The sequence below is a fragment of the Mustela putorius genome, unplaced genomic scaffold (genome assembly GCF_011764305.1).
Source record: "Mustela putorius furo isolate JIRA1106 unplaced genomic scaffold, ASM1176430v1.1 tig00000224_pilon_pilon_pilon, whole genome shotgun sequence".
NCBI classification, from domain to species: Eukaryota; Metazoa; Chordata; class Mammalia; order Carnivora; family Mustelidae; genus Mustela; species Mustela putorius.
The window spans coordinates 22402760-22546938 of NW_025421321.1; the positions used below are offsets into that span (position 1 = coordinate 22402760).

General features: G+C 36.3%; 1 long non-coding RNA gene across 1 annotated transcript; it reads right to left on the reverse strand.

The window, feature by feature from the left end:
- Positions 1-94818: 94818 nt before the first annotated feature.
- Positions 94819-98118, reverse strand: LOC123391389. The gene is made up of 2 exons (XR_006606084.1): positions 98027-98118; positions 94819-96388 (listed from the first exon to the last, which is right to left on the reverse strand). It is a non-coding gene; the product is annotated as an uncharacterized LOC123391389 (long non-coding RNA).
- Between the last annotated feature and the right edge of the window lie 46061 nt (positions 98119-144179).

Genomic DNA, 144179 nt, shown 5'->3' on the forward strand with positions numbered 1-144179 from the left:
CTGCTTTACAAGGATGGTTTAATTTTGCCTTGTGTTTGACTAAAGCTGACATTGTGGAAAGACACAACTTGTGTGTGCCTTCATAGCATTCTCATGACACAAACAAAAGGACGAATAGACATGTTTCTATATTTCATTAAGCGTATATTTTAAAGACTTAATTTAAGAGAGAGCAGGGAGAGCGGCAGCGGGAGAGGGAGATGAGGAAACTGTCTGCTGAGTGAGGAGCCTGTCACAGGCCGCCATCCCATGACCCTGCGATCATAACCTAAGCTGAAATCAAGACTTGTGACATGGGGCGCCTGGGTGCCTCAGTGGGTTAAGTCTCTGCCTTTAGCTCAGGTCATGATCTCAGGGTCCTGGGATTGAGCCCCGCATCGGGCTCTCTGCTCATCAGGGAGCCTGCTTCCTCCTCTCTCTCTGCCTGCCTCTCTGCCTACTTGTGATTTCTCTCTGTGTCAAATAAATAAATAAAATATTAAAAAAAAAAAAAAAGAAAAGAAAAAAGAGTTGTGATGCTTAACTGACTGAGCCACCCAAGTGCCCCTCATTAACATTAAGTATTAAAAGATGTCAGTTGTATGCAAAGTAGCTTATTAAAAAAATAAATATTTTTATTTATTTATTTGTCAGAGAGAGATCACAAGTAGGCAGAGAGGCAGGTGAGGGGCGGGGTGGGGGGGGAGCAAGCTCCCTGCTGGGGCTTGATCCCAGGACCCTGGGATCATGACCTGAGCTGAAGGCAGAGGCTTTAACCCACTGAGCCACCCAGGTGCCCCCAAAGTAACTCATTTTTAATGAATTTCAATAAATAAATAAATAAATAAATAGGGGTTTTTATTATGTGAATTTTTAAAAAGTATTATTTTTAAAGGAGGTTTTTTAGAAAGTTCAGTTACAAAATGATGGGAAAATCACATTACTCTCTATTGGTAAAGATGCAGAAAATATGAAAATCTCTTATCCAAATGTTCCTCATTTTTTGGAACTCAATTATCCATAGGTTCAAAAATCATGCCCGTCCTTTCTTCCAGGCATTATACTACTAAAAGTTTATTCTAAGAAAAATAATCACAGTTGTTCATAAAGATTAAATACAAGATTTATCTTCATAGCAATAATGATAAAAAAAAATAATTGGAAACAAAGTTCCTATGGGAGACTGAACAATCTAAAATTCATCCATATAATGGAACACTAGGCATTGTTGAGTTGTATATTAGAATCTAGAGGAATATGAGGAAAATATCAAATAAAAGGTAAATAAAATTTGCAAGACAATATTTATGGTGTGATTTATCAGTGTGATTTCTGTGTGTGTGTGCATATATCGACAGAAGATAAAGGGGGAAAAAGTTCAGGAGAGAAAGACCAAATGGCAATAATATTATCAGTGCCAATTACAGGTTGCAAAAAGCCCTCCATTGTAGAAAATGACATGTATCACCTACAGATGCTTTCCACTGCAGGTAACAGTTGTTTAAACAGAATAAATGTGACTTAAAGAAATGTTTGTTCTAAGAAAAAAATCTGAATGTTGGCAGTTGTTTCTGGCATTGATTTAGCTACTGGGCATTGCTGTGAGGGCCACTGATTCTTTCCATGTTTCTCCTGCGCAATGTTTGGATTGTTACTTTTTATCCTTGTGCTTATCTCATCACAGTAACAAGATGGCTACAATAGAGTCAACTGTTAATCTGAATTTAAGGCCAGAGAGAAAGATCGAAGAACAATAGCCAGTCATGTTTGGTATCCCGAAAGAGCAGGGCAAAAGCTTTCCCAGACGTGTTCTCTTAGAAGCATTGACTTTATGTCTCATTGACCAGAAATGGATCATGTGGTCACTTCTACATTCAAAGCAATGTGATAAAGGGGGAAACTTGAGTACCACAAATGATTTAGTTCAGTTGTTCTTCAATGAGGCTGCACACTTCTATCAATGGTTGTCAACTAACATTTTAAAGTGTGAAAGGTATGTGTTGGTCTTGTGGCTAGGTAAGAAATGGTAAACAGTCATTGATAAAATAGAAAATTCTTTTAGTGATTGCAGATGGAAAAAAAAAGTATTCCTTTCTCATGTTATCCTATCCTTTTCCTATTAGCTGCTAGCAAGACATTTAATTGCATAATCAAACTACTTTCTTCATAAAAAATAATGAAGGGCAACACTCATTTTAATTATCATCATGCTGATTTAGAAAAATGAAATAAGATTTTTTTATAGGAGAAAACTGTGAAAAAATTTGAAATGAATTAAAATGATTATTATTTTTCTTCTAAGGAAAATTCAGTGCTGTCTAGGAATATTTTCCCAAGTTATCTGATTCTACAGACCTCTATGCCTTTCATTATATTTTCTTATTTAAATTCAAGTTAGTAAACATACAGTGTAGTGTTGGTTTCAGGAGTAAAATTTTTTTTTTAAGATTTTATTTATTTATTTGACAGAGAAAGAGATCACAAGTAGGCAGAGAGGCAGGCAGAGAGAGGAGGAAGCAGGCTCCCCGCTGAGCAGAGAGCCCGATGTGGGGCTCAATTCCAGGACCCTGGGATCATGACCTGAGCCAGAGGCAGAGGCTTTGACCCACTGAGCCACCCAGGAGCCCCTCAGGAGTAAAATTTAATGATTCATCACTTACATGTAATACCTAGTGCTCATCCCAACAAGTGTCCTCCTTAATACTATCACCCATTCAGTGTATCCTCCCTCCCATCTCCCCTCCAGCAACCCTCAGTTTGTTATCTGTAGTTAAGAGTATTTTTATGGTTTTCCCCCCTCTCTATTTTTATCTTATTTTATTTTTCCTTCCCTTCCCATTTGTTCATCTATTGTGTTTCTTAAATTCCACATATGAGTGAAATTATATGATATTTCTCTTTCTCTGACTGACTTATTTTGCTTAGCATAATATACTCTAGTTCCATCCACATTGTTGCAAATGGCAAGACTTTATTCTTTTTGAAGTCTGAAAAATATTACTATAAATATATATATATATATATATATATGACATCTTTAGTCATTTATCTGTCAATGGACATTTGGGCTCTTTTGGCTGTTGTTGATAGTGCTGCTATAAACATTGGGGTGTGCAATTGCTCGGTCATAATGTAGTTCTAGTTTTATCTTTTTGAGGAACCTCCATAGTGTTTTCCACAGTGGCTGGACCAGCTTACCTTCCCACCAACAGTGAAAAAGTGTTCCCTGTTCTCCACATCCTCACCAATATCTGCTGTTTCCTGTGTTGTAAATTTAAGCCATTATGACAAGTGAGAGGTAGTGTTACATTGAGGTTTTTTGTTTGTTTGTTTTTTAGAGAGGAAGAAAGAGAGAGAGGTGGGGAGGGACAGAGGAGAGGGAGAGAGAGAATCTTAACCATATTCCACACTGAGCACCAAGACCAAAGACTGATGCGGGGCCTGATCTCATGACCCTGAGATCATGACCTGAGCTGAAATAAAGAGTCAGATGTTTAGCCAACTCAGCCACTCAAATGCCTCTCATTGTGATTTTGATTTGTATTTCCCTGATGATGAGGGATGTTGAGCATTTTTTTCATGTGTCTGCGAGCCATTTGGATGTCCTCTTTGGGAAATGTCTGGTCATGTCTTCTGCCCCTTTCTTAACTGGATTATTTATTTTTGGGGTGTTGATTTTGATGAGTTCTTTATAGATTCTGGATACTAGCTCTTTATCTGAAGTGTAATTTGCAAATATATATCCCATTCTATAGCTTGCCTTTTACTTTTGTTGATTGTTTCCTTTGCTATGCAATAGTTTTTTTTTTTTAACTTTTGTTATATTTTATTTTATTATTTTTTATGTTGAGTTAGAAACTTTTTATCTCGATGAGGTCCTGATAATTTATTTTTGCTTTTGTTTCCCTTGCCTCTGGAGATGTGTCTAGTTAGAAGTTGCTACGGTGAAGGTCAAAGAGGTTGCTGCCTGTATTCTCCTCCAGAATATTGATGGTTTCCTATCTCACATTTAGATCTTTCATCCATTTTGAATTTATTTTTGTGCATGGTATAAGAAAGTGGTCCAGTTTTCATTCTTCTGCATGTGGCTGTCCAGTTTTCCTAAAACCATTTGTTGAAGATACTATTTTTTCCATTGCATATTCGTTCTGCTTTGTCAAAGATTAGTTGATTATATAGTTGTGGGTCCATTTCTGGGTTCTCTATTCTGTTCTATTAATTTGTGTGTCTGTTTTTGTGCCAGTACCATGTTGTCTTGAAGATTGTAGCTTTGTAAAGCAGCCTGAAGTCTGGGATTGTGATGTCTCCCACTTTGCTTTTCTTTGGCTATTTGGGTGGGATCTTTTCTGATTCCATACACATCTTAGAATTGTTTGTTCTAGTTCTGTGAAAAATGCTGATATTATTTTGATAGGGTAATATCAAATATTAATATCTGATAGGGTAATATTTTGATAGGGTAATTGCTTTGGGTAATACAGACATTTTAACAAGATTTCTTCTTCCAGTCCACGAAAATGGAATGTTTTCCCATTTGGGGGGTCTTTAATTTCTTTCATGAGTGTTCTATAGTTTTGGTTTTGTTTTTTTTTTTTTTAGGATTTTATTTATTTATTTGACAGAGAAAGATCACAAGTACACAGAGAGAGAGAGAAGGAAGCAGGCTCCCCGCTGAGTGGAGAGCCCGATGCAGGACTCAATCCCAGGACCCTGAGATCATGACCTGAGCCGAAGGCAGCAGCTTAACCCACTGAGCCACCCAGGTGCCCGAGTGTTCTATAGTTTTTTACCTCCTTGGTTAGGTTTATTCCTAGGTATCTTATGGTTTTTGGTGCAATTTTGAATGGAATCAATTCCTTGATTTCTCTTTCTGCTGCTTTATTATTGGTGTATAGAAATGTAAGAGATTTCTGTACATTGATTTTATATCCGGTGACTTTGCTGAATTCATACATCCGTTCTAGAAAATTTTAGTGTGGTTTGTCAGGTGTTCTACATGGAATATCATGTCATCTACAAAGAATGAAATTTTGACTTCTTCCTTGCTTGCTTGGCTGCCTTTTGTTTCTTTTTGTTGTCTGATTGTTCAGGCTAGGACTTTTAGTACTATATTGAACAACAGTGGTGAGAGTGGTCATCCATATTATGTTCCTGACCTTAGAGGAAAAGCTCCCAGTTTTTTCCCTTTGAGAATGAAATTAGCTGTAGGTCTTTGATCTACGGCCTTTAAGATGTTGAGGTGTGTTCCTTCTATCCCTACTTTCTTAAGGGTTTTTATCAAGAAAGGATTCTGTATTTTGTCAAATGCTTTTTCTGCATCTATTGAGAGTATCCTATGGTTATTGTCCTTTTATTAATGTGGTATTTCACGTTGATTAATTGGGGATATTGATCCACCCCTGCAACCCAGGAATAAATCCCACTTGATGGTGAATAATCCTTTTAATGTACTGTTGGATTCAATTAAATAGGATCTTGTTGAGAATTTATGTATCCATTTTCATCAAGAATATTTGTCTATAATTTTCCTTTTTAATTAAAGGGGTATGTGTCTGGTTTTAAAATCAAGATAATGCTGGCCTCATAGACTGAATTCAAAAGTCTTTCTTCCATTTCCAATTTTTGAAACAGCTGCAGAAAAATAGATATTAATTCTTTAAGTGTTTGGTAGAATTCCCTTGGGAAACCATTTGGCCTTGGACTCTTATTTGTTGGAAGATTTTTGACTACTGATTGGATTTCTTTGCTGATTATCAATCTGTTCAAATTTTCTACTTCTTCCTGTTTCCGTTTTGGTGGTTTATATGTTTCCAGGAGCTTATCCATTTCTTCCAGCTTGCCCAATTTTTTGGCATATAATTGCTCATAATATTCTTCTATAATTGTTTGTATTTCTGCACTGTTGGTTGTGATCTCTCCTCTTTCATTCATGATTTTATTTATTTGGGTCCTTTCTCTGTTTGATAAGTTTGGCCAGGGGTTTATTAATCTAATTAATTCTTTCAAAGGACCAGCTCCTGCTTTCATCGATCTGTTCTGTTTTTTTTTTTTTCCACATTATTACTTTCTACTCTGATCTTTATTATTTCTCTTCTCTAAGCTTTATTTGCTTTTTCTTTTCTATTTCTATTTTATTTGTTCTTTTTCTAGCTCCTTTAGGTGTAAAGTTATATTGTGTATTTGAGACTTTTCTTGATACTTGAGGAAGGCCTATATTGCTATATACTTCAGTCTTATGACCACTTTTCCTGTGTCTCAAAGGTTTTGGAATGTTGTGTTTTCATCTATTTTTTTAATTTATTTTTGAATATCCTGGTTAACCCATACATTCTTTAGTAGGATGTTCTTTAACCTCCATGTATTTGTGACCTCTCCAAATTTTTTCATGTGGTTGACTTCAAGTTTCATAGTATTGTGATCTGAAAATATGCATTCTATGATTTCAGTCTTTTTGTACCAGTTGAGGCCTGATTTGTGACCCAGTATGTGATCTGCTCTGGAGAATGTTCCATGTACAGTTGAAAGAATGTGTATTCTGCTGTTTTTGGATGAAATGTTCTGAATAAATCTGTTGAGTCCTCTAGTCCGGTGTGTCATTCAAAGCCCTTGTTTCCTTGCTGTTCTTCTGCTTAGATGATCTGTCCATTGCTGTAAGCAGGGTGTTAAAGTCCCTTACCATTTTTGTCTTATTATCCATGAGTTTCTTTCTATTTGTCATTAATTGATTTATATATCTAAGTGCTCCCAAGTTGGGGGCATTGATATTTATAATTTGTAGATCTTGTTGGATAAACTCCTTTATTATGATATAGTGCCCCTCTTCTTCTCTTTTTACCATCTTTGGTTTAAAATCTAGTTTGTCGGGATGCCTGGGTGGCTCAGTTGGTTAAGCAGCTGCCTTCGGCTCAGGTCATGATCCCAACGTCCTGGGATCGAGTCCCGTATCGGGCTCCTTGCTCCGCGGGGAGCCTGCTTCTCCCTCTGACTCTGCCTTCCACTCTGTACGCCTGTGCTCACTCTCGCTCGCTCTCTCTCTGACAAATAAAAAAAAAAATTTAAAAAAATAAAATCTAGTTTGTCTAATATAAGTATGGCCATTCCAGTTTTCTTTTGATGTCTATTAATATGATAGATGGTTCTCCACCTCCTCATTTTCAGTCTGGAGGTGTCTGTGGGTCTAAAATGAGTCTTTTGTAAGCAGCATATCAATAGGTCTTGGTTTTTAAAATCCATTCTGCTGCCTTACATCTTTTGATTGGAGCACTGAGTTCATTTACATTCAGAGTAATTACTGATAGATATGAATTTAGTGCCATTTTATTACCTATAATGTCACTGGTCCTGTAGATTGTCTCTGTTCCTTTCTAGTCTTTGTTTCTTCTAGTCTCTCTTTCCCATTCAAAGGGTCCCCTTTAATATTTTAATATCCCCTTTAAATATTTTAATATTTGTATAGCTGGTTTAGTGTTCATGACCTCCTTTAATTTTTGCTTGTCTTGGAAACTCATTATCTCTCCTTCTAGTCTGGATAAAGTATTCTTGGCTACATATTTTCCCCATTAAGCACACTGAATATATCATGCCACTCTTTTCTGGAATGTCAAGTTTCTGGGGACCCATCTGCTATTAACCTTATGTGTCCGCCCTTGTATGTTAAGGACATTTTGTACTGAAGTACTCTAAGAATTCTCTTTTTATCTTTGTATTTTGCAAGTTTCCCTATGACATGTCTTGGTGTTGACCTATTTTTAGAGATCTTGAGAGGAGTTCTCTGTGCTTCTTGAACTTGAATGCATCTTTCCTTCCCCAGATTAGGGAAGTTCTCAGCTATAATTTGTTCAAATAAACATTTGGCCCCATTTTCCACTCTTCTTCTGAGACCCCTATAATATGGATATTATTGCACTTTGTGGAATAACGGAGTTTCCTAAATCTATATTCATGAACTAATAAATTTCTTTCCCTCTTCAGCTTCATTATCTTTCATAATTTTATCTTTTCTATACACATATTTGATCCTCTGCTCTTTCCATCCTCATTGTAATTATATCCAGTTAGTTTTGCATATCAGTTATAGCATTTTTTATTTTGACTTGACAAGTATTTAGGTCTTTAATCTTTGCAGAAAGGGTTTCTCTGGTGTCTTCTATGCCTTTTTCAAGCCCAGCTAATATTCTTATGATTGTTCTAAAATTTTGATCAGATATATTGCTTATGTCTAATTTGAGCAAATCCCTGGCTGTGAATTCTTCTTGATCTTTCTTTTTGGGAGAATTCCTCCATCTTATCATCATGTCTAGGTTTCTGTCTTTTTAATATTATGAAAATTTGTTATGTTTCCTGCCCTTGAGACTAATACTGTATTAAGAAGGAGTCATACACAGTCCAGGGACTGACACTTCAGAAAGTGCTTCTGGTGTATGCTGTATATACTCTGCTATAGTGTTTTGGCTGCTCTTTTCCAGAAGATAGTCCTACAGAATTCCTCTTGCTTGTAGTGAGGAGTGTTTGGACTTCTAACTAGGTGTGCTTTGATTTGTTTGTTAAGATAAGCCTGAGTAAAAGGAAGGAAAGAAGGAAGGAAGGAGTGAGCCTGATCCAAGAAAAGAGAAAAGGAAAAGGAACAAAAAAGCAAACAGAAAAAAACTATAAGCCTGATTCCAAAGGAAAAGAAAGAAAGAAGAAAAAAAGAAACCTGATCCAAAAACAACAACAACATCAAAAAACAAGAAGAGGAAACAAACAAACCAACAAATCAACAAAAAACTATAAGCCTGATTACAAAGGGAAAAAGAAAAAGAAAAAGAAAAGAAGGAAAGCCTGGCCCTATTTCCAGCAAAACTGAAGCTGACATTTTGGAGCAGTCTATGATCAGTAGACCTGGTACATGCAGGGGCCTGTGTTGGTCTTGTGAGGGAGAGGACCTCTGTGCTGGCTCATAGTCATACCTGCTGTTGTAAAGATGCCTCTCTTGGGCATAGAGGGGCAGGGTGTGGTGTGACTCCAGCCTGCCCTGAAGGTACTGTGTTTCTCTCTGAAGTTCAACCATGCTAGTGTGTGGGCAGTGGAGGGGAGGGGGGATGTCATCACCCTGCCCTCTAATTCCCAAGGAGGGGAACTTGAGGCCCTCACAGAAAAGTGAACAGTCTGCCCTCCTATGTCCCAGACTTTTATCAGATCCCTACCCTTAGCCTGTCCATGCCCAGGCTGTAGGCATGCCTTGTGCCACAGTTCTGTATTTTATCTCTGGCTGGTAGCTCAAGTTCAAAATTCAAAATCTTAAAGGACCAGGCAAGGTGCAAACCCATTCCCCTTCCCCAGAGGAGGGCCTCACAGTGCTGTGCCTGACACTGCCTCGCCCCAGAAAAGCAACTGCATGCCTTTGTAGGTGCCTGGAGTCTATAATGAAGGACAGTGAAAAGCTGCAACCAGGTCATCTGTCCTCTGCACCCTCCTCTGTGTTCTTCTATTGAACTACTGCTCCATTGTGCCTGGTGAGCCTTTTGTCCTTGGAGAGTCAAAATGCCCTTTTCCAACTGTACTCTTGGAAGGGGAATGTTCTCTCCCTGTGTAATCCAGGAAATCCCCTGTTCCTGTGTGAACCCTATGCTCTGCTCTCTTTCCCATTCTCTCCCTCTGTCCCTCTCTCCTTGACTTCTCTATGAGAAAAGGGCCCCTTCTTCTTCACAACAATGAGATTTTTCTCTCCCACAGTTCATCTCTCTGAATGTCATATCTGCCATGTTCTCTCCTCCAATTGTGCAGATTATTTTCTTAATATTCAGGTCAGTTTCCTAGTTGTTCAAAATGATTTGATCTTGATCTAGCTGTGTTTGAGGAATGAAGGAAGCTCAGGGCCCCCCTACTACTCTACCATTTAACTCCTTTGCCTTTCATTACTTTTGAGCTATTTCAAAAATTTTTAAGTTGTAAATAACTGATACGAATGCAAATAATTCTTATCTATAAACACAGAAATAAATCACATTTGGTGGAATTACAAATAACACCTCTCCTTTTCTGCTATGTAATCTATCAGATTCCCATGTATTTTTAAGTTCTTTTAACCTTACTTATCTGCCAGTATATGTATGGTATTTTGAACTCTTCTTTGAACCAATCATAAAACTTTATTGGTTCATTCCTTTGTTAATGAGTTAAACCATCTTTGATGTGTTGATTGGGGTTATATGAGAACTGTGATGAACTTTAAACTATTGTTTACCAGTTAAAAGATGCTGAGGTTAATAGGTAAAATAAAATTTTGACTTGGCCTTGTGTCTGATTTGGTCTCACCCAGAATCTGCTCTACTAGTATAAATAAAATCAGTAGTTAGGGTAGGAGATGTTTCACTGAAGCATCTGAGATTTAAATCAACAAACTTGCAGAGAAAAATAGCTGCAGAAAAAATATTATCAAATTTATCAAAAGTTAATTTATGTACTGTGTTTTAGAGTCCTGAATTCAGAAGAACATCATTCTCTTTCTTTCACTGTTTTTCCCCCCCACTCTGTCTGTCTTGTCTAGGTTAACAACAGCAACATGATAATAATGTAATACTTAAGAATTCTCAAGTGACTCAAATTTTGGCATTTATGTTTTAAGAATTGGCTTTAGTTATTGATTTTTTAAACATTTTTTAATTTAAACCAATTAATTAACATATAATGTGTTATTGTTTTCAGAGGTACAGACCATTGATTATCTATAATATGTAATATGTAATAGCCAGTGCTGGCATTAGTTTTTTTTTTTTTTTAACAAAAAAAAAGATGGGAACAAAAGGTAAAAGTCTTTAAATTTTGATGAATTTAGAAAAGAATTTTCTAGAATTTTAAATTTTATCTCAAACAAATGTTTAGGACTCTTGTAATATCTTAGTAAATGTGACTTTATGACAAAATAAACAACCTCTTTTTTAAACTTTTTTCCATTTTATTAAGTAATCAACAAAAAAAAAACAAATCCTTAATGTGTTTATTCACTCTGAATTGTTAATGACTAAAGGTATTGTCCTTTCCATGAAAGGAGATTTTAATGATTAATGGTGAGGTTTCAAGTGGCAGTTCAGTGTCTCCTGTTTTGGGGGTCAATGTAAACATTTCATTAACCCCCAAAATTACATCTTCTAGACTTATTTTATTCTGTGTGGTACACAATCTCTGTTCTGTGTAACTCACAATACTTATTCTGTGGTCTGTATGTAGTTTGAAATACTTTACAAGGTAAATTTACATAATTTCTATTTTTACAATAGAGACATTCAAGATGAGTTTAGTAATGTATATAAGCTTTGAACAAAATTAGCTAAATACCAAATATTATTGACCCCGCTGGCTTTAGCCAACTAGCATGAAATTTAATTTATACCAATATGCCTGAAGATTTGGTGAAGTGTAAAACATCTTCTCCATAGAAACCAACCTACACTATGAATTTCTCCTACTTGTTAAACTGAGAGTGATGGGGTATTTCACTTGTCACGAAACAAATGGCTTTTATAGAACAATAACCACAAAGTAAAGGTAGGTTTGCAACTAGAATGCTTATAACCTGCAGACTAAGTTTGGGACCAGCTGAGTCAAGGATTTGTCTTATTCCTAATGAAATCTGAGCCAGGTCCATTGCATGCTGGGAGCATCACTGTTGGCAATATCTCTGTGGCAAGTGAGTTGCTCCATTCACCCAAGTGGATCTAACAGCCATTTTCCTGAACAGTAGGAGTCATTTTCCTGGCCAGAATGAGGTTTTAAAAACAAACACAATACAATAGCTCTGCTTGTCTACCTTGCCAAAAGTATAACTGGCAAATCTATGTTTAATGAGATGAAAGGTAGATAGAATGTATTAGAAAACCATGTTTGGCAACGTCTCAAGACAATGATGTAAGTTCTATTTGAGCAGCCATTTCTACATTGTCACATTGAAATCTTAGGACTGATACAAGTATCTCCGGAGTCTGGTCAGGAGGGAGGGGAGGATAAAATGAAGTGGGTACACTTCTATCACCTGGGGAACCTCCCTCATTTTTATCCAATTTTTAAAAATCAGTGTTCTATAAAAATTTTCTTTATTCAGTGAGTTCCACTCCCAAAAATACTATACAAGAAAATTCCTCTAAACCAGTGATTCTTAACAAGGGCTCTTTTTTCCCCACAGGGATATTTGATTATTTGATTATATATATATATATATATATATATATATATGTATATATATATACATATATATATATATATATATATATTTTTTTTTTTTTTTGGTTGTCACAACTTGGTACTGCTATAGGCATCTCATTGGTGGAGGCCAGAAATCCTGGTAAACATACTAAGGTACACAGGACAGAATAGTTTCCTACAACAAATATGATATGAACCAAAATGTCAATAGTGCTGTGGTTGAAAAACCCAGCTCTAAAACAGAGCTATGATTTCCATAACAGCTCTAAATTCTTTCCTGAAGTGCTGGAAAAAATATTGATTTTATAATGTTGTGGGTATTATTTTTTTGTTGTTTGTTTCTAAAAGGGCACATTTTTTTTTTTTCTTTGAGAAATGTCCTGGTACAGAAAGAAGACATGGAATTAGATCTGAGTTAAAATTTTGTTTCTTCCAGTTATTATCTCTTTAGCATTGGGTTGTTCCTTTATCTTTCTCAGTTTCTTCCTTTGGAAAATGGAGATGGTAATACCAACTTTTGGATTATTTTTAGAGATATATACAAAATATATTTGTTCATTTATACAAATAAGAAACAAACATAAAATCTCACCCATCGGTAGATTAATATGTAGTAAAACTCAATAATCCTCCCTTCCCTGCAAGGTAGTAGAAATTTAAATATACAGGCAGTATTGATCAGCTTAGGCCATGAAAGAATTAACATTCCCTTTAACCTAACTAAACTTTAAATAGGCATCTTCCTAACTCTAGGCCCTTAAGTCCATTTTCTTAGAACTTTTACTTTAAAAAACTTGTATGTGAAAATTCTTTCCTACCCCTTAAAATATGTGTAATCTCCCAGCCTCTTGCCTCTTGCCAGTTTTGCAACCCAGAAATGTCTTTCTCTTAGAGCTGACAGCCTTCCCTTTGAAGTGTAATCATGAAAAGAGAGGGAGCCCCTATTTCCAAGTTTCTGTTGGGAGGGTAGGAGGCTAATGGGATCATTCAGCAAGCACACATGGCCTAATCATAGGGAAAACCATGTGCAAAGTTTGGAATAACTCAATGTGTTCAACCCATCACATTGATCAAGCTCCCTACGGATGTCCTCTCTTTCTTTGATAGTCCCAGCTTCTGCTCAGCTTCTGCTTTAAATCATAGAGAACTAAAGGTATATTCTATAGGGGTCAAAAAGGGACTTAGAGTCGAAGTGTTCTCTGGGCAAGAAAAAGCAGACAGCCTTACCTATGGAAGCAGAGAAGTGGAGGGTTGACTCATTCTATCAACATTATCAGATCCAATCTTCTTAGATTAGGTGCCAGCTGAGAGAGATTCCTGAAATTATCATAACCCTGTCCTAGAAATGCCAGTCATCTTAAGACCCAATATTGCCCAATATAGGTTGAGCAGACAACAAACTACTTGGGTTTGGATCGCTCAGCTAGATCCAGAATTATTTATAGGAGAACTTTGCGCTCATAACCAAGTTGTAAAATTTCTCTTGCAGAGACAGCACCCTACATGTTACACAGTATAATTTCTTAGACCTTATATAGCTACTTCAATAAAAATAATATAACAAAAAAAGGAAAACTAAAAATTCAGGGATAGAGTAGCAGTTTTATTTAGGACTGTGAATTTGGCCATGGGCCAACTCTCTAAGCCACATATTTCTGTTTTGTTGGAACAAAGCCACATCCATTTGTTTAAGTATTGTCTGTGACTGTTTTCTCACCAAACAGACAAAAGTGAGTAGTTGTGACAAAGACCCTATAGCCCCCAAAGCCTAAAATGTACTGAAGTGTTCTCTTTGGCTCTTTGTGGGAAAAGTTTGTTAATTCCTGTATGAAAAGTAGAAGTCTGTACAGGTTCTATGATTTAAGTAGGATTACTGAGTGGGGCTAATTATAAAACCCTAGCCTGTAATGACCAGCTTATATGTTTTTATGTTACTTATAAACTTGTTCCTACTGTTATAAAAAATAGCTGAGAGTACAGATCTCTTAGAAGGCCAAGTAAACGGCACCTCTGTAGTCTTTCTGGTCTCTGAACAAGTTGAGAAACAAAATTAGGAAAAATAGGTGGAAGCTTTTCCAGTGTTGGTAATGATTCAGTTGGAAGGTGTGGCTCAGTGTCAGCCTTCAGAACTGCTGACCAACCTTGTGATTAAGCAGATCTGGCTGCTGCCTCGCAGCAATAACTGGAGGTGGAAGTATTCTGAGCCAAACATGCCAGCATATTCTTCCCATATGTACCAATCATTCTGTCCAGCAATTGAATAGAGAAAGGTCTAGAAAGAAGTCAGAAGTATGTGCTGGGTAAATCACTCCTCTAGGGAAGGAGGAGAGGGGAACAGGGTTTCCTTCTAATGCACAGCTCAAGCATTAGTCTTAATAATCAAAGTGGATGATGGGATTTGAGATGCTGTACAGTTAATATATTGCTTATTTTTGTTTCTCATGTTTTTCTTAAAAAATGAACAAGATTTACGTCAGTTAAAAATATGTAAATTAATGGCATATACCAATGTTTTTCTAGAAGCTCTGTAAAGTTGAGACATTAAGTATGGAAATGCTTAGTCATATGTGGACATATTTACATTTGCAAAATCTTAAGTGAGGACAGAATTTAGGCACTTCTGAAGTTCGTTTTTGTTCTTGTTGCTATGCTGTTGCCTACACATTCTTCTTCCTCCCCACTTTTTTAGTCCCCACAGCTCACTCACCCTGACTGCTTTAACATTATCAAGCGACAGGTAAGGAGGAGATATACAACCAAGGATACTATTAATACAAATAGAATTGTATAGCCTTATAAATTGTCAAATCATCTCTTAACTTTTTTTGGCTTTAGAAAAGCTTGATTTTCTTTTTCTTACTTTGTTTAGTAACACTGCTAAAAAGTTTAAAAATATACAATTACATTTTGAATATTACTTCTTCCATTGGCTAACAAGTTTGTATTACAGCATATTGACATATATGGATAAATTTCTCCAGAGTGAAATGTAGTCTTCCTTATATATAATCTCTAATGAGCTATGCCTAAGATCGAGGTCTAGCTTTTTGCTCACATCTTCACTTAATCTAGTGAATTGATACGTTCTCAGTACCCACTGGATCCAAAATGTTAGTACAAATGGTTTTGCTTCATAGTATTACTTAGGGAAATCTAATATGATGGGTGATTTTTTTTATTTTTTTATTTTTTTCTTTATTTGAAAGAGAGTGATATTTGCTCTTCCATAAGAGAAACATCTCATCCAATATTATGAAAAACAAAGCAAACAAAACCCAAAACTGAATAGTAATGCCAGTTCAAGTTCTTATTGGATATATACTTCTCCATGGCAAATTAACTAAGAATCTACAAAGCATCGTAATATAATACGTTTGTACCACTGTCCTAGGAAATACATTAATGTAAATTGGTTTCTTCCTAACTGAATTCTTAAATCACAATGTAATTTGGATGCAAATGGTTTCCAGAAGAGTTTTATTTTATCTTTAAAATTTCTATTTTATTTTACTCACTGGCATGTTGAACAAAAAAACAAGCCATTTGGGTATTGACACACAAAATCATGTGTCAAAATCAATGATATTGACACACAATATCATTGCTTTATTGGAAAGTTGAACCTGCAAAAACTAAAGAATAATCATAAGGGGAAAACTGTCCTGTGGATATGAATAATGTAAAGAACCATTTGAGTCATCCATCTTCATGTCAGTAACAATAAATCCCCAAACATTGAAATTATTATTATTATTATTATTATTTATTTATTTACTATTATATTAGACAAAAAGAGATCCTTGGCTGAAGGTAGAAAACAATTCACATCTATAAACCTTTAGGAAATTAGTTACAGCTCAATTTCTGGCTCACTATCTCTAAGTGATAAAATAAAAAATTGTTCCAAGGGCAACAAAAGCTAAAATAAATGAGATTACATCAAATTAAAAAGCTTTTACACAGCAAAAGAAACCATCAACAAAAAGAAAAGGCAACCTACCGAATGGGAGAAAACATTTGCAAATCATGCATTTAATGGGGTTAAATATCCAAAAATACAAAGACCTTACGTAATTTAATATTAAAAAAACTAATTAAAAAATAAACAGAGGATTAAAGAGACATTTTTTTTTCAAAGACAGCATACAGGTGGCCAGTAGGTACATGACAAGATCCTCAACATCACTAATCATCAGGATGAAAAAAAGTAAGTGTTGGTGACATTGTTTAGGAAAAGGGATCCTCATATCCTTGCTGGGAATATAAACTGGTGCACAAAAATTTGATCTGCAATTCCAATTCTTGATATTTCCTCAAAGAAACAAAAACACCATTTCAAAGAGATATATGCACTTCCACATTCATTGCATCCTTATTTGCAATAGTCAAGATATGGAAACAGCCTACTATCCATCAATAGATAAATGGATAGATCTCTCTCTTTCTCTCTCTCTCTCTCTCTCACACACACACACACACACACACACACACACACTGAAATATTACTTGGCCACAAAATCTGGCCATTTGCAACAACATGGATTGACCTAGGGGTATTATGCTAAGTGAAATAATTCAGACAGAGAAAGACAAATACCATATGATTTCACTTATATGTGGAATCCCAAAAACAAAACAGATGAACAAATGAACAAAACAGAAACAGACCCAAGGGTATAGGAAACAAATTGTTGGTTACCAGAATAGGGAGTGTTGGGGGACAGGCAAAAATAGGCAAAGGGGTTGAAGAGGTACAAACTTCCAATTATAGAATAAGTAGGTAAAGAGGGGTGTAATTCATAATATGAGGAGCATACTCAGTAATACTGTAATAACTTTGTATAGTGACAGATGGTAACTAGACATCCTGGGGATTATTTCCTTATGTATAAAAATATCAAATCAGTATGATGTACACCTGAAACTAATAGGATATTGTATGCCAATTATGCTTCAATTAAAAAAAAAAGCAAATTGCTGTTAGAGAAATCACTAATTCTACTCAGGATAATATCTTGTCACTAATGACCCTCTTGACACTGTGTGCTTCTTTAGAACTTGGAATTTTAAAAGTTTCCTATACATATATTGAGAAACTTCCCATATCATTTGTATCAGTGGCACTTATTCCTATTGTCCTGCCCTTGGATAGTATGGCTGAGAGAATGTTTCCTTTTGGCAAATTGTCACCTCAGTTAGTCTGAAGAGGGGCCTTGACTGGTAGCATATCTGACATTCTGATGTGATCCCAGCAGGCAAAGACAGACAAGCTGTCATCCTCCCTGTAAAACGGCTGCTATGCAGAGCAATTCTGTCTGGTGGGAAAATGCTAGATTTCCCTGGAGATAGACTACTGCATGTGGGTTTATATTTATTGCAGATTCACTTGATTTGGTAGATGGATTTGGATGGAAATTCTTATTATTAGTCAGCCTGATGTTTCTTTAATGTTCCTCGGTGGTATTCCCCCATAGCTATGTCTTGGCGCTGGAAACACAAAATCTCAGTTTAATGATTGGCCTCCTCCCTGGAGATTTTCATTCTCCTTTCTACCCTGCTCATGGAATTCTCCATAACCTTGTGGAGCAAATCGAGTCTGCATTTAGGGTGTGCATACTCTCAAGAGTCTCAGATAGTTTATAGTAACCGTATTAACTAGAGGCAAGAGAATGTTTGAATATTCAAAAGAACGTGTGTATCTTGGTTGTTTGACTTCATAAGTGAATTCACGTTGCTAGAAGCACCAAAGTATGTATCACTTTGAATAGCCAGTTATGTTTTTTTTGTGTTCTGCTGGTAGTCCAATTACCCTATCAGATTTTTGGCCTACAGTTGATGCTTTCTGATTAGAAAGGATGCCTACTAAAAGGTGCTCTAATGAAGAAACTTCAATAGTTCTAAGAAAAATAAATGAATAAGTTAATTTCCCTCTCGCACAATGGTCCAGTATGCTTCAGTGTGGGTGTTATAGTCAGCTCTATACAGCCATTTAGACACATAGGTCGATGTGCCATCAATATATGACTAAAGGTTCATGTGTTTGTGGTCACTGCTCTCTTGCCAAATCAAGGACTAGTCTGAGAAATTTTCTATAAAGGAAGGACAAGTACATATCACTTTGGCTTGCATTCTATCAACAATACCTTAGTTATCTGACTACTTACAAAGGGAGTTAAGAAACTGAGTCCTTGTCTATGGCTCTATCCTGGCCTCAACTCCATGCTGGGGACTAAAAGGAGGCTTATATTGCTGGACATCTGAAAGTGTCTTCCATATAGTTTTCATCTCCCCAAACTCTGTGCTCCTCTCCTTTACGTGGAACTGTGGGGACCACTAAGGTCCTTTTCTTTCTTTCTTTTTTTTTTTTTTAAAAAAAGATTTTATTTATTTATTTGACAGAGAGAGAGATCACAAGTAGGTAGTAGGCAGAGAGGCAGAGAGAGAGAGGAGGAAGCAGGCTTCCCACCGAGCAGAGAGCCCGATGCGGGGCTCAATCCCAGGACCCTGGGATCATGATCTGAGCCAAAGGCAGAGGCTTAACCCACTGAGCCACCCACGCGCCCCCTAAGGTCCTTTTCTGTTCCTTCTAGAAACATGGAGAACTCTTCCCTGGCCCACCATACTATAGTCCCTTCATTTTTAGCCCACAGCAGGGGTCTATACCCTCAAGCCTCCCATCTTTAGAAATGCTCAGCTAAGTAATAGGTTATACACTCTATCTTCATATGTGGCCCTAAATTTCTGAAAGCAACTGTCAACTTCTTCTGATAACACTATCACTGTCTCCTGTTCTGCTGTCATGACTCCATCAAGAGCAACTCCATGATGAGTGGGCTGTAAATCAGTAATCTGCCTAGCAGGTGTGGACAGTCTGTCTTCTCATTTTGTAGGCACCTCTAATCTTTACAAATTAGCCTCTCAGGGATTACTCTCACCTGACCTGGTGTCGGTGGTGGAGGTAGCAGGGATTCTCTTAAGAAGCCTGTATTCCCTATTCCCTATAATTCCCATCATTTTCCTTTATTTCTGGTTTCCATTATTCTAGGAGAAACTGGACAAGGGTTGGTCTGATGTTTGGGAATAAAGAATAAATGATATATTGGTTAACTTATTAATATTATTATTATTAACTTATTAATATTCATCTGAGGGGAAGATCAGGATCCAATAAGAGGTTGTGGAGCATTTATCTCCACTTGTTTCTCAGCTTTGGGCACTAATTGCCCAGTCAGTGGTAAGGACAGTAATACTCAAAATACTGTTTTCTCCATTTTGTCTATACCCACGCAGTATTTTATAGAGTTGTCATCATAGCACAGATAGCACAGATCCAGTAGCACAGACCCAGTATTGGCAGTTTTAGTCAATAATTGGCAATCAATTAATAACTGAACAATATTCTGTGTTCTTATTAGTTTTTACAAATATTATTATCAATGTCATAGGAAATTTAAAAGTTTGAAAATTACAAAGAAAGAAGGTATATTTTATAATTACGGTTCATAAAAACTGGTCTTCTGGAGATTTTTCAAAACAGTTTAAACAATGAAAAGTTAAAAAATTAAATAACAAAACTCAGGAGCAATGGTCACACCAAAGAATCATTCTGTTTTGACTCAGACTCTTTTGGTGATGCATTAAAAATTTTAATTTAATAGGAAACATTGTTAAGTATAGAACAGACATTATTATGAGGAAACTGAAGGTCAGGATAGAAGAAAAGCAAATAAGACAGCTTAACTGAATTCAACTCTACACCAGACAAATTATATCTCGAAATACTGGACCCCTTAAAACAATGGCAAATATAATAAAGCATAGAGGAAACAAATAGTATAACTGTTGTGATAAGAAAAATGTGGGGACAAGTTATGTTTCTAAAATACTTGAAAAATAAACCCTATATTGAATTCCTGTCAAAACTTCCAAAATATATTCTTCATTTTATTGAGTATTTAAATTATATATAATTCTTATATTTTGTATGTTTAAGATTCTTTAAAAATAATACCAAAAGTCACATTAGATGTGTACATCTTAATGAATTCATATAAGGAAAACACCAAGTAGCTACTACCATGTCAGTAGATAGAACATCATCCATAATCTTGGAAACCCTCAGTGGGCCTCTCTTACTCACAACCTCCTCTCTCCTGCTAAGGATAACCAGCATTCTGACTTTTGTAGAAACCACCTTAATTTTTTTAACTCTATCACCCAGTAGTCTAATCCCTATAGTTTTTTTTTTTTTTAAATTTTGGGGGATATAGTTTATATGCAATAAACGAAAGTATGCAAAGTGTAAAGTTGAATGAGTTTCCATGTGCAATCACACCCATGAAAGCATCACCACAATCAATACAGTGAACATATTCATCAGGACCAGCACTTATCTTGTGCGCTTTGTGATATACACCCTTCCATGACTTTTCCTGCCACCCCATTTCCTGGAATATAACCCGTTTTACATATTGGTCTCATATTCCCAGATCTGATTTAATGTCTTTTCATAGTAAACACATAAATAAATCCTGTGTCTGTAGTCCCATATAGTTTAAGCTTCCTGAAGTACTAGTTAAATAGAGTGAATTGGTTTGTAAGATTTCATACCCAAGACCAGGTCTTCCAACTTGTTCTAAGGCTAAGAAAGGACTACTTTCCCCTGGAATACTGAATTCCATTAAGTAGTTATAGTCCAGATATTATTGAAAAGTGTTTCAAAGAATAAGCCCCAGATATCTGTTTTTTTAAAAAAAATATGTACTTGTGATGATATTTTATTTTATTATTTATATCTAACAAATTTTATTTATATTTATTAACATTTGATAATTTACTATTTTAAATGTTAATATTTGGTTAAATATATATTTGTTTAATTACATTAAATATATAATTAAATACTTTATAAATATATGTTAAATAAATAGATTTTATGTACATATATGTGTCATCAATTCTAGAATATATTCAAAGCCTGTGAAATGTGTCACTGATAGAGTGGCATTAACCTTAGTTCATCTTGACCCCTATAGGAAGATAATCACATAGTACCTAGTTCTTATTAGTTTCTATAATCTCTGAAATTCAAATTGATTATTTTTACATGTATCTCACTGCTCTTTATGGACATATTGCATAAATGTGATTTACATTTGGGTATAAAATCACTGCTTCAATGAGTTTTATTTGTTTTACAGACACCCTGTGTTCACTTGCATTATTTTGTACTGCTTCACTTATCATGTATCACATTAGGTTTTATACTATGGAGTCTATAACTTTCCATTGTGATTTCTTCTTCAGTCCACACCATCTATAAAATTTTTGTTTTGTAATAGATTTTAATATCCTTGATATTTTTAAGTTTTATACTATTGCAATAAATGAGAAACAGGGATTTTTAAGAGATGAATGTCATGATGCTCCTCTGTACTCATCAATATTTTTTTACTGTGCATTTATTTCACTTTATAAATATGATTACAAATTTTACATTTTGAGTTAAAAAAGCAAAGTAAGTCCCTTACTCTACATTTTATGATTCTTTCCAATCTATTTTCCCATGGATTTGTTTTTTATTTCCATAATCAATTAATAAATAATTTTACATTTTTTTAAATTTACCAAAATATCATGTCTATTTTTCATGGAGCCTCATAGGTTTAAAGATGTCATTCACAATGATTTCCTATAATACTTTTGAATGGGGGCGCCTGGGTGGCTTGATGGGTTAAAGCCTCTGCCTTCAGCTCAGGTCATGATCTCAGGGTCCTCGGATCCAGCCCCGTATCGGGCTCTCTGCTCGGCGGGGAGCCTGCTTCCCTTCCTCTCTCTCTCTCTGCCTGCCTTTCTGCCTACTTGTGATCTCTGTCTGTCAAATAAAAAAAAAAAAATACTTTTGAATGGATGTATGTTAATTTATATTTGGGTTATTCCTAATAGATGACTCTTAAAATAGCATTTGGTTTTGTATGTTTTTTATTGAAGTGTTCTCATTACCACAATTACCCTTATGAAATTCTCTTCAGTCTTCAAGACCCAATTTATTTTATTTATTTATTTTTAAAGATTTTATTTATTTATTTATTTGACAGACAGAGATCACAAGTAAGAGGAGAGGCAGGCAGAGATAGAGGAGGAAACAGGTTCCCCACTGAGCAGAGAGCCCGATGCGGGGCTCGATCCCAGGACCCTAAAATCATGACCTGAGCCAAAGGCAGAGGATTTAGCCCACTGAGCCACCCAGGCACCCCAAGACTCGATTTAAACATAATTTCTTCCATACAAAATATTTCTAAACTCAAATCCCCAGTGTACCTCCAGTTATGAAACAAATGCATTCCTCAAAATTCATAGGCTGAAGTTCCGCCCTTCAGTGTCAACGGGATTTGGATGTGGGGGCCTTTGGGAAGTGACTAGGTTTAGATGAAGTCATAGGCACAGGACACTTATGACGAGATTAGTTCTTATAAGAAGAGAAAGAGAGAGGCGACGACAGCCTGCCTTCTGTGCATGTACTGAGGACGGCCTTGTCAGGACACAGCCAGAAGGCAGCAGTTCTGCAAGTCTCATGCTTCCTGACTTGGAACCACATCTGCTGACCCCTTGTTTCTTGGACTCACAGGCTCTAGAACTGTGAGAAAGAAACTCCAGTTGCTTAAGCCATCCAGCCTATGGTATTTTGTTATAGCAGCTTGTGTTGACTAAGACACCTACCTCTATTTCCTCAAGCAACATGCTGATTCTGAAATCAGCTTCATATGTGTATAAACTCCTTGGGAGTAGAAAATGTGTTTAATCATTCTTTTGTATTACTAATAATGGCAAAGTTTACCAGTTCAGAAATTTCCTTCAGTAAAAGTGGTTATAGTTATAAATCCTGTAGCTATAGTATCCATCTTGAAATCCTGGCCTTGCCACTTTTTACTTGTGTGAACTTGGACAAATTACTTCCCCATGCCTCAGTCATCTCATTGATAAAAGAGGACAATAATAGTGATGACCTAGTAGTAGCAATAACAGTAATAATAATGAATATCTTATAGCTTGTATTGAAGATTAAATGTATTAATTAGAGCAAAGTGCAAGAAACAGTGTCTGGACCATAGTATGATTTCATTTCATATCAGCTATTATTACTACTGTTATTATCATTTTACAATTATTGAAATTACATTTATTGAAAGAATGCTACACTGTACCCAAACCTTAAGAAGAATACATAAGATTGACTTGAGATTAAGATAAATATCTGATTATATTACTATAGTCTAACAGAACCATATAATTATAGATTTAGAAGAAATATTTCAAAGTGCCTCATGCAGTCAGTATCCTTGAACTTTTTAAAAAAAAACAAGTAAAGGATAATTTATATATTTTTAATATATTTATTTTTTTAAGATTTTATTTATTCATCTGAGAGAGCACAAGCAGGGGGAGTGGCAGAGGGAGAGAAAGAAGCAAGCTTCCCGCTGAGCAGGGAGCCCAACATGGGGCTCAATCCCAAGACCCTGAGCCGAAGGCAGACACTTAAGTGACTGAGCCACCAAGGCACCCCAACAAGTAAAGCATAATTTAAATAAAGTGTTGGAAGTCTCAACTGCCAGTACCTCAGAACGTGACCTTATGTGGGAATAAGGTTGTTGTACATGTCATTAGTTAAGATGAAGTCGCAGTGGAGTAGACTGGGTCAGCCCTTAATCCAATATAACTGGTATGTCTTCAGAAGAGAAGGGGCACACAAAGAGAAGACAGCCATGTGATGAGGGAGGTAGAGATTGAAGTGAAGCATCCCCAAGGCAAAGAACACCCAAGATTTCTGGCAAACTCCCAAAGCTAGAAGAGGCAACAGAGGACACTCCTCTACTAGTTTCAGAGGGAGCCACGGCCCTGCCAATACCTCGACTTCTTGCTTCTAGTCTCCTGAATTACCATGAAGCAATACATTTCTCTTGTTTTAAGTGACCCAGTCTGTGGCACTTTTTGTGGAAGTCTTAGGAAACGAACACAAGATGCGTGTATTTTTGCCCTTAATAAGGTTGTAAATAACTTGTGTCTAGAGGGAAACACTATGGTAGATAAGAAATGGCTATACATTTTTTGGATACCCTGCAATAAGAGGTGGAGTTTATTCCATTTCCTCTTCACTCTGGCTGAACTTATGACTTAATTTGACCAACAGAATGAGAGGAAAATGGTTTTGTGTAACATCAAAGACCTGGCCTTGAAAAGATAGATTCTGCTTTTGTATGATGTGAATATTTTCTCTTTCAGCATGTTGACAGAAGCCCAAATTGCTTAGAGAGACCTCATGGAAGACTGTGGAAGTCATCTGGTTGACAGCCTCGGATGAGATCCAAGCTACCAAACCAGCATTAATTAACGGCCAGCCATGTGAACAAGTGAACTTGGACATTCCAGCCAGCCAAAGTAAGGAGGAATGCAGCAGAAGCAACCAGGTGAGCACAGTCAACTTACAGTCTGTTGAGGGATAATATGCAATTTTTGTTGTAAGCTGCTGAGTTTCTGGTAGTTCCTTAGGCAGTAATAAGAAACCCAAATATCTTCATTTAATGAGTGCTGGACACTGTGCTGGAAACTTTGTGGTGGACACTGTGCTGGAAACTTTGCATTCATTATCTCATTAAATCTTCACCCAAATTTGTACATCAGATATTCCCACTTTAAGGTTAAGGTCTTATCCAATTTCTTGGCTAAAAGGGGACTGAGAAAGAGTCCTATGGAGATATGTTAAAATCCACAGTCTGCACTATCTATTTTAATATAATTTTGTTAAATGACCATATAACCTTGATGAGTCATTAACTCTCTGTGTAAATGTTTTTCTCATTCAGAAAACAAACTGATGATCCATAGATTTATTATGATGATCTTAGGCATACATAAAGTACCCTGTGTAGCCTAAAATCAGATATACATATGATGTGAACATTTATTAAAAAATCATACCATAACTATAAGTGCGAAGCATAAAACTTTTGTTTTGAATTGGAAATGAAATGTGTCTTGCTTTAATATTTTCGTCAGTGCACTGACTGTCCCTTTAATTTTTGCATTCATTTTGCCATCAGTACTAGTGAGAGGTGCTACATATAAGAACACAATAATCTTCCTCCAGTTTGAATGCACAGACAAACTCAGAGGCCCTGGAGATGCTGGAGTGATTGTCATTGCCTGTTTATTTATTCACAATATCCATTAACTTTCAGTTGTGTTTTCAACCACTCTTAAGTGTTGGCTTGATTCTTACTATATTCATTCATTTGGGCCACCTTCCTGTCTATCCTAGAGCCAAACCACGTGAGCTGAAGGCATTCTTGTGGTATTAAAACCCACACAAACACACCTGCATGGTTGCATTAGTTTTGGGAAGATGGTGAGATGTATTAATTCAGAGGAGTGTGTCAGGTAGCCAACTGAAACCTAGTACTAAGGATATGGTTTTTCTGCTTGTTCCCAGGAGACTGGTGTTCACTGAAATGTATTCACTGGAGGAGTATTTGTTTTTTTTCACTAGAGTAGTCAGCCTCAGAAGGCATTGTTTCTACAGTTTCCAACTGCAGCAGTATTAGACAATATTCAAACACATTGAATACCTATGTTTTTTCTTAGTACCTTATTGTTGCTATGGTTCAGCTTCGTAAAAATAAAAGAGCAACCTTTGGACCAAATGTTAGTATTTAATGGGGGAAAAAGGTAAAATTATACACATGTGTGTATGTTTACAGGTACAGATGTAGACATAGATATAAAAATAGAGATAGTGAGATGGATAATGGCACAATCAGAGCCACATCATTATAATAATACCCTCTCACTACTGCATTCCACTAGTTTTCTTCCTGAACTGACCCTTCCCACTGACATCCTCTTAATCCAAACTTACTCCTGTTGTCTAAGCTTAAGGATCAACCTAATCACCTTGATGTAGAAAATCGTGTGCAGTCAAGCTTCAAGTTGTCCTCCCTTTATTGTCTAACATATTACCTGTGCTAGTCAAAATAGATTCCTCATTGCCCCTCAGAAAAATCATATATGATTTTATCTATGTGACTTTACTTCTTCCGTAACTGTATCCTCCTCATTTGGGATGACCTATTTGCTTCTCTGTACCTAGGCAAGGCAAACTGAATTCAAGCTCCATAAAGCCTGCAATAAATGTTCTCTCTTACAGTGATTCTTTTCATTCTCTGAAATTCTGCAGCACTCATTGCCTCAAACACTCTCTTGGCACTTTGCCTTGCATTTTTACTTATCATTTTATGTATGGATCCTGTCACCCAGAAGAGCTTGTCAGGCCTTTAAGAGTAGAAACCATGTCTCATAAGTATTTATCTTCATTGCCTAATATAGAAAGCCCTGTGGGTAGCGTGCTCATGATTAATATTTGATGCTGATGATTTTAATAAATTTTAGTTATGCACAGATCATATGTTACACTTAAGTTCCTGGTCTGTCACATTCTTGGCATTAGGGAGAATTTTTGTCCTGACTATATGTTAAGATAGAAACATAGAAACTATATGTTAAGATAGAAACCATAGATGTTTTGGTCTAAAATAATTTTTCTAATAATTAGCTATTAAATAAAAGCCAACAGGAAGTAAGTATTCTTGATGAAACAAGGAAATACTTACAGAAACAGCAGAGCTTGATTTAGTCCAAATTACATGGCAGTTGTTTAAAAGAGATGGAAATGCTCTGGAAACAAACCTCTGATTGGTGGACTCCAGGTTTTTTTGTTCTCACCTCACGTGGCCTTTCTTAGGAAAGCCTAGACACTAGAAGGTTTGTGATATTCTTTGAATAGATTGATCTAGAATCAATGGGAAACTGCCTCCTTCTCTCCTTGGAACAGATTATTTCCCTGTGTGAATATATCAAACCTACATCAACTATTCTCTTCCTCTAAGCACCTAAACCTTAGCTATAATATCACTCCCACATTAAAACCTACACTGTTATCCATGATTATTTACCTATGAATTTCTTAATAAACCATCTTAGGGTGGTATGATAGGCAGAAAAATGGTTCCCCAAAGACTTCTACATCCTAATCCCTTGCATGTAATATTAGATTACATGCAAGAATATTAGATTACATGCAAGACGGAAATAGTATTGGAGCTAGACTTAAGGTTGCTTGTCAGTTGATCTTGAGATGGAAAGTTGATCCTAGAATATCTGAGTGGCCCCAGGGTAATCAAAAAAGTACTTAAATGTGGAAGGAGTGGGGAAGGAGAAAGTCAGAGAGATGGCAGCATGTGAAAGACTCAGCACAAAGTTGCTGGCTTTTGGAGTAACAGTTCCATGAATCAAGGAATGCAGGTGACCTCAAGAAGCTGGAAAAGGCTGGGAAATACACTCTCCATCATAGCCTACAGAAGAAGCCTTTTAGTTCAGTGAGATCTATTTCTGACTTCTAACCTCCAGAATGGTTAGAAAATAAATTTGTGTTGTATTTAAGCCACTAAATTTGTGGTTATCTGCTATTGCAGCTATCGGAAAGTAATACAGACGGGTGATTTCATTGATAGTTTGAACCATCTCCTACCAATGGAGAGGGAAAAGAACTCTCGTTCCTCTTTCACAGACCTTTTATAGGTTAGCATTTTCCACTAAAGTCCAGTTCCTTACTCTAGGCTTTGTGCTTCCAGTTCTTCAAGATTCTTTCACATCCGTTATCTCACTAAAATCTCACATCATAGCCTCCCAGTTGCTATTACCTTCTTTGAACTGCTGAGAAAATTGAGGGTATAGAGGTCCAGTGACTCACGTTCATGATACAGTAGAGGACACATAGTGCAGTCTAAAACTGAGAGCAGAGAAAAATGAAATAGACATCTGAAGTCTCCAGTATTAGTTGCTCTTTATTTCTAAGTCACCTTAGAATGAATGTAACCCTTTGTCATTTTTTTTGTACCTTTGTATAATTATTGCCAGAATTAGTATTATGAGTTACATTTAGAAAGTGTGAGAGAGATCATTTTTGTAAAGAATCTTAAAAGCTGGCAAGGGAAATTAGCAAAATGTCATGATCTGTGGCAATTTTAGAATCATAGAGGACCACCCTTGTCTACCTCTTAAACCGTATTTCCTTCAGTTCTTTCTTGTCCATTATGTTTTAGTCTTACCCTCTTTCTGTGTCTTGACACACTGAGCTCTTTCCTACCTCAGTACTTAATGTGTTTAACATTCCTTTTGTCCAGAATGCTGTCACCCAGATTTTTCCATGCCTATTTTTTTCTTATAATTTAGCTTATGTTTCACTACTCAGGCCTTTAATGATCTCCTAATCTAGAGAGGTCAGTAACTTTCTGATATAAGCTTAATTTTCTTCTTAGCATTTATGATGCATTGCCATTTATTCTTTTGTTTATTTTCTATCTTCCCCTTGTCACTAGAATAGCAACTCTATGGAAGCAAGAGTCTTGTCTATGCTGTTCACTAGTATACCCTCAATACCTAGAATATTCCCAAGAATATATGAACTCTTTGTTGAAGGAATAAATGGTTGCCACCCATTCCTGATACCTCTAATACCGTTAGATCTAAAAGACTGAGCTGATGAGCGCCTAAGGCATGAGATATAAAGTCAGACATTAGTAAATGAGCATGGTGATTTTCCCTCCTGAAAGTCCATTTGGCTTAGGTATCTATAAAATCAGGTGAACGTATTGAAAAGTATGCAGTGAAGCTGAGTTTGGACATTAGAGACAGATACTCATTTTCCTTCATTCTGTTTTTGTGATATGCTGGACATTTGATTTACTATGAAAACGGTTGTGTGATATCCAGCACTGACATGACGAATGCTACTCCGGATGACATTGAACTTGGGACTGAAGAGACTATGCATTGTGCATGACAGTTTGCCAATCTGTACCATAGGAACTGCTGTCATAGGTGAGTAATGTTAAAATTCATAGGTTATACTGTTTTCATTTTGAAATGATTTTAAAATAAAATAAAACCATTAAAAATAATAACTTGCTTCAAGTTGTAAAATTTAGACATCGTTTTGAGGACAATTCATAAAATACAATTACTTAGAGAAGAAAATAAGCCACATGTGATGTTCATAGTACTTAGCGATAACTGCTGTTGCAATTTTTATGTACATTTTGGCAATTTTTTTCTCTATATGTATGCACATACTCGCACAGATGCATCTATTTATACCTAATATGTAATAAGTACTAGATTGTTCCTGAATATGTACATGAAGGAAAGAAAAAGTAACTATTGGTGACTCCAATCTGAAATTGAGAATATGTTTTGTTTCAAAGATTAGTCATTTGTTCCATTTAAACTGTTGTTAAAATTTCCCTATTTTGTTCTCATCATTCTAATTTTCTTTGGCTACTCCACCAAATCTTAAGCTTTTAATTTATCAGTCCAAATCCATATAAATGCAAGAGATTCAAAACTCAACTTACAAAAAATAAAACCTACTGAAATACCACAGACAAAGAGGAAAGCCATCTCTCTCTCTCCTCACATCTATTCTAAGGGAAGTATTTATTTAACATTAAAAAGACAAGTTATCTCAATAGATACAAAATAAACATTTGGAAAAAAATCTACATTAATGATACATACTCTGAACTAACTAGGAATAGAAATGAATTTCCACAAACATGAAAAACTTAGTGGTAACATCAAAATTAAATACTCAAAGTTTTTTCTCTAAAGTTGAAAAATTTGGAAACAAGTATGATTAGCCACTCGTCACTTTCATTCATCCTTGTACTGATGGTACAATGAAAGTGAAATAAATAGGAAGCATTGAGATTAGAAAGGAAGAAGTAAAACCAAATCTATATGCAGACATGACTGTGTGTGTGTAGAAAATCTTAAAATTTTGTACCAAAACAAAAAGAATAAGTAATAAATAAATTTAACAAATCTATGGGATAAGTGTTAATATACAAAAAGCAATTGGATGAGCAGTTAAAATGAAATCAATATAATGTATAGTTGTATGGGAAATCATAAAATGTGCAAGGATAAACTTAATGTAAGTTGTGCAAACTTCTACACTGAAAACCACAAAACATGGTTTCTAAGATATATTAAACAAAACCTAAATAAATGGAGAGTTATACCATATTTATGGCTTGCAAAACAAAATTATTAAAAAGTCAATTTTCTATATACTGATTTACAGATATTATTCAATTCCCATAAGAAACACAGAACACTTTTTTTTTTTTTTTGTAGACATTGACAAGCTTATTCTCAACTTTATATAGAAATGCAAAGGGCTTGGATAGCCAAAAAGAGAAAAAAAATCTTGAAAATAAAGATCACCCGATTTTAAGATTTAAGATTTATTACTAAACCACACTAATTAAGACAACATGTCATTTATGTAAAAGTGGACAAGCAGATAAATACAAGAGAGTAGAGGTCATAAGTGAACTCATATCTAATCACTCAATTTCTGACATAGGTATGAGGATGATTTAACAGAAGAAAGGAAGGAAAGTCTCTTCAACAAATGATATTGGAACCACTATGTATCTATATGTTTTCTACATTGCACCATACAAAAAATTAATTTGGGATGAATCGGTGGCCCAAGTGAATAAAAGTATTAATCTTCTGGAAGGAAACATTAGAGAATAAATTCATGATAGGTGGTTAAGAAAAGTATTTTATACAAGAAGTGTTAACTGGGAGAAGAAAAAAATGATGAAATGATAACTTGTTCAAAATTTAAATCTTCTGCTCATCAAAACAAGTATCATTAAGAAAAGAACAGAGTGGGGTGCCTGGGTGGCTGAGTCGGTTAAGCGTCTGCCTTCGGCTCGGGTCATGATCCCAGGGTCCTGGGATCGAGCCCCACATGTGGCTCTCTGCTCGGCAGGGAGTCTGCTTCTCCCTCTCCCTCTGCTCTTCTACCTGCTTGTGCTCGCTCTCATTCTCTCTCTCTCTTTCAAATAAATAAATAATATATATAAAAAAAAAAAAGAAAAGAAAAGAACAGAGCAGTCACAGACTAGGAGAAAAAACTCACAATACATATAGTTGATAAAGAACTCATTTGCAAAAGTATATAAATAACTGTTACAAATTGGCAATAAAAAGTCAAATAATCCAATTATAATAAGCAAAGGATTTGAATAGACCCTTCATAACAGATTTATAAGTGGCCAGTAAGCATATGAAAAATGCACAACATGTTTTGTCATCTGAGGAATACATATTAAATAACAAGGAAATGTCACTGCACACCCTCCAGAATGAATAATATTTAAATGACCGATGACACGAAATATCAGAAGATACTCTCATACAGTGCTGAAACGAGTAGAATAATACAATCATGTTGGAAAGCATCTTGACATTTTCTTATAAAGTTAAACATTCACAAATGCTATGAGTAGCATTCTACTCTTAGCTACTTACCCAAGAGAAATGTAAACATATGTCCACAAAAACACTGTTTCACATTTGCTAGTAGCAGTTTTAGTTATGACAGCAAAGGAAAAAAAGAAAGAAAAGAAAAAAAAAACAAGTGTTCATCAACAGGTAAATGTATAAACAAGTAAATTGTAGTATATTTGTACAATGGAATACTTTTCACAAATATAGATAAGTACAAAATCGATGGATCTCAAAAATATTATGCCACTTGTGGGGATCGAGACACAAAAGAGTACATAATGAATGATTTATTTTCTATGAAATTTTAAAATAGGCAAATGAATCTATTACTAGAAATAAGAACAGCAGTTTCTTCTGGTTGCAGGGCCAAGATTGAACAGAAGCGTAAATGATGGGTATTCCTAGGGGTCATGACAAAATTCTTTATTTGGGTAGGGATAAAGGTACATGGGTTTACTCATCTATAAAAATTCATCAAACTGTACATTTAGCATTAGTACAAATCACTATATTTAAATTATGCCCCAATTTGTAAGAAATTTAAAATGGGGTTTCAGTATTTCAAATAAAGAGGCTCAAACTCTCTAATTCATGTTTCAAGACATAATTTGTTTATGGACTTTTCAGTCAAGACTAGAGATAGTAAACTGAACAACAATTGGGTCTAAGTAGTTGAAGATATTCTTTTCATTTGTATCAGGAATGCTTCAGGCAGAAGTGACAGAAGACTCACTATGGAGTTTGGTAATAATAAGTCAATCAATAGTATTAATCATTTCAGGTTAATTCAGCTTAAAATCTCAGACTTTGTCCTGATTTTCAAGATATAATTGGTGCCTTCCAAGCAGCCACATCAAGAAAGAAGGACTGGGAACAAAACCTTCCTATTAATATTTTAATTGTTATCAGGGAAGAAAGTCCTCAAGGGGTAAAAATATTATCTTACTTTTCATTGCCTAGAAGGTCTTTGCCCACCCCTAGACCAATTTCAATTCAAGTGGAATAGGAATGTTGTGACTGATTTGAACCATTGTTTTGGCCAGCATAGGAGTTTCCCTTTCTAAGATCAAAACACCTCATCATCCTACACGTAAAATCAGGGTTCATTTCACAGGGAAAATTTGGAAGTTATGTTTGACAATTACACTGATGGTTGACAATGAGCAGTGTCTCATATACATATTCCTTGCCTAACTAACTTCTGTTAAGATGAGATATTTACTGCTCATTACTGATCACTCCCCCTCCCCCGCCACGGGGAAGGAGTTCAACGGACTTAACTCCTTCTATTCTTTATCCTTTTACTCATTCTGCTACAGATGGCATGAAGTGACTTAGTTGTTGGGTAAATTTGGGAAGAAAAGGGCTATCTTAGCTCAGGAATGAGCGACCTTCTTTTGGAGGAGTGGACTAGAGGGAGCCTGTGCCTCTTGCTCCACCAGGGGGAGGCTCCATCTCGGTGGGCAAAGGGTGTAAGCATAGGAAGGTCTTCCCCAGTCTTCAGGTATCAAGACTTTGTCTAACTCTACCCAGTTCTGGGGATCATTGTTAGAAAGCCCACTGGACTCTGACACCCAAGCTAATTTCTCTGACCCTGCATTTATGAGCAATAAGGTGGATAGTTACTCTCTACATTAATTTTCCATGTGTTTAGAACTTGAGTAGGGAGGATGGAAGCTATTTATTAAGTCTCCTAAGAGGCTTCAACATTTGGTGCATTAGCTAGGGACATTAAGAATAAGGACTAGAATTCTGAAGGAAAAGTATATTAGAGAAGATTTTGGTGCAATCATGACGGTATCTTTGGACCCTGGGCTAGCATATGTCAAAATAATGTTCTGACCTTAGGGGCTTTTAGAGGCTTATTATCAATTTTTAGCTGTTACCACTTGCCCTCACATTGCATGCTAGACTAAGGTTTGTTTAATTGCATAAGAGTGTGTAAGGCCTTAGCCAAGGACACAAAACGGTCTAGCAAAAGCAAGAGAGTCCCAGCAAAAGCACATGGCTCATATGCATGTTCTCAGCAAAAATAAATGGGAATCACCAGAGTTGCCTGAGCAAAGATTTTTAGCTCTGCCATAGGTGGCCTAGATAGGCCTCTAATAGGTTATGTGTGACCACAGTTTAATTCATAGGCTGGACTCTTCCTAACAGACATAAATCTGTGGCAAAGATTATATTAAAGAAAAGAGAGAATCTTCATTTGTGTCCTTGGTATTAGTGGGTATAAAATATTTTTACATTTAAGCATTAAGAAAGCCAAGTTCTTATAATTATATGATTTACAGTTCACAAAATCTAGTTTAAAGTCAATGCCAGAGGACTGTTCCAAATCCTGTCATATATTCAGAGCCAAGGAAAAACTGTTGGGCATAATTAATCTTATCTCTTTAACTCAGCTATATATGTATATGTGTATATATATGTGTGTGTGTGTGTGTGTGTGTGTGTGTGTGTGGTGTGTGTGTGTGTAGATATATATATGCATGTATATATACATATGAATGAATGAATAATTATAAAAAATCAGTGGATATATTTCAAGATGATTGAATTATTCTGGGTGGTATTATGCCCAAAAAAGAACAGGTTTCACAGCTAGATGGAATTGAAGAATGGAAGGAACATAGTTTCTTGAGGGATACAAGGCCATATTGTTCTATTTCAATCCCCTAGGGCAGGAGTCATCAAACTACAGCCACAGGTCAAACAAGCTATTCTTGTAAACAAAATTTCAACTGGAACACAGCCACACTCATTAGGTGACTTTCCACAGTGACAGAGTTGAGTAGTTATGACAGAGAAGGTATATAGTCTATTGGGTTTTTTACGGAAAAAGTCTGTCAGCCTCTTCCAGAAGAGGGCAATGGTTTTCAAACTTGAACATGGATCGGAATTACCTGGAGGACTTGCTAACTTACAGATTGTTAGGCCTCATCTCTAAAGTTTCTGATTCAGATTCTTCCATTAGGCCCATAATTTGTATTTCTAGCAAATTTCCAATGATGCTGATAATGCTGGTCTGGAGACCACACTTTAAGCTTATACTTCCATAAGTATAAGCTTCAGAAGCAACAATAGAAATTTCTGGAATCTGCTAAAGATGATTTGCAGTTAATCCAAATGCAGAGAAGTGGTGAAAACCTTAGGTCTAGGTATCTATCTCAAGAAGTAGTGGCAAAAACAGAAAAGGGAAGAAAAGAAGATAAAAGAAAATAATAGATAAAATAATAAAGAATTAAAAACCAGCATGTCATTAGATGGAGTTCACACTTGCTCAAGTACCAGGATTGAAAAATCATGCATGTCCAGGAGGAAATGGCATTAACAAATTTAAGAAATATGTGCTGCATGGGAAACACAATGTCCCCCATTCATTACCTTCTTCCAAATATGGTATATGCATTGAGACAAAATGAATCAGGTTCTGGGTGTTTTGTTTTGTTTTGTTTTGTTTTGTTTTGGAGGGGAGTGGAGGGGAGAGGAGGGGAGGGGTGGGGTACCAAACTATTTCATGTGAAGAAATGGTACAAACGATAAAGCGTAAGTAAATGTTCTGGTACAACTTACTGAAAGAGCAAATATAAGCTCGATATGCACCCACTGCATTGGTGACCACAGTCACCCCACAGCTGTGGGGAAGCCAGCCTAGACTTAGTTCCCAGGGTGCACTTGTCACAGCGTGGGGGTTGGAGCTTGGACAGGGCAGGCGGGGACACGACGGGGACAGAGAGGGGGCACATCCCTCTGGTGCAACTTGGTCACAAGGCCACCCAATTCGTGGGTGGCTCTCACCTGCCTGTTTCTTCAGCCATGAGCCTCAAAGAAGCCACACTTGTGAGCATTGTTTTCGTCGGTGGCCAGTTTGCGCAGTTCCAGTAGTGACTGATTCACACTGGTTTCCGAGTGTGACGCAGAAAGCATTGCCTTCTGCCACCCTCGCAGTCCTCGCAGCCCTTGAGGGGCTCTGGTACCTCCATATCCTGAAGGAAGATGCGGCACCGCCTTGACCTGTGGCTTCTCGGGTTTCTCAGCGTGTGCCCTGTCCTCTTGAGACTGGAAAACAAAATCCTGGGCCAAGTTCTGGAAAGCTACAGCTTCGCAGTCAAAGTAGTGGGATGCGGACAGGCAGGCAAGGTCTCGCTGCGACGGTTGGCGGCGGCCGCAGAGCCAGTGGGTTTGCCGCGTCCGGTCTGCAGGTGGGCTCACTGCGGGCGGAGACCAGTCGGCCCCACAGATCAGGGCACTGTGCAGCTGTCTGCAGGGGACCTCGGGCCTCTCCCGTCAAGCCTCTGTGTGGGACCACAGACCTCTTGGCATCAACCAGTAACTGGTAACTCGGCAAGGCTGAGAGCGTGAAGACCTCCAACTCCTTTTGCTGTGACCTCTGCAACATTAAGTATGTGTGGCTGGGAGCGTGGTTTTGGGGGTATGATGACTCTTGGGACTCGGTGTGGCTGGCCACCACGACTTGGTGATAGCGCGGGCAGTGCTTCATCGTCACGCATGCCCATTCACGCCTTGAAGTGTTTAACACTGAACTATATCCAAGAACTGGCATTGCAGTTTGGATCCCAAAGGAACTTCATCTCTCTTCTGAGAATGCTTAAAGAACCTCAATTTCACACCACCAACGTTTTGCTGAAAATGATGGGGCTTGGTCTTAACTTAAAAATTTAGATGTTTTTGGACTACACGCCAAAGGGCAAAATGATTTGAATCTAAATAGTAAGGTGTTGAAACTTGAATATTTGGGGATTTTAACTTGCAAGGGGATTTAGCCATTCTCCCTTGGAATCTAATAATGGGAGAGTGTTTTTTATTCACAGTGGAATGTCCTTATTTGTGCGTATTTTTATTATTTGAATGCGTTCAGCGTCTCTGCAGAATTTGGATAATGTGGATGGCGTGCTTGGGATGGCAAACTGAATAGGAAATGAATTTTTACTCTTGGGTACAGAGTGGCCTTGGAGCTGATTTAGATGATACTTTGTACTTCTCAATTTTAGTAAAATCTAAAGTGAGTGTCAGGGTCCCAGGATGATTCCTAAAGAGCAGTGGTTGGTAATGGAGAGGCAGTCTAATGTATTTCTCTGACAGACTATTGGTCCCCTCTCCCAAAGAGGGCAGCTACACTCCTGCTTGACTATAGGCTCTATGAAAAGTTTAATGGGGTTTGAAGAAAAAAATAGGGGAATTTTATGGGGAACACTAACTCCTCATTCTTCACGTTTCCTGCATATAAAAGAAACTCAGAATCTGTCTGTCCCTTTACTCCAACTCAGGAGCAGTGGAATAAACTATCTGATTAGTAAAATTGGGAAGAAAAAATAGGCATACCTGTTAGTTATCTGCTCAGCTCAGAGCAAACACTTCTTCCTTTTAGAATTAAAGTAAAGCTGCCCACTAGCAGGACAAGTTGTTTGGTTTTTCCACAGGTAGTTTCTGCTTCTTCTGACTATGAGAGACACTGGGTGGGTAAGTGTGCCTAATTTGGGGATCCAGTGTTAGGAGTGCATTTAGTTCTCACAACAAAGCTGTGAACTTTAACTTAGCATTAAATTAAAAGAAGTAGTGCTTTGGCCTCCATATGGCACTGTTTTACTTCTCAATATGTTTTGAAACTAAATAATAACAGAAGATGCTAATTTGGAGGGGAGGAGAGATACTTCCTCAGAAACAGATTTTACCCCTTATTCTTGTACATTTTTTTTTAAACAGGAAAGAAACAATTTTCTATAGTAAGCTAGTAGATGAAGGGATTTTGTCAATTAAAACAACAATAAAAAAAATCTGTGGACCACAGATACCTGTGGAGATTTGTTTTATAAATCTTTCCTCCTCCAACAATAAGTAAAAGTGTCAGCATCACTCTGAGAACAGGTGTGTACATTTACATTAAATAAATTATTCATTTGCTAATATTGTGGGATTGTTCTGTGGTGCATAAGAAAAAAAGAAAGCTGAAATAATCTCTATCCCTTGCATTATGCATTATAACATTAGAAAATAAGTTTTTTTTCTGAAGATAGTCAACAAACAGGTTCTCTTCTCAGTCCCTGAGGTACTATACCAAATAACAGAATAAAATCCAATAAAAAACTTGGAATTTATTTTTGTTCTTTGTCATCACCTTTTGTTAATGGTATGTAGGTTGCAATTTCAAAGCATATGCAATATGGTTTGGCTGGATTAAATGTTATTATTTTGATTCCCTTTGCTAAGCTCACAGTATTCTACCTTCCCTTTTCCTTCATTCTGGGAAATTTTGCACACTCACTCATAGTCACAGTTTTTCCCAGAGCTGGAAAACACCCCTATGTAGTCTTTGTCCCTTTTCCCATGTACACATACCACCATGGAGCCTCTCCTCCTCTAAACTCACTAATTCTTCCTTTCTAAACAACACCATTGTATGCTTCCTTCCTGTACCACTCAGTTGATTTATTATTTAATATTTTGCTATTTGTATGCCCAGTGCACATACACACATATCTAAGGTTAATTACAGGATTCTTAAGGGAAGGACCAGTTATAATACTTTGCACATGACTCAAAGCACTGTATTTTGCACCCCGTAGGCACTTTTGACTTTATCTACCTTTCCTGAGTGGAAGAAACCCTATTCAAGGAAGATAAAGAACACTTTGGGAGCTTTACTGAGGATGCAAATTTTTATGTGCTTTTTCCCTAAAATTTTAACATACAGATGGCTGAAATTATGCCTAAAATTGGAACAACTAATAGTTCACAAGTGAGAATAATTGTAGATGTTATTTTTCATGTATCTGAAATTAATAAGCCCTACTTAGAGATGAAACTATCTTTTTTTTAAAGATAGTTACTCTTTTGCTTTCATTTGTAAAATCAACATTATTGAGGTATAATTAGCATATCATAAAATCCATTCATTTGAGAGTACGGTTCAATGAGTTTTGAATTATAACCTAGATGATCATCACTACATTCAGGATACAGAACTTTTTCTCAACCTACAAGTCTCTCGGAAAACAAAAGATTTGTGTATGTGTGTGCATGCGTGCATTTATTTACTTTTAAATTACAGTAATGTGCCATAAAAGAAACATTTTTGGCGTGCAGTTTATTTATCAGGACGTTTAAACATTATCTACATAATTTGGGGGGGTGGTAAAAACTGAAGCTTAGAGTGTCTTTTCTAAAGGGCACCGATATAGCAAGTATAATAAGAAATAGCTCGGCCTTAATAAAATGTTGTTTTTAAAGGGTGAATGTCATCATGTTCTAAGCGGATACAGGAGAAGCTCATCAGGCCACATGGCAAGGAAGCCTTAAGCTGCCTGCTTGACTTGATTCATCTGCTTGCTTTCTGAAGACAAGGGTACGGGAAAGAGAAATCAGAGCTATACTGAACACAACTGCAAGCCAAATGATCAGGTAATTCTCCTTAATCCTTATCTAGTACCCTGCTGAGGACTTCTCACAAGCAGTGAATTATTTTAGTGGTAGTAAGAAGCAGCCCCCACATATAATAAATGCTCACTTTTCATCTGTGTGTGCCATGTCGTTCATGGACCCATTTGCTTACCTTCATGACCTATCTTTGATGCACTTCATACACTGATCCTGGAGCAGAGGCCTTCGTGGATATCTTCTGGTCATTGAGCTGAGACAAAATGTTCATTTTCTCATCCTGTGATGTGCACACAGAAATGAATGGCCTGTGGGCAGATCTGGCGTGCATTGCTGCCGCTCTGTGTTATTGAACGTGCACCTGGCCTCTTCGCTTTCTTGGGTGTTCATTTACAGAGACAGGGCCCTATTTTACTTTTACTTTCTGCTGTTAATCAGTAAACTGCAAATAAAACTGCTGAGACTTGATTTCTCCCTCAGACCTCTTCTTTCTTTGGATGCTTCAGATGCAGAGACAAGAGAGTCTTCAATGAGTCCTGTTTTGACTTTTACAAAAGAACTGTAGTTCCGCTCCTGAAAATAAAGTAAGTTAACATTTCAGAGAAGGTCTATGAACAAAGTAGGTCTGTGATGCAAAATCACATGCTTCCGTGTGATTGCTTTTTAAAGACTGCATCTCGAGGGCCAGGACTGGGGAAGATAAAGCTGAGGCTATTGGGGGATAGAATTGGGCCTGCCTCTTTTCAAATGACTGACTGTAAGAAGACAGTGTGCACCTCCTCAGCCTTTTCTTATTTTATATCTTTAAATCTCATTAGCCAGGTGCCTACAAATAATCCTACTCCCCTTAAAACTGTAGGAGAGGATCTAAGAAACTGTCTCACATTAAGGTTTAAAGAACTAACTCAACTTTCAGCGATACCCCTAAATGGTGTATATGAATTGAGTAGATAGATAAAACTTCATGCTAAATGAATGATGCCTCAGTGGTATATTCAGAGCTATCTTTTTAATCTTCGTTTGACAGAATTAAAAGGTTCCCCAAGAGCATATATGTCTGACTTTGTGTAAAACAGGACTAGATTTGGATCATTGCTTTCCCTGATAGATCCTTCTAGGAAAATCTGCCTCACTCAGTGAAGAGGCCCTTGCATGATCCCACTCTGCTCCCTGTAATCATAGACAGTTGGACCCTGAGAATTAAGTCCAAGAACTTATTTGTTCGCTTAGCAAGAACAGACGAATTGTGTAGCTTGGCATACGAGAGAAAATTGGGCCGAGCAGATCCCTCTCTGGGGAGGAGCCTTCATGTCTTCTCTCACTTTCCCCAGCAATACTGAGTTACATTCTGGAGAGGTCGGACACTGGGGCAAATTGAGTTGGTTATCATCGTTCTCACTCTTATTTTTAACTCATTGATTTCTTTTGCTGAGGTTTGTTCCCATGGCAACAACACAGGCCACTTGGGTTAAGAAGCTCAGAAAGAGCAATGGAACTTGAAGGAATTCATTTTGTTTTTGTCTTCACTTGCCATCATCTCCAAATGCTACCAACTGCCTCATAGGTCACATCATCTTTGAGTTCCCAGGACATCGCTGATGAATTTTAAGACTGTTTTTATTTTCTTCCACATTTAAAAAGGGCAATTCATTTTTCCTGACACAGACAATACTTTTACAAAAGCTTTTATTTGATATACTTCAATACATGAAACTGAGTGACAAAATCCATGAGGAAAAGGAAGCCTCGTATGTGGGGCCTTTTCATGGCCCATTTCCCCAGCTTAGCCAGCTCTCCCTCTAGCCAGTCCTGCCCTAGCTTTCTCCTTTTCTTTAGTCATATCAACTAATGCTGATTTTTTAATTTTCCCTCTTTCACCTCAAATATTACTTCCTCAGAGGAGCCTGCTCTGGCCACTCACACTGAATTAGGCCCCACAGGTCCTTTTAGTTCTTCTTTAAAGCTTTTTGTCATAGTTGGTAATTACATTTTTTTTTTTATTATTTAAATACTATCTTTTCTTGTCCTAACTAGACTCTGAACTCCCAAAGATAAGGTACTTGGCTCTTTGGTTTATCACTGAAATTCTAGCACCTCACACAATGATTGTGAATAGGCTTGATAAATATTCATTTATGGAAAGGGTGGAAAATATCTAATTTTTTCCTTCTTAAGGATAGAATCAAGTTGACCGTTCACTTGGATGTATTGGTCAGCTCGGGCTGCCACACCAAAGTGTCGTGGACTGAGTGGGTTAAACAACAGAAAGTTCTCATAGTTCTGGAGACTCAGATGTCCACAACCAGGGTGCCAAGCTTTCTTCCCGGCTTGCAGATGGCCACCTTCCCCTTTGTGTCCTCACATAGCTGATGCAGGGGTGAGGGAAGAGAGAGAAAGAGATCTTCCTCTTCTTAGGAAGGCACCAAGTGGGATTAGGACCCCACTTTTAAGACCTTACTTAACTTTTCTCACAGACCCTGCCTTCGACTACAGACAGTCACATTGGGAGTTAGTGCTTCAAATAGGAATTTGTGGGGGTGGGGACACAATTTTGTTCATCTACCTGGGATTAAGTTTACTTGACCTAAAGTTTTCCCTGTCCTTCCAGCAGATATTAATTTATTACTTTGCAACTTTTTATGTTTTTCTTTTTTGCAAGCAAACCATTATGCTTTTGCAAGAGAACATTTTGTTTCCTGCTAGACTCTGAAGTTTCTGTCTCACTCTGTCTCTGTCTCTCTCTCTCCTCCTCTCTCTGTTGCTCTTTGGCTTTCAGGAAAATAAACTTCTCAAAGTTTATTATTTTCTCTGAATTGAAAGTTCTGGTGCAGGATGCCAAAAGTGCATTAATATGAGCAAGACTCAGAAATCATTATTGATGCATTAATACAGTAAGCATATTTCTAGTTAAACCTTCAGTGTTTGCTACTGAATATCACTGGGCTTTGATGTTCTTTTTTCCTATATGGCTTTTATTTTCCTCTAGTTCATATCCTTGACTGAAGGTGAGCCCCAGTTCTTGATTGTCTGCCTTCACAAAAAGTCTTATATTTGTCTGCAAGGACTCTATTTAATTTTTAAAATCATTTTTATTACTCTGTTCAAGGGAGTCATCTGGAAATGACATTCTGTAATAAACTGCCCTTGACAAATATTATTTTTTTTTCTTGTGAAAAGCTCCGTTTCCTGTTTTTCTTTTTCAAATAGCCATTGGCAGTTTTGATTGAGAATGCAGGGCTACCAGAGGAATAGCTTTTGCCAAGTGAAGCTTTTGTTTATTTATTTTTTAATTCCTCCTACTTTTATGTTACAGTTGATCAAAAGTGCACCATTTTATATTCTTTTTTCTCCCAATTTTATTTTAAATTTCATTTCTGTAATTGATTTTTCAGTTTTCACTGAACTTGCAAATGAATGCAAAGACCTGTTAAAAGAAACATTTCATTTATTAATTTACTGTTGCATTGGTCAGTTGTTTCTGAGGGATTAAGAAAGTTACCTAAGGTGTGAACCAGGTGTGTGAACAGCCTACTTGAGTAGTGACTTTGAAGGTCCGCACTGAATAACATTCCACTTGAAAAAGCAGCTTCAGGCTAACTTCATGTGTTAATGAGGCAGTCATTTTTTTTTATTGATTTATTCTAATTTCTTTTTTAATTTTTTAATTATTTATTCATTTTTTCCCAGTGTTCCAAGATTAATTGTTTATGCACCAAATCCAGTGCTCCATGCAATGTGTGGCCTCCATAATACCCACCACCAGGTTCACCCATCCCCCCACCCTTCTCCAAAACCCTCCGTTTGTTTCTCAGAGTCCACAGTTTCTCATGGTTCATCTCCCTTCCGATTTCCCCCAACTCACTTCTCCTCTCCATCTCTCCATGCCCTCCGTGTTATTCCTTCTGCTCCACAAATAAGTGAAACCATATGATACTTGACTCTCTCTGCTTGACTTACTTCACTCAGCATAATCTCCTCCAGTCCTATCCAAGCTGATACAAAAGTTGGATATTCATCCTTTCTGATGGAGGCATAATACTCCATTGTATATATGGACCATATCTTCTTTATCCATTCATCTGTTGAAGGTGGTCATATTGACCAGACTTGTGAAAGAAGAAATAGGCCTCCTTACTTGCCGCCTTACCCTATTTGAATTTCATGCCTGTCTGGACCTTAAGTGTCCATTTTCAGTGGAGGGGTTTAAATCTTTCTGATCCATTTAGAGTAGAGCCAGGGGCATTTATGACAAAGGTGACCAGGTAAATGACAATAATGTAAAACAGCAAAATCCCATCACTTGGCTGTGCTGATTTATTCCATGCCCATGTGGAACCATTTATTACTTAGACAGCATCAAGGACCAATTTATCTATTAAAGTGTTAGCACTAAAATGTTAACGTATTTTTTTTAACCTAAATGTTTTAAATATCTTTTTATGTTCCAGAAAATGATGGAAAAATTAAGTTGCATTGATCATTGTTTCTACCCTCAAGGATGTTATAGTCTACTAGAAAAAATATAGATTATAGATGAATAACGAGAGGGGGCATGATTATGAACATCAGAATTCAGAGGAGGGAGTGATGGTTGTCATTACATTTGTGGAAAGAGTAGAAGGATTTCCAGCATAGAGGCATTTGCACTGCTGCCTGAGGAATGAATTGAGTTGAGCAAACAGAAAACATAAAGGTCGGTATTCAGGGCAGAAGAGCCAAGGCCCCAGCAAAAGAAAATAACATAGTCATTTGCTCCCTAAATAGGTTGGAAAGGCAGGACTGGAGAAGAGCATAGAAAATACTGGATGTCACTTAGATTTTAGACATTCTGAAGATCTTAGGGGATCTGAAATAGGGGAGGAGAAATAGGAGGAGACAGCAGGAAGTTATGTTGGGTAATAAAATTGTAGACTTTACAATGTCTTAGGAGGCAAGGAACTAGCAATCACATTTGAGTCTGTAGTTTTGTTTTTTTTTTTTAAGATTTTATTCATTTATTTGACAGAGATCACAAGTAGACAGAGAGGCAGGCAAAGAGAGAGAGGAGGAAGCAGGCTCCCTGCTGAGCAGAGAGCCCGATGTGGGTCTCAATCCCAGGACCCTGAGATCGTGACCTGAGCCAAAGGCCGAGGTTTTAACCCACTGAGCCACCTGGGTACGCTGAGTCTGTAGTTTTTATCCTGGGTGAGTGAGAGAATGATGTTCTTAGAAAGAAGAACTTTGAAGTTTGGAGCAAGTTGTTCTATTGTTTTGTTATCTCAAAACTTTGTTTATTTATCAGAGAGAGAGAGCGCACAAGCAGGGGGCAGAGGGAGAAGCAGGCTCCCCACTGAGCAGGGAGCCCTACATGGGGCTCAATCCTAGGACCTTGGGATCATGACCTGAGCCGAAGGCAGACACTTAACTGACTGAACCTCCCAGAGATCTCTGGAGCAAAGTGTTTTGAAGAAGGAAATATTTTATTTCAGAAATAAAAATATGTTTCTGTAAAATCTCCCCAAGCCTTAGTTGTTGAAAGGAATATATAACTTTCAGGGTATAGACTCAGTACTGGATTTTAATCCAGATATGATTTCCAGAACTTCATATCTGAGAGAAATTTATAAGATCTCCTCTTGGCCAGCTGATATCCTTCATTGCCTACTACTCTTTTGTTGAAGAAGTTACATGATAACTTACTATCTGCATTTCTTTTGTTTTCACGTAATGTGCAGTCAAGAAAGAAGAGAGCTATGTAAAGAAAACGCCCAAATAGACCATATACAAGGAGACAGAAGCCTAATAAAAAACAACAACAAAAAGACGTGGTTGAGGAGCCAGTTGGAATCTGGGTGAGATAGCAGGTGATGGTGATTGAAAACATTGATCTTCAAACTGGATTCATCTGATGGTGTGGGCTCTGGGATTTAAGATTCAGATGCCATTTCTAACTGCCAGTAGAGCTCTCCTTTTTCTAAAGATTCTGACCTCAGTCTGCAATGGGAGAAGAGCTCTGCTGGATGTGGAAATTATACTGGAAAAGGCTGGACCTCGAGTGTGTGTGTTTCATAGAAGAGCGGCCACATGGAAGAGTCTCTAGGTTTGTCTTGACGTGGGAGAAAAGGAGTGTTTGTGCATCTGGGTGTCTGTCTGTTTAACAATTATTTTGCTTAAGAGAGAAGAGAAAATACTTTGTTCTAATTTCTCCTCAAGTGTTCTTTAGCCTTTTGACCTAAACTCAAGTGAGATTTTCTTTCTTTTTAAGCACAAAGACTTTAAAGAGTACTTGAGGTTTTTTTAGCAAGATTTTTTTTATATATAATTCTCAAAGTCAATTGCCTTTGAAGGAGTGATAACAATAGAATCAAGTAACATTTTCTTATTTGCTCATATAATCCAATTGTTGGACTAGATGTTTATGTGTATTATAAAGGCATAAATGCTATAGGCTGTCTTAAGAATTTGTTGATCCTTTATTGGTATTCTGAGGTTCAGATGAAATGTATCACCAGTATCTAAGCCCATGTTCTCCCACCAGTCTATTTAAAATTTCCATGTTCTTTTGCGTTCTATAGCAAGTGTCTGGATACCTAATGGAAATAAATAATGGGAGAGTGCTGTTTGATAAGCCATCTTTTTTTCTTTCTTATATCTACTAAGTAGACTAAACCTTGAAATAGAAGCAAAGCTATGTAGACTAGATTGAAAAATTCAGACAGTTATGAGAGAGCCTAGATATATAGGGATTTAAATCACAGGCAAGTGATTAGGAGTATGGGTTAGAAATATGGGCCAGAAGACTGGTTAATGGTAGATGATGAGAAAGGCAGGTAAGGCCTGTGTGCAATAAAGGAGTTTGATATTACAGTGGTAGCTGCCTAAACTAAGATTTTCTTACATATTTTATGTCAGAGGAACTATACATTGTTCAGAATGTGGGACTGTGATTTGAGGCAGTGAAATGGAGAAGAGAAACAGAAACAAAGTGATGGCTACTAGTGAAATATAGCCATTTTAAAATGTTTTAAATAAAACTATATATTTAAGATGTATAACATGATAATTTGTTATACATATACATAGTGAATGGATTAGTACAGTCAAGCTAATTATCATCTTTTTAAACTAGAAAATATACTTAATTTTTAATTAAATTTAATTTAATTCTCATTTAAATAAAAAAATTTTAATTCCAGCATAGTTAACCTGCAGTGTTATATTAGTTTCAGGTGTACAATACAGTGATTCAACAATTCTATACATGACTCAGTGCTCATCGTGATGTGTAGTCTTAATATCCTTCGCCTATTTTACCCATTCTACACCCCCACACTCACCCCTCCGGTAACTATCACTTTATAGTTAAGAGTCTATTTCTTGGTTTGTTTCTTTTTTCCCCTGTGCTTTTTTTGTATCTTAAATCCCACACATGAGTGAAATCATATGGTATTTGTCTTTCTCTGACTGACTTAATTCATTTAGCTTTGTATTTTCTGGATCCATCCATGTTGTTGCAAATGTCAGGATTTCATTCTTTTTAATAGCTAAATAATATTTGTGTGTGTGTGGGTGTATACCACACATTCTTGAGCCATTTATCTATTCATGGACACTTGGGCTAAACATATCTTCTTACATAGTTACCATTCTGTGTGTGTTCGTGTGCACACAAATTTGTGTCTGAGAGAGACCAGGGAGAGACATGAGAGTGCCTGAAATAAACTCTCTTAGAATCCAGTATTCAATACGGTATTATTAACTATAGTCCTCATGTTGTACATTAGATATGTATACTTATTCATCCTACATAACTACATCTTTGCACCCTCTGACTCCCATCTCTCCATTTCCCCTCTCCCTTCCACCTGCTTTCTACTTTCTGCTTCTATGTGTATTTAATTTTTTTAGATTTTACATGTAAATTAGATCATGGATATTTTTCTTCTGTTTCTGGCTTGTTTCACTTAGCATAATGTCTTCCATGTTCATCTGCACTATTGCAAATGATGGGATTTCCTTTCTTCCATCTGTCTGTCTGTCTATATCTATCTATCATCTATCTATAGCAGTTTCTGTATCCATTAATCTGTTGATGAATCCTTAGGTCATTTTCCTATCTTGTCTATTATGACTGTTGCTTCCATGAACATAGAAGCATAGCTATCTCTTCAAGGTACTTATTTCATTTCCTTTGAGTATATACCCAAAAGAGAAATCGTTGGGGTAATTGTATTTTCAATTTTTTAAGACAACTCCGTACCATTTCATGATAGTTGTACCAGTTTACATTCTAACCATCAGTACACAAGTGTTCTCTTTTTTCCACATCCTTGGCAACACTTCCTTTTATTTATTCTTGTGATAATCATCATCCAAACAGATATGAAGTGATATATCATTGTGGTTTTGATTTGTATTTCCATGATGATTAATGATGTTGAACACCTTCTCATTTCCCTGTTGGCCATTTGTTTGTCTTCTTTGGAAAAATGGTTACTCGGGTCCTTTGCCCTTTATTTAATTGCATTGTTTGATATAAAACTTTCTGTGCATTGTTATTTTTACTGACGATAAAATTACTGAAGGGTCATAGCATGTAAAACATTCTCATTCATACTATAGTTAATTGACCAACTTGAAATTCAATAATTATTCAACCGTGGCAACACTACTTTAGCATGATCACTTTCAAACAAGTAGCTTATCCATAAAACCATAGAAACAGAGTTCTTCATTTGTTCATTCTAAGCAGCTAAGGAGACATATCCACCAGAAGATAAGTGGTTCTGGTTCTTGGTGTGAATGTTGCAGCAAAAGCGATTTTTTTTTTCTCATGTAAACTACTCTATTTTTGGTTATTCTAACTGGTCCCTGAAATCAGCCGATGTTGCAAATGGTCACAACAGCTGATACAAACTTTCTCTCCTGCCTGTAATCCAACAAATAGCTGACCTCACAATTCCATTACTTGGTGGCAGTGGGCAAAACAGTAATCATGTGGAGTGAACAGTAAACATTTGACCCAAGGAGTTGAAGGTAGGAGAATACTTCCATCTGTGTCTTAGCTCATGAAAGCAACACTTTTCCTTAAGTCTACCTCAAAGTTCAGAAGCCAGGTGTCTGACTACAGCCTGGAATGGTAGATAGGGAGAATATAAGAGGAAGGGCCAGCAATTTCATGATAGAACTATAAACCAGTACTTATCTTTGTTATTTAATAGATTATGTCCTCTGTACCTTTTTGATTGAAACTAATGACGTTCTTATTGCAGTAGAGGGTGTTTGAAGTAATTGCTTTGGATTTTGGGAGCTCAAAAGAGCTAGTATTTTGAGGAGGGGGATTGGTTAATCACTAATACTGGAATTAAATTTCTCAGCAGTGGCCTACGATTTTTAGCCTCTTATTCTATCATAGGAAAGGCTGCTACTTTGTGGTGTGCTACAAAGCCTGTCTGTCTAGATAGAGCATTTAGAGTTCTGGCCATGAACTAAACCTCTGTTCATGGACAAGGGAGAAAATCTCTTAGAACATTGTCCTCAGGGTAAAGAGAAAGATAAATCCTTTCCTCAAATTGTATGCTAGAACTCCGAAGAACAAGAATAAGCCACAAAACCCCAAGAGATTGGGAATATAAACAATTTTTTAAATTTTGTTCACAGAACTTTAGGAAATAAAGATTGTTTTTTTCTATTGTCCAATGAAGTGAGAGGTCTTTTCCATTTAACAGAAGGGAGTTTTGGCTTTTAAGATTGTATTTTTACCTTCTGCTTCTTTTTGGGGCTATTCCCATCAACTCAGTGGAGTAAAAATCCTTCACTCCACCCTTGAACTCTGCCTTCCTTAAGACTGATCCTTTCCTATTCCTTCCTCCTATGGAAACTGCCAACCTTCACCCACCCAACTGATTCTGCCTGCAGAGTTAACAGCTTCTTAAGGTGACTACATCCTTCAACCTATTTCCTTGTCCTCCTCCCTGTCTGTAGTAATTAGATAGGGAAACATTATTAGAAGTGGGAACCGTTTTAGAAATGGAGTTAAGGGGTACCTGGGTGGCTCAGTTGGTTAAGCATCTGCCTTCAGCTCAGGTAGTGATCCCAGGTTCCTGGGATCGAGCCCCACATTGGACTTCCTGCTCCCCGGGGAGTCTGCTTCTCCCTATCCCTCTGCTCACATGCACTCTCTCTTGCTCATTCTCTCTTTCTCTCAAATAAATAAAGAAGTGGAGTTAATTCCCCTAAACCTAACCTGAATGCCTAATAGTTTAGGCATTGTCAATAATCCTAATGATCTCGAGTTAAAGAAGTTAAGGCTGAATATTTCTAAATTAGGGGTAACTTAATTATGAGGAATATTTCATATTAATTTATATTAATTTTCACATTATTGGGAACATTTAATAGTAGAAAAATTTCTGAATATATTGTGGCTTTGTTTTTTATAACTTTTCTATATCTAAACTTCCTCATTTTTCTCTGCAATATTAAAAATCACTGGAACTGTCCCTGAATCATTAAATTTACAATGTGCTTCAAAATTCTTCTGCAAAACTTGTGAAGAGGTTTTAATATAGAAGTCAAATTTATAAAATAAAAATTTATTGTTTAGCCACTATCCGTTTAATCAAAGATGTTAACTACATGGTAGTCTCCTGCATATTGATTTTTTTGGGGGGGGGGTGCATAAAAGAATGAGTACTTCCATCTTAACAGTCTTAAAATACTATAGCTGTTTTTCATACCTAGGAATTACTCAGAATGCATTTTTCACACAACTGGCAATCGTATCTAGCTATATGAGCAAATCCAAATGCCAAAATGTCAGGTGTGCAGGTGAGATCACCTATAATAACACAGACTAGACATTTTTATGTTCAAGGAACTGCATTTCTTTCTCTCTTAAGAACAATTATCAAAACTAGGAACACAATCCACAAAGGAGTCTGGCTAATTCCCATAATGCCACTGCTGCTCACTTAGTCATCCATCTCTTCTATTCAAGCTATAGAGACAGTCCCCGTTAGTGCCTTTTTGTCCTATGAACTGGTCCCATTGTGGTTCAGAATGAGAAAGTAGAAGGGTGAAAACAATTTTTTGGACTAGCTGAGCAATTGATTCCTTGGGGATTCACCCCTGGCCTTTTCAAGGGCAATATTTCCATAAATAAATTGGGCTTTGTTTTCTTCCGTGAAGATAGCTAATACAAACTTAAAAGACATTTGAACGCCAGAATCACTTTATTGTTCTTTTGCTGTAATGATTTAGATTGAATGTCATTGTGCACTCAAGCTTACCAGGTAATTGAGCAACTATGGTTTTTATTTGATGATATATTCATGGTTCTTTAAATATCAATGACCATGGTTTTGGAGTATGAAATAATAGTTGGCAAATATGCAGTAATTATGAATAAGAGACACACCACTATAAAAAATTTGTTATTTTTAAATTAATGGGTTTCAACATTATTAACTTAGAATAAATTGTCTTTTTAAAAATTATAATTATGTAATTATGAATCAGATTTCCCTTGGAGAGCAAAGTACTTTGTTGAAAGTATAAGCTTTTTTTTTTTTTTCTTTGTTGGTGAGAAGAGTAGCTATTTTAAAAATAACCCCTTTATCAGTGAGATTTCTTTTTCTTTTTTTAAATTATTTTTAATACATACTGCATTATGCGACCGAGGGGTACAGGTCTGTGAATCATCAGGCTTACACATTTCACAGCACTCACCATAGCACATATCGTCCCCAGTGTTCATAACCCAAACACCCTATCCCTATTGCCGGCCCCCCAGCAAATGTCTGTTTGTTTCCATGAGATTAAGAGGCTCTTATGGTTTGTCTCTGTCCTGATCCCATCTTGTTTCAATTTTTCCTTCTTACCCCCTAAAACCCCCACTCTGCCTTTCAAATTCCTCATATCAGAGAGATCATATGATAATTGTCTTTCTCTGGTTGACTTATTTTGCTCAGCATAATGCCTTCTGGTTCCATCCACATCATCGCAAATAGCAAGATTTCATTTCTTTTGATGGCTGCATAGTATTCCATTGTATATATATACCACATCTTCTTTATCCATTCATCTGCTGATGGACATCTAGGTTCCTTCCATAGTTTGGCTGTTGTTATATATATTGCTGATATAAACATTTGCGTACATGTGCCCTTTCAGATCACTACATTTGTATCTTTAGAGTAAATACCTAGTAGTGTGATTGCTGTGTTGTACGGTAGTTCTATTTTCAACTTTTTTTTTTTTTTTTTCCACACTACCTGGAAAACTTTTAATTAAAGAGCAGGACAGACAGCTCAGGGCCCCACCACTCCGTGCTCCTGCACGTGCTGCCCCAAGGGCCGCGGCCACAGGGCCTGGAAGGACCATCAGAAGGTGTTCCTGATGTGGGCCGCCACCAGCACGAGGATCTCCCCGATCTTCCTCTGCCAGGTGGCGATGTCCTTGGACACAGTGCACCACAGCAGCCCGTGCCGGGGCTCGGCGTTCTCACAGCGCCTCCTCACCTCCTCTCGCTGCTCCTCTGTACTGTGCTGCAGCTCAAACTGTTTTCCAGACTGTCTGCAACAGCTTGCATTCCCACCAACATTGTAGAAGGGTTCCCCTTTCTCTGCATCCTTGCCAGCATCTGTCATTTCCTGACTTGTTAATTTTAGCCATTCTGACTGGTGTGAGGTGGTATCTCATTATAGTTTTGATTTGTATTTCCATGATGCTGAGTGATGTGGAGCACTTTTTCATGTGTCTCTTGGCCATCTGAATGTCTTCTTTGCATAAATGTCTGTTCATGTCCTCTGCCCATTTCTTGATTGGATTATTTGTTCTTTGGGTATTGAGTTTGATAATTTCTTTATAGATTTTGGATACTAGTCCTTTATCTGATATGTCGTTTGCAAATATCTTCTCCCATTCTGTCAGGAATGGTTTTGTTGACTGTTTCCTTTGCAGTGCAAAAGCTTTTAATCTTGATGAAGTCTCAATAGTTCATTTTTGCCCTTGCTTCCCTAGCTTTTGGCGATGTTCCTAGGAAGAAATTACTGTGGCTGAGGTCGAAGAGGTTGCTGCCTGTGTTCTCCTCAAGGATTTTGATGGATTCCTTTCTCACACTGAGGTCCTTCATCCATTTTGAGTCTATTTTCATGTGTGGTGTAAGGAAATGGTCCAGTTTCATTTTTCTGCATGTGACTGTCCATTTTTCCCAGCACAATTTGTTGAAGAGACTGTCTTTATTCCATTGGACATTCTTTCCTGCTTTGTTGAAGATTAGTTGACCATAGAGTTGAGGGTCTATTTCTGGGCTCTCTATTCTGTTCCACTGATCTATGTGTCTGTTTTTGTGCCAGTACCAACTCTTTTGATGATGACAGCTTTGTAATAGAGCTTGAAGTTTGGAATTGTAATGCCACCAACTTTGGCTTTCTTTTTCAACATTCCTCTGGTTATTTGAGGTCTTTTCTGGTTCCATTTCTTTGAAAAAAAATGGATGGGATTTTGATAGGGATAGATTGCTTTAGGTAGCATAGACCTTTTCACAATATTTGTTCTTCCAATCCATGAGCATGGAACATTTTCCATTTTTTAGTGTCTTCCTCAATTTCTTTCATGAGTACTTGATAGTTTTCTGAGTACAATTCTTTGTCTCTTTGGTTAGGTTTATTCCTAGGTAACTTATGGTTTTGGGTGCAATTGTAAATTGGATAGACTGTTTGATTTCTCTTTCTTCTGTCTTGTTGTTGGTGTAAAGAAATGCAACTGATTTGTGTGCGGTGATTTTTTTTTATCCTGACACTTTACTGAATTTCTGTACAGTTCTAGCATATTTGAAGTGGAATCTTTTGGGTTTTCCACATATAATATCACATCATCTGCAAAGGGTGATAGTTTGACTTCTTCTTTGCTGATTTGGATGCCTTTAATTTCTTTTTGTGTCTGATTGCTGAGGCTAGGACTTCTAGTACTATGTTGAATAGGAGTGGTGATAGTGGACATCCCATAAGTGTTCCTGACCTTAGTGGAAAAGCTCTCAAGTTTTTCTCCATTGAGAATGATATTCACAGTGGGCCTTTCATAGATGGCTTTGATGATATTGAGGTATGTGCCCTCTATCCTTACACTTTGAAGAGTTGTTTTTGTTTTGTTTTCTTTTTAAGATTTTATTTATTTATTTGAAATAGAGAGAGATCACAAGTAGGCAGAGAGGCAGGCAGAGAGAGGGAGAAGCGGACTCGCTGCTGAGCAGAGAGCCCGATGCGGGCCTCGATCCCAGGACCCTGAGATCATGACCTGAGCCGAAGGCAGAGGCTTAACCCACTGAGCCACCCAGGCGCCCTGAAGAGTTTTGATCGGGAAAGGATGCTGTACTTTGTCAAATGCTTTTTCAGCATCTATTGAGGGTGTCATATGGTTCTTGTTCTTTCTTTTATTAATGTATTGTATCACATTGATGTGCAGATGTTGAACCAACCTTGCAGCCCTGGAATAAATCCCACTTGGCCGAGGTGAATAATCCTTCAATGTATTGTTGGATCCTATTGGCTGGTGTTTTGGTGAGAATTTTCACATTCTGTTCATCAAGGATATTGGTCTGTAATTCTCTTTTTTGATGGGATCCTTGTCTGGTTTTGGGATCAAGGTAATGCTAGCCTCTTAAAATGAGTTTGGAAGTTTTCCATCCATTTGTATTTTTTGGAACAGTTTCAGGAGAATAGGAATTAGTTCTTTAAATGTTTGGTAGAATTCCCCCGGGAAGCCGTCTGGCCCTGGGCTTTTGTTTGTTTGGAGATTTTTAATGACTGTTTCAATCTCCTTACTGGTTATGGGTCTGTTCAGGCTTTCTATTTCTTCCTGGTTCAGTTTTGGTAGTTTATATGTCTCTAGGAATTAATCCATTTCCTCCAGAGTGTTAAATTTGCTGGTGTATAGTTGCTCATAATATGTTCTTATAATTGTTTGTATTTCTTTGGTGTAATTTGTGATCACTCCTCTTCCATTCATGATTTTATTTATCTGGTTCCTTTCTCTTTTCTTTTTGATAAGTCTGGCCAGTGGCTAATCAATCATATTAATTCTGTCCAAGAAACAGCTCCTGGTTTTGTTGATTTGTTCTATTGTTTTTTTGATTTCTATTTCATTGATTTCTGCTCTTATCTTTATGATTTCTCTTCTCCTGCTGGGTTTAGGCTTTCTTTCTTGTTCTTTCGAGAGCTCCTTTAGGTGTAGGGTTAGGTTGTATACTTGAGACTTTTCTTGTTTCTTGAGAAAGGCTTATACCACTATATATTTTTCTCTCAGGACTGCCTTTGTTGTGTCCCACAGATTTTGAATCATTGTGTTTTCATTATCATTTGTTTCCATGAATTTGTTCAATTCTTCTTTAATTTCCTGGTTGACCCATTCATTCTTTAAAAGGATGCTGTTTAGTCTCCATGTGTTTGGGTTCTTTCCAAAATTTCCTGTTGTGATTGAGTTCTAGCTTCAGAGCACTGTGGTCTGAAAATATGCAGGGAATGATCCCAATCTTTTGATACCGGTTGAGACCTGAATTATGTCCCAGCATGTGATCTGTTCAGGAGAATGTTCCATGTGCGTTAGAGAAGAATGTGTATTCTCTTGCTTTGGGATGGAATGTTCTAAATATATCTGTGATGTCCATCTGGTCCAGTGTGTTATTTAAGGTCTTTATTTCCTGTTGATCTTTTGCTTGGATGATCTGTCCATTTCAGTGAGGGGGATGTTAAATTTCACTACTATTATTGTATTATTGTTGATGTATTTCTTTGATTTTGTTATTAATTGGTTTATATAGTTGGCTGATCCCATGATATAGGCATAGATATTTAAAATTGTTAGATCTTCTTGTTGGGCAGACCCTTTGAGTATGATATAGTGTCCTTCCTCATCTCTTATTATAGACTTTGGCTTAAAATCTAATTGATCTGATATAAGGATTGCCACCCCAGCTTTCTTTTGATGTCCATTCGCATGGTAAATTGTTTTCCACCCCCTCACTTTAAATCTGGAGGTGTCTTTGGGTCTAAAATGAGTCTTGTAGATAGCATATAGATGGTTTTTTTTTTTTTTTCTTATCCATTCTGATTCCCTTTGTCTTTTGATTGGGGCATTTAGCCCATTAACATTCAGGGTAACTATTGAGAGATATGAATTTAGTGCCATTGTATTGCCTGTAAGGTGACTGTTACTGTATATTGTCTCTGTTCCTTTCTGATCTACCACTTGTAGGCTCTCTCTTTGCTTAGAGGACCCCTTTCAATATTTCCTGTAGAGCTGGTTTGGTGTTTGCAAATTCTTTCAGTTTTTGTTTGTCCTGGGAGCTTTTTATCTCTCCTTCTATTTTCAATGATAGCCTAGCTGGATATAGTATTCTTGGCTGCATGTTTTTCTCATTTAGTGCTCTGAAAATATCATGCCAGCTCTTTCTGGCCTGCCAGGTCTCTGTGGATAAGTCAGCTGCCAATCTAATATTCTTACCATTGTATGTCACAGACTTCTTCTCCTGGGCTGCTTTCAGGATTTTCTCTTTGTCACTAAGACTTATAAGTTTTACTATTAGATAATGGGGTGTGGACCTATTCTTATTGATTTTGAGGGAGGTTCTCTGTGCCTCCCGGATTTTGATGCTTGTTCCCTTTGCCATATTAGGGAAATTCTCTGTAATAATTTGGTCCAATATACCAATATTTTATGGCTGGGAGGTATAAGGTGGCTGATCAGAAGAGCTTTGCAAGCATAAATAATAGATTTTGGTCTGTATCCTAAAAGTAAAAATTATTGAAACCATTTGTGCAGGTCAAGAACAGAACCCTGTTTGCATCTTAGATCACTCTGGTTGTATAAGTTTGGGTTTGGAGGTGTTTGTCATTATTGTAGGTAAGTCACTTAGGAGAAAGAGATGGTGGTAGCTTAGACTAAGTTGGAGGTAGCAGAAAGAAAAAGAAACACACGTATCTGAGAGACATTTCTGAGGTCACCAACTGGACATGCGGTAGATATTGGTAACAGATTTCAAGGACAATTTAGCATCTTGGTTTATACAGTGGGAGAATTTCAGTGGCTCAGACCGAGATAGAAAATACAAGAAGCAGAACCCATTTGAAGTGGAGCATACACTGTGTTCTCGACAGATTAACTTTACATGTATTTAAAACATCCCAGTAAAGATATTGCTCAGACAGTTAGATACTGGCTTAGAGAAAAGATCTTGGCTAAAAGTTAATTTGTGAGTGGTTGTTATATAGATTGTCATATACTCTGTAACTATGATTTTTATTAAGAAGAGAGAAAATAACAAGAAGTAAAGAGAATCTATAATGAAACTTTGAGAAACTTAATAAAGGAGACAGAAGAAGAGACAGTAGGGATTTGTAGGTGTTTGGAATGGTTTGATAAGCTATGGTTTGATCTAGCTGATCTACTACTACCTGATGTCTCAGCCTGCTACTTCTCTGCCATCCTGACTCCTCCCCATTCGTGCTTTTTTAAAAGATTTTATTTATTGGTTGGCTGGGTGATGGACTTTGGGGACGGTATGTGCTGTGGTGAATGCTGTGAATTGTGTAAGACTGATGAATTACAGGCCTGTACCCCTAAAACAAATAATATATTGTATGTTAATAACAAAAGATTTTAATTAATTAATTAATTAATTAATTATTTGAAAGAATGAGCAAGTAAGAGAGAAAGAGAGACCATGACCGGGGGAGAGGCTGAGGAAGAGGGAAAAGCAGACTCCCTGCTGAATAGGGACCTGACACAGGCTTGATCCCAGAACCCTGGGATCATGAGCTGAGCTGAGGGCAGCTGGTTAACAACTGAGCCACCCAGGTGCCCCTTTTCACGCTTTTTTGTACAATATTTTTCAATAAGAATATACAGATCTCCATTCCCTTTCTCAAAGCCAGTGTGGCCAAATATGATTTGGAATTGAGAAGTGTTTGTTTTTGAGGATGTTTATGTGGTATATATACTTTATATTAACCTAACCTTCTGTGGGATCTGAGACAGCTTCTTGTAATCAAGCACATTCATTATTCCCAGTATGGATATGCTCAATAAGTGGCATTCATACGGCTTTAGGTCATATCAGATCACCTTTTACCAAAAAGTGAGTTATAAAATCTTCTGGTTTTCAAAGCTTTATTTATTTATTATTTTTTAGAATTTCAGGTAAGGAATTGTATGACTATACTAATTTTATAATCAGAGAAGAATACACTACAAATATATTTAGAAAAAGAAGTGGAACCTCTGATCCAAAGTCAGAACCATTGAAGTGCCTCTCGAGTTATTGTTGACGTGGCAGTTGAAAGGCAGGTGGGTACGTGAAAATGAATTCCTCTTTGGGTTTTGTTTTGTTTTCTTTTTACTGTATCTGCAGGATGCAAAAGTGATAGAAAAGCTTTTAATATCTAATGAAATATTACTTAGGACGAGTTAAATCAGCTTTTGACAGCTGTCTTACACAGGTTTAAAATGGAGGGAGAAACAGTGTTAATTAAGTATGAGCTATTCAAAAGAGAAAGATATGAGTGATTTTGGAAAACTGTCTCCTGCAGCTGACATATCAACAAATTGTCTCCTGGGAAGGAACTAGTTTTTCAAGCTCTTCCCCAGTCTAAGTGTGTGCCTTGCTAGGTGGGGGGTTAATAAGCAACATCTGACAGCGGCAAGAGTCCTCTGTCACACTTCCTGCCTTAACATTTCAAGATTGCTAAGCATCTGGGTTTTTACTGGGATCATTTTGGTAATCTCCTTTTCAAAACAGGCCTTGGTCTATAAACAGAAATCACTTTTTCACATCTAGGGATGTAAGTTAGATAGTTTTGGAATGATTGTTACGGTGCCGCCTTTATGTTCTAGGATAAACCTGAATTGGTTACTTGGGCTCAAATTGCCCCTCAATCTGATGGAAACAAAGATTAAACAAAATGATTGTTTGTTTTATTGCTTTACTCCTGTCTTTAAGACCTTTCTTTCCTCCAACTTTAACCTTTTGGGGTTTCTTATGAAATAGATGGAAAATACAGAGAAAAAAATGTTTTTTAAAAAATTGCAATCATCCACAACCTTTCTGCTGGGAATTTTTGTGTGCATCCATTTGTTCTTTGGTACTGTGTGTGTGTGTGTGTGTGTGTGTGTGCGTGTGTGTGTGTCTATGTGTGGCTAACAGGTAAGTGTGTATGCATACTGCTTTAAACGCATTGAATATACTAGCACATTTAACCTTCCCAATATCCCCATGAAGGTGATATTATGATATATAGTTTACAAATGATAAACATATGAAATAGTGGAATCTGCTATATGTAACTACACATAGTATTTTTTATAATTTTTCTTTATATTTAAGACTATGGTCTCCTCAGTTTTTTATATCCTCATTTTTTGAAAACTCCATTTTTATGGCTGTAAAATATTCTATAACATTGATGTGCCATAATTTAACACATCCACAATTACTATATGGTACAGTTATATTCAAATTTTCACTTCTATAAATGATATAATAAAATAACTATTGTATATTCATATTTCTGTAAGCAGTTGATTGTTGACTGCTGAAAAATTCCTGGAAGTGAATCTGTTAGTCCATCTGTGATAAATATGTTTAAGATGGTAGAGCATTGATTTAAAGAGTGCAGGTTCTACGGAAGACCATATGCATTTAAATCCCAGCAGCTCCACTTAGTAATTTAGTATGATATACAAAGTTACTTCAATTTTCCAAAGATCAAAATGGATAAAAGTCTTAGGATTTTGTATAGAATTGAGGGAGAAAATACATCAGAATGATTTAGCAACAGATGAATGTATAAACAAAATACAGTATATTTATACAATGGCATGCTATTCAGATATACAAAGGAAAAAATACTGATACATGTTACAAGATGAACTTTGAAAACATCATGCTAAATAAAAGAAGCCAATCACAGAAGAAGAAAGATTACATGATTCCTATGATACGAAAGTCCAGAATAGAGCAATCTATAGAGACACCAAGATTAGTGGTTGTTTAAGTATGGGGAATGGGAACAAGGGATGGGAGAGTGTCACTAAAGGGTACTGGATTTCTTTAAAGGTTATGAAATGTTCTAAAAGTGATTGTAGTGATGTTTACACATGCCTCTAAATATGCTAAAAAACTAATTTTATGCTTTAAGTGGGTGAATTGTATAAAAGTGAATTACCTCTCCACAAATCTCCTTTTATAATCCAGCTGCATTCAAAGTGGTACCCAAAAGATTAAGTAGGGTTTAAATCTCCTGAAAATGGAAAGAAATTCTTGGACATGCCATCTTTTTTAGCCTCTGGGTGATTGACAAAATTATTTTGATTATTAAGCCCAAGTGTTTTGGTCTTAACTAACCAAAGAGAATGTGAAGAAAACATAATGCGGTTAATTTAAAGAGTCCCTGATTTCAAGGATGTAGTGAATCACTTCTGAGTTTGTCGTTCTCCTGATAAGATAAAAGGTGGAAAAAATGGGCATTTGTGATGATAACATCATTTACTTTTTTAAAACAGTGTTATTAAGATAATTTATAGACCATACAATTCCAACATTTATAATGTGAAATTCAATGTTTTTTGTTTTTTGTGGTATTTTTTCTTTAAACATATACACAGTCGTGTGATCATCACTATAATCATCTCTAGGACATTTTTATCACCCTCAAAAGAAACCCCATGTTCATTAGCTGGCAGTCTCTGTTTACCCTTAAGCCTTTCAGGCTTAGGCAACCACTGATCTACTATCTGTCTCTAGAGAATTGTCTTTTCTGGACTTTTCATATGAATGGAATTATATCATATATGATTCCTTGTGATGGGTTTCTTAAGCATAGTGTTTCCAAAAGTTTATTCATGTTGTAGCATGTATCAATACTATACCCCTTTCTATGGCTGAATAATAGTCCCTTTTATGGATCTACCACATTAGTTGATGGATCATTGGACTGTTTTCACTTATTTGGTTGTTATGAATAATGTTTGAACTTTTATGTGTAAGATTTTATATAGATAAATGTTTTTATTTCTTTTGTGTATCTATCTAGGAATTAAATTGTTGAGCTCTCTGTTTTACATTTAGAGGAACTATCAAACTGTTTTCCAAAGCAGCTATACCAGTGGTGCATGAGGGTTCAAATTTTTCCATATCCTTGCTAACACTTGTTATCTGTTTTTGATCATAGTCATTTTATCGGGCATGAGTACCAGTATCTTGTTTTTTACAATTTATAATTTTTGAATTTTTAGAAAATAATAATTTTTAACATAAAAGGAATGTTCCTGGAGAAACAGTTTTTCATTGATGTTTTGAACCAACTGGTTTTTCATAGAGTATTTTCTTTAGATTCAAAACATTTAGATGATTTTGGTAGTGTGAAGAAATATGGCTAATCAACTGGGATTCATAATCTACAGTTTACATTTTAGAGACTTTGCAGAGACTAGTTTCTTGATCTTAGAGCAATCTTTTCTCTCTGGTCTGGTGGTAAGTTTGAGATAAAGTTAGCAAAATGTTTACTCTCCCAAGAGAAAAATCACACTGTTTATAAGATGAGTCAGCTAGGGGAACCTTTACAAAACACATTTTTTCCTTATTTGTGAATCTAAATTCTAGATAAAAATGTACGCCTTGATCCCTAGACATGACTACTCTTTGAATTAATCTGATTGGGTTTTTTATTATATATGTCTGTTTAGGTATTTCTCTTTTTTTTTATTCTCAAAATTATAGAATATATATTACTAATAGAGCTGTAAATTGATTTTCATATTATATTATCAATATCGTTAGTTTCATGAATTAGTTTAAATTTGATGAATGCTCACAGACATGTAGGAATTTGGTGATCTACACCGTGATATTGCCCTTTTAATTCCATGTGGATCTGGCTATAGTTTTCAGATATTGGTAGTCCAGGGGACAGGTGTTAAAGTAAGACATAGGAGCAAGAAAGCAAGTTTTAATTATTATTTAAAATAGCTGTTTATTAGCTTCACAAACTTTCTAAATAGTCCTAATGAAGGCATATTCCCCCCATTAAAAACAGTTGGAATAAAATATAATGAAATGACTGTATAATTTTAAAATTCATCACGTGATCTGTTTTGGGACTGTATCTTTTCAAGGTCAGACAGAAGTGACTATGAGATGTTTCATTTTGTTTCATAGTCTTACTGGAATGTCATGGTAATATATTTCAGATAAAATTACAGAGTTTGTGAGCTTTGATTTAATAAGGGCTTGCTTCTCCAGAATCTACTTTTTTTTCTGTCCTATAACTGCCACACAACCTGCAGGACAAACTTCCTCAGTGTCCCTGGCAACAGAAAGCTGTCTGGGGCTACAGGCCAAGCTGGGTTTTAGCATCGCCTTTCCTTGCAAAGTGAAGATAGAGCAACAGTGGGACTTTAATAAAAAGGGTCAGAAAAGGGGCTGAAATCATCATCAACATGAGTCAGCTAGAAATTTCCTGTGGTAATGGCTTTTAAGCCAAGTTCCCATAGTCCTTTACCACTCTCAGATGTTTGGGAAGCCCAGTGTGAGAAGGGACAATGGGTGAAGTTCAAGCCTTCCCCTTCTTGACCAGGTAAGTGTAGTTCTTGAATCTGTGGAATATTTTGGAATATTTCTGTATAGGAAAAGTTATATGCCTTAATATTATTTCAATATTCTTATTTAACATATCTGTAAAAAATAACTTTAGGCCCACTGAAATAAGACAGAATCTCCCTCTTAAATTCAATTTTGCCATAATTAAGATAGTCAACACCATGCAATAAAGAAGAAAGACATCAATTTGACAAAATACTATACATTTATATTTATGTAAGGAAAATACTGAAGATATATATATGTGTATATATATGTATATATATGTGTGTGTATATATATATATATGTATGTATGTATCTGAAAGATGTGATTATAACCAATGTAGGTTTTATTTTATTTTTAATATTTTTGAATCTCTAAATTTGAAGAACATGATAACCTTTATAGTATACGAGGAATAGTATTAGAATAAGACACAATTCCATACTAGCCACAGAGATTAAGAAGATCAGGGTACTAATTCTGGATCTTTGATTAATGGTCCACAATCTTGATCAAGTACAAAATATCTGTGACTTTGAAACTCTTCACATTAAGAAAGGACAAGATGGAGTTAACAAGTCTAATTAATTTATAAGTTGTCTTCTAGATCTAAAATTCTGAAAACTGTCAATAGGAAAATTATCTGGATATGTTTAGATTCAATTGTTTGGAATATTTGGTTCTTCACACCAGCAGCACTTAGAGTGAATTTTCAACCTCTGTAAAGCAGACTAAGAGTGATCCTCTAGTTCTAGATTGTTGAACACATATCACATAATCAATGTACACTTTTAATGTATACTTTTTATATACAGCCTGCCTCAAGTATTTGGTGATACAAAAGAAATATGAATAGATTGTCCCACAGTGAATTAATTATAAATTTGGATAGACGTTATATTGTCATGTCAATGAGGAACCATTCAGGAAATAATAGAGTTTAAAACTTCAGTCTCTATTATGATGCAGGTGAGAGACTAGGATAATATATGAGGCTATTACAATCAGTAGGTGGTGAAGGGAGATGGAAACCTACATTGGTATGCCCAAGGGCAAGTGCCCACTTAGGAGTAAATCATGAAGAAAGTAAGTGGCTACTGTTTATGTTTGTTACACCTATTATAAATCTTGGACAGCTGAAGGTGATAGAACCAGAGCTTGCAGGGCGCCTGGGTGGCTCAGTCAGTTAAGTATCTGCCCTGGACTCAGGTCATGATGCCCACCTCCTGGGATCAAGCCAGTGTCTGCCTCCCTTTCCTTTGCCCCTCTCCCTGGCTCCTTCTCTCACTCACTCACTTTCCCTCTCAAATAAATAAAATCTTCAAAAAAAAAAGGTAGGGGTGGGGGGAGAATCAGAGCTTGCAAGAATCCTCCTTCTAGCAAGAAGGTTAAGAGAAGCGAATTCTGTTGGAGAAAAAGAAGTCTCGTAGACTGGGTAAACAAAACAAACGAACAAAAAACCCCACAAAACCTCCATGTTAGTCTTTTCTTTATATATTTCTCTTTCTCAGGAGGTTTCTTCTTTTGGCTTCATTAATTTTTCCCTTGCTTGCTTTCCTCCTAAATATGTCTTCCTCTTTCATAACTTTGCAGAATGACTTGGCTTGCATGCTACATTTCCTTAAGTAAGAATGAGAATCTTTTTAGGAGTAGGAATGCCGACTTCCCTTTATTCATTGAGGTTTTTGGTATTATCTTATACAAGAGTTTATTTAAGAAATGTACAAGCTGAAATTAAGGCTGTATCAAGGAAATTTCATATATATATATACATACATATATATGTATACATGTATACATATATATACACATATTTATATGTGTATGTGTGTGTATGTATATATATGTCTGATGTCTCACATTGCTTATATTAATGTTAGGTGAAATTCAGAAATTGTCTACTCTAGTAATTTAGTAGTTTGTGTTTGGGTAGAGTAATAAACTGGCTTATGCCTCATTACATGACTGACTTCATTATAGCAAAACCATGCACACTGTTTCTGTCAATTAAATCCTCATTTATTTTCTCAGGCACTAATTAAGAAGTCCTTATCATTCAGGTAGGGATAAATAATAGAAACAATTACTGTCAGATATAGACATATTTAATAAGTTTGGACAACCCACCTGTCTACTTTTGGTGACAACCTTTTAGTTTCAGCTTCAGAGTCAGAGGCTCAAGTTTTCATGTGAATGAAGGCTGGCATCAAGAGGTAGGAGAGCTGCTGTCTTCTGTCTTCTTAGCTAAACAACTTTGTTGGCCCCGTTCCTCTGTGTATTGGAGAGAACTGTGCAGAAACTACTGGGAATGCCATAGAGGAAGTGAAATTCCTTCATGTGTGCAGTATATGAGTTGGCAAAAAATCATGCTAGATAGAGAGCAAATGCATGTATAATTTGTCAAGTTTTCCTTAGAAATATGTCAAGCAACAAGATAGGATAGCTAGGTTGCTTGCGAATGTCTCCACATTTTTTACTGGGAGGACTATATTATCTATACTGGTCCAATCTTTTTCCTTAGCATCTTCTTCAGATTCATGTAAACCTATGCTGTCTTTCAGTCTATCTTTTTTTTTTTTTTTCCCTGACTGTTGGGTGAAAAACTTACTGTTGGTCATCATTCAAACTTTAGTAACTTCCGGCTCCTACAGTCCAGTAGGTTGAAAGTGAGTAAATTGGGAGAATCCATTGTGAATTAGGACTAAACACTGTATGTAGTAAGAGAATTCATGCCTCTGTGGTGACTATGTTCCATATTCCTATGCTATTTCTCTTCATTACCAACAATTTTTAGCCTTAAAACATACCACTCAAATGGAAACAAAAAGTAAATCTGATAGAATAATGCTCTGATTACTAAGCAACCTGATTCAACTCAGGGCTTGAGTCTACAGAGAAAATTCAGTAAGTAAGTTCACCAAGACGTACTTTAAATTACTTAACAGATTTTTGTTAAAAATAGGAATGCCACCCTTGGAAATTTCAAGTATAAAGAATGCCTTTAAATATACCTATGATTTTTCTCATATTTGTGTAAGAGTGAAGGGGCAAGGATTTTTATTTTAAGAATGGAAACTTCTTACAACTATCTGAATGATAGTTTAAATATAAGTTTAGTGACAGCCTTAAAAGTGAGCAATTCTTAAAACATGGTTGTGGATATTCCATTACATATAGATACTAAGAAAGGACAGTATTGATTGAAAACTATGCAGGGAAGATTGCTACAATGTGTAACAGTGGACATTTATTATATAGAAAACAAGATAAATGAAGGAATTTTAGCTTTCTCTGCCCCTTTTCTTTCTTTTTTTTAAATTAAATTGATTTATTTATTTTCAGAAAAACGGTATTCATTATTTTTTCACCACACCCAGTGCTCCATGCAATCCGTGCCCTCTATAATACCCACCACCTGGTACCCCGACCTCCCACCCCCCCGCCACTTCATACCCCTCAGATTGTTTTTCAGAGCCCCTTTTCTTTCAATTCACTTCTATCTTAATAAACATCCCTTTTCAGAACAAAATACATAGGTCGGAACCAGAACACTACAGTCAGCTAGATCTGGTTTCAAATTTGCCAACAGTGAGCACTTCCAGAGAAATACATTTAACTTTTCTGAGTCTCAGTCCCTGCATCTATAAAATTAACACAAATTAAGTAAGTACTTACTGTGTTGTAGTAAAAAATGTCGCATATTATGTGCCAGGCATTTTTCTAAGCATATTACATGTAATCCACTGAATTTTCACAATAATCTTATGAGGTAGGAGCTAGTATAATTCCTGTTTTTTCAGATGAGAAAAATGAGAGACAACGAGGTTTTGCAATATTCTCTAAGTAAAGAACACATGATGTGAGAGATTTGAACCCAGACTTTGTCTCTAGAGTCCCAGCAATTAGCCACTATGCTATATTAATGAGTATTCAGTATGGTATCCAGAATTTAGTTAATGTCCTATAATTGTTATCTTTAGATTCTGTCACTGGTAAGTCTTTAGAGGCTCATAAATAATACCCTCACTCATTTCCCAAATTCAGAATCAATTGAAAGTTAAACATAAGTATTATGGAGATCAGAGTATTACTGACAAACTGATGGATAACTTGGCTTTAGAGTTGCAGCTAAGTAAATATGATAACATTGTATTCCTGAATTAACTTGATTCCCCAGGTGAAGCTCAGACAATTCAAGGCCCCCAAAAGTCACGGTTTTCTCCTGCACAGCAGAGAGGGAACCAGCATGCGTTCTGTGAACAGTGTCAGTGGTTCTCAGCCACACCTCTGTGGCTCTTTTTTTCAACTCTCCATTCAGATAAGACTATTCCATTCTCCTGAGGAGATGTGTATGAGAGTTGGGGAGCAAGGTCTTAGCTGATGTCTCTCCCCTGGACACGGAAAGTTAGGATTCCTCCTCTCCCAAGCCAACAACAGTTGCTGTTTGTACTGCTAACACTATTGGCTGCTGTTGAGATCGTTATTATTTGTCAATAAGTGGCAGATCCAACGGTGTGTCCTAGCTCCTCAGCCTGAACTGACAGCTGCTAGGAAGGAGATGCCATGAACACTGTCTTAGCATAGACACCCTAGATTTGCTAAGGTGCTGGCCCAGCTGGCCCAGCTGAGGGAAGGACTGTGCTTCCCTGCATGGCTGCCTTTGGCTGCTTAAACAAAACAGGAGGATTACCTTCACAGATTTGCAGCTTTCAGGTGTGGTGGGGAGGAGTCTTACCCAAACTAGAAGTAAAGGAAGGAAAAGAGGAGGGATCATCTTACTTCTAGATGCCATCAATAGACTCCTAACTTTTAGCTCAGTTAAAGAGTTTATCTATCAGAATGTGTTTTGAGAAGACATCCTCTTCATTAACAGAGGAATTGCTTATTGGTCATTAACCCAACTGTCCTTGGAATACCATGAGCACAGAATGAAATGTTTTTTTACATGGAGTTGGTTCTTTCTGTATCCTTGAAAGGCATTTATACAAAAGTCTAAAGATAAGTATATTCATAACTGCCATATTTTCTCCTCAAAATGACATTTTTCACAGAAATTCCCCCCAGGAACCAGAAAGAGATTAAACCCAGGAAATTAGCTGTAGTAGTGCTAGATGATCCCATTATAATGAGGTTGTGAACCAAGAGATGTTCTGATCCCTATGTCTATAGTAGTTGAAATAATAAGCCACTTAGCAAGAGAACATGTCAGTGGTTGGCTTTAAAAGTGCATGTGGTATTCAAGTATAACTCTGGTAGTTTCACAAAACCCAAATTTAATGCTGCTTTATCTATTGAAAGCCTTACCCTATAGTTGTCAAAACAATTGGTTATCCTTTAAAACAATTATCTGCAGATGCATTTAGTTAAAGGCATCTGAGATGGAACTACTAGTGTGTTAAGCCATGTAGAAAAAAATCATTGCGATGCCACTAATGGGTTGCTTCAAACTGGTGAAAGCAAAGGGATTTAGGCTGGTGAGTCCTCAAGGAAAGAACACGGTGTGGGTTGTGGACTCTGTGAAGAGGCTGAGGCTAAAAGTATAGTCAACCTACTCCTACCCTTTACCCCCCCACACCCCCGTCCTTATGGGAAAACGCACAGCAGCACCCTTGCTCGACCTTGTCCCAGAGAGATAAAAGCCTCTGAAAGGTTGCATTTACTTATTTGAAACAATAAACTTGATCAGAATCCTAGGAGCTTGAGTTTTGCATTTAGTCTGAGAGCACTAAATAATGTCCTGATAAGTAACAGCTTTAAATTAAATGAAAAGAGAATAACAAAAGCACAGGGAGCCTTAGATTTTTTTTTCTCTATTACGCTTTTCATGGACATAATACAATTGTCACCTTCCCTTGTTGACAGTGACAGCACTTCAGGAGGTCCCTGTGTCCATCTGTGGTAGAGAAGGAATATGAGGCAAGAAGACCTTCAGCCCCTCTTCACACCTGCTGAGATCACCCTATAGCTGCATGACTTTTTTCAAACCATGGGAGTCTTCTTCATTATCAAGTATAAAGGTACATATTTACATGGAGTCTACTCCTTGAGGGGAAATAATAGTTATTTATAACTATCCTCTGAAGTAATTTCTGCCCATCCCACCTCAACCAGTCTTTCCCCCTTTTCTTTCCGTGTATTATAAAATGTATCCTTCTTCTCTTCCCTCTCATGTAACAGGATTCTGTCCACACGGTCAAGGCCAAACCATATCTAACATTTTGTGAAGTCCTCCGTCTGCCCATCTTGAATTAATTTCTCTTTCTTTTGTGATTTTGCAGTCCCTAACTGTACCTGTATCACGAAACTGCCAATATTCTGCCTGATTTGGCTTTCTTTGCCCTCTAGACTTTATTTTCCTTGCTTTAATAATGTACTGCGCATTATTGCCAGATTTCTTATCCATTTTGGTAAACAATTGGGATTTACAGCAGTTGAGGCTTAATAAATAACAATATATCTTTTCTAAACCTTTTTTTTTTCATAGCCCTCCTGTACTCCCATTACCTTATAAGATTTCTTAAAAATATTTTGAACAAATTTCAGGCAATGAAGTAGATATTGCCTTAAAAAAATACCCTCAAAAGTTTTAATGTTCCTTTGTCCTTATAAATACAAAAATATTAGGATATTTTATTATTGGTTTGTTTCAATGGATAAACTCCTTGGAGTTTATTTTATGCATTCACAGCTGCATTTTTCATTTCAAGAAAAAAAAAAACTGGGCAACTTTGAGATGTAGGATCAACTTCATTTAAAAGGAAACGTTGTATGCCAGATTTTTCTTGTTGTCACTCAGCTCCACCTGTTACTATGGAGATAGACTATAAAAGGTTAAGTAATTTGACCAAGATTACATGCTTCTCTATGATAGAGCTGGGAATAAAACCCACAGGATTGGGACCCACTATGCCAGGAATTTACCTTGACCTAGCTACATCTAATTTCATGTCATATGTAAAACTTCGTTTGGGATTAGATCAGGATTCTGATGCATGCAAATGTTCAGTAAATGTAAAATGAAAAACTCATCATTTTTAGAAGGTAGAACCTAACTTTATAAAGATTACTTGAATATATGACCAGGCCTAGTAAAGATAGAAGGAAAAAGAATGATTTTTTTCCCAAGTCAAGTCCATACCAATATAGAAGAGCTCCCAAGACAAAAGAACATTGGTCTTTTGTGTTTTTTTGTGTGTGTTTTTTTTTTTTTTAATTTTATTATTTATTTGACAGACAGAGATCACAAGTAGGCAGAGAGGCAGGCAGGAAGAGAGAGGTGGAAGCAGGCTCCCCACTGTGCAGAGAGCCCAATGTGGGGCCCCATCCCAGGACCCTGGGATCATGACCTGAACCGAAAGCAGAGGCTTTAACCCACCGAGAAACCCAGGTGCCCCAACATCGGTCTTTTGAATAATGTCTTTGAAACTCCTAAAAATCCCACCTACCCTATCTGACATATGGAAGTGTTTTATTTTGGGTTTTTTTGGAAGAAGAAATTTAATTCAGCCAGATAGTCTACAAATTTTATGTTTGCAGTTGCTTCTTGAACTATTTTTCCTTTAAGAATTTCTGTGGATTAGGGGCACCTGGGTGGCTCAGTGGGTTAGGCTGCTGCCTTCGGCTCAGGTCAGGATCTCAGGGTCCTGGGATGGAGTCCCGCATCGGGCTCTCTGCTCAGCAGGGAGCTTGCTTCCCTTCCTCTCTCTGCCTGCCTTTCTGTCTACTTGTGATCTCTCTGTCAAATAAATAAATAAAATCTTTAAAAAAAAAAAAAGAATTTCTGTGGATTGTATATAATGCACTGTTCAAATAATTCAGAAATACATAAATACTGTTCCACTTTAAAAATATTATTTATTGGATATCTACAAAAAAAAATAAATATTTTTACATGTGTGATTCCAAGTGTTAAAATTATAAATGAAGGGCGCCTGGGTGGCTCAGTGGGTTAAGCCGCTGCCTTCGGCTCAGGTCATGATCTCAGAGTCCTGGGATCGAGTCCCACATGGGGCTCTCTGCTCAGCAGGGAGCCTGCTTCCTCCTCTCTCTCTCTCTCTGCTTGCCTCTCCGACTACTTGTGATTTCTCTCTGTCAAATAAATAAATAAAATCTTTAAAAAAAAATTATAAATGAAGACTTATACCACTCTGCGGGCTCTCTGATATCACCGAGATGATCATAAACATACTGCTTCCTAAACAATTAGTCTAGCCTCTGAACACTTTCTGAAATCCATTTGCATAATTGGGCAATTGAGATTTGTCTAACTGTCAGACTCTCTGTCTTCTAGCAGTGATCACTCTACATGGAAAAACAAGACAGATATCACAGGGTTGTTTGAGCTAGGACCACAAACAGGTGCATTGCGGACAGGGTTGGAACACCTAATTAAAAGGATTTGAGAGAGGTAAACTTCCAGTGCCTTCTCCTGATGATACCATAGAATAATAGAGCTGACCCTTTAGGGAAGAACAATGGACCAGAACTGTTGAAATGTGAATCTGTGTATCAGATAAAGTAAGTGAACCCTCGTCTGCTAAAACGGGGAGAGGACAATGGACAGAGGGAAAGCAGACTGACAATCTGAAAGACAAGGAGAGGGAAGTCTAGAGGAGGTTGGACTGAACAAAGGATGAAATCGAGATATTACCCAAGAATCTGTCAGTTCGCCCTTCACAGATGAACTCAACTTATAAATCTGCAAAAGGCAATGGTCCAGAAACCTTTCCCATAAGGCTCAGGGGGAACATGTTTAGAAAAAGTCTTCACTATGATACTTAGCATTGAAACAGTTCTCTCTTTCCTGATTTAAAAAATCTAGGATGAAAGTGAAGAAGAAGTAGAGATCTTGGAGAATGTTTGTTTTGGGACACATTATTGACACCAAATATCTTTTATCCACAGGTTGATTTTTTTTAACATTTAGAGTGCATTTTTCCTTAATGATTTCTATAGCAGAATGGAAACTGTTTTCTGACACATCCCATTTTAAATTTTTAAAAAATATTTTAGAGCAGTTTTAGGTTCACAGCAAAATTGGGAAGTGGCAGAAATTTCCCATGTAGCCTCTGCCCTTAAACATGTATAGCTTCACCCATTATCAACATTACTCACCAAGATGATACTTACTTTTTTTTTTTAATTTTTTATTTCTTTTCAGCATAACAGTATTCATTGTTTTTGCACCACACCCAGTGCTCCATGCAAACTGTGCCCTCTCTAATACCCACCACCTGGTTCCCCCAACCTCCCACGCTCCGCCCCTTCAAAACCCTCAGATTGTTTGTCAGAGTCCATAGTCTCTCATGGTTCACCTCCCCTTCCAATTTCCCTCAACTCCCTTCTCCTCTCCATCTCCCCTTGTCCTCCATGTTATTTGTTATGCTCCACAAATAAGAGAAACCATATGATAATTGACTCTGTCTGCTTGACTTATTTCACTCAGCATAATCTCTTCCAGTCCCGTCCATGTTGCTGCAAAAGTTGGGTATTCATCCTTTCTGATGGAGGCATAATACTCCATAGTGTATATGGACCACATCTTCCTTATCCATTTGTCCATTGAAGGGCATCTTGGTTCTTTCCAGTTTGGCGACCATGGTCATTGCTGCTACAAACATTGGGGTACAGATGGCCCTTCTTTTCACTACATCTGTATCTTTGGGGTAAATACCCAGTAGTGCAATTGCAGGGTCATAGGGAAGCTCTATTTTTTTTTTTTTTTTTAATTTTTTATTTTTTATAAACATATATTTTTATCCCCAGGGGTACAGGTCTGTGAATCACCAGGTTTACACACTTCACAGCACTCACCAAATCACATACCCTCCCCAATGTCCATAATCCCACCCCCTTCTCCCAAACCCCCTCCCCCCGGCAACCCTCAGTTTGTTGTGAGATTAAGAGTCACTTATGGTTTGTCTCCCTCCCAATCCCATCTTGTTTCATTTATTCTTCTACCCACTTAAGCCTCCATGTTGCATCACCACTTCCTCATATCAGGGAGATCATATGATAGTTGTCTTTCTCTGCTTGACTTATTTCGCTAAGCATGATACGCTCTAGTTCCATCCATGTTGTTGCAAATGGCAAGATTTCATTTCTTTTGATGGCTGCATAGTATTCCATTGTGTATATATACCACATCTTCTTGATCCATTCATCTGTTGATGGACATCTAGGTTCTTTCCATAGTTTGGCTATTGTGGACATTGCTGCTATAAACATTCGGGTGCATGTGTCCCTTTGGATCACTACATTTGTATCTTTAGGGTAAATACCCAATAGTGCAATTGCTGGGTCATAGGGCAGTTCTATTTTCAACATTTTGAGGAACCTCCATGCTGTTTTCCAGAGTGGCTGCACCAGCTTGCATTCCCACCAACAGTGTAGGAGGGTTCCCCTTTCTCCGCATCCTCGCCAGCATCTGTCATTTCCTGACTTGTTGATTTTAGCCATTCTGACTGGTGTGAGGTGATATCTCATTGTGGTTTTGATTTGTATTTCCCTGATGCCGAGTGATATGGAGCACTTTTTCATGTGTCTGTTGGCCATCTGGATGTCTTCTTTGCAGAAATGTCTGTTCATGTCTTCTGCCCATTTCTTGATTGGATTATTTGTTCTTTGGGTGTTGAGTTTGCTAAGTTCTTTATAGATTCTGGACACTAGTCCTTTATCTGATATGTCGTTTGCAAATATCTTCTCCCATTCTGTCAGTTGTCTTTTGATTTTGTTAACTGTTTCCTTTGCTGTGCAAAAGCTTTTGATCTTGATGAAATCCCAAAAGTTCATTTTTGCCCTTGCTTCCCTTGCCTTTTGCGTTGTTCCTAGGAAGATGTTGCTGCGGCAGAGGTCGAAGAGGTTGCTGCCCGTGTTCTCCTCAAGGATTTTGATGGATTCCTTTCGTACATTGAGGTCCTTCATCCATTTTGAGTCTATTTTTGTGTGTGGTGTAAGGAAATGGTCCAATTTCATTTTTCTGCATGTGGCTGTCCAATTTTCCCAGCACCATTTATTGAAAAGGCTGTCTTTTTTCCATTGGACATTCTTTCCTGCTTTGTCGAAGATTAGTTGACCATAGATTTGAGGGTCTATTTCTGGGCTCTCTATTCTGTTCCATTGATCTATGTGTCTGTTTTTGTGCCAGTACCATGCTGTCTTGATGATGACAGCTTTGTAATAGAGCCTGAAGTCCGGAATTGTGATGCCACCAACGTTGGCTTTCTTTTTCAATATCCCTTTGGCTATTCGAGGTCTTTTCTGGTTCCATATAAATTTTAGAATTATTTGTTCCATTTCTTTGAAAAAGATGGATGGTACTTTGATAGGAATTGCATTAAATGTGTAGATTGCTTTAGGTAGCATAGACATTTTCACAATATTTATTCTTCCAATCCAGGAGCATGGAACATTTTTCCATTTCTTTGTGTCTTCCTCAATTTCTTTCATGAGTACTTTATAGTTTTCTGAGTATAGATTCTGTGTCTCTTTGGTTAGGTTTATTCCTAGGTATCTTATGGTTTTGGATGCAATTGTAAATGGGATTGACTCCTTAATATCTCTTTCTTCTGTCTTGCTGTTGGTGTAGAGAAATGCAACTGATTTCTGTGCATTGATTTTATATCCTGACACTTTACTGAATTCCTGTATAAGTTCTAGCAGTTTTGGAGTGCAGTCTTTTGGGTTTTCCACATATAGTATCATATCATCTGCGAAGAGTGATAATTTGACTTCTTCTTTGCCGATTTGGATGCCTTTAATTTCCTTTTGTTGTCTGATTGCTGAGGCTAGGACCTCTAGTACGATGTTGAATAGCAGTGGTGATAATGGACATCCCTGCCGTGTTCCTGACCTTAGCGGAAAAGCTTTCAGTTTTTCTCCATTGAGAATGATATTTGCGGTGGGTTTTTCATAGATGGCTTTGATGATATTGAGGTATGTGCCCTCTATCCCTACACTTTGAAGAGTTTTGATCAGGAAGGGATGTTGTACTTTGTCAAATGCTTTTTCAGCATCTATTGAGAGTATCATATGGTTCTTGTTCTTACTTTTATTGATGTGTTGTATCACATTGACTGATTTGCGGATGTTGAACCAACCTTGCAGCCCTGGAATAAATCCCACTTGGTCGTGGTGAATAATCTTTTTAATGTACTGTTGAATCCTATTGGCTAGTATTTTGTTGAGTATTTTCGCATCTGTGTTCATCAAGGATATCGGTCTATAGCTCTCTTTTTTGGTGGGATCCTTGTCTGGTTTTGGGATCAAGGTGATGCTGGCCTCATAAAATGAGTTTGGAAGTTTTCCTTCCATTTCTATTTTTTGGAACAGTTTCAGGAGAATAGGAATTAGTTCTTCTTTAAATGTTTGGTAGAATTCCCCCGGGAAGCCGTCTGGCCCTGGGCTTTTGTTTGTTTGGAGATTTTTAATGACTGTTTCAATCTCCTTACTGGTTATGGGTCTGTTCAGGCTTTCTATTTCTTCCTGGTTCAGTTGTGGTAGTTTATATGTTTCTAGGAATGCATCCATTTCTTCCAGATTGTCAAATTTATTGCCGTAGAGTTGCTCATAGTATGTTCTTATAATAGTTTGTATTTCTTTGGTGTTAGTTGTGATCTCTCCTCTTTCATTCATGATTTTATTTATTTTGGTCCTTTCTCTTTTCTTTTTGATAAGTCGGGCCAGGGGTTTATCAATTTTATTAATTCTTTCAAAGAACCAGCTCCTAGTTTCGTTGATTTGTTCGATTGTTTTTTTGGTTTCTATTTCATTGATTTCTGCTCTGATCTTTATGATTTCTCTTCTCCTGCTGGGCTTAGGGTTTCTTTCTTGTTCTTTCTCCAGCTCCTTTAGGTGTAGGGTTAAGTTGTGTACCTGAGACCTTTCTTGTTTCTTGAGAAAGGCTTGTACCGCTATATATTTTCCTCTCAGGACTGCCTTTGTTGTGTCCCACAGATTTTGAACCGTTGTGTTTTCATTATCATTTGTTTCCATGATTTTTTTCAATTCTTCTTTAATTTCCCGGTTGACCCATTCATTCTTTAGAAGGATACTGTTTAGTCTCCATGTATTTGGGTTCTTTCCAAACTTCCTTTTGTGGTTGAGTTCTAGCTTTAGAGCATTGTGGTCTGAAAATATGCAGGGAATGATCCCAATCTTTTGATACCGGTTGAGTCCTGATTTAGGACCGAGGATGTGATCTATTCTGGAGAATGTTCCATGTGCACTAGAGAAGAATGTGTATTCTGTTGCTTTGGGATGAAATATTCTGAATATATCTGTGATGTCCATCTGGTCCAGTGTGTCATTTAAGGCCTTTATATCCTTGCTGATCTTTTGCTTGGATGACCTGTCCATTTCAGTGAGGGGAGTGTTAAAGTCCCCTACTATCATTGTATTATTGTTGATGTGTTTCTTTGATTTTGTTATTAATTGGTTTATATAGTTGGCTGCTCCCACATTGGGGGCATAGATATTTAAAATTGTTAAATCTTCTTGTTGGACAGACCCTTTGAGTATGATATAGTGTCCTTCCTCATCTCTTATTATAGTCTTTGGCTTAAAATCTAATTGATCTGATATAAGGATTGCCACTCCTGCTTTCTTCTGATGTCCATTAGCATGGTAAATTCTTTTCCACCCCCTCACTTTAAATCTGGAGGTGTCTTCGGGCTTAAAATGAATTTCTTGGAGGCAACATATAGATGGGTTTTGTTTTTTTATCCATTCTGATACCCTGTGTCTTTTGACAGGGGCATTTAGCCCATTCACATTCAGGGTAACTATTGAGAGATATGAATTTAGTGCCATTGTATTGCCTGTAAGGTGACTGTTACTGTATATGGTCTCTGTTCCTTTCTGATCTACCACTTGTAGGCTCTCTCTTTGCTTAGAGGACCCCTTTCAAGATTTCCTGTAGAGCTGGTTTGGTATTTGCAAATTCTTTCAGTTGTTGTTTGTCCTGGAAGCTTTTAATCTCTCCTTCTATTTTCAATGATAGCCTAGCTGGATATAGTATTCTTGGCTGCATGTTTTTCTCGTTTAGTGCTCTGAAAATATCATGCCAGCTCTTTCTGGCCTGCCAGGTCTCTGTGGATAAGTCAGCTGCCAATCTAATATTTTTACCATTGTATGTTACAGACTTCTTTTCCCGGGCTGCTTTCAGGATTTTCTCTTTGTCATTGAGACTTGTAAATTTTACTATTAGGTGACGGGGTGTGGGCCTATTCTTATTGATTTTGAGGGGCATTCTCTGAACCTCCTGAATTTTGATGCTCGTTCCCTTTGCCATATTGGGGAAATTCTCCCCAATAATTCTCTCCAGGATACCTTCTGCTCCCCTCTCACTTTCTTCTTCTTCTGGAATCCCAATTATTCTAATGTTGTTTCGTCTTATGGTGTCACTTATCTCTCGAATTCTCCCCTCGTGGTCCAGTAGCTGTTTGTCCCTCTTTTGATCAGCTTCTTTATTCTCTGTCATTTGGTCTTCTATATCACTAATTCTTTCTTCTGCCTCATTTATCCTAGCAGTGAGAGCCTCCATTTTTGATTGCACCTCATTAATAGCTTTTTTGATTTCAACTTGGTTAGATTTTAGTTCTTTTATTTCTCCAGAGAGGGCTTTTATATCTCTCGAGAGGGTTTCTCTAATATCTTCCATGCCTTTTTCGAGCCCGGCTAGAACCTTGAGAATTGTCATTCTGAACTCTAGATCTGACATATTACCGATGTCTGTATTGATTAGGTCCCTAGCCTTCGGTACTGCCTCTTGTTCTTTTTTTTGTGTTGAATTTTTACGTCTTGTCATTTTGTCCAGATAAGAGTAAATGAAGGGGCAAGTAAAATACTAAAAGGGTGGCAACAACCCCAGGAAAATATGCTTTAACCAAATTAGAAGAGATCCAAAATCGTGAGTGGGGAGAAAGGGGATAAAAAGAGGTTCAAAAAGGAAGAGAGAAAAAAGAAAAAGAAAAAAAAAAAAAAAGAAAAGAAAAGAAAAGAATTTTAAAAAAAGAAAACACCTAAGAAAAATGTAAAAAAAAAATATATATATATATATATATATTAGATAAACTAGTAAAAAATCGTTAAAAAAGAAAAAGGTAACAGTTAAAAAAAAAAAAAATTTTACCCGAAGGCGAGAAAAAAAAAAATGAAAAAGAAATGATTAAATTAACTGCAAGACTAAAAAAAATCACAGGAAAAAAGCCATGAGTTCCGTGCTTGGCTTTCTCCTCCTCTGGAATTCTGCTGCTCTCCTTGGTATTGAAACCGCACTGCTTGGTAGGTGAACTTGGTCTCGGCTGGATTTCTTGTTGATCTTCTTGGGGAGGGGCCTGTTGTAGTGATTCTCACGTGTCTTTGCCCCAGGCGGAATTACACCGCCCTTACCCGGGGCCGGGGTGAGTAATCCGCTCGGGTTTGCTTTCAGGAGCTTTTGTTCCCTGAGCGCTTTCCGTAGAGTTCCAGAGGACGGGAATACAAATGGCGGCCTCCTGGTCTCCGGCCCGGAGGAGCCGAGAGCCCAGGGCCCCACTCCTCAGTGCGCCCTCAGAGAACAGCGCCCAGTCACTCCCGTCTGCCTGACCTCCGGCCGCGCTCCGAGCTCACCGAGCCTGCGACCGGTTCAAGGTAACACGGAGCTGCGAGCTTACTGTCAGCTCTGTCTCTGTAGCCGGCTTTCCCGTTCCAATACCCGCAAGCTCTGCGACACTCAGACACCCCCGATCCTTCTGTGACCCTGCGGGACCTGAGGCCACGCTGACCCCGCGTGGGCTTCGCCCCGGTTTAGCCTCTGGAGCGATGTCCCTCAGCGGAACAGACTTTTAAAAGTCCTGATTTTGTGCGCGGTTGCTCCGCCGCTTGCCGGGAGCCGGCCCCTCCCCCCGGGGTCTATCTTCCCGTCGCTTTGGATTCACTTCTCCGCCGGTCCTACCTTTCAGAAAGTGGTTGATTTTCTGTTTCCAGAATTGCTGTTCTTCTTCTCTTCGATCTGCCGATGGATTTTCAGGTGTTTGCAATCTTTAGATAAGCTATCTAGCTGATCTCCGGCTAGCTGAAGCAGTCTCAGCTTGCTACTTCTCCGCCATCTTGACTCCTCCCCTCGGGAAGCTCTATTTTTAATTTCTTGAGGAATCTCCACACTTTTTTCCAAAGTGGCTGCACCAACTTGCATTCTCGCCAACAGTGTAGAGGGTTCCCCTTTCTCTACATCCTCTCCAGCACATGTTGTTTCCTGTCTTGCTAATTTTGGCCATTCTAACTGGTGTAAGGTGGTATCTCAAGATGATACTTTCTTAAAAAGTTTTTATTGATTTATTTATTTTAGACGAGAGAGAGATCACAGGTTGGGGGAAGAGCCGAGTGGGAGGGAGAGGAAGGGGGAAAGAACCTCAACTCAACTCAAGCAGACCCTATACTGAGTGTGTAGCTGGTCACAGGACTCGATCTCATGTCCCTGAGATAATGACCCTGAGATCATGACGGAGCTGAAACCAAGAGTCAGAACCTTAATTGACTGAGCCACCCAGGCACCCCAAAATGGTCGAGTTTTTTAATTAAGGATGATCCTGTGTTAACTCATCATGATTACCTAAGTTCTGTAGTTTACCTAGGATTCAATTTACTATTGGCGGTGTATGTTCTATGGGTTTGGAAAGAATGTATAGTCACATGTGTCTATCATTATAATAGCATACAGAGTATTATCATTCCCTAAAAATGTGCTCTGCCTATTTGTCTCTCCACTAACCCCCCATAACCACTGATCTTTTTTATTGTCTCATGGATTTGCCTTTTCAAGAATGTCATATTGTTTGAAGAATACAGTATTCAATTTTCATAACATCCCTTTTTTGCCTATGGGCTTATTAAAATGTCATCTCTCTCCATGAGGTATTTCTAGCTAACTTTACCCGGAATATTTCTGCCGACAGCACCCAAGTAAGAATCTATCTCCTCGATGGAAGTTGGTCTCCCTCCTTGTCTACCCTTACCTGCTCTAAGCACTCACTGTTTACAGTTCTTTCTGGTCTGGTGTTACACACTGGAGTTTGTTAACGGTTAGAGCATTTAAATAATTTCATAACACCAATTTTGATTTCCCAGCTAGACTATGAGCTATACAAAGGCAGCAGTCAGTATCTCACAGTTCTCTTTTAACTTTCATAGTATTTATCTTGGCACTAGGCGCATAAACAGTATTTTAGAAATAATTGTTGGTTGATTGAGAATCTTCCCTGAATAATGTTAAAGACTTTACCAATGAGAGCCTAAATTACTTATTCTCTTTGAAAAACACTTTGCAGATTATAGAAGATGAAAATACTCATACTCGAAGCACCAAGGCCTTGCCTTCTCTCTAGTTATTATAAATCATAACCTGAGTGTTTAAACTAGTCAAGATTTCATTTTTTCCCCTAACTTCCTCCAGCACGAAATCCAGTCAAGCACTTGCTTGCTGCTGTTTCTATACTTGCCTCCAAGCATGCACTGTAACGTGTACACTAATTGTGATTATTTTTAATGATTTCTTCAAGTTGTTTTTAATACAAAGTTGCCTTAATACAACTCATCTTTAATACAGAGCTCTAGGTAAGCATGGCATATCCCATTACTTATAACTGCATTCGTTGTTTCACCACTAGCTTCCAAAAACAATTAAACTCATTCCTGATAGGGAATCAGATAGCATTGACCTACTGCAATCTACAGACCATGGTCCTCTCCTTTAAACCTTGTCCTGAATCCAGCTGCCCACTTCTCTGACAGCTGGAGCACACAAAACTCTTAGTGATGAATTTATCTCTTGCGTCCCCTGGAATGTGAACTCTGTGCTCCCCTTTCTCTCTTGTCATTAGGCAGTAGGAGGACCCCTCACCCTCTTCCCAACCAAGTATCTTTACGTGAAACCTGACTATGAGGTTAATTCATTTTGTTTGTTGTGATATCTTCTTTAATTCGGATGTCATTTGGGCCACTTCAACTTCTTCCTCAAACTAATAAATTTCTAGCTGCCCAAGCTTTAGCTCTAAATATGTATGTGTTTCAGCATTTGAGTCTAAGATGAGCTTTAAATTTCTCTGATACATTGTCCCTCTAGCTATGAATTTCTTGTCCGAAAGGCTTTCTAGAGGGTTGAAATCATCTGCCATTAACTCAGATGCTTTGCCTACACCCTCTGTTTTTTCTCTGTTAACCTTATATGCTGAACAATATTGCTTGCCCCTGGCTATCTCTTATTTCCCAGGTTGACCCACATTTTTATTAAAACTCAGGATTTGAGAATTCTTTTTGGGACTGTAATTATTCCTACATGATTGCTTCTCTATTCCCAGTGTAGGTCACTTTTTGTCTTGTACTAGAGTTATCCGAATAAACTCTATTTTTCTATTTAAGCCTTTGAATGAAATATACCTTCTCTTATTAATTTGTAAATGTAGCTCAGAACTGAAGAAATTCGTGGTGACTTAATATGGAGTTTAGATTTCTGGCAACTTCAAACTTCTATACAGAGCTATGAACTGTGATGTTAGGCAAACACCCTGTAGGATTTTTCAAACCCCTTGGTGGCATCATTCTTAGATCATGCCAATGATCTCAAGCCATCGACAAAGTTCTATATCCAGTAGAATGGGTTTAAGAATACAATAAAAATGTTCAATATATTTAAAAAATTTTTCCACTGTACGTGATTATAGAATCTTAAAGTTAGAATTGCCATGTGAATATAAAAACTACCCTTTGTAAGCCTCCACTTTTGGAGAGATACTTAACATCTATGATCTCATTAAATCTACCCAAAAAGGTAGGTGTTGTTTTCCTGATTTCACAAATGAGGAAATGATGACTCCGAGAAGAATAAGTGTTTGCCCTGCTTATCTGCACAGAAAGTTAGTATCTTCGTATAGGTATCTAAGCTCCTTAGGAAAAGATTACCCAGATAATGTCTCAAAGTGCCCTGAGAGTTTTTCTCTTTATCTTTCCTTTTCAGAATTCTTTAGCAGTTAGACCATTTTGCATAATCCTCGTAAGACAGAAAATTTTATCCTCTAAATAGAAATGAAAGGCCCTGGCTTGTTGGTGCTAATAGATCTCCACAACTTCTAAGAACCTCATAGGCTGGTGAAGAAAAGGTGTGGGAAGGAGCAGTGTTCTCTTAAGTGTGGCTCCTCTTGAGAACTTTCTAACCTCATTATGGACCTTTGAGCTTTATTTCATTTCTTGATGATATCGGGGATAGGAGGTGCCAAGAACTTAAGTTTTCTATAGCTAATCAAATCCTGCTTATTGAAATGTGTGTATGTATGTGTGTATACATATATATGTGAGGAGAGAGAGAAAGAAGATTGAGAAAGAGGGAGAAACCCTTGACTTCCATAACTAATAGATGGCCTTTTAAAATCAATACTTTAACATCCAAAGTATTTCTCCTATAGAATCTTATTTGATAAGAAATAATTCTGACATATGAATCCACAAATTAAGAGAAATGTGTATATAGTTGACCACCCAACAACATGGGTTTGAAATGCATGGGTCCACTTATACACAGATACTTTTGGATAAATATGGCACAGTACTGTAACTGTATCTTCTTTTCCTTACAATTTTCCTAATTACATTTTGTTTTCTCTAGCTTACTTTATTTTAAGAAGATAGTATATAATATATATATCTTACAAAGAGTGTGTTAATCAACTATATTATTGGTCAGGTCAATGGCAGGCTATTAATAGTCAAGTTTTTAGGTAGTCAAAATACTTCAGAAAACTTGCCATTTTAACTTCTTTCTTTGCTGCTTGGAGATGTGAGTCTTCTCTCAGCCTCTTGCAAGTTTATAACCCAGAAAGTCTTTTTTAAGGACCTAGGAACTATCTCTTTGAAATGTAAACACAGAGGGAGATAGAACCCCATCTCCCAGTCTTTGGATGGCAGTAGCCTAACTTCAGTGGACACCAATCAGCAAACACAGATGACATAATCACAGAGAAAAGCAGTTGCTAACTCAGTAATAACTCAATGTTATAATAATACGATACATCCCGTTGACCAGCCTCTCCCTACAATCTTCAGTACTTTTCTACTAGCTCACCCCAACACTTAACAACCTCTCACCTTTTGTATCAGCTGGTTTTTGGTGATGTTGGAATAAAATCAGTACTTGTCTTTTCATGTGGACCTGAGTGATTTTTCTTTAATAATACTCCTATCTCCTGCCAATATTAATGTTTTAAGAGTGATTTTGCACCATGAAAAAAGTAGGATGCTGGTTTTTTGTTGTTGTTGTTGTTGTTGTTGTTGTTGTTTGCAACCAGTTTTAAAAAGCATATCTCATTTTGGAGAACTTGGAACCTTTGTAATGCATTTAAACCAAATTTGCATGTGGGTGGGGAATCTGGAAGTATGTATGTGTGAATGTGTGTGTGTTTCTAAGCAGGACTTGAGTGCTAGAAAAATCACTGTGAAACATTGTGAATTTTTTACTTTTCTTCTGTTTGGGGTCAGTTCCCCTTATCCTTAATCTCTCTGCTCTGAGAACATATTTGAGAGAAGCTAGCGCTGTTCCAACACTAGAGCACCTGCTCACAGCCACTTAACCATCCCCGGAGGCAGACCTCTTCTTTCTGGTCCTGGTTATCAAGAGGCGAAGAGAAAGCTGATCTGAAGGCTTTCTCACTGTCCTGGAATATTATCTCACTGCTTGGAGAGGCCTCTCTACATGTAGGCAAGGGCATTCCTAATTTTAACCTAAAGGAGGAAGAAAAAATATGCCACCAAAGACATAACCCTAAAATGCCTTTAGAGATCTCAGCTGGGTCTTCTTGTGAATAAAGGGAAACTCTCTGGTACAAAAACTGAGAGTTTGTCAGGGCATGAAGGGGAGAGGAGAGGTCTGTGTAAAAAAAAAAAAAAAAAAAAAAAAAAAAAAAAAATTACAAATAAAGGAGAGCAAGGTCTGATTTGACCAATCTGGAAGGTAAGTTTTCTGCTGATGGTCATTCAGAGAAAGTAAAATTGTCCGTCTGATGTGTGAGAAGTATTTTCTTCAGCTTTTTGCTTTCCCTTTGATAAACCCGTGTATTTCCCCCAAGCTGCTCCACTGTACTGTGGAGATTAAATATAGATTCTAAGCTTGTAAATGGGGTAGAATGTGAGGCTCACTGATGAGTCCCACAGGAAAGAACACTGTTCAGAGGCTTTCCTTATGCAGAGAATTGGAGATGAGACACTCCCTCTGAAGGAATGAAAGTAGACAGACAGGGAATCCAGTCTTTTTTTTTCATCAAATTGATATTAACAGCCTTCTACGTTATGATGGCAACAAAGGGAAACAAATGTGGAGCGTACCCTGCCTTTTCATGCCAAGTATTAGAAACCCCTGCCGTTTGCGTAAGTGACAATGGATGTACTTCGAAAGTGTAGTGTGCAGGGTAGCAGAGATTATGTGGGTGAATTCTTCCTGTCAGCTAAGCCACATTGTGCCTCCGGTTCACCTTTAAGCCAATCCACTTGTGGTCCATTTCTTCTATTATTTGATTTAAAGTTCAGGGCAAAGATAAAATCAGTTTAGAGTGGAAGTTGACAGTCTGGTAAATAGCTTTGGCTTTTTCCTCTTTTAGGCAGTAGAAGAGATACCAAGGATGGAAGGGGGTAAGGCTTTTCCAGGAAATAAGTTTTCTGCTTTTATCTTGGAGGGCCTTGAATATTCAAAATTGCTGACTAGATAGAATGGCCTACACCCTCACAGACAGGGAGACTCAGGGTGGACTGACCTCTCTATCCGCCTGAGACTGTCAGCAGCAGAGCCCATATTTCTCTAGTTTGGTGGCATCAAACCTCAATGGGTGAGAGGAGGCCAATGCCTGCTGCTCTTTGTCTCTCTGCTTTCAGAAATCCCACAGGGGTCTTGTCTCTTTCCATGGAACATTTATCTAATGAGAGGAGATGACCTGACTGGAAAACATGAAGCTTTATATGCTGATGAGGTGGTACAGGATAGAATGATCAAAAGATTATTCTTGCATATAGTTTCCTTTTTTTTTTTTTTTTTTTTTTTTTACAGAGAGAGAGAACAGGGAGGAGGGGCAGAGGAAGAATCTTAAGCAGGTTCCATACCGGGCATGGAGCCTGCTACAGGGCTCCATCTCCAGACCCTGAGATCATGACCTGAGCTGAAATCAAGAGTCAATCACTTAAGCAACTGAGTCACCCAGGTGTCCCTGCGTATTGTTTCTTTAATTAAATAGCATGATGCTCTTTCTAGACTGCATTATTCCTATCATTGGCCTCTCCTATACATTTCTATGTGTTTTTCTTGGCACAGAATAATTTACTGTATAAATGTAATTTTTTTCCTTAGGTTCCCCCCTCACATAATTCCAATCTAAGTTAGTTTGATTGTATTGGTAAATTAACAAATTAACCTATTGATAATTTTTAAAAATTATTGAAGAACTATATGCCAGTCACTGTGCTAGGTGCTGTCAGGTAGGAACTCAGGTAAATTTTTTTTATAGTAAATTTCTAAGTTTCTATTTAGTAATTTTTAATTTTCTTTGCAATTGTATTATTTGTACTGTTTGGCTTTCCAACTCAGTTCTAATTTCTGAGCAGTTAACATTTGATCCTTTTATTAAATTTCTGATGACACCTAAAATGAGGTAAAGCATATGGTAGATGCTCAGTTATTTCCTTTTGATGGATTTTTTTTCCTTTTGGTCAACTTTGAGAGTGTTTTCTATATGTTGAAATACAGCAATGGTTTCTGTGCCTCCAGGGCATTTTTTTCCTATGCTGCCTCGTCCTGTTCAGCGTCAGGCCTGATCATGGCTTCACACCTGAAAGAATTTTGAGAAAGCCCAGCAGATAAGTAAGAGACTTGAGCAGATTTGAGCTAACATCAGGAGAGGAGCACCAACAGCAGTATAGGGAGGGGAATAATAGCACCTAGGCCAAGTGTCCTTCCTCCACAGCTCACCTTGGTAAGTGATAATTGTAGAATCATTCCCTGATTCTTCTCATTCATTCTCACTCTGTGGCCAGCATTTCAGTAAGTCACCATCATCCAACCCTATCCAACCACTGAACACTACCACACTGGTTCAAACCACCATTCCTCACCTGGGCTTTTGCAGCAGTCTCCTTCCCACTCTCCTTGCTTCCAGCCTTGCTTCCTCTTTGGGCTTTTCGCTTTTCTCCACATAGCAGCCAGTGGCCTTTTGAAATCTAAATCATTGTATATCATTTCTGTGCTCAGAGTAGATCTTTTGGATGAAGACCACAGTTAACAGAAGATTCCCACTCCTAAACAGGAAGCATGGTGTACCAGCCCAACCTGAACTGGTCCTTGTCTATTGAGCAACCTTGTCTCCCAACCTTCTCCCTAGCTCTGCCTTTCTGGCCACACTGACTTCCTGCTCTGTTCTGGAGCACACCAATCTCATCCAGACACAGTGATTTTTCTGCTTGATGTTTGATTCGCCCCAAATGCTTTAGCTCTAGATTTTCAAGTAGCTCCATTGCTCACTTCATTTTGTTCTCTGCTCAGATTTTGCCTTCTCTGATATGCTTTGCTTGTTCATGTGTTTGAACATAGGTCCAGTCATTCTCTTTCTCTTTGTCCTGCTGTTTTCTAAATATGTCTATAACTATTACCATTATCCAAGATTATATTTCTTATTTGTTTACTGAACATTTTTCTCTACTAGAATGTAGTAAATGAAGGTGGAGTTTTTTGTTTGTTTGTTTGTTTACTACCCCATGAGTATGACTGACACATAGTAGAGGCTAAATAAGATTTGCTGAATGAATAAAGAAATAATGAATGCCACCGCCATTTCTGAAAGCAGGTGCTCATTGCCAGTATGATGGCCTTGGTTTACTCCATGCCATTTCTATTTGCTGAACTTGACCTAGTATTAATGATCTTTTTAGAGTCAGGCTTTTCTTTGGGTCATCACTGGATTAGGTATGGGGACCAAAGCTACTCAAAGCAGGACGGAAATGAAGAAGTTGCTAAATCACAAGGTAGATTATCAGTTGTCTAATATAGTTGTTTCAATGTACAAAGGACAAAGTGAAGATCCATAAAGAATAATAGTTGGAAATATTTGTGTATTGGATGTCAAGAATTTTTATGTCAAAAACAAAAGACTATTCCACAGATATCTAGGGCTCCAAGGGAGTCTCTTACCCTTATTACTGGTGAAATATTTCTGAACGGAATTTTGAGTTTATTTCTTATAAAGTGCTATGGTAGTTAATGGAAGATATACTTCATCAGTTTTGGTAAGGGCCAACCCTCCAACTGGAATTAAAAGCCCAGTGAATCATTCAACACACTTTATTTTCTCTATAACCACTGAAGAGAAAATGGAAGTTTGTCATTTTCCTTTTAAAGCTGTGCACATTGCTAAGTTTTCCATGGGCTTGCTGTGCATATATAACTTTTAAAGTGAAAATACTATTTGTGTGAAGAGATGATCAAGGTAGACAGCAGCGGATTTTCACTGCAGTAGTTTGGGATGTCAGTAATTCTTAAGCTTAAAGGAATACTTTGATGATTCAACAGGATACCTCTAATTTTATATTTATTGTCATCTTTCATTTGCTTTCCTATTTTGGAGACATTTACCAACTGTGCTGATCAGACTGTGTTTGATTCCTACGGAGAAATGATCTATCTTAAAATTTCTGTTCCAAGAGGAAGGTAGAAGGAATTTGTACTTTGATTTTATAGAATCTATGGAAAACATCATTGTTTTCTACTATGGGCTTTTGTTATTTCATTATTGTAGGGAACACACCAAACAGGCTGCTTTGTGTATTTTTTTTTTCTGAGACTCTTGATCAATGAAGCAAGTCTAAAGTAGTTTTCTAAAAGAAATAGTCACTTATAATTAACATGAAGAAATCAATTGAGTCTACTATTCCTCTGTCCTTGTTATAAGAATATATTTGACCTTGAAAGTAAAAAAAAATTATCTAATGTTACTTCACAATGCAGAATCTCTCAACTGTATTTGGAGTATGATTAAATGTGTCTTTGGTAGCTACTACAACTATCACAACCCAGGGGGTATCCTACAGGCAAGTTGGAATAGGACTTTTCAACCAGAGAACAATGATATGACATGTATGATTCTCAGATGCATGGTTCTAAAACATTACCCTTTGATTGATTTCTGAATTTTATGAAGGCGAAGATACTCAAAATAGACCACCGTAAGGATTTATGCATAATAATAATCTAGATGAAGTTTTTTTTATCAGCTCTTCTGAAGCAATGGGAAACCACCATCAATAGGCAAATTGTTTGTAACTGAAATCCTCAAGGTAAAAAGTTCAGCTTGGCTTATGGAATGAATAAATCATGGGAAAAAAAGACACAGCATAGGGAATATAGTCACGGATACTATAGTAGCTATGTATGGGGACAGGTGGTTGCCACACTTGTGGTGACCATAGCATAATATATAAACTTGTTGAGTCACTAGGTTGTACAGGTAAAGCTAATGTAACATTGTGTGTCAGCTATACTTGGGAAAGGAACACCAGACCTCTCCATTTGCCAGAATCCCATGAGAACATGATCTAATGGAGGAAAATGTATTCTGAAACTCTTAAGCAGTATGATGAATGAAAATCAAGTTCAAATAGGACATTCTAGAAACCTCAAAGGACAAGGAGAATAAACAGGTGTGGTGATGTGATGTAAATGCTAAATTTCAGTGGAGGAAACAAAGGACTGTTTTCTTTTTTTTTAACTGGCATTTGACAGTTGGTCTTGCCAGTATTGCCAACCAGACTTGCAGACAAAAAAGAAAAAAAAATCATCACTTGTATCTGTGATGCTTTTCACTGGGACTTTCTAAAGTTCTTGGAGGTAGATCACATTAATAAAATTGAACCAACTCAGTTGCTCTCAAATCATAAACCTCTGCATCTTCCAGCTTTGCTGGACTAGACTGTATTCTGATTCTCATGGAAAATTTTTGGCTTGGGAGAAAGTATTTGTGTCACTAAGGCAGCAATGAATTCAGGACTCTTTTTCAACAAAGTGTAGCAGTAAGGGTAAATTATAATTTTTAAGACTTGTCCCTTAACTGAAATGATTCTGCAATGATCTGGACTGAAAGCTCTTGAAATGTTATTTAAGACACCTTGAATCCCCTAGGAATCCACAAGCTAGGAAATCCCCAGGAGCAGCAGCAGCACTGAAGGATTCCACAAATGCTATCTTATCTTTACACGTCAGCATGCCCTGCACCCATACTATGCAGGTAAAGAATGGCAGAGGGCAAAGGTCATATGCTTTGTCACCACCTACACTACAGAGTTTTGGGTCCAGCCATTTTCTTTGCCTGCTAATTTGCATAGTTGCTTCCTGATGGTGGTGATTTTCTGTGTAATAAGCTTTGAGTAAATCATTCCTGCAACACTCTCCTCCCCTTCCTTGCTTATTTATCACAGAGATTGCAAAGCTCAGTGACAGTTGACTCTGCTCTTTTGCTGGCTGGATCATGGAATGCAGGCAACATGTATGTATCATTAAGTGCATCTCTGCGTGATGGGCCCTGGCATCACGTCACATCACAGGGTCATCCTCTCTCATCATGTCACATCACATCACATGATGCTTGACACAGGCACACACAGCTCCATTCTGAGTATCTAGAAGTAAACGGGAAGTGAGCCTTCACAGCAGTCTGAGCAGTGCTTTCAGAAAGAGAAAATAGAGAAGATTGACCTTTCTATTGTCTATTTTTTACCACTGCAGACACAATGACCCCTGTTGGAAGTTGTACATATAAGTATATTCACATTTCAATGAAAAACAAGGCATCTGTACAAGACAGGATTTCTCCTTCTGTTTTTCCTTCACAGTGATGAAGCAGTGTCCCTCCTGTGTTTATTACTGTTGTTGGTGAGATCTAATTCTGGGAATCAGGTGTTAATCTAAAGTATTCTATTGATGGAATAAGCTATATGATAGTTATTAAGGATTTGAAATGTGACAATCAAACTAAGGCAATTCAAGGAGAGTTGGACGAGGCTGTTGAATGATAATTTCTACAAAGTATGTCCACTGTAAAACCAATCCAATCTCATACTTTGGCTTCTGTTGTTTGATAAATTTGGAGTATAAATCCATAGCATGTAGCACTGCATACTTCTGATTTTTAATCTTGCCTTGATTATGAACTCTTAGTTCTTGCATGTAAGTCCTCAGAACCTTCCTACATTTATTTGTCTCTATCCGTAAGACCTTTCCACATCAGAAGCTAGTGAAAAGGGAAAACCAATTTTGAAAATTAATGAACATAGTTGATATTATTCAAATAGTCAGATGTGTGTGTGTGTCCCTGTCTGTGTCCCAGTAATACCTATGAACAGACAAGAGTGAGAGATGGACATGTTTCCTCTTCTGTCACTAGATTCTCAAGCTTTCACCAATAGAGAGGTGTGCTGTCTTTCAAGAATATGGAAACTATCATCTGCTTCTCCAGGAAGCTCAAGGGGTATTGAATGGAGGTTTTACCTTCATCAGCAAAGGAGTTAACTTTAATGAATACTGATCCAGGAAAGCTTTCTTTAGTGCTCTCAGCCACCTATCGAATAGAACTTCTACTCTTTTTACTCTGGATATTTAGTGTTCTTCTTTATGTTTCTCTTTCATTCTATGTTGAAGCTTCCTCTCCTAAATATACCCCAAAATTTGATGTGCTATTCTTCTAAAGTGATTTAATAGGAATCAAAACCATGAGCCTAGAAATGAAGTAAATGGTCAATATCATTTTCTGTGCTGACCTTACTACATCCACAACACTGAGTTCACATCTAGATTCCATATCTTATGATTGTGTATTGGACCATTTCAGATGTATTATAACCAAAAGATAAAATTTATACATGTTTTAGTATTAAAAGACATAAATATTGTTTGCTTTGCCTAAAAGATGTGGGGTTTAGTAAAATGTATCAAATGATTCCTAAAAAAAGTCTTTCCAAATGCAAGGTAAGGTGAGGTTGGAATAAAGTTGGATTAGGGCTAGAATGAAGTGAAAATCATCTTAGAGTCAGGTGACATTGGGATGAATACATGAGAGCTTTGGGCAAGTTTAGAGAGTTCTAAAAATGGAAAGAAGCCACCCACAAGTCTAGAACCCCCCCCCCCAAAAAAAAACACTCTCAGGTTTGCACAGCAGATTGGTATATCCTAGTAGACATAGGGCACAGTTCATACTAGTAATGTAATAGCACCTTAAGACACAGTCAAGACTGCACTTGAACTTTTTCACCATATTATATTCAGTCATCTAAGCATGTCCTATGCCTGACCCCTCATGAAATCCTTAAATATAGAAAGGGAGTTGAACAAGATATTAGAGTCAAGAGTTACCCAAGGTATGATTGTATAAGTTGAAGATTTTTCTAAGAAAAAAGAAAACTTGGAAGCCATAGTTTTTGTCACCTCATAGTTGAAATGAGGGGTTGATGGAGAAGAAACCACATCCCTGGTCTTTATTTCATCATATAGCAGAGTTTGAACAGATGCATGGAAGTTAGCAGGAAATATTTGAGAAATGCTTTCTGATAATGCAAACTATGCAATGATGATACGAACAGTCTTACGGGAGTCCCCATGTCTACAAATGTGCAAGAAAACCTGGTAGACTCTGTCTTGAATGGGGAATAGCATGGAAGGAACTCTAAAGTCCTTTCCAAGATGTGGCTCTGAGTGGCTTTAATTTTTTTCAACCATTTTAGTTCAAAGATATCCCTTTTTAAAGAGGACTTTGAGCTTTCTTCTTGAACTAAAAACAGAAAGGAGTAAATAATTTAATGTCTTTAAAGCATCTAACACATACCACTTTTCCCTAATCACTATCTTCCCTTGACTCTTAAAGAAAACATATTAGATTAAAAACTGAGTAATTGAATACGACATACTAACCAACAGAGAAGCACTTCTGTTGGATGTGAAATATCTAAGTGAGCAAAGGAAGAGTTATAATATGACTAGCAAATGCATTTTATTAAATATTTTCACTTCATGCTCCCCAACTATTGCTGACCACCGTTTGTGCTTCTATTTTTGCTCATTAAAAAAAAAAAAAAAAAAGGCAGTTTGAGGCTCCAGCTGCTAAGCCAGGAATGCTCTTTTACACTGGCAGCATTTTCTCTTTTGGCAGAATCCACAGGCAATTGCTTTGATGTTTTTTGGAGTTACATTTGATGTCTGTCATAGTTCATGCAAAGATAAGCTGATTGGGTTGTCTAGTTGGTCCCAGATGCTTTTGGCTTTAATTCTCCAACAGTTCTCTTTGAAAATGAAGTCCTGGGCCAATCTCACCTCTCAAGGGACACTTGCAGATGACTCGTTCATGATCAAAAGGCAACGTAATTTCCTGATGTCCATATGCTTCCTCTGGAAATTCTTTTGGTGTCCTCAAAACCAGTGTTTCTTAGAAGGGGACAACAGATTGTTATTTAGGAAGGGTCTAAACTTCAAAAGTGTTTCCTCAACAGTTACAGCAAATAGGAGTCAGGAAGTCTGAACTGATTTCTAAGAATTCCAGGAAGTGGGTTCTAGAACATATTGTTACAAAATCGCCTCCCAACGAAGACTAAAAACTAGATTTGTGGTTTACCACTGCACCATGATTATAGTACGTGAGGATTTGTAGAGAAGAAATTATCCACATTTTTCAGGGGGGTTTTTTTGGTATTAAAGAGAATGTGATTCATATATTTCCTCCTAGACAAACTTATAATCATTTGGTTATAAAGACATTTAGGGGGGTAGGTAAATTAGTGAAATGTGTATACAGACCATAGATTTGTTGGAACTAATGCTTTAAAAGCATCCAACTGACATCTTTGAACTCCATCCCACCCCTTATATGCCATTTCTCTTTTGGGTCAAGGATGAAAGGCAGATAAAGATCCTTCTGTCTTCTGTATTTTTTTTTTCCCCAAAGACACAGACAGCTAAGGACACAATATTGAGGCTAAGTAGCATGAGAACCACTGTCTGTGCTTTTTTTGTGGCCTCAGTGGCACATTCCAGAACTTAGATAATGGGCTTACTTCAGCAGAGCTTCCAAGTCTCATTCTTCCCTCTACCTCCAGTTTTTTTGTTTGTTTTGTTTTGTTTTGTTTTGAGAAGGGTTGTTTGGAGAGGCTCTTTGTAAAGTCCTGTTTGGAGTGGTTCCCACTGTAGATGGCTCCGCGTGGAGGAATGATAAAATCCCTGGTTAGAAAAAAATATTTAAGAATACCACATAAATCTCTGCAGTAATGCTTTCATTTATGTCAAGGAGAAAGATGAAGGATGACAATGCAGATTCAAAATGCCTTTGGATAGTGTTGAGGAGCAAATCATTCTTCTATATTTTTTGAGCTTAAACAAAGCAACTGGAGTTCTAGGAAAGGCTCAGAAGTAGAAACTGTGGGAACAAAGAGCCATCTGTCAACTACCTGTTCTTAGCATTCATCTAGTCATAGCTCAACTTTTACCTTCCACAGCTGTGAACCTGCCAGACATTCTGTGACAGATGTGTATGTACTGTAGGCAACCTTCATCAGGAAGCAAAGCACTAAGATTGTGAACTAATCAGAAAGAATAAATTTAGATAGCATTTTTAGGCAGATGAAGACTCTCTGCTGGTACTTTATGTACATGATCTAAAATATTTATTTCAACAAATCTGAGATTAGAGTCACTAGCCTTAATTTACAAAGTACTTGAGGCTGGGGGTCAACTGCCTAACCTCATTCAATTGGTAAATACTAGAGCTGGGATCTGACTCCGTTTGACCCAGAGCTGACTATGATTTATCTCTTGTCAGTGTCTTTGCTTTCTTTCTGGTGGATAAGCTTAACTGCCTTCTGGGTGTCATAATTGTTCTCAGAAGCTTCCATTTAGATTTGGCTTTTTATTGTTTAAGTGTGAACTTGGGAGAGCTTCTTAACCATTACCTATATCTGCTTCCCAGAAGTATATACCACCACAGAAATGATTTAAGAGGTTCAAGTGCACAAAAAGTCGGTGTTACTTCCATATATCTAATTGTCCATGGGCATCTCTGGAAGGATATTCTACAAGAATCTCAAATTCAAGAAGTCAAAATTAAAGAGATTTCCCTCCATACTCTTATAGTTTGTTTTATTTTTCCCTGTTTCTGTAAATGTTGTAAGCCTCCACCCAATCTGTAAGCTCTAAACTCAGGTTTCATCCTAATGTCTGTACTCTAACTTTTTTTCATCTGTTTTCTCTTTTGCATTCCTACAACTAGTGTTTAATTTCCAGGCCTTTACCTTTTCTCCCCTGGATTCTTCAATGGTCTATCACTCATGTCCTCCAACTCTTCAACACAAATTCAACACTGCCACTAGAGGGAGCTTTTTAACAAATAAGTAATGTGATGTTGGAAACAAGACTCCAAATCTTTCAGCATTGCACAGAAAGCCATCCATGGCCTTGTTTTGCTTATTGTTTCCAGCTTCCCATTACATCATACTTTCTGGCATGGCATTCTGAAGGTAAATACAACCTCTTGAAATTCTCTAAATTTTTTGTTTTATTTTCTGTGATACAGCTCGTTCTGTATGCCCTTCCCTTTCTCCCCATACATTTATATAGTGGGAAATAATTTTTATGCCTCCTTTTGCATTCAGATTTCTATCACTGTAGGCATAACTTTTCTCCTTCTTTCTTTTCTAGAGTCCTTGACTAAACTGTAAGTTCCTGAAGGCAAATTCTGTCTTATTCCTCTTAGCAGAACCAGGAGCTAGAACAGTGCATGACTCATAGTTAGTCCTCAGAAATCTTGGTGAAATTAAAAATTGAAAGTGAAAGCAAAATCTCAAATCTAAAGACTAAAGGACATCAGATAGGCAGTGATCTAAGGCATACTTCAATATAGTTGGATCTTACATATTTTACACTTATTATAGTCAAAAATTTGTGTCTGTAGGAGAAACCATAAATGCTCTACAAAACATACTCTGAGATCTCCTATCCAAGTATCTCTATATGAATTGCCATTTTTAAAAAATGCGTGTACTTAAATGTGGGCCTAGAAGAATATTGTTTATCATAAAACAGTGGCAAAAATAACTGGTTCATTCCTAATAAAGTGGATGAATTTTATTACCTTAACAAGAACCTGGTTCTAAATGATGTAGTTGATAAAACATAATATTTTCTTATGTTCATTATGAAATTATATAACACGAGTCAGTGTAATGACAAGCACCTCCAAAAATTAGAAATAATTCATTAAATAAATGAGATACAATTAGAAAAACACTTCAGGAAAATCAAGCATCATTTAAAACCTGGTGAACTGAATTGTCTATATGTATTTGCATGTGTTCATAATTTATTTTCCCCAAGTCACTGTGTTTAGCTCATTTGAAAACCATCTATGAAAACCAGCTGTTACCCAAGTCATAAGTGTTTTTATATTCCGAGATAATAAGAATCAATTCTGAGATAATAACAATCAATTTAGATTCCAGGATCTAAAACCATAATCAACTTGTATGTCAATTTAATTGCTTAACGACAGCGTGGTCATTGAGAATGTATAGTCATAATAACCTGGGCTTCTGAGAAATTATAAATGTTTTTCTTTCTTCCTTTCTTTTTTCTTAAACCAAAACTTAAACTGTGTTTTGAGTACACCTTCTATGGTCCACTATTAGATGATCTATTTTTTTTTCTTTAGATTCATATTTATGTGGTTGGAATAAAGGGCATTATAGGCTCACAAACACCAATTTTTAACTGGAAGAAAATAGATTAAATAAAAATAGGGTATAAATACAACTTTCCCCCCATGGGTTTTTTCATATCTTGAATTTAGGAATGGGTTAGCAAAAATTGAAATCCTCCATGCTCATCCGTGGGAAGTGTGGGTAGGTTCTGGTGCTCAGGTGTACACCTGCCTCACTTCACATAGAGCTTTATAAATGAGGACAAGTTGCTTTAATTTGGTAAATGGTTCTGAGGAATTGTTAGAATCACAATTATCTGGTTCAGTCTTTCAAACTATATTTGAGCAAATCTACATGTGCTGACATTTACTCTTGGTGAGGACAGTGTCCCACTGGATTGTAGCTTGTACTTCTTTAATTGTCCCACATGTGCTGAGCATACTCAGAATAACTTGGTTTTTTTTTTTCTCTCTTGCTCTTTTCTTTGTTTTTTAGTTTAGTTTTTCTTTTCTTTTCTCTTGTTCCATTTACTCACCCGGTTAATTAAGTCATATCTAAATACTCGCCAGGATATTGAGTTGCATAATTCTCTTCCTGTAACCAGACCAACTATGCCATTACTTTAAAGAAGAAAATTGTGTTGGATGAAAATCATTTATCCTCATAGTTCTCCCTCTTTTCTTCATCCTGCCTCTCCATCCTCTCTTCCCAGAAGTTGTGGATATTATCATTTATTGAGTAGGTATTATGTACCAGGCCATGTACTAGGCACTGTATATATATTATTACATCAATTCACACAACCATCTTATGAAGCAGAATCAATTGCCTCTGTCTTATCCATGAAAAAAATAGAAATCAGAGTCCCTTGCCTACAAGTTCAGAGGAAGTTCAGTAAGTAAGCCATGAACAGAATCCACGTGAGTCTGACTCAAAGTTCATTCTCTTTTATTGCTTCTTTTTGTTGTTGTTGTTTTTTAATACATTCCTAACTTAATTTACAGGTTCCAAAAGTTTGGAAATTGAGGCAATAAACTTGTTATGTAGGTGTTTTATGGATATGACATCTCTAATGTTGGTTTGGCTTCCAGAGAGATTACTTTCCAAATGAATTTGTAGAAAAGTAGGGAGTATAGATGTAAGAGTGATTATTTTCAAAATTAAATTGAATGCTTATACTTTCATAATTAAAACAATAATTGAAAGATAAAATATTTTGACAGCACTTAAGTTTTTTTAATAAAGGATCTCTTTAATAGAGACCTTTACAATTTCAACAAATGCAGAGCTCTCTCCCAGCCTGATTAGAATGTCAGCCAGCTGCACTCAGAATTTGAATGATGGAGCTGTCATTTAGGTTGGTATTTGAAATCAAACTATTGCTGTAGATTTCTAAGTACAAAATGAAGAGAGAATGGTTGCTTTATCAGAGAGATATGGCAATTATCTTTGAATTCTTCCCTTTAAATATCTAGCAGTCACGAAGTATTTTCTTTGATTTGGAGTAACACCAGACCACTTCTTCATTAAACCAAAAAATAATAAAATTTGACTGCTAAAATTAGTGAATATTTACTCATATTTCAGTGTGTATTTAACACTGTTTTTGATGTTTTGGAAACTATAAATATACTTTGGGATATGGTACTTGAACCCAAGAAGTCCACAATCTAGTTGGGTTTGTGGTATATTGTTGACATGAATATGTATCAACATCAATAGATTTTGAAGATCAGGAAGAACACCTCAAGTGTAAATTCCGCAAGTGAAATTCCTCTGTGGAAAGTATTCATGGGACATTTCTGTGTAATTAGAGCAACATGCTCACATCTTCAAACAAATTCAAAGACTGATGTAAAGACAGTAGCTCCCATTCCCCATGTGTGATAGTAACATATCAAGTAATATGTTGTAATATGCAGCAATACGAAGGCATGTTGAACCTAGGAGAAAAATAAAAGCTCCCCAGTGTAGTGAATATGCTCCCGAGTAGGAGGATACTTCGGATATTTAAACATTGACATTATTACTGAAGAGATATACAAGTGTGTGGCTGGATAGTTGGTACATCTAGAATGCAGAAACACAAATGAGAGAGATTAATTAGCCTTGGAGAAATTTATGCAAAAATTATCTCAACACTATGTCATTAAAACCAGTAAGCAATGCCATCTTCTAACCTTTCATCTTAAAACTATGCTTAAATTCATAATCAGACTTAGATCTTGGATTTTTCACTTTCCCTGTAATTACTAGGTAAAACCATGTTAGCTTAGGTGTTGTCTTACATGTTTGTGCTAGTTTGATAATGTGTAAGATAAAGTTGCTATGGTGATGAGATGGAGAAAGGAGCTATACTTGTTTTAGACCATGGAGGGTATTTGGATCACAAAGCCTTCTGTGAATGCTTCCGAGTGTCAGACTGATAAATCACGCTGCCTGCTTCCATCATGCTAGCATATATTATGGGTTAATAAATGTTCCAAATGTCTTATGAGTCAAAGTAGTCTCCGTCCTTACTTCATTGCCCTCATGACTTTGTGGGGAGGAGGAACTAATGGAAAAATTTTTGCTCTTATATTGATGAAATTCCTATTGGTAATTAAAGTTTTCCACTCAGTCAAATTCAGCTAGGCATTTGAACACAGCCTTGGGATGATTTTGCCAAAAAATTGAAATTCTTGTAGATGCTCAATGAAACTGTATTTTATTTCATATGTGTTTTCTTTGTGCAAAAAATTTAATGAACCTGAATCTTATTCATGGCTTTAAAAAAGAAAGAACATTATGTAATATATGATGACATGGTTATTGCTGATGTGGTAAAACTTTCTTCCTGAAATTGGCTGATGCTTTCCTGATTTGCCCTGTTGTACACATTAAATATCAATTTGCTAGGAAATTGTGAAATACACCATTTTTAATTACTAATAATTCGATAAATTAGTGGGTGGACCAAGTAATCTAAAGAGAAACTTTTTTTTCTCTTTAGCTTTCCCAATTGCTATTTAGGAAAATGTGTTCTGTGATGATTTCTAAGTTTAATGTAATGATTTTGTGTGTGTGTGTGTGTGTGTGTGTGTGTGTGTATTATTTCAAGAGTCTATAGCTTTTAGGATTTTGAATTAAAAATAGGAAAACAGCACAATGCATATTAAAATAATTTTGGAGAAAAATTTGAATCCATCTATTTTTAGGATAGAAAAGAATAATAATAAAAAAATAATAATTAAGATGATCATGGATATAGATAAACTGGATTTGTTAAAGGAACAATCTTTGTCCTAATCTCATTTCCAAATTTATTTATTTACAAAGAAAATAATTTTTTCCATCTGCTCTCCTCCCTTTCTCTTTCCCACTAACCAAGTCAATCAGAAATCAATTCCTTTAATCTCTTTTGCAACATTTTCTGAATCTTTATCTTACCTTTTTGTTTTCCTTTACTATCAATCATATCTAGGCTTTTAATTCCTCAGGGTTATTGCTTTGTTCTCTAAAATAGTTTCATTCTACTAATATTGTTCCCCTATTGGTCATAGTCAATATAGTTGCCAAATTAATCTTCCAAATGTACAGTTTTCATTAAGTCCTTTTTTTATTAAATTTATTTATTTTTTAATAAACATATAATGTATTTTTATCCCCAGGGGTACTTCTTTTCAAAGCAAATACTCTTTTACACTCAATTTTCATAGCAATTTGTACCTTTATGATAAAGACCCACTTCCTTTTCCTGGTGTACCTGGTGCTCCACCATTTTCCTCCATTCTGTATTCCCAATCATGTCCTAACTTGAATCTTTTCCAGGATTCTATCCTACAACCAGAATCATTTAACAGCTATGACATTCCATGCTTTAATGTATTGTTCTGCATCCATTCCGCAGCCTGAGAACTCTAATTTCTATGCTCTAGAACTCTAGATTTCTAGAACTCTAATTTCTAATTTTTATTTAATTCTATCAAAATCTAAGGTCCAATATAAGTTTTACCTTTTTGACAAAAATTTTGATGAGACTACCCTGGAAAGCTTTTATCTTACCTGAACAGCAGCACTCATATCTATACAACTTTATGGTGATTTGTAGTGTGCATGTGTTTGTGTGTGTGTGTGTACATGTACATATATACACACACACACACATATATATATCTCTTATGTACTCATACATAGATATATGGGTTTGGGATTGGACTTCATCACTTTTCAGTCTGATTTTGCTATTTTCAAACCGTATGATCTTGGATAAATTATCTAACTTTGACGAACTTTAGTTTTTTTCATCTATAAAATGGAATAACAAAAGCAATTACTTTTATCAGTTTCATAGGGCTGCCATAAAAAGGTATCACAAACTTGGTGGCCTAAAACAATAGAAATTTATTTTCTGAGAATTCTGTATGCTACATGTCTGAAATCTAGGTGTTGTCCCTTAATTCTCTAGGGGTTTTTCTCTGCCTCTGGAAGCTTCTTAGCTTCCGGTAGTTGATAGCTATCTTGGTGTTCCTTGGTTTGTGGGCATATCACTCCAGTCTCTGCTCTGCCTTTACATGGCATTCCCTCTGTGTGCTCTACATGTTTTCTGTTTTGTTTTGTTTTGTTTTGTTTTTTTCCTTAAAGGAGTTCTAGTCATAGGATTAGGGTACATTCTAATTCAATATGACCTCATCTTTAGTAATTACATCTGCAAAGTCCCTATTTTCAATATGGTGATGTTCTGAGATTCAAGGTAGACATGAACTCTGGAGAGACACTATTCAACCCACTATGCTACCTAAGAGTTATTTTAAGAATTTAATAAGATAATTTATGTTAAGTTTTTTTTTAAAGATTTATTTATTTATTTATTTGACAGAGAGAGATCACAAGTAGACAGAGAGGCAGGCAGAGAGAGAGAGAGGGAAGCAGGCTCCCTGCTGAGCAGAGAGCCTGATGCGGGACTCAATCCCAGGACCCTGAGATCATGACCTGAGCCGAAGGCAGCGGCTTAACCCACTGAGCCACCCAGGCGCCCCTATGTTAAGTTTTTGATGAAGTGCATTGTTACATGATAAATGCCTCACAAAGTTAGATATTGGTATTATTACCACTATTATATCACCTCTTGATATCCTCTTGATATCTACAAGGGGTCATGTATATGGAAGGAAGGTTTAGGCATTTGATCATGTTTGTTCAATTTTTTAGAAATCCCTAACTCAAATATTTAATAAAAATAAAAACCATTCCCTGGAAAAGGTAATAGCTATCAAGATTGGGGGAACTTCTTGCTGTTCTTTTTTTTTTTAATCAGGATATGGTTATCTGGATCAACAATTACTTGCAGAGAGTCTTTCAGAATTCTCATGCCTGTTTTTGATAAAAAGTAAATAACTCTATTAGAAACACTTAAGCAAACACAGATTTATAAAGATATAGGTATAAAATATAGAAAAGGGGGAGAATTGCAGAAGGATAACTGGGATGATTTTAGTCTGGCTAGGATGAGGGAGAAATAAGTTAAAGAAAGGATAAAGATAGCACTAGAGGAAGATACTGTGTAGAGATGTGAGAAATCTTACCTATTTAATTCTTTTATGCTTCATTCTTTCTTACTGAGAAGAATAAACTGGCAAATATAGAAAAAGCAAACAATCAGGAGAAAATGGAAACTCATGACAGATTATTGTGGGAAACTTTCTCTTTTAAATCAAATATCTTCTTTAGAACCAAATAAATACTTTTGGTGAGGGTGGTTGAGTGAAGATGCAGAGGTAGAAAAAGAGCCTATATAGCTAATTTTTAAGAATTGCAGAGATTTGGAGAAGTGCTAGGAAAGGAAGGCCTTCCAAAGTTCCTAGCATAAAAACTAGTACTTGTTTTACTATTTAAATTGTCATTAAAGTAGGCTCACAAATTTGATATGTCTCCCAAGCAGATTTTCATAAAGATTATTAATTGATTATGAAATTCAGTCAGGTCAAAGTTAATCACTTCATTTTATAGTAACTGATACAGAAATAGAATAATATAGGTATTTGGATATAGGCAGAGCATTTGCCAAACTTTCTCATGATATTCTCTATAATAAATAAAATACTTTGGTAGTGATAATATCATAGTTTGGGAAATTTGTAACTGAAAATAAAACTATGTCTACAGAATTTTAACGTAAATGGGACTTAGAATAAAATAATAGGTACGATGGGGCACCTGGGTAGCTCAGTGGGTTAAAGCCTCTGCCTTCAGCTCAGGTCATGATCCCAGGGTCCTGAAATCAAGCCCCACATCGGGCTCTCTGTTCGGTGGGGAGCTTGCTTCCTCTTCTCTCTCTCTACCTGCCTCTCTGCCTACTTGTGATCTGTCTGTCAAAAAAAAAAAAAAAAAAATAGGTACGAAGGTAAACTCACCATTCAAAATTATGACATAGATTTCTTTTCAGGAGGGCACCATGAATTAATATTGTAATGTATTCTCTCTGCTTCAAACACATAGGTAAATTATGACCAGACAGAAAAAGAAAATATATAACTAGGCTAAAAACAAAACAAAAACATAAACAAAGGAAAAGAATCTCCATGGAGCTGAAATAAAGAGGAACTAAAAATAAAAATGGTGGATGTAGCTGCACCATAAATCTTCTGGCTGAGGACCTCAAGCAGTATATGTTGTGGTTTCACTCGACCTTTGAAAGAGAAGGGAGACTAAAAGTACTCCATGGGGGATGGAACCTTGTAGAAATCTTTTTGCTTTAATCTAGAGACTGTATAGGAAGCTTATGAATATATGTTATGAGGAAAATAACTGGCCACTATGTGTGGCATTGGGTGTACATGAGCTGCTGAACTACAGAAGTGGAAGGTCCTATACAACCTCCAAACCGTGACTGAACAAAGCCATGTCCTGGCTCACTAGCTAGTTGTACAATTTTATCAACATCACAATGGGAAGGACCCATTCCATTAAGACCTGAAGATCCTAAGGGTTTGGAAAGTGACAACTGCAGATCCTCCTGGTGTAGAGAGAACAAAGAAAGGTAGAAAGAGAATATAACACCAGAAAACAGAAGCTAAATATTTCAAATGAACTTGCAAAGCAAAATTTCAAAACCTATGAGTAGATGTAATGCCCTTAAGGACAGCCCATCAACACTTAGAATGTGAATTTATTCCCAAAGGAATTACGTATAAGAGCAGTACCACAAGGGATTTCAAATAAGTTTGTCTAGAAAACTCAAGGATAACATTTATTAAAGAGCATGATGTTTGTCATATATAAGCATAAATAAGACGGACAAGTGCCTATGTGAAAAGAAGCATTAGTAAGGAAAAATTGACATGTTGAAACATTTTAAAATGGGATAAATTAGATAAGCTCTAGACTGTATGTGGTGAGTGAGTATGTGAACCAAGAGGTGATGCTGAGAAATTCACCCAAAACAGCACACAGGGAGACAAAGAATACGAGCGAGTAGTTAGGAGATATCAAAGGGAGACTGAGAGGTTCCAACAGGCATCTGAGAGCTTTAGAGGAGAATGGCAAGAAGTGTGGAACATCGGTATTCAAAGAGATAAAAATCTATAGATTTCCAGAATTAAAGCCCTGAGTCCTGAGAGTAAAAAGATGAAGAAAATAAATCTACAACTTGAGAGAGTGCAGCAAACCAAGAAGTCAACTCTTAACTATAGAGAACTGGAGGTGTGGGGGAGTGAAGGGGATGGGTGAAACAGGTGATGGGGATTAAGGAGTGTAGTTGTGATGAGCACCATGTGATGTATGGAAGTGCTGAATCACGATATTGTGCATTTGAAACTAATATTACACAGCGTGTTAAGTAACTGAAATTTATTTTTTTAAAGATTTATTTCTTTATTTATTTGACACAGAGATCACAAGTAGGCAGAGAGGCAGGCAGAGAGAGGGAGAAGCAGGCTCCCTGCTGAGCAGAGAACCCGATGCGGAACTCGATCCCAGGACCCTGAGATCATGACCTGAGCTGAAGGCAGAGGCTTTAACCCACTGAGCCACCCAGGCACCCAGTAACTGGAATTTAAATAAAAACTCTAAAAAAATAAATCTACAACTTTTGAAAGATTATCGTGAAATTATAGACTATCAGTGAATAAGAGAAACTCTTAAAGCAGAAAGACAAGAGAGGTGTCCATGAAAGGAATAGCACTCAGATTGACAGTTGACTTCTTGACACTTGTTGATACTGGAAAATAGCACAACGGTGGCTTCACAGTGCTGCCTTAAGATAATATTCAGCCTAGATTTGTTCTTTCAACTCTATTATCAGCCAAGAGGTTTCTTTCAGACCTACAATGGTTGAGAATTTTAAATTTCTAGGGCACCTGGGTGACTCTTCGTTTAAGCACCTGCCTTTGGCTCAGGTCATGATCTCATGGTCCTGGGATGGAGCCCCACATTGGACTACTTGCTTCAAGGGAGCCTGCTTCTCCCTCTCCTTCCTTGCTTGTGCTTTTTGTCACTATTTCTATATTTCTATCAAATAAATAAATAAAATCTTTAAAATAAATAAACTTCAGGGCACCTGGGTGGCTCAGTCATTGGGAGTCTACCTTCGGCTCAGGTCGTGCCCAGGGTTCTGGAATCGAGCCCCATATTGGGCTCCTTGTTCAATCGGGAGCCTGCTTCTCCCTCTGACTGCCTCTTCCCTGCTTGTGAGCTCTCTCTCTCTCTCTCTGACAAATAGATAAAAACAATTTTTTTAATAAAATATAATTTAAAAACTTCTATTAAAACTACTTTAGAAGAAAAAATGTCATGGACGTTAATAACATGTATGATATGTATGCTGCCTATAACACTTAAAAAAGGTAAATGTAAAACATTGGAAAAGAAAGGAGGCATTAAAATAATCTTCAATAATCCATAGTTAAACCATGGATCTATGATGTATTAGGGATGAGATGGAATGTAGAATAAGTTTTATTTTGTTATAGCAATTTATAATTAAGTATGAAATAAAAATTTAAGAAGTAAAAATTTAAGAACACTTATCACCTTATACCTATTACGATGGCTATTATCAAACAACAACAGGTGTTGGCAAAGATGTAGAGAAATGTGAACCCTGTGCCATGTTAGTGGAAATGTAAAATGGTGTAGCTGTTCTGGAAAACAATATGGGGGGTGGTCCTCAAAAAATTAAAAATAGGATTACAATATGATCCAACAATTCTACTTCTAGGTATATATCTAAAAGTATTGAAAGCAGGGTCTTGATATGTTTGCACACCCATTTTCATAGCAGCATTATTCACATAAGAATAAACTCCAGGGTGCATTGACAAATGAATAGATAAGCAAAAATGTGGGATATACACATAGTGGGCTATAGTACAACTTTAAAGAAGGGAATGGTGACATATGCTACCACATGAACTAACCATGAAGACATTGTACTATATGAAATGAGTCAGTCACAAAAAGACAAAAGACAAGTCACAAAAAGACAAAAACCTACTTATATGAGGTTCCCAGTCAAATTCATAGAGACAGAAAGTAGGCTGGTTGTTGACAGGGGCTTCAAGGAGAAGATATATTGCTTAATGGGCATAGAGTTTCAGTTTTGCAAGATGAAAGAATTCTGTAGATGGATGAATGCAATGGTTGCATTACAGTATCAATGTATTTAATACTGCTGAATTGTAAACCTAAAAATGGTTAAGATGGTACATTTTATGTGTATTTTATCATAATAAAAAATTGAAAATAAAATTGAAGATAATTACCCAAAGAATAGTTATATATAATCTTTGACAGCCTACCAACGAAGGGAAAATATGGTACTTTATCAATTCCAATAGAGAAAATAAAAAGGGAAAATAAAAACTGATGAAAAGTCAATAAATAGAAGAAAAACTAGGATGATAGAAATCAATTAGATTAATATCACACATCAGATAAAGTGATAATCTGTCTTGCAATATGATACTAACACAAGAAAGACCTAAAGCAAAACCGTGTAAAAAGTTTGAATGAAAAGAAATGAAAAAAGATATATTAAAGAAGTATGAATGAAAGAAAACTGTTATGTCAAAATTAATATTAAAATTTAAGGCAAAAATCATGTATGGGAAAAGATAGGAATACTGCATCCTAACAAAAAGTAAATCACTAAGAATATTAAATAATTGCTTAGTCAGTAATTACTTATTGAGTATGCTCAGTATCATTCTGGATACTGAGGAGGAAAAATGAACAAAGAGCCAGAATTCACTATTGTCATGGACAGAACATAGGCAAATTTGAAAAATCTACAATTGTTGTGGAATATTCTAGCACACCTCTATGAAACTGGGAAGTCAGGCCCTTAAAAAATTAGAAGGACTTATAATATTCGAACAAGAAAATTAGCAAGCTTGATCTAAAATATATTTAAAATTTTATGTTCTATTTTTTCAGATACATATTCCTTTTTTTAATCTTTATTTTTTTATTTTTTATTTTTTTATAAACATATAATGTATTTTTATCCCCAGGGGTACAGGTCTGTGAATCGCCAGGTTTACGCACTTCACAGCACTCACCATAGCACATACCCTCCCCAATGTCCATAACACCACCCCCCTTCTCCCAACCCCCCTCCCTCAGATGCATATTCTTTTTAATTGCCCCCAAACACTTAAAAAAAGCTAAACTAGGAATAAATTCAACACAAAAGTACTTAACATTTTTATTGAGAAAAAATATGAGGAGGTATTGAAGAAGGTTTTAAAAAACATTTTTAAGTGGGAAGATAAAAAATTGTCATGTATGGGATCACTAAATGTGAAAAATTCTACTTTATTAACCTATAAATTTAGTGCAATTTCTATCTAAATCCCAAGAGGAATTTTGCTGGACAAACTAATACCAAAATGTACTTGAAAGAACATAAAGCCAGTTACAATTAAGGCAATTTGAAGCAGAGTGTGTTAGTCAGGTTTCTCCAGAAAAATAGAGTACATAGGGTATATTCATAGGAAGATATTTATTACAAGGAATTGGCTCATGCAATTATAGAGACTGAAAGACCCCACGATCTGCCATCTGAAAGTTGAAAACCAAGGGAAGCTGGTGTAACACCAGTTCTAGTTTAAAGGCCTGAAAACCCTCTGGAAGAAGAGTCAATGAGAAAATCCATATTTCAAGTCAGCAAGCAGGCAGGAAGCAAAAGAGGCAAATTCCTTCTTTCCTCTTTTTTTTCTATTCAGGCCCTCAACAGATAGGATGATGCCCACTCATTTGAGGTAATTTACTAATAAGTCCATCGATTCAAATGTTTATCTCATCTGGAAACTTTCTCAAAGACACCCCAAAATAATGTTTAATCTGGGCACACCTTGGCTCAGTCAGGTTGACACATAAAATTAACCATCACAGGGAGCAATGTAGTGAAGGTTTTTCCCTATCAAACACTAAGGCTCATCATAAAATACAGCAATTAAAACTATAAGTGAAAAATGTATTATTTCAAGGACTAAATTGAATAGTGGGATAGAATAGAGAGTCCTGAAATGAACCATTGCAATATGAAAATATGACAAAGGACAGAAGTGACATTATAAAGCAATTGGAGGGACTGGGGCACTTGCTAAATGGTACTAGAAAAAAGCTTATTTTTGTGGACAAAAAAATAACATCCAGATTCTACCCTACACACCCAAGGATATGCCCAGGATGGTTAAAAACATAAATGTGATTTTAAAGATCCCAGATGCCCTTCAACAGACAAATGGATAAAGAAGACATGTTCCATATATACAATGGAATATTACTCAGCCATCAGAAAGGATGAATACCCAACTTTTGCATCAACATGGACGGGACTAAAGGAGATTATGCTCAATGAAATAAGTCAAGCAGAGAAAGTCAATTATCATATGATTTAATTTACTTGTAGAGCATAAGGAATAACATGGAGGATATTAGGAGAAGGAAGGGAAAAGTGAAGGGGGAAAATCGGAAGAGAGGTGAACCTTGAGAGACTATGGACTCTGGGAAACAAACTGAGGGTTTTAGAAGGGAGGGGGTGGTGGGGAGATGGGTGAGCCTGGTGATGTGTTAAAAGAGCATAGATTGCATGGAGCAGTGGATGTTATATGCAAACAGTGAATCATGGAACACCACATCAAAAACTAATGATGTACTGTGTGGTGACTAACATAACACAATAAAAAAACATAAATGTGAAAGGCAGAATATTAAAGCTAGAAAAAAGTAGGTTATTTTTACGACCCTATGACAAGGAAAAATTGCTTAGACTAGACACAGTAAGCACATGCCATAAAGAATAATATTCATAAATTTGTCTGCATTAACGCTAAAGATATAGGTATGGTTATAAATAAAGTTATAAGTCACATGTCAGAAAGATTTAGTGAATTATATAAAAATATGTAAAATAAAAATAAAAAAGTAAAACCAGAACAGAAACTCAGGAGGAAAAAGAAAAAGACAATGTATATAAACAGGCAGTCCATGGACAAAGAAAGCTGAATGGCCAACCAGTATGAACAAAAACACTCAGCCTCATTGGTAATTAGGGAAATGCAAACAAAACCACAATGAAATATAATTCCCATCAGATTAGTAAAAAGTACAAGATTTCATAATGTCAGGTATTATCAAAATAGTGGAGCAATGGGGCTACTGGTGTGTTTTTAAATTGTTCCAATCCCTTTATAGTGCTAAATTGTTGCAGATGCCTCTTTTCTATAGCCAAGTAATTTGATATCTAGGTTTACACCCTAGAGAAAGTCTCCCATGTGTTCTCAAGTACAGAGATCTTGTCATTGTAGCATTTAATTTTGTTGTTGTTGTTATTCAGTGGTTTAAATGAATTAATTGGAGCAATATGTATTGACCCAGAAAATCTCAGAAGTTAAGTAGAATAAAGCAAATTGCAAAATGTGACATTATATATACATACATGTATAAAAAGAGGGAGAGAAAGGGAGCAGAATAGTTATACAGAATTTGAAAGTTATTAAATATTGCTGTATTGCTTATAGATATATACATATGAGTAAAATTCTGAAATGCAGACCAGTGATTCAAGGCAGATTCATTGTGATGGTTTCTTCTGGGAAAAGAAGGAAGGAAGGAGACAGGATTGGGAAGGATCACATAAAGTTATTGAATAGTGTTTGTGAAATTTTTGGTTGTTTTGATTTATTTTGCTCTGAATTTCTTTGCTCTAATATTTGAAGTAAACATGGCAAAATGTGAAGATTATTAAAATTAGTTGCTACATGAGTATTAATTTTATTGTTTTAGAGTTTTCCATATGTTTAACATATTTTACAATAAAAATATATTGTAAACTTATTTAATGTTCACCTAAAATAAAATGGGGAGCAAGGCAAACTTTCAAGCTAGGTTCCAAAACTAGATCCAAGAGACTGGCTGACTTAAGAATTTCAGTGAAAGGGTTTCATGGCATTTAGTTACCTGTAAATCTCTGGGATCAAAAACAAAATAAATGCAGTCAATTCAGTTGATAAATAAGAAATTGGTTGTTCAAGATTGGATGGGCTAAAGACAGGGAGAGACCTCTTTCTTCTCAGAAGTATTCAAACATAGCTGATGACCACAGTCAGTCTGGTGGTGGATGGGGGTTGTATTTTGTGTGCAAGACCAAAGATGAGTTATAAGATCTCTTCCAACAATGACTGATGAAAGTTATATATATTTTTCCCATTAAACAGGCACTCCTTACAGGGTTTTAAAGTCATCTTCTACATGAGTAATCTTTATCTTGTGACCACTTAAAAAATTCTATATTCTTATTTTTAGTGGCCTCAGACTTGGATCAGGCTTTGTAGCAGCCAAAAATTATTCATTCCTTTCTGAGCATATTATTGGTGAATAAAAAAAGGTAAAGTAAAATCATTACTGATTCAATAACCTTTAATAAGCACTTACTGAATGGCATACTTTGTATTACAATTCTACTACCCTCTAGACTTTGTCTAAGTCCTCTCAATCAATTAGAAATACTTTTTTAGTAAGACATTTGATTTTTATCCATTTATACTATTTTCCAATTACTAAAATCAAGTTTAATGGTATTAAAAAAACAGCAGTGGCAATACTGAAGCATTATTTTAGAGATAGAAGCACAACACCTAAAATTACTTATAGCTTAACCAGCAATTTATTTTCCTATTTGTGTTAGAACTGGAGAAGCTGACCTTGGCCTCTGCCTCTAGAGATTACTTGAAAGAAAGAAAGGCATGGTCTGCTAAGGTCACCCTAAAAACCTATTAAAAATTTATTAAAGACTTGAGTTAGTAGTAGGCAGATGGAAAATATAAGTATCCAAAGAGAAAATAGAATAGTGTGGTGCATCCAGCAGGAAACATAGGTGTGTAGCCATGAAAAAATCAATGGAAGTAACTCAAAGAGGTAATAAATCTCTCTTAAGAAATATTGTCATGTTTTCTGAGCCTGCAACTATACACTGCATTAAACTTTTTATCTGATGAATTGAAAGTTCCTTGCACTTTCATATCTAATAACAAATTAAGAGTGTTTTCTTCAGTGAGTAGTGAGATAGACTTTTTTCTTAAAAAAAAAAAAAAGTCGGTGTTTTTGTTTTTTGTTTTTCCAGTTGGAGAATGAGAGCACAGTTTCTGTAGGAAACAGTTTCAGAGTGTATGTCTAAAGGAGCAGCTAGAGCCTTCGGGAATGTCCTGTCCTTCATGCTACCTAGAACATACAGAGTTTTTGTGTCAATTTTTGGCGCTTATCTCTGTTGAGATGACTTAATTATTCAGATAGCTGTTACAGGAAGGACTTCCTCTTTGGTGACTTGAAAATTTATTTTATAAAAATGTGATCTCTTAAGAGAATTCCACCAATTCATAAACTCACTTTGTGTGTTCAATTTCTGGGTGACTATAAGGTATTTCTAAATTATTTGTATCACGTAAACTTGGTAGCTTTGAAAGTAATGGGGCAAAAACTTCCAAATACTTTGACAAAATTGGCAGTGCTTCAGAAGAAAAAAAAAAAAAAAAAGAGCCAAAGAGAAATGTCCCTGTGGAAAATGTATTGCTCAGATAGTTGTAATATTGTAGATATAACAGGACAGTGCTTATCATGTTTTCCTTATGTATCAACTAGAGAGAGACCACATGTTCTGTGGTGTTCTGTTATGAACCAAACTTATACTTCATATGGACAGCTTTAATTTTTCCATGGACATAATCAATTTGTTATCCTTTCAGTTTCCTAGTTTGAAAATAACCCAGATATTTTCCTTCAATATTATAATTAGGTAATGAAAGTTGTTTTAGCTTTATGTGTTATACATCATTTGGGGAAGTACAGTAATGATCTTTAACTGAGATTTTGACATTGAAATGTAACAACTATATTTATGTTGTATACAGAATTTATCCCAGACAAGCAAATTTTTCTATAACAGGTACTTTCTATTCTATCAATTTAGACAGAGAATTCATCAAAGTTTTATTTTATATCATGTTTTGGCATGTGGTTTTCAAGAAACTTTTTTTCTAGTTGATCTTAATGTAATTAAAGGAGATACAGAGCACCTAGGTGGCTCAGTTGGTTAAGCCTCTGCCTTTGCCCAAGGTCATGTTCTCAGGGTCCTGGGATCGAGGCCCACATTGGGCTTACTGCTCAGCAGGGAGCCTGCTTCTCCCTCTCTCTGCCTGCCTCTCTGCCTACTTGTGACCTCTCTCTCTGTCAAATAAATAAATAAAATCTTTGGGAAGAAAAAGGAGATAGCTTTTCCAGTAATCTTATTATATTTAATACATCCTTTATGACTTGCTTTTTGGAGAGCAAAATTGTCACTTCTTTTTTACCTTCACATTTAGGAAGGAAACAAAAATTCATACTTTGTTTCAATTCTTCAACAGCCCATGGAAGTAAAATAAATGATGGAGGTGTCTACAATTGAATTTCTAGCCATAGAATGAAATTCTGTAGAAGTTTATTGTCTTCTTCAGAGGAAAGACAGATTCCATTCTAGTATATTAAAAATTTTGTTTTTTTAAAAATTGGGGAGGGAGGAAGGAGGAGGAAGGAATTGCATGAGTGATAGGGAGGAGATTTGAATCAACTTTGTCACCATGGACCGACAGTATGATTCTCTGCCTTAGAAAAACTTTAGGGAAGAGTGGGAACAGGCTTGATGGCCTCTGTATCTTAATAGAAGTCAGCATGGAACAGATTGATGATTTTGGGGGGTCATATTTGGTCTTGTTTTCTTTTTTGGATTATATTTTTTTAGTGTATACTAACAGACTTCACTATTCCCTCTGGTGAATATGGAAACAAGATAAGTTCCATAAAAACTTTCTTTTCACAAGTTTCTTCTCCTCTTTGTTTTAAACAGAAAGACACACACACTCAGACACGCACAGCTGCATGCACATACATACACCTCAGTGCTATGGGAGTATGTCCTGCTTCATGCCTCCCAACTTCAACTCCAGAGCTTCAAAGGCAATGACTTCTGGCTTCTTCTAGTTTCTTTTGGCAGTTACTTGCCCTTTGCTATTTAGCTATTTCTGTTTCACTAAGTTTCCTACTATGCTAATGCTGTAACTTAATTAACTATCCTGTCATCTCTTTTCCCTCTTCTTCCTGGTATAGTTATAAAATATTTCAGTTTCCTTATTTGTTACTTTTACATCTTCAAGTGGTATACCTAAATATATCTTTTTTTTTCTTTTTTAAGATTTTATTTATTTGACAGAGAGAGAGAGAGAGAGATCACAAGTAGGCAGAGAGGGAGTCAGAGAAAGAGGGGGAAGCAGGCTCTCCGCTGAGCAGAGAGCCTGATGTGGGGCTTGATCCTAGGACCTTGAGATCATGACCTGGGCCGAAGGCAAAGGCTTAACCCACTGAGCCAACCAGGTGCCCCTACCTAAATATTTCTTGTTTTATCAACTGCAGAAAATATTTCTTCCCTGTATGTGTTCATTTTTATAAGCACAGTTGACTTATTATCTAAGGTCAAAAGCAAAGGTTAGCAAGTTTCTCTATTAATGCCTGTATAAGATGTCAGACTTCCCAATACACTGATTTTCAAATGGTGCTTTGAGAATCACTAGGAATGTCTTTGGGGTTTCACAAAAAATCAGTTTTTTTCTCCTACTATTCACCAGATCATCCATCTTTGAGTTTTTGTGTCAAGCATTTGGATGTTTATTTAAAATTGGGATTGGTTTCTAGGAGCCTTGACCAAGTCAAAGAACTCTCTGGGAATCAGTTTCAACATCATCAATTTCAGTACCAAATCTCAACAAGATGATGAGATTTGTATTAGTCTGCTTGGACTGCCATGACAAAGTACTATAGTGACTTTGGTGACTGGTTGACGTCACCAAAAAACAATTATTTTCTCACACTTCTGGAGAGTAGAAATCCAGAATCAAGGTGTCATCAGGGTTTAGTTCTTCTGCGGTCTCTCTCTGGGGCTTTTCACTATGTCCTCACATGGTCTTTCCTCTGTAGATATCTCTTTTTATAAGGACACCAGTCAGATTAGATTAGTAGGTACTAATGTCCCGAATGTCCTCATTTTATCTTAATTATCTCTGTAAATACACTATATCCAAATACAGTAGTCACATTCCAAGGTTTTCAACATATGATTTCAAGTATATGAATTTTGGAGGAGCACTATTAAGCCCATAACAGGGTTGGTGATCTTAAATTCCATTCCACTCTAAAATTAAATGAATACTGCTAACCAAGAAGCAGAAATTTGTTAACATTTGTTTAATACTTATTATTTAATTTGCAGATAAGAACAGATAATGCAGAGAGCAATCATGGTTTTTTTGTTTTTTGTTTTATTGTTGTGTCTTATATAATAGATATGTCTGTGTCTAAATATTTCCCCCCTGGCTTGGATGCCCCTGTCAATCAAAAATTTTCATTCTGGTTAGCAGAAAACACTGTATTTATAATGCTGAGTGTGAAAAACCCAAACATGAATTAGGGCCAGTTGAAAATCCAGCCCAGATTTGTCCAATATGAAATGACGTCTTGGAATGAACATCAAGGAGGGTCAATAGAATCACAATTTAATACTGCAAATATAAACAAGTGATTAAAGACTAATTTCCAATATTTGACTCACCAGACCTAGGATATGGCTCCAAATTTTACTCTGTTCTAGCTGCAGAAAGGCAAATTTTACTCTGTTCTTGTAGAAAGGCAACTTTAACACTCTCTTCTCAAAATTTCAGGACTAGTTATCTTTGAGTACATCCTGAACATATAAAACTAGTTGCCTACTTAATACATTTGTGGGCTTGGATATCTTGCTATAACATGCCCAGAGAGAAGAAGAGGTTGGATATATATAGGCTGTCTTTTCCCATTGTTTTATTTTCAATTTCTTGTGTATTTAGAAAAGAAAATCTTGGTTTCTATTCAGTCTAATTATTTTAAGTGGGGTATTTAGTTCCTTAACATTTAATGTGATTATTAATGCAAGTTAGGTATGCTTAAGCCTGCTATCTTCCTACTTATTTTCTGTTTGTCCCAGTGATTCCTGATGTTTCTTTTTTAATTGTTTTTAGTATATATATATATATATATATATATGTGTGTGTTTTTAAATTTTTTGCATATAATTAATGTGTGTATATATATAATATATATTATATATATATATATATAATGGATATTACATAGCCATAAAAAGATAAGGTCATGCCATTTGAGACAACATGGATGGACCTAGATGGTACACTGTTAAGTAAGTCAGACAGAGAACAACAAATATCATATGATTCCACTCATAAACAGAATCTTTAAAAAAAATTAAAAAGCAAAAGTAGAATCACACCCATAACTATAGTAATTCTTGGTTGTTTTTTTGTTGTTCTTCGTCCTTTCTTTAGAGTTAATCATATAACCTTGAATATTTAATTTTATCTTTTGGCCTTTAGCTATACGATTTTGTATTTTTTTTTTTAAGAAGTTGCCCTAGGGATAATGATATCACATTTAACTTACACAGTTTGCTTTGAATTAATATCATACTACTTTACATGTAATATAGCAACCTTAAACTGTATAATTCCATTCATCTTCTTTTACCCTATATGTTCTTGTTAGATGTTTCACTTTTAGATTTGTATGCTATATAGGGTAATATTCACAGATCTTGGGGGTTGGAGCTCAATATATGTATCCTTTGGGGAGCCACCATTTAGCCCATTATACAACTTCTGTTTAAAACCTTCCAACTGGGGCACCTGGGTGGCTCAGTCAGTTGTGTGTGCCTTTGGCTAAGGTCATGATCCCAGGGTCCTGGGATATAGCCCGCATTGGGCTCCCTGTTTACTGGGGAGCCTGCTTCTCCCTCTCCTGCTCCCCTTACTTGTGCTCTTGCATGCTCTCTCTCTGTCAAATAAATAGATAACATCTTATAAAAAAAATATTAAAATGCCTCCCAATTGCCTCATCTATCATTCAGAGTAGAAGACAAAATCCTTAACCATATACTTCAAGTTCTTAACACTATGCCCTCTCCCTGTCTTTTTTCTTTGACCTCAAATTTAATTAATTTTTTTTCTTACTCCACTCCAGGTGCAATAGCATTCTTTGATTTTAGAAAACAGCAGCCATACTCCCCTCATGTCAATTAACTTAATGGAACACTTCTGCTCCAAATTCCAGTTCACTTTCTCAGTTTAGAGCTTTGATCAAGTTTTCTTCTTATTGAGGCTTTTCCAGACTCTGTTTAAAATTGCAGCTCCTAAAAACACTTCTCCTTGTTTCCCACAGTCACTGTCTTTTCCATTTTTTCAAAAATTTTTCCACAGCACACCACATATCACTCATATATGTTTTATTTATTATTTCACTTATTATCAGTCTCCGACCATTAAAATATAAGTTCTTTGAGAGAAGAAATTTTTGTTTGTCTCCTATTTAATACATAGCACACAGTACACGATAAATATTTGTTGAGTGACTAAATCAACATCTTATGGCTTCTATTTTTGCTCTTGAGAAATCTGTCCATTTGGTTGTTTTTCTTTTGTAGCTAAAAATATTTTTTCTATTACTAGTTTAAAGATATTCTTAAAGAGTTTCTGAAGATTCACTGCAAAATTTCTACATATGCATTTATTTTTATATATTCCACTTATTATAGGTTATACTTCCTTACCTCTGGGTTCATTTATTTTTTTAGCTCTAGAAAATTTAACTAATATGGCTTCAAATGTAGCTTCTCTTCTGTTCTATCTCTTCTTCTCTCTGGAACTCTGACTTTATTTTCTCTATTGGTTTTTCATGTAACAGCCATTACTATGTGATCTACTCCATACTTCCTACTTTGTATCTTTTTCTCCCACTTTTTTTTTCCCCTCAGAGACTAGAAAGCCCCTAAAACATAATAGTTGCTTAAGGAATGCTGTTGAATGTTTATAGAATGGGTGTTTTCCTTCTTTCCTCCATGACTCTTACCCTCTCTTTTAAATTTTCTGTCTTTCTATAAATTTGGAAAAAATCCTTCAGTGCTGTGTCTGAATTCATGATTTCCTTTTTGGTTTTGCCTATTCTGATATTTAATCTATCAATATTTTTATTTTAAGCATTAAAATTTTTTCTTTTTAAAATGGTTATATTGAAATCTACTTTATTCAATAAACTGCACATATTTAATGCATGCAATTTGTTGAATTTGGACATATGCATAAACCCATGGGAACATTACCACAATCAAGGTAATAAACATATCCATCATCCCCCAAATTTTTCTTGTTTGGGGCTGTGTCAGGGGGGGAATACTTAACATGCAATCTATCCTCTTAATTTTTTAACTGTGCAATACAATACTGTTGACTGTATGCACAATACTGTAAGCAGCTCTCTAGAACATATTCATCTTGTTTAACTAATGCTGTTACCTTATAAAAATGGAGTCTTGCAGTATTTGTTCTTCTGTGACTGACTTATTTTCCTTAAGATAACATCTTCCAGGTTTATCCACGTTGTTATAAATGGAAGAGTTTCATTTATTTTTAAGTTTACATAGTATTCTATTGTGTGTATATACCACTTTTCTTTATTCTTTTATCTATGTGTGGACATCTATTTTCATTTTTAATTTTTCCTTAATTTTTTTAATTTCTAAAAATTCTATTAATTTATTTTTTCAGATTTGCTTAATCACTTTTAATAGTATCTTAGAGCTTCCTTATTCTCAAACTTAAATTATTTTTTAGAATATCTAATCCATAAACATTTTATAATCTCTAACTGACACAATATTTTAAGTTCTTTGATATCTGAAATTGTTTATATATATGTGTATATGTATATATATGTATATAGACATAGATATAGACATATGGATATGTGTATATAGATATATTTTTATATTTAGACATATATATATCCACATATATATGTGAAGATATATTTATATATATATGGAAATATATATATTTATTTATATATATATATATTTATATATATACATATGGCTTTCATATTTGCTTACCACTTTCTGCTCTGGGTTTAGTTCTTTTTGTTTTTGTGTCTTTAATATATCTCGTATTTCCTCCAAGCCTAATAATGCAATAAGCTTTATGGACAAATATCTCTATCTATTTACATGTCTGTGTATCTTTTTTCCCTCCCATAGGCTTTCAGACATCTAGAATAATGTCTTGGTGTGTTTTTTCTCATTTTCATTGGATTTCTTATAGAATTGATAAAAATTCAAATAAGGAATATCAATTCTTGGATAAATAAAATATTGTAAAATAGTAAATATGGAAGCACCACTCTTCAAGTCATCAGTTAATTGCATCATTAATGATAAATACTCATGTGTTTCATTATTTCAGGTCTACCACTATAGGAACATTATAGTTCCACTTGTATTACCCACAGAATACTCTTGATGGATAAATTAAAATTCATTTTTCTGTTAAACTCCTTTTTAGTGAGATGTTTTTAATTTGTTTCCTTTGGCAGGAAAAATGAAATTATCAATATGTCCCCTTGAAAACCACCCTGGATCTAGTATCTGTTATTGCTACTTATTGACAGGGAAACATGATCCTGTAACTTTATGCTATTAGCTAAGGCAAAGTATTTCCTCTCCTTATTTCTATTTTTCTGTCTATTTTCTGAAAATGCATTCTAATTTGGCGACACTCAACAGCCTGATGCAGTTTTTAGCCCTGGGAAAATCTGAGGGATACATTTGTGTTATGTAATAGTAAAAGGTACTAAGACTTTTAGAAGACATCAGTGGATTTTATGGAGACTGAAAATGCAGGCACTGGTAGTTGCTGTTGATGTAGCAGTCAAGGCTTTGTAACAATTTCACATGAGACAGTTTGCATAGTTTTGGGAAAATCAAGCTGATATATTTCCTGTCTAAAATTGATCTCTCTTCCATTGTCTAAGTTGTTTATGAACATTTAATTTTGTTTTCATTAAATAGTAGTTCAGAATTATTTAAGATATAGCAGATGTATCCTTAACACTATTTTGAGCTATATCCATAAAAACCTTTTAACCTGAGAGTTCTTGCTGTTAGAATTCCCTTTTTCTCTATGTTGAACATTTAGACCAAGATAATTAGATGTGTGGAGTTGCAAGATGGGAGAGGGTGGAAGAGCAAAAAGGAAGAGACTCCAAAGTATCATAGTGAGACAAGAAGAGATTGTATCCTAAAACACCCGGTTAAATAGTGAAAAACTGTCCAGGCTTCTGAACCCTTGACATATTAAAAAACATCTGGTTAAAATGGTGAAGTGTATGACAGAATATTTCTCCATGTTTTAGACAAATGGGCTAAATGTTTAAGTGAACATCTTAATTTGTATTTTAAACTGTTGAAATGTGCTGACATCAAAACCTTTCCAGTAGCACATTTAAAAATGTATATTTATATTTTAATTATGGACATTTTGCTTTCTTGCTTATGACTTTTCATTCCCTAAAATGATATCTAATTTCATCCTGAAGTATATAATTTAAAATGTCAGATTTTGCTTATGTTTAAAGCATCTATTGGTGTTATCCAGAAGGAGGACTTTTTAAATTTTATTTCTTATTTGTACATGTGGAGAGAAATTCAGAAGATTTATCAAGAGGCTTGGAAAAGTAATTCAAATTTATGATCTTTGAAGGAGTGAGTAATTAAATGTATCTATTCCCTTTCCATAGTCCAAAATTTGATAGCACTTTGGGGTTGTAGAAATTGTAAAATTATTAGGAAAAGAACTGGGGCCTTTAGTCCACTGGAAATAAGCCCTTGTTCTCTACCGCAAAATTTCTGTGGCAGATTTTATGTGCCAGACCCAAGCTTCTTGATTCATGTTTATCTAATATTTGCATAAAAGTAACTAAAATCCTGAGTTTCTGGTACTAATCACTAGTTCCAGTCCATATCAGGATGCTTGAAAACTTGGCCAAACCTGTTCTTTTATTCATTATTTTCCCACTTTCTTCTTCTTCATTTATCTTTTTTTTTTTTTTTTTCCAATACAGCCAGTGATTTGGAGGTTGTAGTAAAAGCAGAGAAGTAGCAGGCAACTGAAAGGAGAAACTTTGAGATTCTTTTTTAAAACTTAAGAAAGTCTGAATTTCAACTCCATGACTCAAAGACCATTTATTGGGATTGTCTCAGAATGAGAGAATGCTACAAAAATACAGTGAAGCTGAGAGCAAGAAGGAAAGTAGAATCTTCAGAATTTAGAAGATTTGCCTGATATCTGTAAATTTTATCTAGAAAATATATTAGTTCTCCCTCATGGGACCAGAATCCTTCCATGGTTCTTAACTTCCAGGGTATCGCACCTTTTAAAAGTGGGATTTCTCTGTCACTGTAAGTACTTAGCAATTAAAAGGTCATTGTTTTTGGAATCAGAGCTGAGTAAAGTTAGTTTTCATCTTTATGAATGATTTTAGTGGGTGATTAGTCTTCATTTTTATACCTTTCTAGGTCATCTTCAAAATCAGGAGGTGAATCCCAACATATAAGATTTTTGTGGACATTAAATGAGAGTAAATATTTATAACATATAATACAGATTAATAAATTTTATCATTCTTAATAAAAACCTGGTAGGAAATGAGGTTTATTAGCACAAAAGTAGAATGACCAAAGTCACAGAATGCAATGCCTTCTAGAAAGCCTTATTTAGGTGGGGGAACATTTTGTTTTGCTTTAGCTATGACAAGGCAATTATATAATTCATCACATTAGTGATAGCTAATTGAAGTGTGCCTGAGTCGGTCTGCTTAGGTCTTAGACAACACTGTTGTCTGTGTGTATACAGTGACTGATGGATGTCTAACTGAAAAAGTGAAAAACTTCATTGGAGAAACTGGGTGTTTGCAAAGCTTAGACATTGGGATAATAAAGTAGTAGAGTCTTTAGCTAACTTTTTCATCTTTATCTGGAGGTTTGTGTGACCACAGCTGTGGACATCAGACTACCATGTCTATGACTAATCTATATAAAGGATACACAAAACTTCGGTGATTTAATTGAAGTTGTCTTAGTATGTTTCTAAATCTTTGAGTTACCCCATTTTCTAATGGCAGAACATTTCAATCTGTGTCTACAGAAAGAAGTAACATCTGTATGTTTGCTTTTTTTTTTTTTTTTTTTGGTGATACATTTTTTTGGTGACATTTGATAGACCTATAAACCCTGAATATTCTTCCTAGTATCAGAAACATTGTGAATCGCCATCTCATGTGCTTTCAAAAAACTCACACTAAAGTATATAGTCACTTGACTCATTGGTTGACAGGGTTACTCTTTTTCTAAAAATCTTCCGGACTTGCTGCAAGTTCAAAATGACTGAAATTAACTTTATCAATTGAAAATTCCCTCTAGGAGATTTAATTTTACCCAGACAAAATGTCACATCCCATGCTAACAATCAGTTAGTGGTAGAAAGGACCTACTATGTTATTAAATCCATCCAAGTGACAAGAAAGAAATGTACCTGACAGTACATTATTTTGGTATATAATTTATCTCATAGAAACACTTGAAAGAACTTCCAGTGCTTCTGCAAATTGTCATGTGTCAGGGTGACTTGTTTTTATTTTTTTAAACATTTCTTTAAAGGGAAGAGCGTGAATGTATAAATTAGTCAATCTGAGTTGACACACGCAGAGTGAAAGGGAAGGAGCTCTGGGGCTAAGACAACAGGGAAGGGGGGAAAGCATGGTTGTAGATCCTACAGCTTGTGTACACTTCCACAGGCTGCCACTTAATAGCTGAGTTAACATAGATGACAGTGCTAAGCACGTAACAGGCACTCAGTTAAAGTCACTCCTGATGTTTATGTATCTACTCTTTCAGTGAATTTGACCATAATCTACTTTTTGGAATGGGATGCCTTCCATGTATAAGCACATACACATTTGGTTTAAGGTATAGCAGGGCAGTCTCATGGAAATGTTTTAAAAATCGTGCTTCTAAATAATTTAAAGAAGTATTAAAACATTGTTTCTTTGAACTTTAATACTACTTCCAAAATTTGGATGTACACTGACTCCTGATTCTCTGGTGGTTACTTAGAGTCATTTTTTTTTTCTTTTTAATATCTTCCACAGCACCTCTGGCACAGCACTGAAAGAACATCTTAAAATTTTGTTTTTACAGAATATTTCTGTCACAGTACTGAAAACACATAGTATTTAAAGTTGTTGGCTAAAAGAATTTTATTTTTAAGTAAGAAAAGACCTTAACATAGGACTTTAAAAATGTCTGCAAGGCACATGACCCATTAGTTGACCTGGGCACTCTCTTTTGTCAACCTATTTTCTCTTTACATTTCAAATAAACTCAACCTTCTCTGATGCCAGGAAGAATTTCAGGTGGCTCTGTAGTCCCCACTTTATTTTTGCCCCCCAGCAGCTGAGTTTAGAACCTAAGGCACCTACTTATTCCTAACCAGGGCATGTGCAAAATTCTTAGTGCTTCTGTTTCAGAGAAATTATTTCACAGTCTGGAGAAGGTGTCCCAGGTTTAGGATCAGATGTCTCTGCGGCAAACTCACTATTATGAATCTCTCCCTTCAACCTTCCACCTTCCAAGAAAGACAGTTTCCCTTAGCTGCCTTCATGTGCCTTGCTCATTAGCCATCTGTCATTTTTTGGGATCTTCTAATTTCCTGGCACTATACTGTCCTTGAAGATGCAATAGATGAATGAAATACAGTAATCCCCTATTATCCTCAGTTTTGCTTTCTGTGGATTCTGTTATCCATGGCCAACTACGGTTAAGAAGTGGATGACCCTCCTTCTGTAATTTGTTAGAAGGTCAGTCATAGCCTAATGATACTCTTTTATCATCTCACATCACAAGAAGGGTGAGTACAGTACATTTAGATTCTTGGATAGAGACCACGTTTACATAACTTTTATTATAATACAGTGTTATACACATTCTATTTTATTAATATTCATTGTTGTTAATCTCTTATTGTGCCAAATTTATGAATTAAACTTTTCCACAAGCATATATGTATAGGAAAAAAAGCATAGTATATACAGGGTTTGTTGCTATCCATGGTTTTAAGCATCCACTAGGGTTCTCGGAGCATATCCTCCACAGATAAGGGGGATCTGTTGTATGCTGACTATCTTGAAATCACTAATAATCAATCTCTTTGAATCATTCCTTCCTCTAAGCTTCTGCTTTGGCTCTATAACCTCTTTCTGAGAGACATCTTTTTTTCCTGTTAGATTTCTAGCCTCCAGTATCTCTTTCTGTCCACAATTTTGAGATATCATTGATCTCAAGGCTGTATATAACATATATACACTAACTACTCCCAAATGTGTATCACTGGCCTTTTATTTTTTCCTGAGCTTTAGATGCCTGTATGCAGTTTCTTACTCTCTGCTTCTTAGCCCCAAGTTCTTTGTAAGATATTTGTTTTGCAAATATTTCTTCCAGTCAGTGATCTTCTGAAGAACAGAAGTTTTAATCTTGATGAGGCACAAACTATATCAATATTTTTATAGATCAGGCTTTTAATTTGTCTTAGAACAATATTTTTAATTTTCAAATGACAAAATGAATTAAGCATGGATTTCTTTATGATATACTTGAACATAGAAATAACAAACAAATCAAGAATTAAACTTATAGCCCAGTTAGTTTTTATTTGTCTTTGACCTCTAAACACAATCTCATTGAACTTAATATATTGCATACCTCACTTTGAACTGCCTGTCAGTTTTACACATGGATAATCCCCAAGCCAAGTTTTCTCAACCTTGGTATTATTGACATTTGGGGGCAGATAATTCTTTGTGTTGGAGGTGTCTTGTGGACTTTAGGATGTTTAGCAACATCCCTGTCCTCCATCCACTAGATTACAGAGGAAGCTTATAGCTGACAGTTTAAAATGTCTTTATACATTGCCACATGTATGCCTGGGGGAGGTGGGTAAGGAGTACTCTCATTAGGGAACTTTCGCACTGATGGTCCTGCTTCTGGTTCAGCATATCCCAGGCTGCCTGATAGAATACTGAATGATGATGATACATCCAGAAAACTAATGTCATTGCTTTCTTCCTTGTTTGGTCCCTACTGATATTAAAAGAGATGGATGACCCTATTTGAGCCTCATGCCTATGTAAATAGGTCCCTAACCTACTCATGACATTATTTTCCAACCAGGTTCCTTTCCCAATCTCTATTTTAATGGGAGCTGGTACAGGAAAACCATTTGAGTCCTTTTCTTAGGGTGGATGCAAAGAATGTTTACTGTCCCATTACTCCTAATTCTGGAGGTGCTGATTTCCTGCTTCATGAGATTTACACAATTCTTTTGCTTTTAATCAGCACATACGTTTGATAGTAATTTAATATGTCTTTTTCTGCCCTTTTATTTAGGTAGAATATACTGGTCATTAGTTAAACTAGCCTCCTATTGACAGCATTTGTATAGTTTTACCTCAAAGTATAAGTAAGTTTTCCTAAATTATAAAGAAATAATACAGAAAATTTTGAGGGCAAGCAGAGGTAGAAAAATACTTGTAAAATATCATGTTGGTTATCACATAGTGATATTCTTTTCAGTTTAGGATATTCATGGCAATAACTTTTTCAAAATATCCACTTCCTTTTTCAAACCATTTATAAATTTTAGAATTTAATTTTAAAATTTTAAAGGATTTTAAAGAACATTCCTTTCTCCATTGCTGGGGTTCCCTTGGAGGAGATTGGGAATGTCTTCTTACATGACAAAGATATTTCTGCACTTCTACCAGTTTCAGAGAACAGCTGAACTTTCTGTATTGCCTCATTAAAACATATGGTCATTGGGGAGGGTATGTGCTTTGGTGAGTGCTGTGAAGTGTGTAAACCTGGTGATTCACAGACCTGTACCCCTGGGGATAAAAATATATGTTTATAAAAAATAAAAAATTAAAAAAAAAAAAAAAAAAAAACAAAAAAAAACATAGGATATGAATTTCATTTTTCCCCGTTGGGAATGGAGATTTATGAATCACACAGGATGGAGTTTGAAAACAAGACAAATGCCAGTGGTGGTATTTCTTTGAATAGCATTCTGCATAAAATTGATGGTTAAGATTGAGCATCTCCTTCGGCTGAAATGGCACATTAAAAGATTGTCAGCAGTTAAAGGAGCTCAAAAGGAAGACGATAAGAGATGCTGGGCAAAAAATCATCTTGTTTTTAAAATCGATGCCAAGTATTTGCTGTCAATATTACCAGTACTACTATGTGCAATAGCCACTCAAATAGTGGTAGTTAGGCCCTTCTGAAATAATAAATTTGGTGTCAAACCACTTATTTTCAGGGCAGGGAATCAAGTGAATGGTACTTTGAAGGCTTTAGGTCACTAAGAGGCACCACATTATTTTGCTGGGTGGGCAATTGTACATCACCAAAGTACAAGGCAAATTCCTGGAAGAAGTCATTTTATTGTAACATCATGCTGAATGTGGGATGGCCTTTTTCAATTCAGGCTGAGAAAGTTGGAAAGGAATGGTGATTAAGTGCTGGGGGTCACTGAGGATGTGATCGGATTCTACAAAGTGGCAGAATTCAGGATGAAAGTTGCTATCATCACCCCTTTCTCTATTTTTTCCCCCCTAGGGGTAAGGGATCTCCCCCTACCTTCTTCCCTTTTTTCTTTCCCTCCCCCCCTCCCCTCCTCCCTCCTCCTTTCCCTCTCTTCCCTCCTCCCTGCCTCCCTCTGGTTCTCCCTCCTTCTCTCCCCTCCATCTTCTCTCCCTCCCTCCTTTCTTTACTTTCTTCTTTCCAGTGGATCAAACAATGAAAATTCTATTTTAAAATTTTGTTCTCTCCTTGGCCTTAATTTTTTCCCTTCATTTCTTTTTCTCTTTATTACCCCTTTTCTCTCTCTTCCTCTACTTCTCTCAGACTAAGCTCCTTCTCTTCTCCTTGGATCCTCTGGCATGGTTTCTTATGACATCATTCTTGCAGTTTGTGATAAAGACACTAGGAACACAAACGAATTATCCCAGAGGTAGCATTGACTGTTTCTCTGTCTGGTTAGCTGTTTTGCACTTTTCTTTCAAATTGGTTTTCTAATTATCAGGACTAGTCCTGCTTAGGCCCCAGGGGTCCAGTGTCACATAAGCAAAATCATTAGTCACATACTACAATGGAAAGCCAGAAACAAATGCATGTTACTTCTCAATTCTTATTAAGGAAACAGGGAATCACTTTACATTTTTGAATAAATAGGTCATATGGCTCAGGATAGCATGTTTTATTCACCAAATTACTTAGTATAAGCAAAGGTGGTAATTTATTTCAGTGCATTTGTATAGAGTAAAAAATTAAAAAGTACCTGTTGTTTTACTCAAAGAAGGCAGGGCAATGGGTTTCTCCTTGTTCTGTGACCCCAGGACATATGATTTAACTTCTTCAGGGCTCATTCTTCTCCTACAGCTTAGAAATAAGAGCTTCTTCCTTGCAAGTTTACAAGATTAAATGGGGTAATGCATATGCAACAGACTACTCCATAAACTCTGAATTCAGAACTGTGTTTGGTTTTGGATCTATCACTTACAATTGTGGTATGTTATTTAATCTGATTATTCATCTATAAAATAGGGATCGTTTTCAAGAGTGACTGAGATAATGCATATTAAGCACTTTGAAAAGCTTCTGGTACATGTGTGGTTATAAATGCCATTGCATAACAATGTTAGCCTTTTTTTTTTTTTTAAGATTTTATTTATTTAGTTGACAGAGAGAGAGATCACAAGTAGGCAGAGAAGCAGGCAGAGAGAGAAGAGAGAGGAGGAAGCAGGCTCCCCGCCGAGCAGCGAGCCTGATGTGGGGCTTGATCCCAGGACCCTGAGATCATGACCTGAGCCGAAGGCAGAGGCTTAACCCACTGAGCCACCCAGGCACCCCAATGTTAGCCTTTTTTTAAAAAAAAATAACTTCTACTGAAAAAAATAACACATATAAAGAAATATTGGGTATGTAAACTGATTCACCTAGTTAGTGTTCTTTTTGTATATGGTTTCTTTGTTCTGCATTATGTTTGTGAGATTCATCCATGTTTTTCTAGAACTATTGTCTTTGGGCTCTCATGCTGTTTCAGTGTTCTAGTGAACACTAGATAAATTTATCCAATCAACTGCATGGTGGACATTTAGGATGAGTCTAGCTTTTGGCTGTTAATAATGAGGCTGCTGTGAATATTCTTTTATCTGTTTCTTGGTGCATGTGAATGAATTTCAGTTGAGTCTGTACATAGGAATGAACTTCCTGAGTCACAGAGGGTGAGCCCACCTTTAGTAGAGAATGCCAAACTTAAAGAGAGTTCCTCTTTTGTCATTCTTTTAATTTAACATAATCCGGTAGATGTGTAATGACAATATCATTATGGTTTTGATTTGCATTTTCCTGATGATTAAGGAAGACCAGCTTTTCCTATTACCATAGACCATTTGAGTATCTCCTATTGTGTGTGCTATATTCTGCACTTATACCTCCTTTGTTGGTTCTTTGCATTGCAAACAACGTCTCCATTATATGACTCGCCTATCAACTCTCCTGATACCTTTAGAGAAAAATAATTTAATTTTAATGCAGTCAAAAATATAAGTCTTCACTTTTATGGTTAGTGTTTTTGGTTTCCTATTAAAAGTAAAAATAAAACCTTTCCCTTCCCTGAGAATTTTGTAATATTCTTCTCTATACTTCTTAAAGTTTGATCATTTTAGTTTAAAATCCAATAGAAATTGATTTTATGATATGGTACAAAGGAGGAGTAAAGCTTTGTTTTCTTCTGACATGGTATCCAATTATCCCAGTATCATTTATTGAAAAGATCATCCTTCTCCCATGGCTCTATAATGACAGTTGTATCATCTATCAATGAAACATCTATGTATATTTTTAGGATCTTTATATCATTCCATTGGTGTATTTTTTTCTCTTTCTACCACCACCATACTGTTGTCCTTTATAATAAATAGACCAGGTCATCACCGTTCATTTTCTTGGCCATGCTTCCCAAGGTGTGTCTGAGGCCCATGTGGTACCCAAGATATTTTAGAAGGCATATGATTCTACCTTTTCTATCTGCTTACAAGTGTGAGATTGAATTTTCTTCACATACTTCAACCAAATAGAATATATAATAGATTATAATTCTGAAGACAATGTGAGTAAGCAACAAAAGTTACTAAATATTCAAAACAGGGCCACTGTTGTTACTGATTATTTTTTACTTGGAAAATAAAATATTTTTATATGTTGAAAGATGTTCTTTATGATATGTTAAAATATAATGTATTCACTGTTGTTATTTAAAAATTAATTATAAATATTTTAAAGTGTTCCTAGTTTTAATATCTTATATAGTAAACATCAATCAATACATCTTACCCATACAAATTTTACTCTGTGGTCTTCAGTAATTTTTCAGAGCACAAAGCATTTGAAAATAGATAGTCATTACTCTTCTTGATCTTCTGCATCCTTGTATAAATTATAGAAACAGCGTGCCAATTTCCACAAAAACAGAACCAAAAATCCATTGCAATTCTCATTGTGATTATATTGAGCCTATGGTGTAATTTGGAGAGATTTGGTTTTTAATATTAAGTCTTTTGATCAATTAAAATGTTATATCTCAATTTATATAAGCTCTCTTGCATTTCTTACAATGTTTTGTAGAGGTCTGCATAGAGAACTTACACATTTTATTTTAATATTTTTTGCTACTATAATTAGTATCTTTTGATTTTATTTTCTTTTGGTCAATTAAAATGTTAAATCTCAATTTATATAAGCTTTCTTGCATTTCTTACAACGTTTTGTAGAGGTCTACATAGAGAACTTACATATTTTATTTTAATATTTTTTGCTACTATAAGTAGTATCTTTTGATTTTATTTTCTGCTTTATGTTTGTATGTGGATCACTAAATCTTACTGCTTTTCTGAATTTCTGATTTTCTTTTCTGAAAATTCTGATTTTCTTTTTACATAACCAAGTCCTTTGGCCAATAATGTCATTTATTTATCATTTCCAATTCTTACACCTCTATTTCTTGCTTTTATTTTATTTTATTTTATTTCAGTATAAGGTTGAATAGAAGTGGTCATAGCAGGCATACTTGTCTTGAACCTGATTTCAAAGGAAAAGTTTTCAACTTTCACCACTAAGTGAAAGCAACATTCAGTATTACAGACTTCCTGTAATTATTCTTTCTTACGTTAAGCAATTTCTTTCTCTTCCTATTTTGCTAAGAGTTATAAACATAAATGAATGTTGAATTTTGCCTAATGCCTTATCTGCATCTGTTGAGATGATTATATGATTTTTTTCTTTTGTCAATGTGACATACAATAATGAGGAATTTTTAAACATTAATCCGATTTTTATTCCTGAGGGAAACCTATCTTTGTTGTCCCTTTTATATATTTCTGGATTATTTTGCAGTTCATTAGGATTTTTGTATCTGTTTTTGAATGAGGTTGACCAATAAGTTTTCTCAAAATATCTTTAAGGTATCTTGATATTCTAATTGGATGAGGCTAGTGGGGCGTTTTTTTGTTTTTGTTTTTGTTTTTGTTTTTATTTTCAAGGCTTTTTTTTTTATGAAGGTTTATAATAATGGATTCAGTATTTTAAAAACTTATTACCCTTTACATCTTAGTAAATTTATGTTTTTTGGCATGATGATCCTTTTTTATAATACATATTACATTATATATTTAATGTCTGTAGAATCTTCATTTAAAAAAATTTTTTAAAGATTATATTTATTTATTTGAAAGAGAGACCGAGAGAAAGAGAGAGAGAGAAAACAAGAGGGGGGAGGAGTAGAGGGGTAAGCAGACTCCCTGCTGAGCAGGGAGCCTGATGCAGGACTGGATCCCAGGACTCCAAGATCATGACCTGAGTCTAAGGCAGAAGCATAACCAACTGAGCCACCCTGGTACCCCTAATGTCTGTAGAATCTTTAATGGAGCTTACTTTTCTCTTTCTGAAATTGATTTAAAAATATTTGTCTTATTTCTTATTTTCTTTATAATTCTCTTTTGGGGAATTTTTTTTTTTTTAGTTTTATTACTCTTTTCAAAGAACCACCTTTTTATCTGTCAATTCTTTTTTTGGTGTGTTGGTGTTTATTTCATATAATTGGTGTCCTTATTTTTGATCTATTCTTAATTTTGTATCACTTTTCTAGCATTTTGAGTTGGATTCAGAATTTATAAATTCTTAGTCCTATCCCTTTTCCCAAGTATGAAATTAAAGTTATAAATTGCCTAATAAATACAGCTTTAGTTGATTCTCTTAACTTTGAAATGTATTTTTAGCTATTATTGAATTCAAAATATTTTTAAATTTTCTTATAATATTTTCCTTGACCCATGGGCTCTAAAGCGTTTCATTTCTTAATTTCCCCAAATCAGAGGAACATTATTGATTTCTTACTTAATTCCATTGTGATCAGATATTTTCTGTGTAATTTTAATAAGTAGAAATATATTGAGATTTACTTTGATCAACTTTTGTAAATATTTCAGATATCCTTAAAAAGAATTTGTATTCTATGTTTGTGAGGTACACTTCATCTATATCTATCAGGTCAAATTTTTTAATTGCTCTCTTCAAATCTTTTATATTCAATATTTTTTCCTATTTTTTCTATGTTATTGAGAAAGCTGTATTAAAAACTTCTACAGTTACTGTGGATTTGCTGATTTCTCCTTATAGTTACATCAATATTGTTTAATGTATTTTAAAACCATTATATTAGTTGCATACATATTTAGAAGTATTTTATCCTACTGATAAATTGAACACTTCATTCTAACAATGCATTTTCTTTTTATTATTTTTAATGCCTGTTGCCCTTAAGTTTACTGAGTTTGAATTAATACAGCTATTTCAGCTTTAAATTTGTTGTTTTTCACACATTGAATTTTAAGTTGTCATCCTTTTATTTTTGACTTACTTTATGTACCATTATATTTTATATGCATCTCCTGTAAGAGGCAAACATGTGGGTTCTCTTCATATTATAATATTTTCTTCTTCTTAAGATTTATTTCTTTTACAGAGTGAGAGAGCACAAGTGGGGTTAGACAGAGGGAAAAGGAGAGGGGAGAGATAGAATCCTAAGCAGACTCCATGCTGAGCCAGGAGGTTGACATGCGGCTTAAACGCATGACCCTGTGGATTACAATCTGAGTTAAACCAAGAGTTAGATGCTTAACCAACTGTGCCATCCAGGCACCCCTTTTATTATAATCTTATAATCTTTTTTTCAATTGGAGTTTCTAGTTCACCTATATTTATGTAATTACTAATCTCTTTTTGGTTATCGTTTTTTTTTGGTGCATATGCACTTACTATTTCTTAGACCTGTTTTATGTTCTCTTTTTGTTTCTCTCTTGTTTCCTTTGTATAGGTTTATTAGTTTATATTAGATTAGTTTATATTGTTCCATTTTGTTCCCTATGTATTTGGAAATTATACATGTTGTGCTTTTTTAGTGGTTATACTGGAGGTAATTAAATACATATTTTATTTTATTTTATTTTTTTCTTAAAGGGGGATAGAGAGAGAGAGAAAGAGAGAGAGGCAAAGCAAGAAACAGGTTCTTTTTCTTTTTTTTATTTTTTTATTTTATTTTTTTTTTTTTAAGATTTTATTTATTTATTTGACAGAGAGAGATTACAAGTAAGGCAGAGAGGCAGGCAGACAGAGAGAGGAGGAAGCAGGCTCCCTGCTGAGCAGAGAGCCCGATGCGGGACTCGATCCCAGGACCCTGAGATCATGACCTGAGCCGAAGGCAGCGGCTTAACCCACTGAGCCACCCAGGCGCCCTCTTTTTCTTTTTTTTTAAAGATTTTATTTTTTTATTTGACACAGAGAGAGAGAGCACAAGTAGGCAGAGAGACAGGCAGCGAGAGAGAGGGAAGCAGGCTCCCCGCTGAGCAGAGAGCCCACTGCGGGACTTGATCCCAGGACCCTGGGATCATGACCTGAGCCGTAGGCAGAGGTTTAACCCACTGAGCCACCCAGGCGCCCTTGATTTTAAAGTTCAATATTAATTAGTGCTTTATCCCTTTCCTAGACAATGCAAAGACCTTATATCACATTAAATCTATCTACCTTACATCCATATCTATCATTCATACATATGTCAATATGTGTGAATATGTGTTAATATATACCTGTTTGTGTGTGTTTGTGTGTGTGTGTGTATTCTTCTTAGGGTGTGTTTATGTAATGAATTCTCTGTTTACAATTATATAAAAAAATCTAATTTCACTTGAATTCTTATTTTCACTTAGTATGGAATTTTACATTGGTAGTAAGTTTCTTTCTGCACAATTAAAATATTAACTCATTTTCTTGTGGTTTCATTGTTTTTAAGAAGTCAACTTTAAGGAAAATTCTATTCTTTCTCCTTTTATGGCTGCTCTTGATTTTTTTTTTTTGTATCCTACAATTTTGCTGTGAAGTATCTGTGGGAAGATTTCTTTAATTTAGTTCACTTTAGGACTAACTGGATGTCTGAATCAATTAACTGATTCTTTCATCAGCTTTGAAAAACTCTTGGTTATTATATCTTCAAATATTTCTTTTTTCCCATATGCTTCTCTCCTGGGGTTATAAGTATCTATATATTATAAGACTAAGACACTGTATTAGTGTCTCCTACCTATCCTTATTTTTGCTTTGCCACTGTGTTTCATCATATATATATATATATATATATATATATATATATATATTTTACTTCCAGTTTTCTAATTCTCTCTTTAGCTTTAACTTATTGTTAAATACATCTGAGTTCAAAATTTTAGCTATTGTGTTTTTAAATTTTTGGCTTCTTTGGTTCTTTTTCAAACATACAAAGTACTTATTATAGTTCCTTTTTTCTGCCAAAATTCTGTTTTTCTTCCAATTCTTTTTTTTAAAAGGTTTTATTTATTTGAGAGAGAGAGAGAGCTCACAAGAGAAAAAGAGAACACAAGCATGGTAGAGGGGCAGAGGGAGACTGAGAAGCCGACTTCCTGCTGAGCAGGGAGCCTGATGTGGGGACCCCAGGATCATGACCTGAGCCAAAAGCAAATGTTTAACCAACTAAGCCACCCAGGCAACCCTTTTCTTTTGATTGTTGAATAGAATATGCAGGTATTTAAATATCTGAGTTTGATAATTACAACATAGTCAAATCAGTCTTTAAATCTGATATTGTTTCTTTTACATTTTCTTTATGTTCTATTTCATGTTTTCTGGATGTTATGTTTGAAGAAAATTGTGGAAATAATATGAGGGATAGAATGGTGCTTTTTTACTTTAAAGAGGATTTTTTGGCTTTTTTCATGTTTTTTCATTTTTTTCTATTTGTCCTCAATTGGAGATTCTGTATTACTTACACTGTATTACTTAGTGCTCCATTACAGGAAATGCATTCAATTTTATCCTTTATGGATATTAGAATGACATTTTTGTATTCATCTTCTATAATTACTATTATCTTAGCAGTTTTAAAAAAAAAATTTAACACTGGGGCACCTGGGTGGCTCAGTGGGTTAAGCCTCTGCCTTCTGCTCAGGTCATGATCTCAGGGTCATGGGATCAAGTCCCACATTGGGCTCTCTGCTTGGCAGGGAGCCTGCTTCCTCCTCTCTCTCTGCTTGCCTCTCTGCCTACTTGTGATCTCTCTCTATCAAATAAATAAAATCTTTAAAAAAAAAACTTCAACACTGGTCTAATGAAATGATTCTTTGATTTCTTTTGTATGATATTGAGATGTTGAAATGTAATTTATCAGGTCAAGAAGTGGTATTGTTTTATTGTTGTCCCACTAAAATTTAAATGTAAAAGCCAATAAATATTTTCATTTGAATTTAATTGATATTGAATTCTTCATGGGAGCAGTGGATAATGTTTCTTTACATTAAGGTGATAATTTTAAAACCTTAGGTGATAATATTAAAACCTTACCATTAACATTAAAGATGTTTATATTCCTATCAACTGTTGTACACAATTTATCTAAAAACTTAGCTCAGAGTTCTAATTCAATAATCTCAAAACTAGGAATGTTATGTATTATAGTGATAAGAACCTCTGCAATGGAGTATCAGGAATTGCTTTAAGTCATGGCTACTATGTGACATTGAACATATTAATTAACCTCTCTAAGCCTCATTTTTTAGGTTCTCAAATAAATGAGGATGGACAGTTTCTAACCTAATGAAATTGATGTGAGAATTAAATGGAATTATACATATAAACTGCTTAACCTATTGCCTGGCACTCTCTGAACACTTGAAAGATCTTCACTGAGAGTTTTATTTAGAAGATATAGCATTATTGTATTTTATTTAAGCTTGATTAAGGAAGACCTCATTTTTTTTTGGTAGTATTCTTTAGGTAGTATTTATCTGAAAATGTGCTTCTATAAGCAGATGTAGAACAATCTTTAGCTCAAGCTGAACTTCACTGTAATTTTCATAAGAATTACTTTCAAAGCATGGCTTTGAAATTGCAATTGCAATTGTTTTGGAACCCAATACAGAGCTTACATTTATGTGTGTTCAATTTTACATGTTTGGATTCTTTTGGCATTATGTCTACTTTTTATTGTTTTGTCTATTATAATAGTTATCATGCTTGTACACAAATAACAGTGTTCATTCAGGTCATTGATAAAAATGTTAGCTCTGGAACCAAGGTCCTATTCCAATAATTTATGTGTAATACACGCTGGCTCAGAAATTTTAATAGAAATTTTAGGGGTGCCTGGGTGGCTCAGTGGGTTAAAGCCTCTGCCTTCGGCTCAGGTCATGATCTCAGAGTCCTGGGATTGAGCCCCTCACCGGGCTCTCTGCTCAGCAGGGAGCCTGCTTCCCTTCCTCCTTCTCTGCCTGCCTCTCTGCCTACTTGTGATCTCTGTCAAATGAATAAATAAAATATTTAAAAAAAAAAAAGAAATTTCACATACAAAAAAGCAAAATTAATTTATTATGTGCCATCACTTTGGTGGTTCATACAGATCACTGTATTTTTCCCCCAAAGGTTAATAGATTTTCATGTTTAGAAATGTATCCGTATTTTTTCTGGACATTGAGTCAGTGAGTTAGCCTATAGTTTTTGTAATTTGAAAACTAGAATATCATTTTCAAAATTTTGATGTCAGAATTTATCTGAAATTTGCCCACAGATTATTGTCATGAAATGAGTCTTATACTCACCACAATATAATCATTTATGGTTGGGAGAACTGTACTTATTTGAAGGGGTCACTTGTTTTTCCCTAAGCCTTCATAGTATACCAAACTCAGTCTTCCTTAAAAATAGTCAATATTTATACTGTATCATTTAATTGCTAAGAACTTTTCATAATTTTTGAGATCCATTTTCTTGATGCAATAGCATTCTTAATGATGTGTTTCATTATTGTCTGATTAAGATGGCATTATCTCCCTCCCCCCCATCTTTGCATGACAAATTAATTATTTGGATGGCAAGAAAGAATAGATTTGGCATGTGTGTGTATGTCTACGTGTGTGTGTATGATTCATTTAATAGACTGTATACTCTCCACTTTTTTAAGAGTAGTTGAGCCATAACTGTTTAGAAAAGCAAAATATAATGAAAATAACTAATATTAATAAAATATAATAGGTACATTATAAATAATTTTAATAATAATAAAATAAATGATAAAATAATAAATAATAATAATAAAATAAAATAGGTACTTAAGAAACTTTTCAGGAAAAAGGCGCCTGGGTAGCCCAGTTGGTTAAGTGTCTCACTCTTGATTTGGGCTTAAGCCGTGGTCTCATGGTCATGGATTCAAGCCCTGCACTGGGCTCTGCCCTCAACGGGGAGTCTGCTTGGGATCTTCTGCCACTCCCTTCCATGCTCACTCATTCTCTCTCTCTCTCTCTCTCAAAATAAATAAATAAATAAATCTTTAAAAACCCATTGGGACAATGTTATTTAAGATTATATATTTTTTAAATATATGTTAAATACATTAAATATGCACCTATATAAGGTGCTAAGTCAAATTCAATTGAATGAGATAACTATTATCCAAAAATTGTTCATTAGTATATGATATGGTTACGTGGTTATTTACAGAATAATACAAGTTCATTAGTATAAGTGACATTAGCAGGCACTGAATTAAGGATTTTTATTTTTCAGTGGACAGAACAGAAACTTAGAGAGGGGGAATAATTTTCCCTAAATCACATGGTGTTAGTGGTAAGAATAATTGTGTCTGTTATAGCTCACCCTTAGGTATATTTTCACCAGTGGCTCTTATAATCCAAAAGTTTGTCATGTGACAAGAGCTGATCTCCTATTGTGGCAAAAAATTTAGTAAGTGTGTACTGTTCAGTCCTATTGTGGGAGGAAAAAAGACAAAATGGAACTTGTTCGAAATAATTGCTATAGTAAGAAAAATAATCCACCAGTTTCTCCTTTCCTTTGATGTTTGAATTTGTAGAAGTGACCTTTGGGATCAAAGAAATAAAAGATATTTTCCACTATCACCATGTGTGGAGGAGGCAGGATCAGGCTTGTGGCAATAATATGAAGTTCTAAGGCCTTAAAGGTTTCTTCATTAATTATCTTCGAAAAGTTCAGTTGTTTGTTCTGAACAAAATGAAACCATGGGCTGCAGGAACAGTCTGGGAGCTGAGACTCAAGATATTCCTCATAACCTTTACACTGGACACTGTTATAAAAATATAACAGCATTATTGGGTAGCATGTTTGGCTTCTTTTCTTTTTTCTTCTCTATTTAAGCCATCTTTGGATTCTCTGTCTCTTGCCTCTTTCTCTCTTTGTTTCTGTATCTCTGTCTTTCTGTCCCTGTCTCTAATGCATTCCATGCATCTTCAAATCCATCTCTTTTTATCTGCATCACTGCATATGCCATGCTCATGCTTAGTCTGCTCTCTTTTCCACAGATACAGCTTCGAAGTTGACTTCCCAAAATTCCTCCCAAAAAATCTCTCTAGTAGCTTAGTATTCCCGAATAGGAAGGGAAGGATCTTAGGGAATCCAAGAACTTTGTCATTATTCTCAAACATCTTTCTCTCCTGGTATGTTTGCTTTCTCAGTTTTCTAAATGGCGAGTGACAAAAATACAGTTTTAAGTCAACTAGAAGAGTCCATGATGAATGTTGTAAGAAAAAATCTTGTTTCCTAGGGCATCATATAAAATGAATAATCTTTATACCCTCATTAGCAAGTAAGTAGTAAAATTTCAAGGTGATTGTGTCTCTATGCAAATATATCATGTGTTTCACTTGAAATATGTTTCAGAAGTAATTATGGGATATACTTTGGGTATATAGCTTCTTTCTTTTTAATATGTGCATTTCATTCTTAAATACCTTTGCAATTTGCACTGAGGTTATAGATAATAGTAGAGGTTTAAGTGTGTTTTTTTTCCTTTCTTTTTGACATAATTAGCAAAATGATTACATTGGGTATATTGAAAATAGCAATTTTTTTAAAATTTAATTATACATATTTTTTCTTGTATCTGTGTGGTCACATTATTGATAATACTTCTGTGCCTCATGCATTTTGCAGAGGAATGTTTTTTAATTATCACATAAATAACCAACACCTTCCTAAGTGGAAGGACATAAAAGCAAAAGGAATCACATAACCCACTTGTATTGTTCATATCTTCTTATCAGTTTCCTATTTTATATACAAAAATGAATTCCATTTTAGTTCATATACATGTTCTTTTGTCCAGATGGGAAATAAATTCACAGTAAAATGATTATGATTTAAAAAATCACACCCAAGAAGTATTTTCCACTTTTATTAAGAGACTTGAGTATCTTGATCCAGTTTTTTTCCAAATCCTGTTCCATGTTTAGTCAAAATGATGTTTGTTATGAATTGTTAGTTTTATTTGAGGTCCTCTGTTGCCTTTCAGGTCACAGCAAACACAAAGCCATCGGTTTTGTTAAACTGATAAGCCAAGAGGGTGCCTGGATGGCTTAGTAGAGCATGCTACTCTTGATTTCAGGGTAATGAGCTCAAGCCCCTTGTTGGGGGTAGAGCTTACTTTCAACCACCACCCCCCAAAACCTAATAGGCCTTTTCCAGGCTTTTTTTTTTTTAATTTTTTATTTTCTATAAACATATATTTTTATCCCCAGGGATACAGGTCTGTGAATCACCACTTTTACACACTTCACAGCACTCACCAAAGCACATACCCTCCCCAATGTCCATAATCCCACCCCCTTCTCCCAAAACCCCTCCCCCCAGCAACCCTCAGTTTGTTTTGTGAGATTAAGAGTCACTTATGGTTTGTCTCCCTCCCAATCCCATCTTGTTTCATTGATTCTTCTCCTACCCACTTAAGCCCCCATGTTGCATAACCACTTCGTCATATCAGGGAGATCATATGATAGTTGTCTTTCTCTGCTTGACTTATTTCGCTAAGCATGATATGCTCTAGTTCCATCCATGTTGTCGCAAATGGCAAGATTTCATTTCTTTTGATGGCTGCATAGTATTCCATTGTGTATATATACCACATCTTCTTGATCCATTCATCTGTTGATGGACATCTAGGTTCTTTCCATAGTTTGGCTATTGTGGACATTGCTGCTATAAACATTCGGGTGCACGTGCCCCTTTGGATCACTACGTTTGTATCTTTAGGGTAAATACCCAGTAGTGCAATTGCTGGGTCATAGGGCAGTTCTATTTTCAATATTTTGAGGAACCTCCATGCTGTTTTCCAGAGTGGCTGCACCAGCCTGCATTCCCACCAACAGTGTAGGAGGGTTCCCCTTTCTCCACATCCTCGCCAGCATCTGTCATTTCCTGACTTGTTGATTTTAGCCATTCTGATTGGTGTGAGGTGATATCTCATTGTGGTTTTGATTTGTATTTCCCTGATGCTGAGTGATGTGGAGCACTTTTTCATGTATCTGTTGGCCATCTGGATGTCTTCTTTGCAGAAGTGTCTGTTCATGTCCTCTGCCCATTTCTTGATTGGATTATTTGTTCTTTGGGTGTTGAGTTTGCTAAGTTCTTTATAGATTCTGGACACTAGTCCTTTATCTGATATGTCGTTTGCAAATATCTTCTCCCATTCTGTCAGTTGTCTTTTGATTTTGTTAACTGTTTCCTTTGCTGTGCAAAAGCTTTTGATCTTGATGAAATCCCAATAGTTCATTTTTGCCCTTGCTTCTCTTGCCTTTAGCGTTGTTCCTAGGAAGATGTTGCTGCGGCAGAGGTCGAAGAAGTTGCTGCCTGTGTTCTCCTCAAGGATTTTGATGGATTCCTTTCGCACATTGAGGTCCTTCATCCATTTTGAGTCTATTTTTGTGTGTGGTGTAAGGAAATGGTCCAATTTCATTTTTCTGCATGTGGCTGTCCAATTTTCCCAGCACCATTTATTGAAGAGGCTGTCTTTTTTCCATTGGACATTCTTTCCTGCTTTGTCGAAGATTAGTTGACCATAGATTTGAGGGTCTATTTCTGGGCTCTCTATTCTGTTCCATTGATCTATGTGTCTGTTTTTGTGCCAGTACCATGCTGTCTTGATGATGACAGCTTTGTAATAGAGCCTGAAGTCCGGAATTGTGATGCCACCAATGTTGACTTTCTTTTTCAATATCCCTTTGGCTATTCGAGGTCTTTTCTGGTTCCATATAAATTTTAGAATGATTTGTTCCATTTCTTTGAAAAAGATGGATGGTACTTTGATAGGAATTGCATTAAATGTGTAGATTGCTTTAGGTAGCATAGACATTTTCAAAATATTTATTCTTCCAATCCAGGAGTATGGAACATTTTTCCATTTCATTGTGTCTTCCTCAATTTCTTTCATGAGTACTTTATAGTTATCTGAGTATAGATTCTGTGTCTCTTTGGTTAGGTTTATTCCTAGGTATCTTATAATTTTGGATGCAATTGTAAATGGGATTGACTCCTTAATTTCTCTTTCTTCTGTCTTGCTGTTGTTGTAGAGAAATGCAACTGATTTCTGTGCATTGATTTTATATCCTGACACTTTACTGAATTCCTGTATAAGTTCTAGCAGTTTTGGAGTGGAGTCTTTTGGGTTTTCCACATATAGTATCATATCATCTGCGAAGAGTGATAATTTGACTTCTTCTTTGCTGATTTGGATGCCTTTAATTTCCTTTTGTTGTCTGATTGCTGAGGCTAGGACCTCTAGTACTATGGTGAATAGCAGTGGTGATAATGGACATCCCTGCCGTGTTCCTGACCTTAGCGGAAAAGCTTTCAGTTTTTCTCCATTTAGAATGATATTTGTGGTGGGTTTTTCATAGATGGCTTTGATGATATTGAGGTATGTGCCCTCTATCCCTACACGTTGAAGATTTTTGATCAGGAAGGGATGCTGTACTTTGTCAAATGCTTTTTCAGCATCTATTGAGAGTATCATATGGTTCTTGTTCTTTCTTTTATTGATGTGTTGTATCACATTGACTAATTTGCGGATGTTGAACCAACCTTGCAGCCCTGGAATAAATCCCACTTGGTCGTGGTGAATAATCTTTTTAATGTACTGTTGAATCCTATTGACTAGTATTTTGTTGAGTATTTTCGCATCTGTGTTCATCAAGGATATTGGTCTATAGCTCTCTTTTTTGATGGGATCCTTGTCTGGTTTGGGGATCAAGGTGATGCTGGCCTCATAAAATGAGTTTGGAAGTTTTCCTTCCATTTCTATTTTTTGGAACAGTTTCAGGAAATAGGAATTAGTTCTTCTTTAAATGTTTGGTAGAATTCCCCCGGGAAGCCGTCTGGCCCTGGGCTTTTGTATGTTTGGAGATTTTTAATGACTGTTTCAATCTCCTTACTGGTTATGGGTCTGTTCAGGCTTTCTATTTCTTCCTGGTTCAGTTGTGGTAGTTTATATGTTTCCAGGAATGCATCCATTTCTTCCAGATTGTCAAATTTATTGGCGTAGAGTTGCTCATAGTATGTTCTTATAATAGTTTGTATTTCTTTGGTGTTAGTTGTGATCTCTCCTCTTTCATTCATGATTTTATTTATTTGGGTCCTTTCTCTTTTCTTTTTGATAAGTCGGGCCAGGGGTTTATCAATTTTATAAATTCTTTCAAAGAACCAGCTCCTAGTTTCGTTGATTTGTTCTATTGTTTTTTTTGGTTTCTATTTCCTTGATTTCTGCTCTGATCTTTATGATTTCTCTTCTCCTGCTGGGCTTAGGGTTTCTTTCTTGTTCTTTCTCCAGCTCCTTTAGGTATAGGGTTAGGTTGTGTACCTGAGACCTTTCTTGCTTCTTGAGAAAGGCTTGAACCACTATATATTTTCCTCTCAGGACTGCCTTTGTTGTGTCCCACAGATTTTGAACCTTTGTATTTTCATTATCATTTGTTTCCATGATTTTTTTCAATTCTTCTTTAATTTCCCGGTTGACCCATTCATTCTTTAGAAGGATGCTGTTTAGTCTCCATGTATTTGGGTTCTTTTCAAACTTCCTTTTGTGGTTGAGTTCTAGCTTTAGAGCATTGTGGTCTGAAAATATGCAGGGAATGATCCCAATCTTTTGATACCGGTTGAGTCCTGATTTAGGACCGAGGATTTGATCTATTCTGGAGAATGTTCCATGTGCACTAGAGAAGAATGTGTATTCTGTTGCTTTGGGATGAAATGTTCTGAATATATCTGTGATATCCATCTGGTCCAGTGTGTCGTTTAAGGCCTTTATTTTCTTGCTGATCTTTTGCTTGGATGATCTGTGCATTTCAGTGAGGGGAGTGTTAAAGTCCCCTACTATTATTGTATTATTGTTGATGTGTTTCTTTGATATTGTTATTAATTGGTTTATATAGTTGGCTGCTCCCACGTTGGGGGCATAGATATTTAAAATTGTTAAATCTTCTTGTTGGACAGACCCTTTGAGTATGATATAGTGTCCTTCCTCATCTCTTATTATAGTCTTTGGATTAAAATCTAATTGATCTGATATAAAGATTGCCACTCCTGCTTTCTTCTGATGTCCATTAGCATGGTAAATTCTTTTCCACCCCCTCACTTTAAATCTGGAGGTGTCTTCGGGCTTAAAATGAATTTCTTGGAGGCAACATATAGATGGGTTTTGTTTTTTTATCCATTCTGATACCCTGTGTCTTTTGACAGGGGCATTTAGCCCATTAACATTCCAGGTAACTATTGAGAGATATGAATTTAGTGCCATCGTATTGCCTGTAAGGTGACTGTTACTGTATATGGTCTCTGTTCCTTTCTGATCTACCACTTGTAGGCTCTCTCTTTGCTTAGAGGACCCCTTTCAAGATTTCCTGTAGAGCTGGTTTGGTGTTTGCAAATTCTTTCAGTTGTTGTTTGTCCTGGAAACTTTTAATCTCTCCTTCTATTTTCAATGATAGCCTAGCTGGATATAGTATTCTTGGCTGCATGTTTTTCTCGTTTAGTGCTCTGAAAATATCATGCCAGCTCTTTCTGGCCTGCCAGGTCTCTGTGGATAAGTCAGCTGCCAATCTAATATTCTTACCATTGTATGTTACAGACTTCTTTTCCCGGGTTGCTTTCAGGATTTTCTCTTTGTCACTGAGACTTGTAAATTTTACTATTAGGTGACGGGGTGTGGGCCTATTCTTATTGATTTTGAGGGGTGTTCTCTGAACCTCCTGAATTTTGATGCTCGTTCCCTTTGCCATATTGGGGAAATTCTCTCCAATAATTCTCTCCAGTATACCTTCTGCTCCCCTCTCTTTTTCTTCTTCTTCTGGAATCCCAATTATTCTAATGTTGTTTCGTCTTATGGTGTCACTTATCTCTCGAATTCTCCCCTCATGGTCCAGTAGCTGTTTGTCCCTCTTTTGCTCAGCTGCTTTATTCTCTGTCATTTGGTCTTCTATATCACTAATTCTTTCTTCTGCCTCATTTATCCTAGCAGTGAGAGCCTCCATTTTTGATTGCACCTCATTAATAGCTTTTTTGATTTCAACTTGGTTAGATTTTAGTTCTTTTATTTCTTCAGAAAGGGCTTTTATATCTCTCGAGAGGGTTTCTCTAATACCTTCCATGCCTTTTTCCATGCCTGGCTAGAACCTTGAGAATTGTCATTCTGAACTCTAGATCTGACATATTACCAATGTCTGTATTGTTTAGGTCCCTAGCCTTCGGTACTGCCTCTTGTTCTTTTTTTTGTGTTGAATTTTTCCGTCTTGTCATTTTGTCCAGATAAGAGTATATGAAGGGGCAAGTAAAATACTAAAAGGTTGGCAACAACCCCAGGAAAATATGCTTTAACCAAATTAGAAGAGATCCCAAATCGTGAGGGGGGAGAAGGGATAAAAAAATGTTCAAAAAGGAAGAAAGAAAAAGAAAAAGAAAAAAGAAAAAAAAAAGAAAAGAAAAGAAATAAAAAAAAACACCTAAGGAAAATATAAAAAAGAAAAAATATATATTAGATATATATATTTAAAAAATCGTTAAAAAAGAAAAAGGTAACAGTTAAAAAAAAATTTTACCCGAAGGCGAGAAAAAAAAAAAATGAAAAAGAAAAAAATTAAATTAACTGCAAGACTAAAAAAAAAATCACAGGGAAAAAGCCATGAGTTTTGTGCTTGCCTTTCTCCTCCTCTGGAATTCTGCTGCTCTCCTTGGTATTGAAACCGCACTGCTTGGTAGGTGAACTTGGTATCGGCTGGATTTCTTGTTGATCTTCTGGGGGAGCGGCCTGTTGTAGTGATTCTCAAGTGTCTTTGCCCCAGGCGGAATTGCACTGCCCTTACCCGGGGCCGGGGTGAGTAATCCGCTCGGGTTTGCTTTCAGGAGCTTTTGTTCCCTGAGCGCTTTCCGTAGAGTTCTAGAGGACGGGAATACAAATGGCGACCTCCTGGTCTCCGGCCTGGAGGAGCCGAGAGCCCAGGGCCGCACTCCTCAGTGCGTCCTCAGAGAACAGCGCCCAGTTACTCCCGTCTGCCTGACCTCCGGCCGCGCTCCGAGCTCACCGAGCCTGCGACAGGTTCAAGGTAACACCGAGCTGCGAGCTTACTGTCGGCTCTGTCTCTGTAGCCGGCTTTCCCGTTCCAATACCTGCAAGCTCTGTGACACTCAGACACCCCTGATCCTTTTGTGACCCTGCGGGACCTGAGGCCACGCTGACCCCATGTGGGCTTTGCTCCGGGTAGCCTCTGGAGCGATGTCCCTCAGCGGAACAGACTTTTAAAAGTCCTGATTTTGTGCGCGGTTGCTCCGCCGCTTGCCGGGAGCCAGCCCCTCCCCCCGGGGTCTATCTTCCCGTCGCTTTGGATTCACTTCTCCGCCGGTCCTACCTTTCAGAAAGTGGTTGTTTTTCTGTTTCCAGAATTGCTGTTCTTCTTTTCGATCTGCCGATGGATTTTCAGGTGCTTGCAATCTTTAGATAAGCTATCTAGCTGATCTCCGGCTAGCTGAAGTAGTCTCAGCCTGCTACTTCTCCGCCATCTTGACTCCTCCCCCTTTTCCAGGTTTTTTAAGTCACCTGTAAGGTAATCATAAGCTCTCCAGTCTATTCTGAACTTCTGGGTGAGAAGAAATTCACTGCTTCACTAGGGGGCTATTCTTTCTCTCCCTTTCAGCTATATCAAGATCTAATCAATAACTTATATTATATAAGCTTAAGGTACACGAAATGATTTGTTATACATATATATTACAAGATGATCACCACAATAAGATTGATTAACACATTTATCAACTCACATAATCACCTTTTTTTCCTTGTGGTAAGAACACTTATTTATTCTCTTAACAACTTCCAAATATGTAATACAGTATTAACTATAGTTAATAGTAATATTAACTATATATACTATATAATATAGTAATATTGTACCTCAGATCCCTGGAAGTTACACATCTTATGACTGAAATTTTCTACCATTTGACCAATATCTTCCCCTGTCTTTTACCTAGCCCCCAGCAGCCATTAATCTGGTCTATTTTTGTATAAGTTTGGCTTTTTAAAAATATTCCACATGTAAATGAGATCATACAGTATTCATCTTTGTCTAACTTATTTCACTTAGCAAAATTCCCTCAGGGTCTATCCATGTCATCACATATTGCATAATTTCTTTCTTTTTCCATTCATTGGTGGACATATACTTAGATTGTTTTTATATCTTAGTAATTGTGAATAATGTTTCAATTAACATGGGGGTACAGCTATCTCTTCAACATAATGACTTCATTTCCTTAAGATATATACCCAGAAGTGGGATTGCTGGTATGGTAGTACTATTTTCAGGGTGTTTTTGTTGTTGTTGTTCTGTTTTGTTTTGTTTTGTTTTGTTTTGTTTTTGAGAAACTTCCATATTGTTTTCAAAATGGTTGTACTCATTTACATTCCCACCAAAAGTGTGCAGGTTACATTTTTTGATGAGACTACTTTGAATTCCAAAGTTTTAGGTTAAAAATTGTTTTAATTCAGTTATATTTTCTCCATTTATTCTTCTTGTTCCCTGCTATGCTTCATAGACCTGCTTAAACTATGTAACTTTGGTGGGTTTGAAAACAGTTTGCTTTGCTCCTCAGCATGTCACCAAGCCCTGCCATCTCTGTTAATGGAGCTGCCATTCTGGTGTCCCAGTTCCAGTTGTCACCAGCTAGTCTTTACTCTCCCCTAGATGCACTCAGGAATGTTGAAGTTTCTTCTAATGTGACAGAGAAGAAGTAGCATAGAAAAAGGGGGAGAGCAACAAAGAAAAAAAGGGAGAGAATGAGGAAGGGAGAGGGGCAGAAAGATATACAAGATGTGCATAAAGAAACAAAGGAAGAGAGACAACAGAAGACAGATGTACCAGAAAGGAATGCATAGCTAGGGAGTGGCTTGGCATGTGCCTACAATCCCATAGACTTCTCAGTCTTGAATCTTCCTTCCTTTAATCAAACCCCAGATCAATGTATTTTGTCAATCTCATAACACTGTTGATTCACACTGAGCTTTTAACCAAAACCACTCTCTTCTTTTTTTGTTTTTGTTTTTGTTTTACAAATATAATAATACTTCAACATTCATTGAGACCTGCCTCTGTGCCTAAAATCCTTTAAAGTCATTTAATCCTACAACATTCATAAAAGATCAGTACTTTTATAAAACTATTTCCATTTTATAGTTGAAAAAATTGAAAAACAGAAAAGTTAAGCAACTTGTTCATCCATATACAGTGAGTAAAGGGCACACCAAAGATTCCAGCCTATCCTACACTTAAAAAAAAAAAATCGAGCTACTGGGGTGCCTGGGTGGCTCAGTGGGTTAAAGCCTCTGCCTTTGCCTCAGGTCATGATCCTGGGTCCTACAGATCCAGCCCCATA